General features: G+C 44.1%; 2 protein-coding genes across 2 annotated transcripts; one reads left to right on the top strand and one right to left on the bottom strand.

Moving 5' to 3' along the window:
* The first annotated feature begins 26,306 nt into the window (after positions 1 to 26,306).
* On the top strand, positions 26,307 to 58,990 carry LOC138259528 (heat shock transcription factor, Y-linked-like). Its single transcript, XM_069207329.1, has 2 exons — positions 26,307 to 26,861; positions 58,286 to 58,990. Exons 1-2 carry the CDS (start codon positions 26,307 to 26,309, stop codon positions 58,988 to 58,990), a joined length of 1,260 nt encoding a protein of 419 aa, XP_069063430.1.
* Positions 58,991 to 79,196: 20,206 nt separating this feature from the next.
* On the bottom strand, positions 79,197 to 117,986 carry EOLA1 (endothelium and lymphocyte associated ASCH domain 1). The gene is made up of 3 exons (XM_069212412.1): positions 117,597 to 117,986; positions 99,663 to 99,949; positions 79,197 to 79,806 (listed from the first exon to the last, which is right to left on the bottom strand). Exons 2-3 carry the CDS (start codon positions 99,913 to 99,915, stop codon positions 79,589 to 79,591), a joined length of 471 nt encoding a protein of 156 aa, XP_069068513.1. The 5' UTR covers positions 99,916 to 99,949; positions 117,597 to 117,986; the 3' UTR covers positions 79,197 to 79,588.
* Between the last annotated feature and the right edge of the window lie 26,193 nt (positions 117,987 to 144,179).

The raw sequence follows: 144,179 nt of genomic DNA, 5'->3' as shown, positions 1-144,179 counted from the left end.
TTAACCAATTCCCTTAGACCAAGAGCTTCCATGTCTGCCAAAAGGCGTCTGGCCACTGTCAGATCCGTATTATCGATTTGAATTTTTAAGTCACCTAAAATAGTTAGATTGGGTTTATTACATATTAGATCGTCAAGTTGGTCGGGAAGAGAATTTAAGAAGGCCGATAGAGCAAAACATCTGCAAGGGTGAAATTAGGATTAAGGGTCAAGGAAAAAAACATACTTTGGCAGTCTGTTAACTGAAGGGGGCGAGAACTAAGCTTGAATTCTTGCTTAGATATGATGGCGACTCCTCCCCCTCTTGAGGTGGTTCTATCCAGCCTTGCTATCAAGTATCCTGGGGGTAGTGCCAGAGCTATGTCAGGCCTAGACCCCTCGTGCAGCCATGTCTCAGTGAGAAAGAGGGACGCAGGAGCGGTGTCGCTTAACAAAAGAGTAATGTCTAATTTATGTGCTGACAATGAGCGGCAATTTGCTAGCAAAAGAGTTGTATGCAAGTTGGTATCAAAGGGAACGATTAATCCTTTATATTGAGGAGCCCACTTACAAGCAGGGCAGGACCCTTCCTCAAGTCAGGACACACCTGACAGGCTTCAGGAATGGAAGGTCTAAGGTTCCAGAGGGTCTCCGGGGCATAAGTAGGGCCCATAGTCCTAACCGGGCCAGGGGGACTGGCCCCTGGGCCCGTTCTGGCGCAGATAGGATCAGACGGGCTGCCTGAGGCGTGCCTTTGGCGCGACTGCAGCATCGCACGTTTTATCAGGGTTTAGACTTTATAAGCTAGACCGCTGACTCCTCAAAGATGGCGGCCGTCGAATGTGCCGATGGCTCGGAGGGAAAATGGCGGCCGAGTCTTAGGCGGCGGCCAAGAAATAGCCAAAAATGCTGCAGCCCACTCCCAGGTAGGTGGGTAGGGAGGAGAACGTGAGGAGAGGATCGGGGAGGAAGGGAAGGAGCCCTAAAAGACTGTTATCCCCCCAACCACAGCTGACTGGCCACTGAACACGGGCCAAGTGAGCTGATGGGCGCAAGAGCGCCTGTATATAATAAAAATAGGACCAATAAAAATGTGCACACAAATTAAAAACAGATGTAACACACAGAATAAAAAACAGACATAAAATCTTGGTTCACCAACCTAGTCCTGTTAAAGTCTGATTGTCACCCTTCTGTCCCACTCTGTTACGCTGTCCACCTTGAACTGCCATTGCTCCCCTTCCGATGCCCCAGTGGACAATGCACCTGTGATACAAAGAGGCTGGACTCTAACTGGACATTCCTCCACCATCAACCAAGCCTATTGCACATCCCCCTCAACCTCTTAGCACTTAAATAAACACCCTTGGAACAACTGTCAATTGAATGAAAAATGTATTAATTCAACAATCTGTGAACATTGCAATTCATACGTACAGTTATATATACATTGGTATGACCTGTAGTGGGCAGCAGTAAACACACTAGTAGCCAGAGCGGGGCATAGAGATCTGAAAATAGAGATGCCAAAGGGTACAGTAAGTGGTCATAGACATAGGGAAATCATGAAGCCATGTCCAATGTCCAACACAAAACTGCAATGTAAGTGAAGTTACAGTGTCTTACCTGTGTGTCACTGGAAGTACTGCTGTATAAGAGAACATCTGTTGTCCACATCTTCATCCTCTGCCTCATCTTCCTCACTGTCCACAGGCTCCACCGCTGCCACAAGACCATCTCCAGGCTCATCCTCCTGCAGAAAAGACACTTGGCGTCTCAAGGCCAGGTTGTGCAACATGCAACGATGATCTAGCACACATTCTTGGGTGAGTAGTACAGGGATCCACCAGTTGGATGGAGGCACCTGAACCTGGCCTTCAGGAGGTCGAAGGTTCATTCAATTATCCGCCTTGTTCGCCCATGTGCCTCATTGTAATGTTCCTCTGCCTTTGTCCTGGCATTCCTCACTGGGGTCAGTAGCCATGAGAAGTTGGGGTAACCAGTCACCTGCAAATATCAGGGATACCTGTTAGCCACACGCTCACCCTTAGGGACAACGCCATACACCAATATATACTGGGTGGGGACCTTGGGCTCACCTATTAGCCACACCCGGTGCCTCTGGAGTTGAGCCATCACATATGGGATGCTGCTATTCCTCAAGAGAAAGGCTTCATGTACAGAGCCAGGATACTTGGCATTCACATGGGAGATGTACTGGTCTGCCAAACACACCATCTGCACATTTAGAGAGTGATAGCTTTTTCTATTCCTGAACACTTGTTCATTGCTCCGGGGGGGGGGACAAATACTACATGAGTACCATCAATTGCACCAATGATGTTGGGGATATGTCCCAGGGCATAAAAGTCGGCCTTCACTGTGGCCAAATCCTCCACCTGGGGGAATACGATGCAGCAGCACGTGTTTTTCAGCGGGGCAGACAACACTCTCAAACATGTTGAAGAACATTGGCTGAGACATTCCTGATGCCATGGCCACAGTTGTTTGGAAGGAACCACTTGCCAGGAAGTGGAGCACTGACAGGACCTGAACAAGAGGGGGATACCTGTAGGGTGGTGGATAGCTGAAATCAGGTCTGGCTCCAATTGGGCACTCAGCTCTTGGATTGTGGCCTGATTAAGTCTGTAGGTTAGGAAAATGTGTCTGTCCTCCATTGTCACCAGGTCCACCAGGTCCACCAGGGGTCTGTACACTGGAGGATGTGTCCATCTCATATTCATCCTCAGCGGTTGAAGTCTAGGGAGGGAAACGGTGAGCAGAGGGTCATATTCACACATCCATTGTAATAATGATGCATATCTTCATTTACAGAACCAGTATGTGAATCCGAGAGTCAGTTGATGTGCCAATGTCTGCTGTTACGCAGTTAGGTGCCATGGCCTGTGCCCCCCTGAAATGGTGGCTGCCTGACCTGGAAGGAGGGACAAGTGGAAATGAGGTAATTCCGCTGGCAGTGTGCGCCGTTGCAGTCGACGTTCGACGACTGCCGCGCAACTTTGCATTGGTTAACATTAGGCCCTATGGGTCCAGTAGCCAATGACAATGTATGCTGGCGGTGACGGTACGCAGCGCCGCAGACGTGACTGCCATTTTCTATCTGTTCACTCACTTGCTACCTGACCGTCAACAGGAGAGGAGCTACATTGCAAGTGCTGCTGTGACCTTGTCTGGAAGCAACAATGGCTCATGTGTCTGGAGAAAGGGCCACTGCTTTCACTTCGGAGGAGTTGGAGAGACTGGTGGATGGGGTCCTACCCCAGTACACTTCACTCTATGGTCCTCCAGACAAACAGGTGAGTACACTGTAAGCATGATGAGTGGGCCATGAATGTATGGAGTGCTGTGTGTGTAAGCCACATGTATGGGGGGGCTGAGGTGTCTTGCGCAGAGTGCTGCATGTATGGTGGTCAATGTATGTGTGTAAGGGAATGGGAGGGATATGGGGGGCCATGAGTATGACAGTCTGGACGGTATGACTAATCCCTTTTCGGCTGTATTTTTCTGCAGTATTTTTCCTGCAGGTCAGCGCCCAACAGAAAAAGGGTATTTGGCGTGCCATCGCCAAGGAGGTGCGGACCCTGAGGGTCTTTGACAGGCGGAGGACCCATTGCCGCAAACGGTGGGAGGACCTGCGCCGGTGGGCAAGGAAGACAGCGGAGGCCCAGCTTGGGCTGGCCTCCCAATGAGGAAGGGGTGCCCGTCGTACTCTGACCCCCCTGATGTTCCACATCCTGGCAGTGGCCTGTCCGGAGTTGGATGGGCGCTTGAGGGCATCACAGCAGCCACAAGGGGGTGAGTACAAATTCAGAATCATGACTTTGTGCGCGTTAAGGTTTTACCTGGGTGGGGATGTGGACTGTGGGTGCCCCTAGGCCAGGGCAAACATGGCAGGATAGGTCTCTTTTTGGGCAGGCTCTGAAGTACTCCAACCACAATGGTGTTAGTGGGCATCTCCTACTGGTCAGGGCCTGTTTGTTTCAGGTGTGCAGCTGACGGCGTTATGCTAGGTACCCCATGGGCTGGTGACTATCTTTGTAACTGGTAGTGCATGGCCTAGTGCATAGGGCTGCCCCCTGTGTTTTGTGTACGTCAACGGTAGTGTTGTTGCTGGCATTGACCAAGTGTATCCTCTGTCTCTCCTCCCCCTTTTTGTTTTGTCACCCTGTCCTTGTGTGCATTAGCATCATCTGGCGGAGGAGCAGAGGCACCGGCGATGGAGGGAGTTGCATCCCACATGGCCCTAGAGGCCGAATCCACCAATGGTGAAGGCACGAGTGGGACAGAGGGTGAGGGGGGCACCACGACGGAGACAGGAGGGGACACTACAAACAGTGACTCCTCCTCCGATGGAAGCTCCCTGGTGGTGGCAGACACCTCTGCGGCCACCCCAACAACAGGTACGGTGTATTTCCCGTGCCCCCTCACCCAGGAGGGTGGGCATCTCCTTCACCCCAGGCACCTCAGACCCTACCCCAGTCAGCCCTGCTGCCCTCAGTGAGGAGGCTATTGACCTCCTGAGATCCCTCACTGTTGGGCAGTCAACCATACTGAATGCCATCCAGGGTGTCAATAGGCATTTGCAACAAACAAATGCATACCTGGAGGGCATTCACTCGGGCGTGGTGACCCAACAGAGAACATTTCAGGCTCTGGTCTCTGCACTGATGGCAGCCACTGTCCCTGTATCCAGCCTCCCCCCCAACTTCCTCTACCTAGTCCCAATCTCCTCAACCCCAGCCTATCCCAAGCACACCTTCAGACCAGCATTCACCCAAATCAAGATACAGAAGTGGCTCAGGCAAACACAAGCACCACACTTCATCTCACAGGCACTCCCACAAGCACCATCCCCATGAGACACACCAACATCCACTGCCTCCACTGTTTCCCCCTCCTCCTCGTACACCTCCCTCCCAGTTGTGCCTCCACTCACACATGCATGCACTACTTCCTCATCCACTACCTCCATCACCAGCACGCCCATCACTACACACCCCTCACTGGCAGTCACCACCCCCACATCAATGCACACATCCCCTGTGTCCTCTCCCACTGTGTCTGTGACCTCTCCTCCCAAAGTATACAAACGCAAGCACACACCCTCCCAACAGCATCCAGCTCATGCACCTGTACCCAAACACAGCAGACTGACACCTCCTACAACCACTCCCTCTTCCCCCACTCCCAAACCTTCACCCTCTTTCCGCCCCAAAGTCCCTAAGAAGTTCTTCCTAGCAAACATTGACCTCTTCCCTACCCCTTCCCCCCTCTGCCCTTTACCTCAGGCCAGAGTGTCCATAACCCAGCCCAGCACCTCAACCACCAAATCCACGTCCGCTGTGGTGTCTGCAGCTGTCAGAGGCTCAAAGGGGGCACCCGTCAGCCCAGCCAGTGTTCCACCAACCCCTGCCAAGGGCAAGAACATTCCACCACCTGGCAAGGTGAAGAAGAGGACAGCATTCAGCAAGGGGAAGGAGCCACAAGCACCCAGCAAAGCCACCTCAAAGACTCCAGATGCCAGACCCAAGGTGACACCACCATCTGCCAAGGGCAGGAAGGGGCACAAAACACCAGCCAAGGCACGTCAGCTGTCCGAGCCTGCAGGTGAAGGCCTGGTGCCTACCAACACAACCGCCAGCACCAGCACCTGCACCGCGGGCAGCACCGCCGCAGGCACCGCCGCAAGCACCACTACTGTCAGCAGCAGCAGCACCAGTGGGCAGCTGTCCGAGGCTGCAGGAGAAGGGCTGGAGCCTCCCCCCACCACTGGCAACACCTGCACTGAGGCCAGCACCCCCACCTGCACCCCTGCAAGCACCGCCACCTGCACCGCTGACAGTAGCACCACTGCCAGCAGCAGCCCCAGTGGGCAGCCGTCCGAGGCTGCAGGAGAAAGGCTGGAGCTTCCCCCCACCACTGGCAGCACCACCACCAGCACCGGCACTACCAACACTGTGCAGTCGTAGCCGGCGACAGATGGACTGTAGCCCTCCCTCCATGGGCTATCATGCATCCTGACCACTGCAAATCTCGTGGCTCTGACACCCAGGTGAGGGACTGTGACCTGGCAACCCCCATGTGCTGCATCACTGGGCACCAAGCCCCCTCCAGAGCCAGTGAAGAAAGGCATCCACTCACCCTATCCTGGGCAGGATGAAGCACACTGGGCACCAAGCCCCCTCCAGAACCAGTGGAGAAAGGCATCCACTCATCCAACCCTTGGCAGGATGAAGCACACTGGGCACCAAGCCCCCTCCAGAACCAGTGGAGAAAGGCATCCACTCCCCCTATCGTTGGCAGGATGAAGCACACTGGGCACCAAGCCCCCTCCAGAACCAGTGGAGAAAGGCACCCACTCGCCCTATCGTTGGCAGGATGAAGCACACTGGGCACCAAGCCCCCTCCAGAACCAGTGGAGAAAGGCATCCACTCACCCTATCCTTGGCAGGATGAAGCACACTGGGCACAAAGCCCCCTCCAGAATCAGTGAAACATGTCACCCACTTGGGAGACTGTGGCTTTGTACTCCCCAGGACCAAGCAGTGGGCAAATCACCCAAATTGAGAGACTTGAGAGACTGTGGCTTTGCACTCCCCAGGACCACGCAGTGGGCAAACCACCCACTTGAGAGCCTTGAGAGACTGTGGCCTTGCACTCCCCAGGACCAAACAGTGGGTATGGAGCCCCCTCCAGGAGCAGTGGCATAGTACCATCTCCGGCTGAGGTGCCCCCTCTTCCCCTTCCCCCTGCGGTGCCTGCGTGTTTTCCACCTGATGCCCCTGCAGTGTTCTCTCCGTTCTGAGGCAGGAGTCAAGTGTGGGCTTGGCCTATGTGTTATAGCCCAGTGGGCCATAGACTATTTTTGTGTGGACATTGTCCCCCATTTTGTATATAGTGTTTATATTGTACATACTGTTTATTTATTTATGAATGTTTTTCTCTAAATTTCTAATATTACTCTCATTTGACTCAATAACTTTTGTCCTTGCGTTATTCCAGAAGGTTATAGGGTGTATATGTAATGTTGTTGCATGTGTTCGTGTGTATGGTGTTGGGGGTGAGGGTGTAGGTGTTGCGTGTTGCGTGTGTGTCTCACTCTCTTTTTCCTCCACCCTCCCCTGTGTACTTGGTGCAGTACTCACCGTGGTCGTCATCGCCAGCGTTGGTACTCCTGGTAGATGAGAAATACACCGGCATGGGTAACACCTGTAGTTCGGGCTCCATGGCGTCCTGGTTCTTCCTTGAGTGTCGAGAGGTGAATGGTTTCCCGTCAAAGTACTGTTCCCACCGTGGTTTTGATGCCGTTGATACCGCCCTGGAAAAGCTGGCGGATGGGAGGGTTCTAATGGGGTGGGTGGTACATTGTCTTCAGCCTGGCTGTTGGCGGTTACCGCTGCGGTGTTTGTTGCTACCACTGTGGCGGTCGGAGTGTTAAAGTGGCTGTATGTGTTGGCGATTTCCGCTGTGGTCATTATTCCATTTTTGTTACCGCCAGCCTGTTGGTGGTATTACCGCCACTTTAACACCAACCACTAGGGTTGTAATGAGGGCCATAATGTTGGTATGTACTTACAGTGACTAGCCACCAAAAGCTGTTTTAGATGTAGAGGGTTATAGCTGTTCTGTGACAAAAACGTAAGCTCAGAATAAGATTGTAACTCTGCTAATTCTGGTTAGGGTCAAGCTGTCAAACAAATTCACATCCTATTTTTAATGTTTATTAAAAATTCCATTTAGTGTTGACGATAGATTTCAAATGAAAATTAGGAAAAGTGACATTTTAAACATTAGACTTTGTCTGCCTGAACCTCTAGCAGTATTTGCCTTAGCCTGCTGTCAGATGACCCTGTCGGTATTTCCCCTTAATGAGGTATGAAAACTGCTCTCATAGCAGAAACAATAGCTCAGGTCTTTTGTGTTAAAGCTCTGGATGTGAGGTATGTGCCAGGTTTTCGCTCACACAGGGCAGTTATAAAGGTTTCAGGAACTTCATTAATACGACGGGGACCATCCTAAAGTCTTCTCATTCATAGTTATGTGTGAAGAGAGACTTGGGGAAGATAACACTTTTGTCCTTTGGGCTCTTTTTAGCAGTTTGACACTGGCACAGTAAAAGGGAGAACTGATCACAGAGCCAATTTTGTGTAGCTGAGAAGGTGCAGACGATTCATTTCTCCCAGCACAATCCTGGGTAGCACACAAACTCCCTTTGGGGGAGAAAGATCCTACCATATTAAATTTCTACAGAATAGTGCACTGTGGTATAGTTTGCATTTAGCTGTACAGGATGTGCTGCAAACGTGGGAAAGTTTGTACTTTGTAACTTTTTCTACCTTGGTTAGGGAGTGTCAAGACGTCACCCTTACACACAGGCTAGTACATCCTACGAAGGTAGCCCCTCCTCCACATCTCATCAGAACACTTTCTGGATCTGCGGAAGAACAGAGGATTTGCTGTTTGAAATCTGTGTGGAGACCTGAAGGGCTGCAACTGCTCCCACTTGTACGCAATGCTAAGAAGTGGACTTTAGAGATCAGTTGGCTGTGTGGCTAGAGGGACACAACAAGCTGTAGAGACCTTTTTCCTGAAGTGCCCAGCTGACCAGTAGCATGCACCTGCACCTGAACTGGACCCAACTATTGGCCTTTGCTGAAGTGTGACTTGGTCCCCAAGAACTGTTACTGAAGTACTCAGAGCCACAGACGTGAGCTAGAGTAGCAGACTTAGAAAGGTGTTGAACTTTGAAGTCCTCCAGAGTGCAATGCAGGAACTTGTGGAAATGGTTTCTGATTACAAAGGGACTTAGATACAGCTGACTGGTATATCTGAGCCACACTCAATCATGGTCAGCTTGAAATTGTACCTAGGTCCTGGTCAAACACGAACAGTTACTAAGGATTAGAGCTTTACTTTTTCTTGGTACTTTTTGCCTTAAATATTTTAAAATGTATATCTCCTTTTGCCCTTGTCGGATTTTTGTTATTTTCGCATCATTTTAGTCATGTAATTGATTTATATGTATAATACTTTAAGTACTTCACACATTTTCTTAAATTGAGCCTGTCTGCTCTGTTCCAAGGCTAACTGGGAGTTGAGCCCAGGTTTAAATCACTGAAACTATGTTTTACTTAAACAATTGTGTGGCCTTATTGCTTGTAGTGGATTCCAATCCATCCCAATTAATAACCCACTTACTTATAACAAATGAAATCATAATACCTTTATGTCATCATTTCATTTTGCTGCTGCCAGGATTAAATGAAAGAGATATTGAATAATATAATTCCCTCACTGTCCATAGTCAAATCTCAGAAAGAAAGAAAGAAAGAAAGAAGCACTGCCGGCTCTTAACAAATGTTTGCACCCACATTTACAAAGGGGAAGGGGTCCCTTAGGGACCCCTTCCCATTTGCAAATGGATTAACACCAACTTGAAGTTGGTGGTAAACTGTGAATGTTTTGTGACTGCATTATGGTTGCAAAACATCTATACATCCCTCTGCGAGTAGCTATTAGGAAGGGACACCCTTAGCACTCCCCTTCCGAGTACCGAATTGCAAACCTCTTTTGCGATTCGATAATTGGTTACTGAATTGCAAAAATAGGGATGGAACATTCCTAAATGGTTTTTAGCAGTCGCAAACGCCTCAATTCTGCGAATTGGACCTCTTATGACCACTAACGAACTTTGCACATGTGGCCCCATATCTCCAATAAAATCCCGATTTTCTACCTATCCTTATGGTTTAAGGCACCTTTTAGGATAATCTTTCTAAATCCCTGCCTACCATCCTCAACCCCTTTAAATGTTTTTTATTGTTCAGAACCCGTTCCTGCTGTGCTATTCTCTTTTAAAAAAGTATATTTATAAACATTCTACAGTTTATCATTACTTATTCTTCTTTGGTGAGCTTTTACCAGCTATCATAAAATGTCCCTACTATTTCCCAGGTTACACACATTGTTGTGGTTACTTACCACTTTGTTACATCATAGTTTCAAATTCATGATATTTACATACTTGTTCGACTTTCAGGTTGTATAGGGAAGGAAGAAAGGAAGACAGGAAGAAAGAAAGAAAGAGAGAAAGAAAGAAAGAAAGACTCTAAAGGTGGTGCCCTCAAATGGTCTGTGGCAAACCACAGCTTCATCTATTACATCTGAGGAGTATCTATTATCAACTACACTTGTGGAAGGAAGACCAAGAGAAGACTGCATTGCACAGCCCCGTAGGCTTTTTTGAGTTCCCTTAGATTTCCAAAATCCTTTCCCAACCTCCAATATTATTCCAAAGGCTTCTGTAAAGGATTAGTGACATGCTGATAAAGCAGTTAATGATCTGAAATGGCCATACTTTGAAGTAGTTGAAGAGGAAAATCTTGACAAAGAAGAGCAACTGAACAGAGGTTTCAATTGTGTGAGGTTGTTGGATTGAGGCGACAGCATTTCAATAATACTTTATCAGTAGGTTAAGCTTTGCTAATGTATTTTAGACTATTTGAAGTGCATTTTACCTAAGAATAAAGACATTTTTGGATTCAGATTGTTCCGGTGTTAATGCCAGCACAAGAAGAAAATTTGTCTGCTGAGGAGCAATTACATAATTAGGCTTAGAAGGGTGTTGGTTTAATGGCCACGTACCTAGGGAAGTATCTGGATGATAATTTATTAAAAGTATAACTTCTCGTGAATATGGCAAGGGCATAGGTGAGCAGTGTGTGCATTTTGGTAGGCTGGAGATTTACTTAAATCTGTGAACAATGGTAAGGAAGTCAGGAACGTACCCCAAAAAAGAAGCATACCAAGAAAATGAGGTCAAATTTGGTCAACACAAAGTTGGGCATGATGGTCAATAGCCTGAAGGATAGTTTAGAAGACAGGGATCCTCTAGTACATGGGTACTCACAAACTTTTTCTCGGGGGCCAAAATTGCAGTATGGTTTGCGGCCGAGGGCCGCACTGAAGTGACAGCGGGGGGCGGGGCTTAGAGGGGGCGGGGCTTAAAGGGGGAACAACCACCCCACCCCCTTTTTCAAAACAATGCCCCTACCCCAGTAACACACACAGCGCGCACACATACAGCGCCATCTGCTCTCACCCCTACCCCAGTAACACACACAGCGTGCACACATACAGCGCCATCTGCTCTCACCCCTACCCCAGTAACACACACAGCGCGCACACATACAGCGCCATCTGCTCTCACCCCTACCCCAGTAACACACACAGCGCCATCTGCTCTCACCCCTACCCCAGTAACACACACTGCGCCATCTGCACACAGCGCCATCTGCTCCCACCCCTACCCCAGTAACACACACAGCGCCATCTGCTCTCACCTCTACCCCAGTAACACACACTGCGCCATCTGCACACAGCGCCATCTGCTCTCACCCCTACCCCAGTAACACACACAGCGCCATCTGCTCTCACCCCTACCCCAGTAACACACACAGCGCCATCTGCACACAGCGCCATCTGCTCTCACCCCACCCCAGTAACACACACACAGCGCACACACACAGCGCCATCTGCTCTCACCCCTACCCCAGTAACACACACAGCGCCATCTGCACACAGCGCCATCTGCTCTCACCCCTACCCCAGTAACACACACAGCGCCATCTGCTCTCACCCCTACCCCAGTAACACACACAGCGCGCACACACACAGCGCCATCTGCTCTCACCCCTACCCCAGTAACACACACAGCGCCATCTGCTCTCACCCCTACCCCAGTAACACACACTGCGCCATCTGCACACAGCGCCATCTGCTCCCACCCCTACCCCAGTAACACACACAGCGCCATCTGCTCTCACCCCTACCCCAGTAACACACACTGCGCCATCTGCACACAGCGCCATCTGCTCTCACCCCTACCCCAGTAACACACACAGCGCCATCTGCTCTCACCCCTACCCCAGTAACACACACAGCGCCATCTGCACACAGCGCCATCTGCTCTCACCCCACCCCAGTAACACACACACAGCGCACACACACAGCGCCATCTGCTCTCACCCCTACCCCAGTAACACACACAGCGCCATCTGCACACAGCGCCATCTGCTCTCACCCCTACCCCAGTAACACACACAGCGCCATCTGCTCTCACCCCTACCCCAGTAACACACATAGCGCGCACACACACAGCGCCATCTGCTCTCACCCCTACCCCAGTAACACACACAGCGCCATCTGCTCTCACCCCTACCCCAGTAACACACACTGCGCCATCTGCACACAGCGCCATCTGCTCCCACCCCTACCCCAGTAACACACACAGCGCCATCTGCTCTCACCCCTACCCCAGTAACACACACTGCGCCATCTGCACACAGCGCCATCTGCTCTCACCCCTACCCCAGTAACACACACAGCGCCATCTGCTCTCACCCCTACCCCAGTAACACACACAGCGCCATCTGCTCTCACCCCTACCCCAGTAACACACACAGCGCCATCTGCACACAGCGCCATCTGCTCTCACCCCACCCCAGTAACACACACACAGCGCACACACACAGCGCCATCTGCTCTCACCCCTACCCCAGTAACACACACAGTGCGCACACACACAGCGCCATCTGCTCTCACCCCTACCCCAGTAACACACACAGCGCGCACACACACAGCGCCATCTGCTCTCACCCCTACCCCAGGAACACACACAGCACGCACACACACAGCGCCATCTGCTCTCACCCCTACCCCAGTAACACACACACACAGCGCACACACACAGCGCACACACACACAGCGCAATCTGCTCTCACGCCTACCCCAGTAACACACACTACATTAAAAACAAATAAATAAATAACCAAAGAGCCTTACCTGACTCAAAGCACTGTAAAGATGCCACAAATGTGGAACAGCAGGCAGGCAGGCGGGCAGCAGACGTGGAGCCGGTGACAGGAAGCAGACGACCAAAGCCCCATAAAAGTTAGCTGCAAGCGCTGACTTTTATGGGGCTTTGGCTTCCAGGATCGTCAGGGCAACGCCATCAACAATGGCCGCCGTATGTAAACATAGAGGAGGGCCGCGGGAGCATGCTCCCGCGGCCCTCTTCTATGTTTACATACTGCTGCCATTATGATGTGGCGTTTGGTGTGCGTCTCGCGGGCCGCCAAGCTAGGTCCGTGGGGCCGCTGGCGGCCCGCGGGCCGTACTTTGAGTACCGTTGCTCTAGTATAATGAGAAGACATGTGGATGTACAGAATAATGGAACTGCAAAAAGAGAAGATAATTAAAAGAGACACACTATTGTGTTGTGCAATGAGTCAGTGAGATGTGGTGATGTGGCACGGAGTTATTATTCAGAATTGGATTCAGAAATGGATGTAAAGGAGGTACAGCCTAAAAGAGACTGTTGTAAAAATTAAGATGAATGGAGAACTAAAGTCTCTTTTGGTCAGGTACTTGGCCAATTATCAATACAGGATCCATTACCACCATCAGTGGACACCAATCCAACAGTTTGGTGACTATATTGAATTTTGGATTAGGCATTAAATGCCAAAGGAGGTAAAAACAAGATTGCCCTCTGAATGTCCCAGACCAACTTTGTCAAATTTGGTGTTGTGAATAAATCTGGCCGAAACCAGAGGAAGGTTTTGATAAAGGATTGAAAAGCTGCCAGGAAAGCTTGTTGGACATGCTCGGCCCATTAACTTGCATATCTGATAAGTTAGAGGAGGCATACGTGAATAGATCCAGGTTTTAAGAATGCAGTGGTAAACTATGATTTAATGAATTGATCAAGTGATTTAGGGCCTCATTACGCGTATGGAGGTCTTAAGACCACACTCGCAATAGGGGCCGGACCGCCACAGACAGGACGGTCCGACCACCCTAATATGACCTTGCCACAGCCACCAGCGTCCAACCACCAGCACCACCAGGCTGTCCCCAGCCTGCAGCCTGGTGGTCCCAGCAGTTGTAATCTCCCAGTGCAGCGCTGCAAGCAGCACTGCCCTGGGGATTACGAGTCCCCATCTGCCAGCCTTTCCATGGCAGTTTACACCACCATGGAAAGGCTGGCAGAATGGGGCGTCGGGGGACCCATGGACAGCCCCATTGCGCATTTTTCTGCCCGACATTTGGACAGTGAAATGCACGAAGGGTGCTATTGCACCCGATGGCCCACAACATTGCCACCGGCTCGATTACGAGCCAGCGCAAATGTTGTGGTGAGTTTCCACTGGGCCAGGGGGCAGAAACTCTGCTTTCGCCTGCTGGCCCAGCGGAAAAATAATAGGGTGGCAAGCATTCCGCCAGCACTGGCATACTGGCATATGCTGGCTGCAGCAGCTTCGGCGGTTTTCACTAAAGACCGCCAAAGTTGTAATGAGGCCCTTATTGTTGAAAAGGGAGTATTTCCGAGGATACCAGCGATAAGGAGTACTGTTGGAATAGATGTGTTTGCAAACATACTGAGTGTACAGATAGTGGGGTTTTACAGTTAGAGATGGACCTGGAGTCACAGAGGTTAATGCTTTCAGTCAGAACTGGGAGTTTATTCTGCCATACGTTTTTCCACCATTTGCAATGATTTCTCAAATTCTGTTGAATGTGAGAAGAGCGAGGTGGTGTTGGGTGACTATTTTCTGGGGTTGCCAGTGGCCTGTTGATGAAGGAGATGCCGGGGGAGAAGCCTCTACTCCTGGCTGCATTTTGGGAGAATTCTGGACAAGTTCTCAAGGGGAGCTTCACAGTGTGTTAGAGGGTCATCTTTAATTAATGGAGTGGAGGATTTCTGGAACATCTAGCAGATGTCAAGGTAATTAGAGGAAACTTCAGTGCTCAACATGTGTATGTGAGAATACACCTGGCAGTTGGAGCAGCAGTGGTGTATAGGATGGCCTGGGAAAAGTGGAACTATTGGACTATGGAATTGAAGTTGCTTCTTGTATTGTTATCTGTGGTTCATGTAACAAATTTATTGACAGCGCAATTTCAGGGATGTCTGTTTTATAGAACAATAAATAAGAACAGTTCATCATTTCTCGCAGGTCATGAATTTTCAGATAAACTGCCAGTGGCGCTGAACACTTTGGTCAGGAAATCAGCAAGAAGTACGAGGATGGAACTGACACTGACAGCTATGTATCATTGCTTATTGAATGTCAATATAGGTTTGATCATGGTGGAGAGATGTAGAGAGAAAGAGGACCTGATTTTGCACAGTTTATCTAAAAATGGGCTGTTCTGTTATCTTTAATCTCAAACAGTAAAATTTCAGATGTGAAAGCTTTGAAAGTGACTGAGATGCATGTTCAACGTGAAGTATGTTTCTATTTGAGGAAAAGAATAAAAACAATGTTGACTTGTATTTTCTATCTCTACTTGGAGGGGGGCCACAAGAGTCTATGTATGGTGTAGTGTTTAAAAGAATATGAACGCACAACAAATGATTTACATGGCAGTGGTGTGTCACTGTAGATGTTTTGGTTTGGCTTCTACCTTAGCATGATAGGTGAATGAAATTATGAAAGAGACAGGCATTGATATCTCAGTTTATGGACCATATTTTACTTGGAGAGCTTACGCAACAAAGGCTTTGCAGTAGGGAGTAGCGTAAGTGATAGTTTGAGATCTGCAGATTGGTCAGGGCACTCAACTTTTATGAAATTTACTTTAAATCAATTAAGGGTGATGCAGAAATAGTGGCCTAAGTTTGCTGTTGTAAAATGCAGATTTTCCACAGCCTCGTGGGCTGAAAAACTTAATTTATTCAAACACACAGAAGGTCATATTATCTCACCCTACGCTGACAACCCCTTAATATGTGTTTTTGTGATTTTGTCTCTGTTGATTGACAGGCTGAACTGTTTAGTGGCCAGGATTACTCTTTTTCCATTATCAGGATAAAAAGAATATGGAAGGTAAAAAAACTTAATGTTTCAGGTTTTGATTAAGCTTACCTTTTGGACAATGTCATCTAAATGATTACCAACTGGAGAAAAGGAAGATGGCTGTGGGTATCAGGGTTTGATACATATTCTAGATGTAAATGTTTTGCATATGAGGATCTATGTGAAAAACAAAGAAGACTGCATAATATTAGCCTCCATGGGCCACATGTACAAAGGATCCTCTTTGTGAATTCCTAATTGGGAATCTTTGCAATTTGCAATTAGGAAGTCACAAACAGCAATGTAGTAATGTGTCTCAGACATATTTAGCAATTCCCTATGGGTCTCAAATGGACTGACCTTATCGATATTCATGAAGTAGGTCGCAATTTGCGACCCATTGGGAATGGCCCAAAAATCACAGGGATGTATGCCTGCTGGGGTCAGCAGACCACAATGTCTGTGACTGCTTTTTAACCCTTTTGCTGCCAGGTCTTTTCGCCTTCAGCTGCCAAGCTTTTTTGGCTTTTTGGGGCAGTTTGTGATTAGGCCCTCATAACCTTTTGTCCACATAACCTACTCACGCCACATTTGCGTCATTTCTTTCCAACATCCTAGGGATTCTAGAGGTACCCAGACTTTGTGGGTTCACCTGAAGGAGACCAAGAAATTAGCCAAAATACAGCAAAAATGTCATATTCTTTTAAAAAATGGGACAAAAGGGCTGCAGAAGAAGGCCTGTGGTTTTTCACCTGAAAATGGCATCAACAAAGGGTTTGCAATGCTAAAATCACCATTTACCCAGCTTTCAGGACCAGCAGACAGAAAACCCAATTTGTCAACACAATTTTGGCATTTTACTGGGACATACCCCATTTATACTATTTTTGGTACTTTCAGCCTCCTTCCAGTTAGTGACAGAAATGGGTGTGAAAACAATGCTGGATCGCAGAAAGCTAAACATTTCTGAAAAGTAGACAAAATTCTGAATTCAGCAAGGGGTAATTTGTGTAGATCCTACAATAACAGCTGAAATAAAAACAAATTGAAATTGAGGTGTAAAAACAGCTATTTTTCTCCACGTTTTACTCTAACTTTTTCCTGCGATGTCAGATTTTTTAAAGCAATATACCGTTATGTCTGCTGGACTCTTCTGGTTGCGGGGATATATAGGGCTTGTAGGGTCATCAAGAACCCTGGGTACCCAGAGCCAATAAATGTGCTGCACCTTGCAATAGGTTTTCATTCTATACCGGGTATACACCAATTCATATGCTGAAATATAATGAGTGAAAATAGGTATCAGGAAAACCTTTGTATTCCCACAATGGGTACAAGATAAGGTGTTGAGAAGCAGTGGTTATTTGCAAATCTCTAAATTCCGGGGTGCCCATATTAGCATGTGAATGACAGGGCATTTCTCAAATAGACGTCTTTTTTACATACTGTCTTACACTTGGAAGGAAAAAAAGGTAGAGAAAGACAAGTGGCAATAACACTTGTTTTCCTGTTCTGTGTACCCCCAAGTCTCCCGATAAAAATGGTACCTCACTTGCGTGGGTAGGCCTAATGCTTGCGACAGGAAACGCAACTTGGACACATCACATTTTTACATTGAAATCTGACATGCTCTTTGCAAAGTGCCTAGCTGTAGATTTTGGCCTCTAGTTCAGTAGGCACCGAGGAAAACCTACCAAACCTGTGCTTTTTAGAAAACTAGACACCTAGGGGAACCAAGGACGGGGTGACTTGTGGGGCTCTCACCAGGTTCTGTTACCCAGAATCCTTAGCAAACCTCAAAATTTCGCCAAAAAAAACTATGTCCTCACATTTTGGTGACAGAAAGTTCTGGAATCTCAAAGGAGCAACAAATTTCCTTCGACCCAGCGTTCCCACAAGTCTCCAGATAAAAATGGTACCTCACTTGTGTGGGTAAGCCTAGTTCCAACAACAGGAAATGCCCCAAAACACAATGTGGACACATCACATTTTCCCAAAGAAAACAGAGCTGTTTTTTGCAAAGTGCCAAGCTGTGGATTTTTGCCTCTAGCTCAGTCGGCACCTAGGGAAACCTACCAAACCCAGACATTTTTTTTAAACTAGACACCTGAGGGAGTCCAGGGAGGTGTGACTTGCGTGGATCCCTCAGTGTTTTCTTACCCAGAATCCTCAGCAAACCTCAAATTTGGCTTTAAAAAATCTAATTTTTCACATATTTCTGTGTGGGATCAAGGCACTGGGACAAATTTCCTACCACCCATCGTTCCGCTCAGTATCCCAGTAAAAATTATACCTCACTTGTGTAGGTGGGCCAAGTGCCTGTGACAGGGAAGAGCCAAAAAAGGGTCAAAATTGAGGGGGAACCAAAGCGGGTCCAAATGGGCAGTTGGAAAAAAAATAATTTTAGGTTGACAAGTGGGGCAGAAGTTTTATCGGTATATATGAGACAATGCTGGGTGGTAGGAATTTTGTGGATTCCTGCAGATTCCAGAAGGTTCCATCACAAAAATGGGGAAAAAATGTGTAATTTCCAGCAAAGTTGGAGGTTTGCAGGGCATTGTGGGTGAGAAAATGGTGTGGTGTGCATGTGAAGCACACCACCCTGGACTCATCCAGATGTTTAGTTTTCAGATGTGTCTAGGTCTTGTGGATTTTTCTACAGGGCAGTGTCCCAAAGTCCAAAAAGTGCAGCCCTCACCATTCCAAGTGGGACGATTTTGAGAGTTAGCCAAGCTCTCATGGCCCAAATGTAAAACCAAAACCCCAAATAATCAAATGTCCTCTAAGATGTTTTAGTGTGCGGGGGAGAGCTGAAAGACTGTTACCCCCTTCAGTTGGGGTGGGGGCATAACCAGGCCCATACTGGTTAGTAGCCACCACTCCACTATTTTTTTTTTATTTCCCTGGCATCTAGTAGACATTCTGCCCCCCTGGTGTGTGGATCGGGGGTAATTGCCCTATTTGCCCACTGGTGGGCAGAACAACTTTGGCCCCATTTATTTAGGGTGGGGGTATGGCCATGCCACCACCCTCTTATTTTGGAAAACAAATTTCCCTGGTGTCTGGTTGGCTTTCTGTCCCCCTTGGGGGCAGATGGGTCTTCCAAAAATAGGCCGATATGCCCCTGAGGGGGGCAGATATGGCCAACAGTAATGTGCCCCCATGGGGAGCTACCCTTGCACAATGAGTGCCCCCCCCCCCAAACTAAACACACCCATACATACACACCAATCCCTGGTGCCTAAGTGGTTTCTGCCCCCACCAGGGGGCAGATCGGCCTAATACAAATAGGCCCCCCAAAGGGGGCAGAAATGGCCTAAAAACAATTTGCCCCGTTTCCCCCAGGGAGCAACCCTTGCCTAAGGGGTCTCTCCCCTTATCAATATAAATAAAAATAAAAAAAATCCCTGGTGTCTTGTGGCTTCTGCTCCCCCTGAGGGCAGATCGGCCTGGTTAATATAGGCCAATCTTCCCCGGGGGGGGCAGAAAAGGCCTAGTAAACAAATTGCCCCCCAGGGAGCGATCCTTGCCTAAGGGGTCGCTTACCTTATCAATATAATTATTTTTTTTAAATCCCTGTTATCTAGTGCCTTCTGTCCCCCGGGGGGCAGATCAGCCTAATTAAAGTAGGCCAATCTGCCCCCAAGGCCACTCCTCTTATGACAATTAAAAAAATATCCCTGGTGATTAGCGGCTTCCTGGAGCACGATCGCTATGCGATCGTGCTCCAGGAATGTACAGAGAGACATGAAAAGGGAAGGAAAAGCCTTTCCTTCCCTTTTCATGTCCCTCTGCCTCCCCTGCTCCCTGTACCGAGGATAAACTAATCAGCATTGCTTCCAACGCAACGTTAACCTCTGATGATGTCATCAGACGTCACGGGGTGGTGGTTGGGGGTGGAAGGGGAAGTGATTCCCCTTACAACCCTGACAGGGGTGGCGGCCCTCGGGGGACCCCATTCTTTACTCATCTTTACTCCCACTGGGAGAATTCTTACCTCTACAGTCCGGTGGGAGAAAAAATGCCTTCCCTACCTGCAGCAGCACGAGCAGGTAAATAATGTCTGCTCCCAACCGGCAGGAGATTTAAGATGCTCCTGCTGGGTGGTACTGAACTTCTGTCTTCCTGCCAATGCTTCTGCACGCAGGAAAACAGATGCTGCTCCCAATCGACTGGAGCAAGCATAAAAAACTAAGGGCTCCCACAGCATGCGAGAAGATGGATGGTGCCGCAGGGTTCCTTGTGCTCCTCCTGTGTCCCCCAACATCCTGCTTGGCAATTTCCACTGGTGAGCATCAGGACAACCATTGATAATTAAAACAGGCCCTTGAGGATGGTGGTGCCTGGGACCACAATAGGCTTGGGGAGAGGGGTCATGCAGCCCCCTTACTATGTTAATTGGCTCCAGGTTTTGGGGCACCTGGGTCATATTAAGGCTTGGAGAGAGGGGGCTCCCCTTTTTAACATCATGCGGCCCTGGGGGATGGTGTCCCCAGGGCACAATGAGGGATAGGAAGGGAGGCTGCACAGCCCCCTCCCCTTTTTTATGATGTTCGGCTCTGGATGATGGGACCATGGAGCCTACTGAAGCTCCTGGGGGACATATACACCCCCTTTTATATGTAAGTAATAGCCCCAAGGGATGTGGTCCCCAGGACACTACTGGTTTGTGGAGGGGGGCCGTGCACTCATCTTAAAGGCCCAGGGGTTGGGGGCCCTGGGGCCCCCTGTCGGATGGGGGCTGCGTTAATGGGTTGGACGCAGGGCCTAGCTCCAGAGGGTTGGTTGAATTCCAGACCTTGCAGCCAATATTCTGCTGTTCACGGGCAAAGGCGGTGCACAGTGTGGTTTTAGCTCTCTACAGGGGGTTGGACACGCTGTTCATAGCAGTGGGGTTGGCTTAACATATGGTAACAAAATAATGTCTTATGTTAAAAAAAATACTAGAAATTCACTGAAAAAACAAAGGTTAAAGTAAAATTATACTTAGGTTACAACGTAATGTTTTAAATGTACAAAATCACTGAAATTCATCAGTTATAGTTATTTCTAGTAACTATGGGTCAGATGTACAGAGAACTTTCCAGTCACAAACAGCCTGATTTACAGAATCGGGCCATTTGGGACCAGAAAAATGCTTATTCTGATGCACAAAATGCAAAATGCGATTCAGTAACTTGTTACTGAATCGCAATTTGCATTTGCGATTCAGTAGTTAAAGGGGGATGTTTTGGGTGTCCCTTCTAAATACTGAATTTGGTAAGTATTACTGTTTTGCAACCAAGTTCTGCTTGCAAAACAGTAATACTTTACCACCATTAAAAAGGTGGTGTTAATCCTTTCACAAATGGGAAGGGTTCCTCTGAGACCCCTCCCCCTATGACAATGTTGACAAATATCTTTTAAGAGCAGGCAGTGTCCCCACGGACAACTGTCTACTGTTAAAAACTATAACTTAAACAATTCATTTTTTTTCTTTTTAAACACATCCTGTTTTTCTTTAAGAAAATGGGCTGCATTTAGAAAAATTGCTTTATTTAAAAGTAATCACATACATAGTGGTCTGCTGACCCTGTCACTGTGATGCCAGCAAATCCTAGTGGGTCCCAAATTGTGACCTACCTCATTAATATGCATGAGGTGGGCTCATTTGCAACCCATTAGGAATTGTTAATGAAACTAATAAGTTTCATACATTAGAAATAGCAATTTCCCCATCGCAATTTACAGGAAATCACAATTAGGAAAAATCTATTCATCTTCACACATCTGGCCCTATATCTCATGCCCTTAGGTAACTATAACTCACACCCTTGCCATGCACATCTACTCACCCACGACATCTTCTATGGCATGATTGAGAATGTCACCTGCAACATTTGCAATGACATTATTGGCAAGAAAACTGTGCATTTACCAAGTGCTAACTTCTATTTGGGAGCAGGTGGAGATGTCATGTTTGGTCTTTAAAGAATTGTAAGTTAAAATCATCTTCAATATTAAAGTTGGATTTTAAGTCACAATTGCCACTTTTAGACAATGCAATTTTCTTGTCCTAACCATTTGTGCCTTGTGACATGACTGTGAATGTTTCTGCTGTTGACTGCTGGTGGGATTTGTGCACTCCTCCCAGACAGTGACAGAAAGGGGATTAGGTGTAGACAGGATGGGCCTTCCTGACAGAATAGTTTGGGCGGAGCTGTACCAAGCCCCACTTACATTTCAAAGGCCTTTACCTCCAGCTCACACAAAGTCTTTTATCTCCTCAGAGTTCTTGAAGCCTTGACAAGGGAATAGAAGGAGTTTCCAGAGCCATGTGGCGGTAGTATAGGGAATTTCCCCACCTTAAAGACTGGCACAAGGTATAAATACTGGACCTCCAGAGCCACTCTTCCATACACTCCTGGACCTGTGGAGAATAAAGAAGAAGGAATGCCTTGCACCCACAGGAGTACCCTGCTGCTTGAGGTCTGCCTTGTTCCCCAGAGGACTTCTGTTTTTCTACCAATGGACTACCCTGCTGCTTGATGACAACCTTGACCCATAGAAGGCTGTCCTGCTGCTTGAGGATGGATCTTGCTCTCTGGAAAGAAAGACTGGACCCGCTTCCTCCATCCCAGGCTACCCTGAGTGACTCCAAAGGTTAGTTGGGTGGCCTCCCATTGGAGCTACAAAGACCCAACAAGCTCCACAGATCTCCCTGCAGCTGCCCAGCTGAGCTGCTGCACTGGACCTGCAAATATATCTTCCTGAGCCCTGCTTTGCCTCTGCTGTAGGGAGCCCATGATCTCCAAGAGGTGCCTACCCAGACCTTGGATGCTTGGTGGGCATCAGTAGAGCTCCTCCTGTGAAGAAAGGAAAAATCCTGAAGTTTTGGGCTACTGGAGACTGCAAACAGACTGGTCATGATGGGAATCTTCCATCAGTGACAACCACCAATGCAAAGCTCTGGTGAACTTGACTCTTTACTGTACAGCAACGACTGGCGGCACAAGATCTGCACTTCGCACTACAGCAATGACAGACCACTGTGATCACCAACATGATGCTCTAGCAACGACAGTCCATGATGCCCCACTGCTTCTACGTACGACATTGATGACAGCCCGGTCATCTGGCCTGCTCTTCATGCTACAGCAAAAACCAGCCGCAATACTCTTCCTTCTCCTCAGGGTCTCCTCCAAGGTAAACAAAACTCTTCACACCATACTTGAGAAGCTACATTTTTTCAGCAGAACTAACCTGGTCCCTGTATCGAGCTGGTTATCCATTGTGGTCAGCCTGAACCTGTGAATTTGCCTGGTCTAGCAAGTGGCACTTTGTCCTTTTAAGCTCTATATTTACTTAAAACATACAAAATCAGTATTTCCAGCTCTACTAATTGGATTTTCGTTATTCTGATCTCTTTGTATCTATTGGAATGTACTCTATTTTTCTATGTTGCGTGGGATTTTTCTTGTGTTGTTTTTTCACTTTAGTACTGTTTGTGTGCCGCATAAGTACTTTACAGAGTGCCTCTAAGTTAAACCTGATGGTTTGGTGCTAAGCTGCCAGAAGGTTAAGCACAGGCTAACTTATTGGCTTTTTGTGGTTCACCCTACAAGTGATTTTACTGCAAGCAGAAATCACTTCCTATTTTCATTGTATTAAGAGATGTTCTAGCACTTACTGCTAGCTTCATCTTTACATCATGTGCAGGTTTATAGTCGAAGTGAAGATGTTTACCTTCGCACTTAGATATTGAGTTGGAAGTCAAAAATCGCCAGCAGGATGAAGCAGAAAGCTGTAGCCAAAGTCAGTTCCATGAGGTCAGATACCGCTTTGGCAAAGGACCGCTGAAACGGCCTTGTTGCTGTGGAGAAGAACGTAGCGGGAGAAGCCTCAAAGTCAATCCAACCGGCAATGCACCTTGGGCAGGTTGGTCCCAGTCTCCCCCTGGTTCGCAAAGCACTTTTTGGCCAAATTTTGTCCAAGTCCTCAGTTTTCTCAAAATTGCCGATCTGGGCAACCTTAGCACCACAACCCAGTTTCTGATGGAAACCTCTTTGGGGTTAAGGACTCACTCAGACTTGAATGCCACATCCTGCTTCACAGGTCTGCTGGGGTTTTCATGTAAAATTAGGGGTGCACTTCAGAGGGCAAAGAGAGAATGACAAAACAAATCTTGTGTATTCTCTGTCTGGTTTCTGAAAACACAGTCTCTGTGTATTCGCTGTCTGGTTTCTGAAAACACAGTCTCTGAAGTTGCTGTGGGTACAGGACCTGCCTCAAAGTGGATTTAAGTGTTAGATTTAGGAGGATACTAGGATTACCATAGTACTGTTCCCAAACCAAAGCCTAATACCCACACAGCACTCAAGGCCCATTTTACTGTGACTGAAGATATTAGCCATCTTGAAAATGCCTAAAGTGGGTAGGGTTAGCCCATGAACATTTAGCCCATTGATTAGAGCATCCCCCTAGGTCATGTCCACCCACTAGCTTGTGACATGCATAAATATGGCATCTCTAAACACCCACTTAAGAACACTTGCTTAAGTGAGGAAGATCAGAAGAGGACTGCTGCCTGCAACTTGAGAAAAGTCCTCAAGGACTGGACCTGCTCACTCTATTTCACCCAAGTCAAAGAAGTGGATTCCAAGGGACATAAGGCTGACCTCCTCTTCAAGCTATAGTTATACAACATGCTTTAAGAGGCCTTTCCTACAGCTGCCCAGCTGATCACTGGCACCTGGATGGGGCTCTGCCTGACACCCAGTTGCTTCTTTAAGTGCCTCCCCCCGGGACATGGGACACTTTAGAAGAGTACTCCTGTGGTGGATTGGGACTTAAGAACAAAGACATTATGTAAAACTGTCGACCAGTATGGACCTTGTTTAGTGTATCTAGGCCAAGCTCCATCGCAGTGAGCCTCAAATTCCATGTAAGTCCCAGTCTAATGTGATTATTGACCATCACTGGCACTTCATGCTTCCTTGAACTAGTACTACTTAATGGTTTTACTCGATTTTTCTATTTTGGGATTTGTATCGTTTTGCATTTCACTTTATTACAGTTTTTAGTACTGCATAAATACTTTACACATTGCCTTATGTTAAGCCTGTCCACTGTGTGCCATAGCTACCAGGGGATTGAGCTCTGCTTAATTTAATGTCTATAGTGATTCACCCTACTATGAATCATGGTTACTACCAGCGGTGGGTACTTACCCCTCAAGTAATACCTCAATTTCTTACACCCATATGGAAAATCAAAGGATTCGAATTAGGCTACCAACCACTGAATTGTGGGAGCAATGGTTGTATTTATGTATGTATCACAAGAAGAAGTTTCTCCTGCTGACAGAGTAAGACAAATTAAGACAGACTTCAGTAATCCAAATCAAATGACAGGATTACAATTTAAGATAACTACAATAAATGTTGTCAGAGACCGATGGTGCTTATCAGTACCCTTCCATCTGAAATGGGGTACAGTTCTAAACAGTTTTAATAGCCCAATGTGATGGGGATTCAAATCATAGCGATTGAAAGTGATTCCCCAGTTGGGATAGTAACTTGTTTGCAAAAGTGAAGGCATATCTTTTCAAATCCTTCCCTTTTGTGAACTGTGGAAAATGTTTCAGTGAGAGTAAGCATTGGTGCAGGGGACCACTGCCAACTCTCACAGAAGCTTTATGAAAATAATTTTTGGAACTTGAGCTACATTTAAAAAACAACTTCAGAAATGAAAACAATCCCTTAAAGGCCACCATCACTGTGATTGTCACCAATCGGAGTGAGTAATAATTTGCTACATAGCTTATGAATATTAACGAGTTAGGTCAGACTACAATCCACCCTGATCCAGCATTTTTATGAACCAACCTATTAGTACATAGGTCGGGTTTCAAAACGGAATACTTGTTTTAAAATGGTACTGTATCACACCTTGTAAACACTTTATTCAAACAGTACATTGGTACATCGGACCCTATATTCTGCAAAATCGATCCCTGATCCAAAGCAGATGTAGAGAACAAAGACAAGAAAAAAACTTGGGTTAGTGTTAATCTTAACCATTTTGTAACTTTCAGATTCGTAGTGTGGGTAGTCTAGGTCACCGGAAGTACTACTGAAAACAATAAAGAATTGAATTGTTATTATAGGCTAAACGTGATGCAAATCATTTCAAACTCTGACGTGCTGAACTGTACAGGAGCACATACAATCTATTTGATGTAACCTGGACCAAAGGCCTGTTTCTAGCAATGATGGGCTGCATGTCATCTGTACAGCAACAAACAGAATGATGTCACAACCACAGTGCTACCTTACTACCACAGGATTCTAGAATTCCACTCTAGGCATCACCTTTTGCTTGAGTTTTTTCTTGTCTCCTATCCCAGCCTCTGTTCACTCTTCATTGTTTGCTTTAAACAAATCCATGAATATCATTTACATTCATGGCGTCTGGGAATACTTTAGAAAAGGGAGACAAGTTTAAAGTGAAACTTGACATGTCTATGGCTCTAGCAACTGCTGGGAGTCAAAATATGGGCAAGTCAGTGAAAATATTTCCGTCCATGCCTTTGCCTTTTGCTGAAACGGCACGGGATTCCTCACTGATGGATTTTTTGGAAGAAAATTCGTGCGAGGAAATGCCGGAGAGTCCCGGTTTCCAAAGAGACCTCAGCACTAGCAGTCAATCTAAAAGTGTGGCGGGGGATGAAGACCTTCTCTGCCTTTCCTTTCCCAAAAAACTCTGGAAGATAGTAGAGAGTGAGGAGTACAAGTCCATCCATTGGAATGACAATGGAGACATTGTGATTATCGACGAAGATTTCTTCAAAGTGGAGATTCTGGAAAGAAGCGGTCCCTTTAGGATTTTTGAGACGGACAGCATGAAAAGTTTTATTCGACAGCTCAACCTCTATGGATTCAGCAAAATTCGTCAAAATCTAAAATCTTTTTCTCTGTCATGTCAGTCAGGGAAACACAGGACTGGTACAAGGACAAAGGTAAGGTGCTTCATCACAGTTCAAGTGTTTTTCTCAAATTTAGGCATATTGGAGTGAATACATTCATATGAGGGTTTGAAAAGTACCAATAGTATAATTAAGAAAATATAAGGGCAGTGGGGCTGATCGGAAAAGAGTACAGGAGTGTGATACAAAGATAAGCATTTTCAGGTTCTCCTCAAACAAAAAGATCACACGTGAAGCTCACGGAGACGACTGTCAGATCCAGCTAAACAAATTATCCTATTACTGCTTTTAAAATATTGCTTTAACTTAGAAAGAGCCATCGGAAGACTCACATTTTTCTGGAATTTTACAGATTTAAAGGGGTGTATTACAAATTTACGGGCTGAATTCGAATATTTCTGCAGGTGTTCACAGAAATAAAAGTTACAATTATTTTGTTTATCTATTTCTAATTAAATATAAACATTTCGTCTAATTCTCCTTTCCACTATTAATGCTTCGCGTTTATACTGTACCCCTGGAGGTTTGGGCACAAAATCCTTGACTTAGAATTTATCACCACTTTAACCACAATAATTCAGTAATGATCATTATTTGCTATACTTGTGCAATCCCTGAAATGAGCTCAGAAACACTTTTGTATTCGAACGTTCTCCCCTACAATAAATCAGTTGTGATGATAAAATATATGTGCAAATGTTATGGTTATGTTCTGAATTAAAGCTCTGCAAGAATCAGCTTCAGAAAAGACATCTGCCTAAAACGTACCCTCTTAGCATCAAGCCAGCTCTTCCATCAGTCCAGTTTTCTAGTACAAGCCAAAGGGTGGCCTGCGGAGATTTTCACAGTTAAACTGCAGCTGTGCAGGAATAACTACCCCCTAGGGATGGGACTGAGCATACTAATTGTATATGCATCAGTTCTGACATCTGGAAGTGTAGTAAATAACAATAACAGGTGTTACTCTTACCCAATGTAATGGTACTTACTTTACTGACCTATGAGGATGGAAGACTGTGTTGGCCTTGCCAGGATTCAAACTTTTCATCTGCAGATATCAGCAGTAAGCAATTAATTGATTGGGTCCTCTTGTCTGCTATAGCCTGAGGCTTCTTCAGCGTGGTGTAAAGACAATGTTCTTCCACACACCCATATATCACATGAACCTCCAAGGACCCAAAGAGGTTTTCAGCTAGATAAAGCAAGGGAGCAGTGAAGTAAGTACACTGGCTCTTCTTGTTCTTTCCTTAAAAGTTTATTTCCAGTTATAATGTACAGACAGAGATACATGAGCTTGCCATCCCCAAACCGGCACAACTCTGTCCTTTCATATGAAAACATTCCAATCCCCAGTCACAGCCTGCCCCAACATTCCACTGCCCCAACATTCCACTGCCCCTGATGTCATAGCATTCTTCTTTTACATACAAACCAATACATCACTACACATCCCCTTCCCTTAAAAAAACACACCAAAAAACAAGAAAAAAATAAAATATTAATATGTATATAAATAAATATATATATTTTTATTTAATCACACACAACATTTTCTAATACCTTAGGTTTTCTCAAAACCCTGCCAAAACAACTTTTCTTCACTTCACCACAAACTACATTTTTATTCTGTTCACGCTCATTCACATTACATTCAAATTCTCCCATATTAATACGAGTCTGGACACCTTCCTGACAGCCCCTAGCTCCCAATTCCCCAATAACTCTAGAATCTTTGTTAACAACAATATCACACTCCAACCACCAATAATTGTTATTATTACCTTCCAGCAAATCATACTGCACAAATTGTTGTTTGCAAGGCTTAGCAATAGCAACGCGACTCATGTGACATACACTGCCATCATCCAAAATGACAGTATTTCTCATCACTTTCTTAATTCTTATAGGCTCGCCAAACTTGCTCTCACCTTTAGCCACTTTCCTTACGGATTTCACTCTCACCCAATCTCCCACATTCAAATGTGCTTCTTTAGTGCCATATTTATTATTAAAATATTCCTTGTTCTTTTCTTGTGAATTCTTTATGCACTTTCTTACATGTTCCTTGCTCCAAAGTACTTGTCTGCTTCTTTGCATCCAACCAGGGTTAATCTTCGAAAATTGAATTCTACCTCGCATTATATCAAACGGACTTTGACCTATTGTCTCATGAGGTGTCACTCTATAAGCCCATAACATTTTCCTTAACTCAGAATCTATATTACTTTTGTTTCCATGCTTTGCAATTTGAATGATGCCCTTGCAAATCCTATTTATACGTTCCACTACAGCATTCCCCCTGGGATGATATAAAGCTGTAAACCTTTGTTCAATACCAGTCATTTTAGCAAAAGTTTTCATTTCCTCAGATTTAAATTGGACACCATTGTCCGTCAATAAAATTCTGGGAAATCCTTCCCTCAAAAATATTTCCTCCAAAAAATTAATCACTGCCTTGGTATACATATTTTGTAACACAGAAAATTCAATCCACCTTGAAAACAAATCAACTAAAACCACAATAAACTTTGAAGTCCCATCATGCCACGTAATAGGACCCATAATGTCTAAAGCAACTTCTTCCCATGGTATATTAGGACAACTTGAAGAAGAAATTGGCGGGTTAAGTGTCTTTTGAGATTTGTCACTATTCTCACACTCCATGCAGTCATATACATATCTCTCAATTTCTACATCAATTTTTGGCCACCAATAAAGTACTTTAATTCCTCTTTTGGTGCGAGATATTCCTGAATGACCTTCATGTCCAATAGCAATAAGTTTATTTCTAATACCACAGGGGGGAATAATCTTCCCACCTCTACACACAAAATCACCTTCAATGCTCAATTCATCTCTCACTTCCCAAAAATCTCTTAACATATCACTGCTTTTGACTTTCTTGTCATTATACCAGCCGAACATCACTTTGTTTTTAACTTCTTTCAACACTTCGTCTTTCTCATACTCCATGATCCATTCTTCTTTTTGCGATGAGCTTAAAGTATTCTCATCAAACACACCAGCTACACACCAGTCATTCCATGGATGTTGATGCAACTCTCTTAAAGGTAAGGACATTCTACTTAAAAAATCTGCAGTAACATTTTTTACCCCAGGAACATACTGCACTTCATATAAGAAATCTTGTAGTCTCATAGATAGTCTAGCTATTCTCGCAGATGCTCTACATAAACCTTCTGTAGTTAACAATTTAGTAAGAGGCTTATGGTCAGTCCGTATGATGCATTTTGCCCCCAAACAAATTTCCGAAAGTGTTCTAATGCCCATACACATGCCAAAGTTTCTCTCTCTATTACAGAGTATTTTTCCTCTGTGGGAGACAAAGAACGGGATGCAAATGCAACCACATATTCTTTACCCCCATTGTCACTTTGTGTTAATACACTACCAAGGCCCTTACCACTCGCATCCGTAGTGATAATAGAACAAGCTTTTGGATCGTACCCATGCAACATTGGAGCACTCACAATTGCATTCTTAATTTCCTGAAAAGCCTTCTGACAACTTACATTCCATTCAAATTTCACTTTGTTTTTTAGTAACAGTCTCATTTGGTAGGTTTTAGCTGAAACATTTTCTACAAATTTCGAATAAAACTCGGCTAGACCTAAAAAGGATCTCAAATCATCTTTAGATGTGGGGCATGGGGCATTCTTAATAGCTTCCACCAACTTTTTTTTAGGTCTTATGCCTTCATGATCAATCTCATGTCCTAAATACGTTACTTTTCTCTGTGCAAATCTATATTTACTGATCTCTGCGGTCAAACCTTTTTCTTGTAAGATGTTCAAAACATTCCTCAATTCCTTATCATGATGTTTCTTGCTACTTCCCATAACTAAAATATCATCCTGAAAGAATGTAACATTAGGCAAATGTCCAAATAACTGCGCCATCAACCTTTGAAAGACGGCAGCCGCCGACGCCAAACCAAATGGCATACGTTTGAAACGAAAACAACCCCATGGTGTACAAAAAGTTGTAAGATGTCTGCTATGATAGTCCAACCTAACCTGGTGGTAAGCAGACGACAAGTCCAAAGTGGAAAACCATTTAGCATCTCTCGTGGCAGACAACATCTCATCAATACGAGGCAAAGGAAACTGATCTACTATGATATTATTGTTCAAACATCTCAAATCCACACACAAACGCACTTTGCCATTAGCTTTACGCGCAACAACCAAAGGTGAAACCCACTCAGAAGCTTCAACTGGTTCTATAATCTGTGAATTTTGTAACCTGTCCAACTCTTTTTTTACCTCTTCCCTGACAATAAACGGAATATTCCGTACCTTATGAATTTTTGGTTTGGCATCCTTTCTGAGTCTAATCTGATGTATAAAGCCTTTCAGTTGACCTACTTGCCCATTGAACACTCCTGGAAACTCTTGTGTGACCCATTTCTTTGTGTCTTCTTCATCACACATTACTAAGACTTGCTCTACACTGTTAGGATCAAGCACAATATGCAGTTTCTTTTGGTCTTTCCAGCCTAATACCGACGGACCATCCTTAGCCACATATAATTTACATACGGCTTGTCTTTGCTTAAATTTGAATACCAGCAATCTAAAACCAATAATATCTATTCTATCACCAGTGTAACTTTCAGGCGAAATGTCAGAGGTTTCTAAATGTTCCCCTAAACTATGTACAAAATGCTTTTGCCATGTGCATTCTGAAACAATACTGTATGGGGAACCAGAGTCTGCTGCCACCTGCAACATAACTCCCCCAAATGATATCCAACACAAGGGTTTGTTTGACGTTTGTCCTGAAATGTTCAAAACCACAGTTTTGTGACCCCTCAGTTTATAATTTACGTCTTCATCACTGTCATCAGAACAGTCTTCCACCACTTCCTTAATGCAGGCCACTTTACTGTTCACCTTCTTCAGTTGTTTCTTCCTGCACACCCTAGCAAAATGGCCTACAATTCCACATTCCAAACACTTAGCATTTTTAGCTGGACACCCATCAAATTTTGCAGAATGAAAGGAACTCCCGCAACGGAAACACTCATTTCTGGATCGATCAGGCATGTTAGATTTTTGATTTTTTGCAAAAGTTAGATTTTTCTCTTTTTTAAAGTCATTATCCCGCTTATCCATGGACCATTTGTTGTGCTTGCGATCACTAACTTTGGCAACGACTTCTTCAAAGTTCTTATCCTGTGCCAAAGTGATTTTCGCACATCTTTCGGATAATTCTGCTTTCTTTACTAAAGCAATAATATCCTTTAGACTGGATTCGCCTTCAATCCACAACCTCTCTTGAATAGATTTGTTTTTATTATACATTACAATCTGGTCCCGTACCAGTTCATCATGTAGACCAGCAAACCTACATGAGCTAGCTAAATGTTTTAAAGCAGAAACGTAGCTCTCTATGTCCTCGTGTTTCTCTTGTTTCCTGTGGAAAAATGCGTGACGAGTAACCGCAATGCAAACAGCAGGAGAAAAATGATCATTTAAATCCAAAATAGCACTTTGAAACACATCTTCATCGCCTCTATCGTGTTTTTGTAGTTGATTGTAAATACAAAGACCTTCAGGGCCTAAACAGTGCATTAAGATCCTTTTTTTTCTTTCAGCAGAGATTAAACCATTGCAATCTTCTAAGTTTGCGATGTAATTCAAAAAATATTCCTTCCACTCCTTCCATTGTACAGCTGGTTCACCAGGAGACGCTAAAAATTCCTTTGGTGTACTCAACTGCAAAGAAAGCGACGTCCCTGTACCAGAAGAATCTCCACTCGAAGACATGGTGTACTAAAAATTATAGCTGTAAAATATAACTCTTTAGCTTACTTCTTCAGCAAGACATGTATCTCTGTTATAATAATTTCTGTTAGTATTCCTTTGTGCCGGATAAACTTCAGCAATGAAGTTGCTAAAAAAAATTAAGAATAGTAAAAATAATACCATGTACTTGGTACTAATTAACATTAAAAGGGCGCTGTTCCTGCTCCCATGTAACTTCCAGCGCAAGAACCAGCACGTTCACAAGACATTGTTATTAAGAATTATGTTGTCCAGGCAACCAGTAACCAAGCGGGGGTGCACGCGAGGACCGAGGCGATGAAAAATCTAACGTTTGAGCAGTACACACGCGCCTCAAACAAAGTAAACAAACGGCAACTGTATTAGAGAAAGAGAAAAATAAATAAATAATAATAAAAAATAAAAAAAACTTCCCTCACTTGCTTAAAATAAGTTGCCTTTAACAAAGCAGGTCCGAAAATAGCTGCTCTCCAATCCTCAGTCTGATGTCTGTAGCGTTGCCTTCCAATAATTGCAGTTTTCTCAGTCCAATGCTTGCTGCTTTACGATCCCATCCTCGTCGCCATGTGAAGTAAGTACACTGGCTCTTCTTGTTCTTTCCTTAAAAGTTTATTTCCAGTTATAATGTACAGACAGAGATACATGAGCTTGCCATCCCCACACCGGCACAACTCTGACCTTTCATATGAAAACATTCCAATCCCCAGTCACAGCCTGCCCCAACATTCCACTGCCCCAACATTCCATTGCCCCTGATGTCATAGCATTCTTCTTTTACATACAAACCAATACATCACTACAAGCAGTTCGATAAAAGAGACAACCACTTTGTTGTCCCACACCGAAATTATATTATGTGGTTATTCCTTAACTATATGTTGAGACACCAACCCTATACCTAACCCACAAGCACTCTGATGATTTTTATTTTCAGCCCAGTGACTCGAACAAAAGGCCTAGAATTTCACCATAGCCTCAGCTGAAACTATTCAACAACTGTCACATGATCAAAGTCAGGCTTTGCAATGTTCTCATGGGGTCTGGTATAGTAGTGCTGCATATACCACCTATGTGGTGACCATTCAGCGCTCTGGGGAGTTAGGGCAACATAGATTATTTTCTGGCACTGAAAATGTATACCTTGTGATAAGGTCATTAAGTCACACAAACCAAGTCATACCAGTTAAGGAATCAACAGGGTAAAACGAAGGGAGCTTAAAGTTTATCACAACACTTTTTAACATCTGATTTCAAAGATTAGCAATATCTGCCTTACAGTCCTCTTGGTACTCAGGGAGTTGTTGAAAAGACTTTCTGGGATCGAAATACAAAATGTGTCCCACAATTCCCGAAATCAACAGGGTCTGGTATATCAAGATAGTATTTGCATGATCAGCGATGTAGCAAGGGCTCTAATGAAAGCAAGGGAAATGAGGCCTCCTCCATCAGGTTTGATAGGTAATTGCCATATTTCGGGTGTAGAAAGTGCCTCAAATACTAGGGCCATGGTGCCACTGCACCTGCTTCACTACTGATAGCTACGCCTCTATGTATGATGGATATCAGGACATAAACTGTTATGGATAAATTGCTATAGGTTTTCATGCATATAGGGTGTATTGTTATACCATGTAATATAGTTTCTACAGCAGCTGTGGAAATATTGCTGGATTTTCCAATTACTTGATAATGGATATACAGTGGAAGTTCATTTTGCAGATCTGCGAAAAGTATACTCTGGCTGTTGTTTCATGTACAGCAATGCTCTGCTAGGCATCAGCTAGGGCGGAATTCCGTAACATGGGAGATGTGTAAGGTCACAGGATATCTATGGGCATGTTGTGCCTGATTTTTCACCAAAATGTTTTACTGTGGTACAGTTCTGCTTCGTGGACTTTCTAAACTCAAGAATGAGCAATAGTTCATCATTCCTTTTCACCACATTTCATATTCTGGTTGTTGTGAAATGGTGGGAGTTAGAATGTGCTTAGGTACAAGTAATGAAATGTGAAAATAGCTTAAATTGCATGAGAGAAATTGTAAGTTGGTTGGCAACCATACTGAGAGAAGGTGTTCTTTACATCAAACAAATTCTTGAAGAACACCCAGTGCAGCATGATTTTTTTATTGACTGTTTGTTGTTCCGAAAATCACATCAAATATATAGTGTGGGAGCGAAAAGGAATGTTTATTTTTGAAAGTTTACAACGTTAGTTACAAAAGTTCTAAAATTGGAATGCCTAGTGCAAAGTTTCAAACATGTTAGTGAATCATCTAAAAAGGTATAATTAATTTACAAAATAGTGCTAGGAGTTTTTGAAACATTGGAACTGTCAGTTAAACAATTCTGAAAGTTCTGCAGAATATTTTGAAGCTACATTTATTTAATTAGGCAAATTTTATTTCAGACGGTTAAAACTATCTGTTAAAAATGAATGAACGTTCAATTAACCAGACAGTTTTAGGTGAATCCTTGAAATGTTGGTATTGGGATAAAAAATGATTTAGAATGTTAACAGTTTGAATTCCTAAAATCCACTTGTTTTAGGAAAAGTGAAATTAGCTAAAAAAAAACATTGTATTCATTTTTCTGAATGTTAAATTCTGTATTTTTTTTAAAAATCGAAACCAATGTAGAACTGTACGAAATTCTAGTTGTTAGACTTTCACCCATGACTACTAATCCCATGTTTCTTTCCATATGCTGTTTAAGATGCTTCTAATTGAGAACATGTAAAAAGAAAATCACAAACCATGCAAGAATTGGATGGATTGACAATGTATTTTGATGGTCGCTGTATAAATTCACAGATAACTGGTCTACAAATTAACTTATTCTTATTTGTTGTCCTGGATTTTAGTTGGCTTGCATCTTTGGAGACAGAATACAATTTCTCTGTCTATTACAATTGTATTTAGGTTGGTCATATTCAATTATGAAAAAGATGATGATGATAATGGTAATTATCCAGGTAGGCCCCCATAAAGATAATCTCTAGACTACTTATACCAGTATTTTGATAAGACCTACTTTCCTAAACCCTCAACCGCTGACATTATGTTAGAGTTGATGACATCACTTATGACATCACCACTGACATCACTGATGACATCACTGTGTATCCGTTTTATGCTAAATATTAGTTTTTTCAACATGCATTCTTGCTTTTAGGCTTTCATTTTGTATTTTACCTCCTTTTTCAGTTTTTTTTAATGACTTATTTTCAAAACCATTTCCTTCCTCATTATTCCACCATATTTTTTTAATCTGTGTATTTGTGCAAGTTGTTTCTTCTGTTTTCATATGTATCTCATGAAGTGTGCAATTTGATTATTTTAGATTTTTAAGAGAAGTCCACATTTTTTCTGTGCTTTCTGTTTTGCTTTTGAGTTGTTTTTGATAGTTGTTTTTTTGCATACTAAATAAGAAACTGTTTTGCATTATACTTTGTAACTGCATTTATTTAATCTATTGTTTGCTGATGCCAAACTATTGCTACGCATTGCCTGTGCACAGTAAGGGCTGGTAAAAGGTCATAGTCTGTGTTTCTGCCGCAAATCCCACCCACTCTGGCAGACAAATCCATCTGCACACAGCATCTGGCTATGTTCAGAGGGGGTTGGCCACAGGGACTGCACTCAACCAGGGTCAGGCGGCTAAATCTTGGGCAGCAGGGTAGGCCACATGACCTGTGCTGCAGCCCTCAAGCAAATCTGAGTCTACTTTGCTGTTTTTTTTCTCCATAATTTATATTATTAGGTGCAACAATGTCAGCAGTGATGTCATAAATTATGTCATATGCAAAAAGAACAGAAGATGGACAGACTTCTGAACAAATCAAACAGGCATCCCCTATCACAGATCAGGGTTAAATCCATTTTTTTTTGCATGCCATGACGTTCCAGTTCCAGTTCAGACCCAGCCATAGGAACAGTCCAGCCCAAACAGCCAGCCAGGTCCTCCCTGGACTGGAAACAAGCATCCAGGGACCAGTGTCAGGGTATCACCCCTCAGCAGCTAGGCTAGCTTGAATTTGGTGGCACAGCGAGCATGGGACCCACGTTTGGGTATACCCTTCCAACTTAGGGCGACAAATGCAAAAAGAGGAGATGATGGGCAGAATCCTAAACAAATCAAACATTCACCTACAGTCACAGATCTGGGTTAAATCCATTGTTTTGTTGCACACCATGCTATTCCAGTCTGGACCCAGCCATTTGTAAATCAGTATTGACCCAACTCCCCATGGAAACAGTACAGCCTGAACTGCCAAGCCAGGTTCTCCCTGCACTGGAAACAAGCATCTTGGGACCACTTTCGGCATATCATCACTCACAACCAAGTAGCATGAAAGGCACGGGACCTTTGTCTCGGCATATCCTGCCCACTTAGGGTACAAATGCAAAAAGAACAGATGATGGACGGAATTCTGAACAAATCAAGCATTCACCCCCAGTCACAGATCTGTGTTAAATCCATTGTTTTCTTTGCACACAATGCATTGCAGTTTGGATCCAGCCATATGCACATCAGTCTTGATCCCGAACTGCATGAGAAAAGCCCAGCCCGAACTGCCAAGTCAGGTCCTCCTTGGACCAGAAACAGGCATCCTGGAACTGGTTTTGGGGTTTCACCCCTCATCAGCCAGGCTAGCTCGAATCTAGTGGCATAGTGAGCACAGTCTGGACATACCCTTCACACTTAATGCGAAAAATGCAAAAAGAACAGATGATGGACAGAGTGCTGAACAAATCAAACATTGACCTTCAGTCACAGAACTGTGTTAAGTCCATCGTTTCTTGCATGTCATCCCATTCCACTTTGGACCCAGCCATATTCAAACCGGTCTTGACCCTGCTCCCATGGGAACAGTCTAGCCCAACTGCCAAGCAAGGTCCTCCCTGGACTGGAAACAAGCATCTTGGGACAGGGTTCTAGGTATAACCCCTCATCAGAGAGGCTAGCTTGAATCTGGTGGCATGGCAAGCACTGGACCCATGTCTGGGCATACCCTTCCCACTAAGAGGGACAAATGCAAAAAGAACAGATGATGGAGCAAACAATGAATGAATCAAACATTCACCCCCCAGTCACAGATCTGGGTTAAATGCATTGTGTTGCACATCATGCCATTCCAGTTTGGACCCAGCCATAGGCAAATCAGTCTTCACCCTGCTCCCGATGGGAACAGTCCAGCTCAAACTGTCAAGCCAGGTCCTCTCTGGACCTGAAACAAGAATGCTGGGACCAGTTGTGGGGTATCACTCCATCCTTAGCTCTTCTTCCTCATTCACAGCTTTAAGTAACTCAGGTGGAACTGTCATAAATGATGTTACTTCTGATGCTATGGGCAGTGGAAGGGGAATATGAGTTCCGTTTTGTGCCAGAAACCATAACAGGAAAATGCCAATGGTTATGTTTGAGCTGTAACCAAAATTCACTTTCTGTGGGTTTGTTCAGTGAATTTCATGGCTTTTTTTGTTACTCATTTAATTACTAACCTCTGCTATGCATGGGCTTCGCCTGTGCTCAGAGTGCATTGCACATAGGACCTGGCGTACGACGAGAGCCAAACCAGCTACCACCAGCCATTCCTCACTGCATACAGCCTTCTGTCGTGCCCTTGCCTTATCCATACATAATCTTCCTGATATACCACAGCAGATGACTAGTGGCCTTGACTGGTTCCTGTTATTAGCTAGTTCTGTCCATTTGTTGTTTAGACAGTTTAGTCACACCAGGAACTTTCTTCTCACAGTCTCCAGGAAGAAAGTGAAAATGGTGTCCTCCAAAGGGTAGGATCCTTATTTCATTACGTTATTGACATGGGTTCAGAAAGTGTGTAGTGAGTAACCAATAAAATGTCTCCTGTCTTTCTTTGCTCTTTCAGGATTCATAGATGCTCCACTATACCATACAATGTAAATAATATTATGGCTCTTTTGGAGTGATTTTCTGGGTTCATGACTCTGGACGATCACATAGGAGAGACTTCTTCATTGACACCCGCAAATTAAAATAAAGTTCCACAAACCCCATAATTTTTTTTAAACTGAGTTTGGTAAGTGCAACTAAGAAGCCAGAACTGTAGTGATGCATTTCATTTTACCGTGTTTTAAGCATTGTAAAATTAACAGTAACGGGAATCAGACCTGCGATTCCAGCACATGTCAGATCCACCCTTTCTTATTTCCTAGGGACTGAGGGGAATCCGCAAATCCTTATGGATAGTGCAGCAATTTGATTGATTCCTGTGAGTGTTTTGCTCCTCATTCAAATAGTTCTTGATTTTCTTGCAGAGATCTTAGCCTTCCTTGCCAAAGGAGATCTCTGCAGTAAAGGAGACTCATTCGTTTGTTTCTGTGCTTTATTTTTTTGAGAAACAAAAATGGCTTCTGGACAAGAACATCATGAGTGATACATTTCATTTTACAGTGTTTTAAGAATTGTAGGATTCGCAGTAACAAGCATCAAAACTACGATTCCAGCACAAGACAGATCCATCTTTGCTTATTTCCCAGGAACTGAGGGAATCTGCAAATCCTTATGGATATTGCAGCACTTTGACTGGTTCCTGAGAGTGTTTTGCTCCTCATTCAAATGGTTTTTGAATTTCTTGCAAAGATCATAGCCTTCCTTGCCACAGGAGATCTCTGCAACAAAGGAGACATATTTTATTTGTGCTGTGCTTTATTTTTTGAGGAATAAAACTTTTTTCTTCAAAAATGGCTTCAGCACAAGAACATTAGCAGAGGAGAAATACAGAAGGAGAAGACATTATTAAAGACGTTCCTACCACAGATACCTGGTTGCCCACAGAATCTATTGTATGGATATCTTTTACCATTCTACTGGGTGAATACAATTGTCAGCACACCTTGTTCTAGTCATAAGCTGAGCATGGGTAGCTAAGAAAAATACAGCGTTGCAACATCATCAATCCATAAGCGTCCTGATGCACAGTGTGAATCACAATTCATTGCAGGAAAACATTATAGGGAAGATAGATGCTGAAGATGTTCTTCTACACTATGTGCTATGCCATCCCTGCTAGAGGCCAACTGCCAGATTACATTTTATATGGGGAAAAGGACACTTTCGGTCTGCTGGACTACATTATTTATGATATAGCACAGTCATCTGCAGTGGTGAGTGTAGGAAAGTACCATATTGCCTGGCATGTTACTCCCATTGTTACATGTATGTCAGTTTGTTTTTGCCTGTCTCACTGGGATCCTGGCTAGCAGACAGGACCCCAGTGCTCATAGTTTGTGGCCTGAATGTGTGTACCTGTGTAGTGACTGTGTCACTGAGGCTCTGCTAACCAGAACCTCAGTGCTTATGCTCTCTCTGCCTTTAGATCTGTCATTATAGGCTAGTGACCACTTTTACCAATTTCAATTGGCACACCGGAACACCTTTATAATTCCCCAGTATATGATACCAGGTTACCCAGGGCATTGGGGTTCCAGGAGATCCCTATGGACTGCAGCATTTCTTTTGCCACCCATAGGGAGCTCCGAAAATGCTTACACAGGACTGCCATTGCAGCCTGAGTGAAATAACGCACATGTTATTTCACAGCCATTTTCACTGCTCTTAAGTAACTTATAGTCACCTATATGTCTAACCTTCACTTGCTGAAGGTTAGGTACAACGTTACTAAGTGTGAGGGCACCCTTGCACTAGCAAAGGTGCCCCCACATAGTTCAGGGCCATTTCCCCAAACTTTGTGAGTGCGGGGACGCCATTACACTTGTGCACTACATATAGGTATTGACCTATATGTAGTGCACAATGGTAACTCCGCATATGGCCATGTAACGTGTCTAAGATCATGGGATTGTCCCCCCATTCCAAATCTGGTATTGGGGAGCCAATTCCATGCACCCCCGGGGCTCCACTATAGATCCCGGGTACTGCCAAACCAGCTCTCTGAGGCTTGCACTGCAGCTACAGCTGTTGCCACCTCATAGACAGGGTTCTGCCATCCTGGGGTCTGGGCAGCCCAGTCCCAGGAAGGCAGAACAAAGCATTTCCTCTGAGAGCAGGGTGTTACACCCTCTCCCTTTGGAAATAGGTGTTACAGACTGGGATGGGGTAGCCTCCCCCAGCGTCTGGAAATGCTTTGAAGGGTACAGATGGTGCCCTCCTTGCATAAACCAGTCTACACTGGTTCAGGCACCCCTACTCCCCTGCTCTGGCGGGAAACTAGACAAAGGAAAAAGGAGTGACCACTCCCCTGTCCATCACCACCCCAGGGGTGGTGACCAGAACTCCTCCAGTGTGTCCCAGACTTCAGCCATCTTGCTTTGCAAGCTGTGGGGGCACTCTGGAGGGCTCCGAGTGGCCAGTGTCAGCAGGTGACATCAGATACCCCTCCTGATAGGTCCTTAGTTGATAAGGTAGCTAATCCACCTCTCATGGCTATTTAGGGTCTCTCCTGTGGGTTCTCTTCAGATTCAGCTTGCAAGTTTCCTTCAGGAATCCTCTGCAACAGCTTCAGTCTCTTCTGACCTCGGATCAACCCCAGCCTGCTCCAAGAAATGCTGTAACTGCAACAAAGTGTCTACAAGAGACACTTTTCTTCAGGAACCTCAGCTCCAAGTCAGCAACTGCAACAGTTTCCACGGTGTGCCTGCTCTGGGCACTCCCTGTCTTCATCCTGCACCAGAAGAACTAAAGAAATCTTCTGTGGAGTGACGGAATCACTCACCTGCTCCAAGCAGGCACCTTCCAAGACGACGACAAGTAACCTGGGACTCCTCTCACAATGATGAGCGTGCTCCTAAGGACACAGTGGGTGTACATCATCGACATAGACTGCCCTGAGGTCCTGCTGATGCAATTTGGAGGAGGTAAGACCTTGCCTTCCCTGAGAATCACAGTACCCCTATGTACTGTGTCTTCTTCGCCTCCTGAGGCCTCTGTGCACTCTTTGCAAAATTCCTTTGTGCACAGCCTGGCCCAGGTCCCCAGCACTCCATCCTGTGAAGCTCAACTTGCTGAGTTGTTCTCCGGTAGCGGGGGACCTTCTTTTGTTGTGCTGCATCAACCGCGTTTTGCACCTCCTTTGAACCCAGATCCTGAGACTCCTGGGGGTGCGGCAGGCATCCTGAGGGTTCTCTAAAGTGCCAAGAGCCCCCTCTTCCTCCTCACAGACAGTTGAGGTTCCCAGTTCTCTCCTGGGTCCATCTAGCACCATTTTGACGAAAAACGCACTTTTGTCGCAGCCAAGGGTTGTTGGTGACTTCCGACACAAAATCTCATCTGCAACGATCTTCACACCGTGGGGCATCTTTTGCATCATGCAGGAACCCGCTGACATCTTCCTAGGGTGCATTCCTGCAGTCTTCCACTAACCAACTAACCGGTGACTCTTCTTTTGCACCCTCTTCTGGGTTGGCAGGGGATCTTGTCCTTCCTGGAACTTCTTTCGACTCCTGGACTTGGTCCCCTTCCTTTGCAGGTCTTCAGGTCCAATAATCCAGCAGTTGTTTGCAGAATTGGTCGACTGCTGCAATATCCCCAAAACAAGGTGAGGTGTGTCCTAAGGAAACTTGCAGTACTTTACTCTTGCTTTTCTGGGCTCTGGCGTGGGGTCATTTACTTACCTTTACTGTATTCTTACTCTCCCAGCAATTCTGCACACACTACACTTGTCTAGGGGGGAATTCGTGATTCACATTCCACTTTTTTAGTATATGGTTTGTGATGCCCCAGACCTATTTTCTCCCATTGCATTGTATAGGATTTCCTACTGTTTGCATTGTTCTATGACTATTTACTTGTCTAATTTTGGTGGCTATTGTGTATAATACTTACCTCCAGGAGTACTGTCTCTAAGATATTTTTGGTACTGTATCACCCAAATAAATACCTTTATTTTTGGTAACACTGAGTATTGTCTTTACTAGTGTATAAGTACTGTGTAACTGTAAGTGATATTGCATGAGTTTTGCATGTCTCCTAGTTCAGCCTAAGCTGCTCTGCTATAGCTACCTCTATCAGCCTAAGCTGCTAGAACACTACTATTTCACTAATAAGGGATAAGTGGACCTGGTATAAGGTGTAAGTACCCAAGGTACCCACTACAAACCAGGCCAGCCTCCTACACACATGGGGCAGACTTACACTGTTTGCAGCATGGTGCACCGTTCAAAAGTTGTGCATTGTGCAGACCAGGACAGTACCCCTAATACAATGAATGCACTTAGTTAAATACACCTAGTCTTAGTCTTAGACAGGCATGCCACCTACCCTTTACAGATGGGAGAGAGACCCCCTTGCGGGCAGATGCGTGAGTAACTCCACCTGCCCGCAAGGGAATGTCTAGGTTGGTCCATTGGACTCCCTCCACACCTCCCCCCTCCGGAGGGCTGCCTTCAGGGTGTGCATTCACAGTACACCACCTTTTTGTGGCACAAGGGTCAGTGCACCTCGGAAGATCACGTTTATCTCTGTGCCTACGTCCATAATATGCTGGGGGTTCAGAGGCAAAGTGATTTCCTTATTCTTACGAGGCCACGCCCCCATGCAAATGAAGGAATGCCCAATGAAGATAGCCATCGCTATCAGTATTACAAAACGGGCTTTACAAGCCTCTTCTGTGCTTTTTGCAATACCATAGTTGCCCAGTGCACAAACAACCTTTTTAATCCAAATACCTGCTGCTTTTCTATGAAACTTTTAGGATGCATTTTCCTTTAACCATAAGAAAAGGATATGGCTACACAAATAAATTGGTAGGTTGTGCACAGCTGCATCTTTCCTCCCAATCTCCACATTACATGCCTAAGTGCTGTGGTGCATGCTACGCAGTTTGGAGCATATCTCCTGAGCTACCACCAACTTTGTCACATAGAACATACTACATCAACACTCTCCCGACCATACACTCTCAAAAGATAAACCTCACATGCATCATGCAAAGAGAAATTCAGAAACATTGAGAAGTTGACTTTGGGTCTCACATTTGTAACCATTGGCGTTTTACTTCAGTTACCTGTATCTATTGGCTGGTAGGGTTGACCGACAGTTTGGCATCATCCTACGGCATTTGACAGGCATCGCCATTTTTTGTTGCATGCTAGGCTTGAAGGGAAAAGCAGTTCGTTTTTCATTTCATTTTCTTGTACACGGTTTCATTAACTATGGATTCCTATAGAAAGCTCAGAAAAGTAAATATTGGACTAGTAGAATCTTTGCGAGCCGTATGGCGAGATCTGGGGAAGCTCTGAAGCCAGCTCCTCTCTACACGAGCCTGAAACGATTCGTTTTCCCAGAACCCACGCAGCCTGACCTTATACTCCTACTGGTCCCTCTCCCACTGCTCTCTCCTTCCGAAGACGTAGGGAACGCATGATAATATAGGCTCGCATCCATCTTGCTTTTTCAATAGCAATCAAAGCAGGGCTGTCCATTTTTTACTTTAAAATCTGTTTCCTGTGATTTTACTTCTTTCTACTAGTTCAAGCAGCTCTTTCCTGCAAGCAGTAATACTTGCCACAAGCAAACAAGTAAATAAACAGTTTTCTAGTGAACACTGTGGGGGTCAATTGAATTTCCATTCTCAACATTTTTGGAGTCGTAATGAAAAGTTATACTAAAAGATAGAGGACCAACAGGATGAATTACCAAATAATGTGTTCGAAACGGAGCTCACCAGCATGAATTCAGGCAAGACAGATTCACCTTTTAATTCTTCACATGTTGATATAATGTTTTTGTGAGCCGTTACACGGCAGTGCCTGGAGTCCTCCCCTCAACCCACCTGTCTGAAATGATCACTGGCACATGTTGGTATTTCGACAGAAGTCACACAGCCTCAACGGACTATTCCCTCTGCTCAGAGCCCCTGCATCCTGTATCATTCCCAGCCCGGAACCCTTAGCAGGTGATGTTGCCACTGGTATGTGTCCTGCTCGCTCCATCCTACCACGTACCTACTCTACCCGCTATGCGTCATTCCCCTCCCGGGATATATGCAGCCTGGTGTGATGCTGCCATCAGCCCACCTCTTGCACCTGGCGTCTGCTTCACCCTGTGCTTCTGTCCCCTCCCAGAGCTCCAACAACCTGGTGTGATGCTGCCACCCGACCTGCTGACACTTGTCTTCTTATTCCAAGTCCCCACTGCCTCCTGAAGCCTGACCTGTCACTACAACCGCCCCCTCTCGTCCCTGGTGTCCCCTTTGAAGCCCCTGTTCTGTTCCTCCCGGATATCAAAAGTCCCAATAATCAATGTTACAGGATGCTTTATCATTTCATTTATACTGCGTACCGCATGCCAGAAAGAAACCGAACTTCTTTAAGTCTACAAAAAATAATAGGGCTTGGTACAAAATACAAATAAGTGTATATGGCAAACAGTATAGTTATTTTCAAAGACTAAGCAGTAAAATAATATTTGTATATCAGTGCGAAACATATTGGGACTCTATTGTGAATGTATTTGTTAACCGTGTTTTAACAATTTTAAAATCCAATATTCTTCTGTTTTAAAGTCCAGGATAAAAATGAACCTTTGGTGCACAATCTTTTACACTAGCACTAGAAACAAGTATGGCAGCCCTAATATGTTTTCGTGCAAACTGAATTTGTGCATTCCTATGTTTATATGCATTAAAACAATGAAGGCAGTTGTAATGATTTTGCAAGTGCTTGTTTAGATATAAACATTTTTTGATATAAGTTGGTTTAGAATTTTCTCTTGTTTATCCAGTGCTGTTGTGTCATAGCCGTTCATAAGCCACATGCATTGTTATACGAGGAAAGCCCTGCTGCTTCTTTCTGCCATAGTTCTAATAATAAACTTGGGATTTCACATAAAGCACACATATACAGATACCCGTTTATGTAGGAAATAGAGTGTTTGACTGTGTGAGAGTTCAGTCAAACCTAACGTCAAGATTGCATCCTATCTCTTCCATAGTTTGAGAAAGGTTTCCTACAGATACTCTATTGAGTACAGAGGGTGGATCTGTCCTCTTACAGATGCAAACTGAAGGACATAGCTGTTGCCTCTGCAATGTATATAAATCTAAATATAGGGCCTGATTTAGATATTGGCGGAGGCGTTATTCCGTCACAACGTTGACGGATATCCCGTTTGCCGAAATCTAAATTCCATAGGACATAACATGAGTTAGATTTTGGTGGACGAGGTATCAGTTACCGTTGTGATAGAGTAACCCCTCTGCCAATATCAAATCAGTCAAGATTCTTTAGTTGGGGCCCTGCAAACTATATCACATGGTCAGAGTTTAGAGGTCTGGGGATCTTAATGTGAAAGATCAGCTAATTTTGTCTGTGATAACTATTGCAAACTAGTTCAAGAAACTGAAATGGATTTACGATGTATCCAGTGTTTGACAACCTGGTGAGCCCGAATCCAGTTTCTGTTCTGTTGCTATCAGCAATTAACACTGATATGAAAATTATTCATATGAATATGGTTTCAGAAGGCTCTATTTCCCTATTATGGGCTCAACTAAAAGTATCACTATTGCTGCATGCTAACTTCATCTTCCATCTTTTGATTTAAGTCCTTAAGGGCAGATTAAGAAGCCAGAATGAAAGATTTCTTACTCTAAAAAAACAGGATTTATGCAGGTGGACAAATCCTAGTTATCTAGAGTACAAAAATCAAAAACAGTCAGGAGAAGCATGGCAGAAAGATAGGTTTCCTGCATAAGCCACTCATTTATTAAAGTTAACCAATGCTCTTGAGTTCCAAGTGACAAAATCTTTTTCCAAGACATCTCTTGTTAAAATAACTTTTCCAAAACATATTTTATACTGCTATGTTTTTTCTATGTAGAGTATTATTTTGATCAAATTATCTTTTTATAAATTTAGATCTCCGTAAACATCTTTATTTTTTATTAATTTATCACTCTCTCAAAACACATATTGTGTGTGTGTGTTTATATATATATATATATATATATATATATATATATATTTATATATATATAGTTATATATATATATTATATAGTGGCAGTCACCACTAGGTAGTTATAGTTATGACCACATTTCCATAGAAAAAGTTTGTTTATAACTTGCCTATATCTTTGGCACCGTTTGACAAATCTTAACAAAATGTTCCCAAAAAAGTGTCCCTGGATTCTTGTTGCGCATAGAAAGTTTCTAAGTGATTTGTCAAGCAGGGGCTGAGAAAAAGCGGAGTTCAAAAAAGTTGTGTTTCCTTTGTTAATTCCCATAGGACCATTGAACACAAGTACAGCCCAAACCGCTGGACAGAACGATACAACATTTGGCAGACAGCTAGCTTTCACTTATCTGGTGTAAATCCGTTCAGCAGTTTTGGAGATATTAAAGAAAAAATAAATTTGTATATCTAGGGATGCAGATCTTTCGTGAATAAATTGGGAACATTAGTGAATTTTCTCAAATGCACACGCAAATAGAAGCACTGTACCTGACTAGAAAATTACGGCCATCATTTTATGTTAGCCGAGAGGGTCCCTGGGGCTGAAAACAGAAGTGATAAGTGGTATAAGGGTTCAGGGTAGAGGTACCACAGTGGTGTGACATAGGGGTGTTTTAGGGTCAAATCATGGGTTTAAAATGATTTTTCTTCACCATGTGTGATATTCGCAAAGATCATTAAATATCCTTGAATATTCGCAAATATACAAAAAAGAAAAAAAAAAAAAAACATTCACAGTCTCATTCAACATTCATACACTAATCTATTAGATCATACATGCACTCAGAGACTCATGCGCCCACTCACACACCCACTCACAGATCCATTGGCAGAGACGGGCCCTGTGGCCAACCTCTGCTGGGTGGGTTTAGAATAACATACAGTAATTAAAATTACTTTACCTTAAAAAAAATCCATAGATATTCACTGAAAAAACCAAAGGTTACAGTAACGTTATAGTTAGGTTCTGAATATACTCGTACTAAACCATAAAAATTCAGCAGTTATAGTTATTTCAAGTAACTATAACTTGCGCTCTAAGGTAACGATAACGCGCGCCTTCGGCATCCACAGCTAATTATACCACATATTATATCACTGATGACATTTTGTATGGCATCTTTGATATTATCACTGCAACATTTGCACTAGTTATAGCTACTTGAAATAACTCTAATTATAACTGCTGAATTTGTGGTTTTGGAAAAGTTAATTCAGAACGTAACTATAAAGTCTCTGTAACCCATATAAATGTATGTATATATATATGCATATATATATATATATATATATATATATATATATGTTACTGCCGGTCACAGTAGGTATAGTTAGGACCATGTTTCCATACGAAAAGTGTTTTCGACTCGCCTATATCTTTGGCACCGTTTGATGGATCCTCACGAAAATATCCAAAAGAAAAGTGAGCTGATGAATCTTGTGGGACATAGAAAGTGTTACGGTGACCCGTCAATTGGGAGCAGAGAGAAAGGGGGGGGATCATAAAAGTGCATTTCCCATGTTAATTCCCATAGAACTTTTGAACACTAGTAAGGCACGAACTGCTGGACGGAAATACACCAAATTTGGCAGAAAGTTAGATTTTGTTCCGCAGAATATACTTTTTGTTATTTGGTGTAATTCACTTCAGTAGTTGAGAAACTCCTGGGCTTGGCAAAGGCAAAGCAAATGTGTTTAATCTGCGATTTCGTATTGAAAAACGATCTGAAATCCTTTGTAGAGGTTAATACATCTTTCATCTATTGGAGCGCAATCTGTATGTGACTGTGACAAGCAGGTTCTTTCTTGTCCTCTCCAGGTGAGAGCAGAGTCCATTGTTCTCCCTTTAAATTGCTACAAGTATGCAAATGTGCAAATCACCTAGAAGCTCTGCCCACTGGGTCCCGCCCAATCCACCTTAGTGGTACGCATATGTCTTCCCTCCTTTTGCCATCGAGAATGATTGCACCGTCCCTGCTGCCGGCCTGATTACCTGGAGGGAGAATTGAAGGCATCTCGAGCGGACGGCATGGGTGCTGAGGCTGGAGGAAGGCAGACCGGGATCGGCAGGTGGCTTTGGCTTCCATTTGCTCCAAACTGCAGGGGCAGGCTGCCAGATGATCCCAGGGATGGCCAAATCCGTGCATCGAGGGTGAGAGCACGGTACCTGTTGCCAGCCTGGGTCCAAGAAGGGAGAACTGAAGGCTTCTCGCTCATCCAGTCGGACGCAGCAGTATGAAACACAGTGGCGCCCAGCTCCATTTTGGCATTAAACACTCAGCTCTCTGTACTGGGCAGGCCAGGCCTTTGTATCTGGGAACATGATCTCGGAGGCATTGGGCCCAAGAGACAAGTGCAGCCCCGCCCCTGACACGGCAATTAGGGGCCATCATACATGCTGGACTCAGCCAGTCCTACTGGCACTTTACCCTAACATTACTCGACACTGACTCCCTGCATTTATTTCAAAGGGACTGAGAGGCACCCTCCAATTAAGCCCATAGGGCCTCAATCCTAGATGAACTACTACCTCCCGGGTTGAGGGAAGCCCTGGGGTACAGCTGCTTCAACAGTACTCCGGGCCTGCAGTACCACCTGCTTCGGGACGGGTCGCTCACGCTACCACATAAATGGGGCGTCAAGGGACAAATGGCAAGAGGAAGTCACTGGACTGGCCCATGACAAGACAGTAAGGAGACACTGAGGGACACCAAGGGGTGGGGATTCAAACACTCCCCCCCACCGCTGCTCCTATGGGCTGAGACCGCCGACCTGTCTGGACTTACCACTGGGGTCTGAATCTACTCTGCAACTCCTTGAATAAAATAGGCCTGGATCTTTGGTGGATCAGCAAACACTCCTAGAAACCAAAGAAAGAGTGGCTGAGCAAGTGAAACATCCCAGCTTCTTGGACTACCAAAATTACATGTTCAGGGCGTACACAATACGAGACAAGGCAGGTCAACTGTTAGCCTGGCTAGCTAATGCTACCAATAGAGGCACCCCCATAGTTGAAATAAACAGAATCAGGAAACGTGTTGCACAGACAAACAGGCATCAATAGGGAATAAATATAAATACTATTCTTCTCTATATAAAAGTAAATCCCAGGTCATCGCCAATGAAATCCGTGCCTTTCTTACACTACTCATATTCCTGAAGTTGACATCAGAGGAGCCCCAACAACTGGGAGGTAACATTACCTTGCCTGAAGTGAGAGCGGCTATGAAACACATGGCACGAGGGAAAACCCCGGGGACTGATGATTTCCAAATAGAGTTTTTTTGCCACCTATGCTGATTAGCTGTCAATGAAGCAAGGACTCTGAAAGTGCTCCTGCCCACTACTAGAGAAGATTTGATAATGCCACTGTTAAAACCAGGGAGACAACCACATGACGTAGCGCGTTGCCCTCTGTCAATTCTGAATGTTGACTACAAGACACTAAGTAGAATCTTAGCCTCCAGGCTCCTACAATTTATGCCTAAACTGATTCACAAGGACCAGACAGGATTCATACAGGCCGTAATACGTTGTTGAATATTAGACGTCTGTTGTTGATCTTGGAAAAAACTCCCATTGCGGCACCCCATGACGTCGAAATAGCTTTCAACACCCTAAAATGGAATTACCTCGCTCAGGTAATTAAGCACTTTCACCTGTGTTACTTTTTTTGCACTGGGTTCAATTGCTCTATGTGGGTTCAAGTGCTCGAGTCAGGACTGGCAGACATATCTCACAGAGTAATGATGTAGAGCGAGGCTCCAGACAAGGTTGCCCATGCTCGCCATTAATATTTGCTTTAGCAAAGGAGCCCACTGCACTGAGAGCCCGAAAGGGACGCAATTATCGAGTCCCATTGTTACTGAGGGAATGACAATATATTGCTTTTTACGACAATGACCTCTTGTTGTTTCTCCAGGATAGCCATGAGGACTTGATGGGAGCCCAGACTTTATTGGAGGAGTTTGGCGCCCTATCAGGCCTCAGGGTCAATTGGCTGAAATCCAGTTTGTTCTGGATCCACCCAGCAACACCCCTTCCCCAGCGTTGGTTTGGGAACCCGACTGAATAACATATTCAGGGGCGAGAATTTATCATGCCCTTTCACTGTCTTGGAGGGCAATGATCAACGAGCAGTCAGCTCTCTGAAAAGCAGCATGGAGTTCTAGAGCTCACTTCCTTTATCGGTGATGGGGAGGATTATTCTGCTGAAAATGATCGCATTGCCCTGGCTACCCTATTATTTCTTATCCCCGCCTACGAAAATCCTTTGAGCTCTCTTCAAGGAGCTGGACTCGCTTTCCATCGCCTTTGTTTGGCTGTCAGGCCACAGACAGGTGTTTTTCCCTCATTGCAAAGAACTACGGCATTGGCAGCACCAGTTTGAAACCTGTTACCTCGCTACCCAATTGCAATACTTTACGCAGTGGCTAAGGGACTGCCAATTCCCAGCCCAAGACAGACGACTAGGTACTCCAGATGACCCATCACTGCTTTGTTGTCTTCTGGGCTTGAAGAGCCCGCAACAGACTACTACCATAGAGTACAAGGTGTTGGCATATTATTAGCATAGATGTTTGCAGAGAATTAAGACCAAAAGGCCATATTCCCCTGACTTTCCAATAGATTATTTGACTGTCCTTCCATATGAATCAACTGGGAGGGGCTATCACAACTCAAAGAGGCAGGGATTAACACAGTAGGTGATCTGTTCCATGATGGCACATTGCTGCCATATGCAGACTTACAGAGATCGACTTGCAGCCTCACCACTTTCTTGTCCATTAGGCACTGATAACAGCAATAAGGAAACACTGGGAGGTGGGTTGGACGGTGCCCTCCCACACACAATGGGTGTACATACATTGCGATCGCGGCTTGCACATTCAAAGCAGTAAAATGCCTTTATCACAGAGTACGAAAGGACCCCCTTCAGTCACTAACTAGCCCTTGTCAAAAAAGGGAAACGGATATAGGCATGTCTTTTGATGATAACACCTGGGACACTGTACTGAAACAAATACCCAAAATATCTAGGAATGTTAAATCTAAACTGATATATTTTTACATATCACAGAGAGTCTATTTTACACCAAGTAGGATTAACAGAATTTTCAACTTAACTGAGTTTTAATGCCCCTGATGCAACCTTGATGGGGGAGACTTTATTCATATACTGTGGTCCTGTCCAATGCTTATTATACTGTATACTGGCAGGAGATTGTAGACACTCTCTCGGAAATAGCTGAAAGAGCCATCCCCAGAGATCCTTCTACTTTCTCTTAAGTAACTTTCCCCACACATCGAAGACAAAAGTGACTAGCAAATTTATGGATTTGGACTTCATCCTGACTAATAGGAAACTAACTCGTAACTGGAAATCGACAAGGGGCTGAAAAGTGTGTACATGGAAGAGGGAACTGCTCAAATGGGCTGGATATCATGGTGAAGCTCTACTACTAGAAGCCCGCCATGATTGCCACCTGTTAGATGGGGCCATAGCCTGGGAGGGTCTGGGAAGGGAACTTGAGCAAGTAATCTTGTCTAAAGTGCATTCCTCTGCACATACAACAGCAATTTGAGGTCATGGGAAATACACCCCTATACTATACCATATATTTCTTTGTACTTGGAAAGTCGAGTCACACTTTCATGCCACTTTGTGTGCAGGGGGGAGGAAGCAGGGAGGGATATAGGAGACTATTGAGATTGCCACGCGAGACACATACCACCAATCTTTATTCAACTGCTCAGAAATAATATGATTGAATATTGTTTACGCATGTGCTTTTCCCAATTGCTTTATTGTAAACCAATAAAATCTGTTAAAAAAAAATCTGTGATTTCACTGACCATGTCACGAGTGTTGTAAATTGAGGTCATAAGCAGTGCATTGTGTGCAAGGTAAGTTATAGTTAGATCATGTAACTACAAGAACTGTAGGTTTCTGTGGTCTGTATATATGGTTAATGGGTGTTGGCATCCATCAAAAATGCTGCCATTCCTCAAAGGTAGTGTAGGAAAGTAACCTCTTTCTATTATGGTTACCCCCACTTTTGGCCTGTTTGTGAGTGTGTGTCAGTGTGTTTTTACTGTGTCACTGGGATCCTGCTAGCCAGGACCCCAGTGCTCATAGTTCGTGGCCTAATGTGTATGCCTGTGTAGTGCCTAACTGTGTCACTGAGGCTCTGCTAATCAGAACCTCACTGGTTATGCTCTCTCTGCTTTTAAATTTGTCACTGTAGGCCAGTGACTACATTTACCAATTTCAATTGGCATACTGGAACCCCCCCTTATAAGTCCCTAGTATATGGTACCTAGGTACCCAGTGTATTGGGGTTCCAGGAGATCCATATGGGCTGCAGCATTTCTTTTGCCACCCATAGGGAGCTAATACAAACGCTTGCACAGGCCTTCCATTGCAGCCTGCATGAAATAACGCACACGTTATTTCACAGCCATTTTCACTGCACTTAAGTAACTTATAAGTCACCCATATGTCTAACTTTCACTTGCTGAAGGTTAGGTGCAAAGTTACTAAGTGTGAGGGCACCCTAAGATCATGGAATTGTCCCCCCATTCCAAATCTGGTGTTGGGGAGCCAATTCCATGCATCCCGGGGGCCCCACCATGGACCCCCAGTACTGCCAAACCAGCTCTTTGAGGCTTGCACTGCAGCTACAACTGCTGCCACCTCCCAGACCGGGTTCTTCCCTCCTGAGGTCTGGGCAGCCCAGTCCCAGGAGGGCAGAACAAAGCATTTCCTCTGAGAGCAGGGTGTTACACCCTCTCTCTTTGAAAATAGGTGTTAAGGGTTGGGGAGGGGTAGCCTCTCCCAGCCTCTGGAAATGCTTTGAAGGGCACAGATGGTGCCCTCCTTGCATAAACCAGTCTACACTGGTTCAGGGACCCCTGCTCCCCTGCTATGGCAGGAAACTGGACAAAGGAAAGGGGAGTGACCACTCCCCTGTCCATCACCACCCCAGGGGTGGTGCCCAGAGCTCCTCCAGTGTGTCCCAGACCGTAGCCATCTTACTTTGCAAGCTGTGGGGGCACTCTGGAGGGCTCTGAGTGGCCAGTGCCTGCAGGTGACGTCAGAGACCCCTCCTGATAGGTCCATACCTGATAAGGTAGCCAATCCCCCTCTCAGGGCTATTTAGGGTCTCTCCTGTGGGTTCTCTTCAGATTCTGCTTGCAAGTTTCCTTCAGGAATTCTTTTCAACAACTTCAGACTCTTCTGACCTCGGATCAACCGCACCCTGCTCCAAGAAACGCTGTAACAAAGTGTCTACAAGAGTCACTTTTCTTCAGCAACCTCAGCTCCAAGTCAGCAAATGCAACAGTTTCCATGGTGTGCACGAGCTGGGGACTCCCTGTCTTCATCCTGCACCAGAAGAACCAAAGAAATCTTCAGTAGAGTGACGGAGTCACTCCCCTGTTCCAAGCAAGCACCTTCCAAGACGACGACCGGTACCCTGGGAGTCCTCTAACAATGACAGGCTTGCGCCTAAGGACACACAGGGTGGATATCATCAACATATACTGTCCTGAGGTCCTGCTGACGCAGTCTGGAGGAGGTAAGACCTTGCCTTCCCCGAGAACGACTCGGTACCCCTGTGTACTATGTCTTCTTCGCCTCCTGAGGCCTCTGTGCACTCTTTGCAAAATTCCTTCGTGCACAGCCTGCCCCAGGTCACCAGCACTTCATCCTGCGACGCTCAACTCACTGAGTTGTTCTCCAGCGGCGTGGGACCTTCTTTTGTTGTGCTGCATCAACTGTGTTTTGCACCTCCTTTGAACCCAAATCCTGCGACTCCTGGGGTTGCTGGCTGGCATCCTGAGGGCTCTCTAAAGTGTTGAGAGTCCCCACTTCCTCCTCACACAGAGTTGAGGCCCCCAGGTCCCTCCTGGGTCCACCCAGCGCCATTTTGACGAAAAACGCACTTTTGTCATAGCCAAGGCTGGTTGGTGACTTCCGACACGAAATCTCGTCTGCAACGATCTTCATGCCGTGGAACATCTTTTGCATCACGCAGGAACCCGCTGGCATCTTCCTAGGGTGCATGCCTCCAGTCTTCGACTAACTGGGGACTCTTCTTTGCACCCTCTTCTGGGTTGGCAGGGGTTCCTGTCCTTCCTGGAACTTATATCGACTTCTGGACTTGGTCCCTTCCTTTGCAAGTCTTCAGGTCCAATAATCTAGCAGTTGTTCTTTGCAGACTTGGTTGGCTGCTGCAAAATCCCCAAAACGAGGTGTAGTGTGTCCTAAGGAAACTTGGAGTACTTTACTCCTGCTTTTCTGGGCTCTGGGGTGGGACAATTTATTTACCTTTACTGTATTCTTCCTCTCCCAGCGATTCTGCACACACTATGGTTTTGGTGGGGGTGGGGGGCATTCGTGATTCACATCCCACTTTTTTAGTATATGGTTTGTGTTGCCCCTAGACCTATTTTCTCCCATTGCATTCTATAGGATTTCCTACTGTTTGCATTGTTCTATGACTACTTACTTGTCTAATTCTGGTGTCTAGTGTATATATTGTGTATAATACTTACCTCTAGAAGGAGTATTTTTGGTACTGTGTCACCCAAATAAATATCTTTATTTTGGTAACACTGAGCATTGTCTTTACTTGTGTATAAGTACTGTGTAACTATAAGTGGTATTGCATGAGCTTTGCATGTCTCCTAGGGCCATATGTACGAACACATTTTCCCATTGACACAGAATGGGAAAAACCCTTTGCTACATCTGGCCCCTAGTTCAGCCTAAGCTGCTCTGCTATAGCTACCTCTATCAGCCTAAGCTGCTAGAACACTACTACTTCACTAATAAGGGATAACTGGACCAGGTGTAAGTATCCAAGGTACCCACTACATACCAGGGCAGCCTCCTACAGGTAGTCTTAATGGCTAACAGTTGACGATCAGCTATGGTATAGTTGCACTCTGCTGGGAGCAGCTTCGAGAATAGTACACTATGGGGTGTACCTGACCTGTGACAGTACCTCCCCCAGGTGTTCTGTAAAGAGTCAGCCTCCACCACATATGTTTGTTCTGGACAGGGGTGTGCCAATATCGGGGCAGATGTGAATTTCATTTTTTAGGATTTGGAATACCTGTTAGGCATCAGCATCCCAGGCGTATTTCACATCTATGCATAGAAGATGGATATGGTTATGGAGAGGTTGTAATTGCAGCAACTGTAAAGACTGGCAAAAACCTTTTGACTTGTTTTACAGTGGTTGTGGGTGACCATTAGAGAATGGAATTAACCTTTTTTGCATCTATGCAATCCATTTGGGTTTAGAATATAGCCCAAAAACCCCACCTCTGTGGTATGAAACACACGTGTTTCTACCCTTATATACAGACCATTTTTGTGCAGTTTTTGTAGTATGGAATGGACTTGTTCAATGTGTTCTTATAAGGTATTGGAAAAGATCAATATGTTGTCAATGTAGACAATAAAACTAATATCGATGAACTCCCTTAACACCTCACCAATGAAAAACTGGAAAGCAGCAGGGGCATCACAGTCTGAAAGGCATGATTTGGGATTCGTAAAGACCATATTTGGTTTGTAATGCGGTCTTCCACTCGTCACCCTCTCTGACAAGTTGGTACGCGTCGCACAAATCCAGCGTTGTATAGATGGAAGAATTTTTTACCTGATCAAGTAGGCTGGTAATCAGGGATAATGTGTAACAGTTATTTATTGTTATGCCATTTACTGCACGGTAGTCTATGCATGCGCTTAGATCCCTTTTTTTCACCACAAAAAAGAGGGGAGGAGAAACAGAAGAAACAGGGGACTTAGAATGAATGAATCAGTTCCCAAGATATTCCTCCAGATAGGTATGCAAATGATCATTCTCCTTTTCAGTGAGAGAGTAGATATGACTGCAAGGTAGTTGAAACTGCGATGGGGCTGTAAGGTATTGGCTCCTTTTTTATCAAACAAAGACACATTCCTAGCCAAGTAGCGGTTGATGGGAGCGCGTACTCCATGCATGCGGCCAAAGAATGGGTCATGTACAAATAAAATGTATTGCAAAGTAAAGACAGATGACAGCAAGACTGCTGTTGGCACACGCAAACCATTCGTACCATTCAATGCCCTTAGGTAGGCGGGGTCATGAACCCAAAACCATGACAATGGCCTCAGGGGTTCATCCCCAGGGCCCAAGGAGGCACTGGGGCTTTTTTTATTGTATTTTGTCCAGGGGGATGGGTGCTATGGCAAACAGCCCATTGCGCATGGCCGAAGGCTGTGCGAAGTGGGGTGGGAGGGGTTGGCTGCTTGCAGGCAGTTGGAAGTAGGCCCTGGCTGCAACACAAGACCTGCTGCTGACCCCACGTCACGTGTGACCAACAGCCGTGCACGGAGGGTGTAAACTGCCTCCAGATATCTGCCTTGAGAAGTTGGGCGCAGAACCTGGCTGCAAGCCAGGCCAAGCACCCAAACCCACACACTGTGTGACGAAAGGCTCTGTGCAGCATGGGGTTGACTGCCTGCAGGTCAGTTAGCGACAGAGTCTGCCATCTTTAAGCAGTTTCAACCATTTGCCTCCGCACCAAGACCCCCATTTATAAAATAAATATGAATAAAAATAAAAATACCATTTCCTATCGTAATGCAAATACACTAAATATTTTAAGTTGTATGTCATCATTTGTGTTTCTTGTAATATACCCATGTCCTGGGCATTACAATACAATAATTGTTTCCCCCCTTATTTGCCCTGCTAAAGTCTTTGCATACAATTTATTTTTAAGTCTGCCCCATCTCCTCTATTGTCTTCCTCCTGCTAACCATGTATAACCATCTCTTGCTCCTCTTATTTGGCTTTTGTTTCAATCCCAGTTTAATTTTCAATTTTTATATCACTTTCAATTGCTTTCATGGTCTTGAACGTCCACAGATATCATTGCCTATTTTTGTCTCTGGGAGACAATCTGAGCTTCTAAACCTAAAGCTAGGTTTAGAAGCTCAGATTGTCTGATAACATTACTTTCCATATAAATTCAGTCTCATTTTCTTTTTACTATATTCAGTTACCAAACATTACATCTCTATTCAACACCCAGCTTGTTCTGCACCTTCCTTCATGCTTTTTGTACTAGACTGATGGAATACTTTCTAGCCCTCTCCCACTGCCCCTAAGTTTATGATGTTGTATTTACTGTTTATCTACATTGACTTTGCTTTTCTGTAAATTTCTGTTCATCCGTATAGAAAAGGAATAAAGGGAAAATGTTATTCTGCAGGTAATTAAGTATTAATTATGCTTGTAGAACCCTAATGAAACAACCAACTTTTCCATAAAAAGACAATGTTATTGTCCCATACAAGTAGTATAATGACAAGAAAGTAAAAATTAATAACGTGAGCTTAGAAGTGGCAGACTCCATGTGAGAGAGGACTCCATTATTTGAATGTTGACTCAGGACAACCAGGCACTCCAACCACTCAAAAGCCTATATTGTTCAACTCATTCCCCCCCCCCACCCCCATTACTATGCACAACCACCATTGCTCCGTAGCTGTATTCACTATACATGAGTACCAACAAACTTTTTTCTGGTCCTAAATGTTCAAAGAAGGTGTACACTGGATTTATGTACTGTCTTGTGGTATGTTAAATGAACCATGCCTTCAATCATAATGCTTTCATTTTGTTTCAGTTTTACCACAACCCAAATTTCAGAAGAGATCATCCCTATTTAGTGCAGAGGATGAAGAGAAGAGTAGGCATCAAGAGTAATTCTCTGGATTGCAAATCAGTACAGGTGGGTTCTGTGACAGCCAGCGTAAAGCGCAGAAAAACATCTACTGCCAAAGAGTTCATTTCTCGCATGGACTCAAGCAGTCAACCAAGTTTGTCCCAGCCATCTTCCATAAAAGAAAGGAAACAGAAAGCAATCCGTAAGAAAACAGCCAATGAAGTAAATGCCAGGTTGAACAGTTCATACACAGTGACGCCTGGATGTGCAGTGGGAAACAGCAGTTTTGCAGATTGTAGCAGTCAAAGTGGAACCCCCAATATGAATAGTGATCCTGGCATTGATTTTGGTGCAACCAACTCTGCTTATACCTACCCTGCTGCATCTGCTGCAGCTTTTGAACACATGATGGGGCTTCAGCAGCTACATTCCGCATGCCCTCATTTTGCCTCCATTAATGCTCAGCTTACAACTATGATGTCCTTCTTCAATCCCTGGCTCTCAATGACCCTCTTAGCTGCAGCTTCCTCTGTCCACATGACCGCATCAGCACACCAGCAACTTCCACCAGCTGGTCACTTCTGTCAAACATGCAGATGCCATACTGGTGATGAGACACCTGCAAACTATGAATTACTGAGCCCAGAATCAGCTGAAACACCATAGGCTCTGTTACCAAATCTACACTTTCAGATGTATTTGAGGGCTATAAAATAAAATGGAATAGTAGAATACTTAACATTAAAATGTTTGTCTTTTTTGCATTAGGTCATCTCCTCTCACAAAAGCAACAAAGTGACTTACCTTGGTAATAGCCCTGGAATTTAGGCAAACCTTTTTTCTAGTGGTTGCCTGGATGAAATGGGAGGGCTGCTGATGCACAGCAGTTCCACATGTGTTGTAACAGATACTGCTGGTCTTGTCTACCGGAGCATATATAATGGAATTCATCACAATTTAAAAGATCTTGTATCTGAAGAGGTATTCAGTTATCATTTGACTATCTAGTTCACTTGGTTGGTACAAACAGCTTACCATTTTCTATGATGGTGTATGAATTCAAAGGATGGATTTTTTTACAGGCTTCCCTTACAATATGTATGGAGATGTAGCAAGGTAACAGTCTATTAGTAACTGGGTGGGGGAACTTCCATGCTGGAGAAGGGAGAAGATTGACAGACTGCTACAGTCTCACTGACGTACCTAAAACTAGAAAAGCAGCTGGGCAGTGTACACATATACACTGGCCATGTGAGGATGAGCACCTTCAGTGTCACCCCAATGTTGCATCACCAGTGTACTTCTGAGGCATAAGTGAGGGCAGGCAGGTGCTGCAAGTAATGGCCCATTTTAAAGGTTAATGGCGAGCACATACATAGCTTGGCCTGGGACCAGTGCACCCCAAATATGGCCTCCAGGTCCCCCTCTGCCCCTTCCCTGACCCTTCAGACATACAGTCACCATGTCCTCATTACTGCCAGCCTCCTCTTGTTGCCAACTGACTTTGCACTCTGGCAACTTCTCCCCATGGCGGTCAGATCCTTCACAGGGCTCAGGAGATTGCAGCTCTTCGACTCCTGACCCCTGTTGAGGCCCAGCACCTTCTGGCTGCTCGTTCCAGTACCCTCCCCCACCCTTCTACCTGTAGCCTGTAGTAGAGGAAGACGTGCATTCACTACTGCTGACCAGGAAGTAAGTGAGGAGGACTGGGTCAGAGGCAAGTATTTTATTTCTAGTTTTTCAGGGTAACTGCCAAAAAGAAAAAATCATGTATCTAATCATTAATATTGACATGGTTGACTTGAAATCTATGGCTCAGTAAATGTTAATTATCATGTTTTCAGGAACTGGGAGTGGTGTCAGTGGCATGTGTATCACTAATGTAGTCCAGCAAGCAGACTGTTGGCCAGTACCACTACTCTTGAACGCTCTGTATCAACCTACATACTCTGAGTGTCTTCCCAGTAGGTTGATGCAGACACACATCTACCATGGTCATGCACCAAAAAGCACTGTCCCTGAAAGCGTTGGTGTCTCACTAGCCATTATACACTGCATTCTCTGGGTTTCTGGGATCAGATTGTATATTTCCCCGTATACTCTGTGACTTATGTATGTTGTGTAATAGGGTGGAGTATGTGTCTGCAGGTACTTGGCAAATGGCAGGATCTTGCAGACAGTCTTTTAATGCGAGTAGTAGGCCTCTCAGCCATGTCAAAGCTATTGTACTTTTAGCCAAGAGCTAATAGCTTCCTAGCTGAAGCCGGACTTTCAGCTCTATACCTCCAAAAGGCCATCCCAATGGTGATGACCTCACCATTGAGAACCTGTAAACTGGTCAAGTGTCAAGAACTTCCCATCCCTAAAGCATTGACTTAGACTCACTATCTCTTGATAGTTCAGTGTCTCCATCACCGCTGCAACCTGAGTCTGGGGCAACAGAAGGTTACTTATCAATGACAAGGCTGGTGAGTACATTTGGGAATGTCCAACACCCAATGTGTACATCTTACCGCCTGAATCAATGAGTTAAATCTTCTTCACCCCTACAATCATTTCTAGTGTACAGCATTCAGTTTCATCCTTTTTGTTCACTACGTGTGGGATATAGATATCTGGGGTAAACCAATATGCAGCAATGTCAGACTGTGCAGTGTAATAGTATCTTTTAAAGTCTGGGGCTGCAAAATCACCTCGATCATAAGGTAGCATCATAATATTACACCTTATTATAGCCTGCTTCCATTCCCACAGGAGTCATGAAAGTATGGATTACAAACTGAAAAAGAATTGGTAAATAGGAGCAGACATGTAGATAGCATTACCATTTTTAGTACAGTAACTCTGCCTGCCAGTTTAATCCACCCGACACCCTAACCTCTCTTCCACTCAACACAGGTAAGTCATGTATGTCTTTCTGAATGTTTGTACATGAATGACAGTGCATTTGTGTGAAACTGGGTGTGTGTGCCTAGTATATGGCTGGGAGTAAGTCAGTGGTGATTAGTAGCACGCCATGGATATCCTTGGAATATTGTGACCATTTTCAGGGGGCATTTATAGCGACATTCTAGTTATCCCTCATGTAATGTGTAACTATCCATGGCTTACTGTGGACACGCACACAGAAATGCTGGTTATCCTTTGCATACTGGTGACCCACACTTGACATAGTGTGAACATTCAGGGTGACATTCTGACCATCCCAGGCATAATAGTGGCCCATCATTGAGATACAGTGAGGATAATTAACCAAATTTAAATACTCTTGCATGATATGGGCCCTTTCTAGACATTCTCAGGCAACTGTTGTGAAAATTCTTACTATCCATGTCATAGGAGTTGCTTTAGCAGAAATACTGAGACCCTCCTTGATATGTAGTGGGAATTCTTGCTAATGATAAACCAAGTATATTATGGGTTGCCCTTGATATATTGTGGGCTTTCAAAGTGACATTCTGGTTTTCCTTTCCATGATAATGTAATGGGCCATCAATCACATATAGTGGCCATTCAGACACCACTTTGGCTTGTTTGACATACCATGAGCATTATAGTGCCTTTCTTTGCTTAGTACACTAATGACCCATCCTAGAGATACCATCAATATATTTGCCAAAATTCAGGCTCTCTCTTGCGTAATAGGGGACCATCTTGTGACTCATCCCATGGAGGCTGGTAGAACGTGGTTTCATATCTACGGGGGGTACTTGAGAGAAGTCTTTAGTCTCTTCTGTATTCAAGGAATAATAGCCTTCAGTTTTGTTGGGTCCTTAGGTTTTTCACAGGAGATTTGAGAACGTTTTTAGCATAAGAATGTACTGGTTTATTTCCTTTATTTGAGACAGTTTAAATGAAGAAATAGTCTTCCTAATTTTTCCATAGTTACCCTAAACTGACAATCTTCCATCAAGATCATGGCTTTGTAGGAGGATGTCTCATCAAACCGTTTTTAGCCTTATCTGGTTATGTCTAAAGCTTCCTCGTTGACGTGCACCACATACTTGTGCCATGCATCATCCTGACTCATGTTCAGACTGTTTTTTTAAAGTTAGGAGCCTTTTTAGTCTTACCCTTTCTTGGAACAGGAAATTTACTTATTTTCTCCAAAATGACCCCTTCAACATTCACTTCCTTCATTTTCCGTGGTGGGTCCACAGACAAAGGAAACTGCAGAGGAAATTGGGCAACATGTTACCCGTTTCTGGTCCAACAGTAATGCTTCTCTGCCTAACAGTAACATCATATTTTGCCTTCAGGTGAGACAGAGTGTCTACAGAATGCCGCCAGGATTTTCTTAGTGCTTATCCTGTTCTGTGTCCTCTGAGGTCGATTTACATGGGCTTCCTATTTAGGACTGACTAATCACAATGTCAATATCAAACTGATTTGACATTCTTGTTAAGATTGTAGTTTGTCTTCACTGTGATCCTCCTTTCAAGGTCAATTATCCTGCTAGCTATTTGAGATCATTCTCTCAGTGTCAATCCTCTTTTTAAGGGTTGTTCACCTCCGGAAGTCAATCCTCCACTTGAGGTTGACCAGATTTTGGGTCACAGCTTCAGAGTCAGAGGTAAGTGTGTATGTTCCGGTGGTGTGTGATCTGTGTACAGGGCCACTGCAATTATGTGGTTTTGTGCCACAGCATTCTCTGCATAATTTGCGGATTGTAACAAAAGGCTCAAATGGATGAAGAGTTACTAAAATGCTGCCACATGGGTCACCACACAGTGGCAAGCTCTTTCCAAAGGTTAACTAATCACTTTACAGTTGCTCATTGCTGTACTTAGATATTAAACTGATACTATGGAGATTAAACCTTTCAGTGCCTTACTTATAAAAGATTGAGTGCTGGGACCTAAACTTTTGCTCAGAACCCTGAGGCTGGGGTTGCTCAAGATCGGCCTACTGAATATGAAAGACTCGTAGTTGAGTCCATCTAATGTCTCTTTAACTCCCCACCGGACTTGCACAGCTTCTTTTTCAGCCCTGTTTTCTCTCTTTCCCTTTGTTTTTCAAAGTTCTCTTTCTCCTCCTTTTCCCCTAGTGTGTCCCTCACTCTCTTGCTCAGGTTCAAAGTCTGGTTAGGAAACATAAGTGCTGGTGAGCCCCACTGGCGATTAAACACTGAAGCCTTTGTCCGCAGAGTGTTGGCATGAGCAAAATGAAAAAATAATGAAGTAATACTTCAACAAAATGTGCTGCATTACAGTGCATAATTTGTATTTTCTTACAGCATAATTTAGTCAACCCTCCCTAATAATTTTGTCCCACCTGTTGCATAATTCCAGTGGCCCATGCCTATGTTTAATGTTGTGTATACGCAAAACAGGTTTTTTAGAATACTAGGAAATATATATAGTTCGATACAAGAAATATGTGCCTTTGACGGAGGTGGTCTGCACTTCTCTTTTTCTAGATCAATAATCAACGAGGGCTTGTACTTTCCCCAGCACCCTCCATTTCGGTGTATTCTTGGAATTCTTTCCTGTCAGCCCACTTTGGACACAAGCTACTTGAGTTATAATCCGATATGCTTGTGATGCATTCTGTGCACAGCTCCACTGTTCTCTGCTCAGCCTGTGTGTGATGATGTTATGGAATGCTGGTGAGTGACTGGACTGGCGGCACTTAGAGAGAGTGTGCTGAGCAGAGTGGATTATGCTCTTGGTCAAGTTTCCTTATTAAGTAACTTGTAACTAATCACATAACCTTTTTAATAAATCTGCAACCTCTGTCCTACGTGAACTGGCTACCCGACTCCAAATTACCAAGGAGGAATCCTTGATTATAACAGTGTGCCCAACAATTATCACAACTTTATTGTTTTCTTTCACAGAGGAGCCTTACTCTTGCTGTAGTCATTCAGCAGACAGTCTTAGTTCACTGTATGTATGATAGCCCAAAGGTACCAGTTGTTACACAAAGAACCAAATTTAAATGTGTATTTCCCATAGCCCCCTCTCCCTTTCTACTGTATCCCATAGAACCACATCCATGTGATCACTGGATGGTGCATCAAAATGTTCCCTAGTATCAACATTGTCGTAAATCTCTCTTTAAAGCATTTGTTCAGTCTCTTTGCGTTCTTTGGTGCAGCCATGCCTATAAGTCTTACGTCACAGGTATGAAACTAAAATGTAGACAGAGAAGAAAGACAATCAGTAATATGGTGAACAAAAACTAGATGGAAGCTGAGAACACACAATATACATCCAGCTAAGACATTTCAAAACACAAGATGCGTGTGATTGTGAAATGATGATCCCTAGAGACTTTTGAACAGCACTAATTTTGCCTTCACCCAGGGTGGGTTAGAAAGAAATGACTAACTAGTTTGCCCTCTAGATCAGCACTGTATATGGTCTACACATCACACTGCTGTTTGTTAAAATTAGCCCTATATTTTTAATATTTGGGATTTATTTACCCTAATGCAATCTGTTTTATGGTGGATGCAATGTTTTAAAATTGTTGATGTGCATTATTTTATATTTTGGATGTAATGGGATGTATTTACTATGTTTTAACTGGAATATGCATTTTAGAGTCCTGTATTACAATGGCAACAGCTAACGCAATGAAAAACAGTTCGACATAAAGTATTTCAAATAAGGAAATAATGGACTAGTGAAAAACTGACTGCAATAAGAGTGGACATGTCTGGCAAAGGTATTGAAACTGACCTAGAGGGTGAATACCCTGAAGAGTAGAGTGAGGGCAACTGCGATTAATCCGGTATTGACACGCAGCAGTCATACTAATAAACAAAAGGGCCTAATTCACACCAACATTTGTATGTGCAAGTTCAGCTAACGCTAAAATGGCTTGATTTATCTATGATTTATACCTAGTCATGGATATAACTTGTGACCTAACAACTCTATCGGCCCCTAAGTTGGTTAAACAAACTGAGAACTGTTGATATACTTTAAAGGACATTATCAAATCTCTCTTTTGTGAAAAACAAGTGAAGGTGTGACTAGACAGGGCACACAGAAGAGCAAGCTATGGCAGATGAACTAGGGCCATGACTGTACAATTATTAAGAAGTAAAAGTAAAAGTAAATAAGGTAAGAATGAACCAACTATCATAGTAGTAAAATCCAACAGTTGTCTAGGTAGAACATTATCACAATGAGCATCAATGTGATACAGCGAGGGGGAAGCAGCAGGAAGCCGGAAGATCACCTGAAGGAATTTTTGTGGTAGGATTCACAGCAGATGACCAGGATTTGGACCTAGTGTTAGTTCAGCTGAAAATTCTAACCCAAGCTGCCACCCAAATGCCTTGCTTGCTCGAAAAGTAATAATAAAAACATGGTTGGGAGTTATAAATTTGCAACTTGGAATGTGAGAGGTTTAAGTAACACATTAGGATCTCTCAAATGCATTAATATGGGGGTGGGGCAACGTTGTCCTTATTATTTTTTACAATAATGTATTTGACTCCACATGTGGCAAGGTGGTCAAGGCACTGGAGGATGATTTGGAAGTTTTTATATGTCCTAGTCGCTCAGATTTTGTATTGCTGTGGGCAGGCGATTTTTGTCACAATGTATATGGGGATGAAATGAATTCCATGATTTCAAAGTATGACTTATTTTAATAGAATGTGAATCTTTAATTGAATGTGGTGTTAATGGGAAACAAATCCCAATTTTCACTGTAAGAAATGCGTCTTCAGTTATAGATCACGTATTATTGTCAGCCTCTGCATAAGTCAAAATATGACTTATTTTTAATGGAATGTGAATGTGGTGTTAATGAGGAACACATCACAATTTTTATTGGAAGAAATGCGTCTTCAGTTATAGATCACGTATTATTGTCAGCCTCTGCAGGAGATATGTGCGGTGTACCGAATAGCATCCAATCGACACTAAGTGATCGGGATCCTATCTTTATACCTTTTTACTTCTGGGGTGAGAATTGTAATGATTGCCATATTGTTAATGATATTGTTCCTGTTAGGCCAAGTGGTATGTGTATGGAGTGGGCTGGTATTCACCCAAACAGTTTATCACAGAAGATTGTTATAAGGAATTCCCTTGACATAAGCTATTGTTTACAAGCTGAAGTAGTCCCCTTCAAGTTGCTGGAAAGCTTTGACAATATTATCTATTATCAGGGCACTCTTGACACGTCCACCAAATGTAATCCGAAGTAAAAAAAAATAGGATAGTTTGATCATTGGTGTACGGAGGCCCTTAGGCATTTGAAACTGACCCTATGTAGTTCCCCTAGGGATACAACATTGATCAAGCAGCTGCGAGTAAAGTATGAGCAGACTCTACTAGAGCAGAAGAAAAAAAAATATTAAAGGAGAGGCATGGATACAATTGACAACAGCTGTGGAGAAGGGGGATAACAAGCTATTATGGGACACTTTAAATGACCCTTTTTAAAGAAATAACACCCTCACTGAGTTTCACTTGTGTGCTTCAAGTGAAGTCTGGGTAGTATATTTCGCAGGACATTTTAAGCTGTGCATCAGGGCCTGTGGTATGAAAGGAGGGGAGATTATGCATAGCTGGAACTCCCTCCTGCTGGATATTACAATTGAAGAAGTTGAGTTAGCTCTGCAGGATAGTGCTGGGGGTAAAGCCCTGGACCTGATGGGGTACCACTAAGCCATCGCTACTCTCATTTGGTGCCCCAAGGGAAATTATATGCTTCCTTGCTCGTTTATATGAGAACCTTTTAACCAAAGTCCACTTTGGCCCGAATGGCGAATGTACACCTAGTTTTAAAGTGGGGAGGGGCATTCGGCAAGGTTGTGTCTTCGCCTCCCTACTGTTTTACTTTCTATTAATGGAGTGGACAGCTCTTTACAATATGTGAAGGCTGATGCCCCGTGTTTCAGGGCGCTCTATCACAGTATTATATGCTGATGACAGTTTTTGCTGTTCAGGACCCCAATTGGACTTCAAAAACTGATGTGTGCTTTTGGGGGCTTTATGACCTCTATAGGATTGGTGATCAACAAGGCAAAAATATTTACTATGGTTTGCGGGCGGACGACCAAAAAACTCAGAACTTTCTTTATTGACAGTATACCTATCATTAATGTAGACTCATTCTCCTATTTAGGGGTTATATTTTCTGGTAATGATTCCTGGGCGCAGCAGGTTTTGGGCGTCAGGATGAAATTGAGGAAACACTCACCTGGGATTTTCAGGTTTTCAGATTAACTAGGTAACCAGTCCATTAGGGACATGGTGGAAATTTACAAGGTAAGAAGGGTGGCTACTGCCACATATGGGGCTGGCCTTTGGGGCTATGACCTCAGCTCACCTTTGCAAGTTGAGGAAAAGTCTTGCTCCTTCTGCCTCGACTATGATCAACCATCAGGAGGTTGGCCCACAATATTTTGAGGATGCCCTTCTGGTCAAACCTCTGTTACTATGGTATTCAATATAGGCCAAAGAAGAGACTGGTTTTACTAGAGAGATTATTTTAGATTGCCTTACCCTGGAGAATGTTTCCCGTATTCCCTGGTTAGCATATTTTCATTCTGTTTATAAATCTTTGTCCAGCATTTCAGTATGGATGGACCCTTTATCGGTTTTATTGTTCTCGAAGAAAGGTATTAGAGAGCTTTTTCTTTTTAACCCAGAGAGTCCGTATAGGCTCTGAATTGTTGTAACAGTCGGTTGCATTTTATTTTTTCCCACTGTATAGAGGCGGGTTGTAAAACCCATCTATCTTGGATTAGTGACATGCAACACCGATTAGCTCTGACAAGAGTTAGACTCAGTATTGTATTTGACTGCTTTCTCAATAGAAAATCCAGCTCCCATCATACGTTTCTGTGCCCATGTGATAGGGCGAGCAAACAAAGCACATTGCACTTTATGCTGTTTTGTAACTTTTATTTGCCACAGAGGCAGTTTTATCTCAAACCTATTTCCGTTGCGCAGAACATCAGGTGCTACAAAAGCTCTGGCTTATCTGCTTGCACTGAATGACCCCTCTGTGTGTTATAATGTTGCACTTTACATATTGAAGGCCATTAATTGAGGAACAGTATTATGGATTTGGCTGTATCCGGATATCAGACTCTTGTATTGTTCATATAATCTTGATGGTATATGCATTTAACTTTTTAAGAAGTATTTTTTATATATATATATATATATATATATATATATATATATATATATATATATATATATATATATATATATATATATATGTATGTTTTATCTTCATTGACTATTATTGTAACACACTGTCTTATTTGTTTTATGTACTTTTATGGCTATTTGAATATGCTGAATAAAGTTTTTGAGTCAAACTGACCAGAATTTGCAAAAGACCTGCAAAGCCTACAACTAGCAGGGGATTCGTATAAAGTTTGTGCTTTCTAGCACATGACATCTCTACGAGAGAGGTGAGCAGTGAGATCACATCTCTGCACAAGAATTTTGAGGCTGCATATGTGGGCTGTCTTTCCTCAGTACCACGTTCTGATACCCACAGAATAGGGAATAATTTTTCATCTCACAGGGTGATTTGGAATGTTTCAGCTGGAGAAATTATTTAAGTGCAAAGTGGGTGGCTACCAGAAGCCATGGCGGAACTAGGTACCACAACCAGAATGAGGTCTCAACATCTGTAAGTGAAGGAAAATAACTTCCACGTACAATTCCATTTAAACATCTCCCTCATGCATTTGATACCAAAGAGATGGTCCAGCAATTTGTGAACCCAGATGACACACTGAAAAGCAATGCAAATATTTGAGGTAATGGACACAGGCCTTGTGTAGAGCGCGTGTTAGAAATGGGGTTCTTGGTTGACTAGGGTGGCACCTCAGCCAGGCAGGGAACCTCACTCTAGTCAGGGTAAGGGAGCCACACACCCAAGATAACCCCTGTTTACCCCCTTGGCAGCTTCGCACAAAAAGGTCAGGCTTATCTCAGAGGCAATGTGTAAATTGGTTGCACAACACATCCAACACCAGTAACAAAATAAATATACCACAAAAAAACCTCTACAACAAGTTATATAAAAAATAAACACCAAGCATCTTTAGAGTAAACACAGAAAGTATCAGCAATACCCTGCTACACAAGCAGTTGTTAGATTAACACACACTTACCAATATTCTGCAAAAACAAGCAATAGTCAGATCATCATTATCATCATAATGCACATAAAATGAAACCATTCCCATATTGCAGGTCAACATTATCATGAAAATAAATGCACATATCATGAACATTTACATATGGCATATGACATAACACACCCTTCACTCTGCAGGTATCATCACACCAGGTAAAAAGAAACAAGCATCTGTCATGATTAGCAAGCAGTTACCACACCAGCTTCATTATAAATGTGCATAACCTTGACGCTTTTCTCCCAAGTAATTCAATGAGAGGTAATCCCCCCAGTCAGGCACTCCTGTAATTACGTGTGAGGCAGTGAAGCAAAAGACCTCATCAGCCGCATGCCCCTCTTGGAGCTCGTCCGGAGCCCTCCAGGGTTCGGAGATGTGCATCGCAGCACTTCTAACAAGCCTGGCCTCCGGCAGCAGTCTCCTGTACACCTCCACAGGTCGCTGCAGTGACTTGGCAACAAGAGGTGCCTGCTTGTGCCCCGGGGGCACCAGGGTAAGTGCACGGAGTCTGCGCTTTGAAGAGGCTGCCGAATGGCTCCTCTCCACTCCTCCTGACTCTGGGACACAACCACAGTGACAGGGGGCCCTCTCTGCACCCGTACTGGGCAAAAATGAAGCGCTCTCCACACACTGATTCTCCACAATTCAAGGCAGCACCAGGAGACCAGAGTGCCCACCACCCACTGTTCCCTGCTGGGAAATAGACAATGAAGTACAACACTTCTCCCAGCTGTAGCACAAACAAACCCAGGAGCACTCTTCATAGCTTGGATGAAAGAATGAAGCGCTTTCCATGCGTTCCACCACAGTAGGGGACATTCAACTCATGCCAAGTTGCAGGAAGCAATACAGAAACCACAGAAAGTTAGGGGGATGGAGGGGCACATCACCCAGCCCCTGGAGACAGCTATGCGGACACAAAGCTGAAGGGCCCAGGCAAACAGGCCAGCACAAAGGTCCTGATGCAGCAGTGGCAATCTTCCTAGTGACCTAGTAGGTCACAGGTCAGCACAACAGCAGGGCAGTCCCAAGGCAGTTCCTGGCAAGTCCTTCCAGCATCTAGTGTCCAGTCCTTACAGTCCATCAGTGTTTCATCCTCAGTGTCAACATGGGGAACAAACTCTTGTACGTATACTCCAAAATGTCTTTGACCTAAGGGGACACTTAAAAGGAACTTTAGAAGTGCACAACACCCCCCTTTACAGCCTCCACCCTGGCTCTAAACACCAGCAGGGGGTAATCAGTTCATTGTTTGAAGGTAGAACAGATCCTAGACCATCACACCCAGCCTCCCCTTTGTGATGGCTGTCTGGAGAGTATGCACCAAGTCGAGCTGTCAATCTACCCCCAGACGTGGATTGGAGTAAAGCTGCAAAGCACATAGAGTCATATACACAGAGAAATGTGGCATTTCTACGATGGCAATGAAAAATCCACCCAAACCAGTTGGTAGCATTTCTCACTACCATTCCAACCATACCAAACACGCCTACGCCACCCCTCAAAGATCAGAAAATACCACTTAGCCAAATAAAAGAGCATTTCTAATGCATAACTATGAGGCAGACAGCCCTCACAGCAGTGAGAAACCAAATAGGCTGTTTTTCACTACTAGGACTGGCCAAACAACAAGGCATATGTCCTATCTCTTACCTATACAGCACCCTGGCCATAGGGCTGCATAGGCCCTACCTTAGGGGTGAGCAATCAATTTTAGATGCGAGGTCCATGTGGCAGTAAACAGGGGCTAGGTCCAACAGTGGGATATATGGATCTTATTCCTACAGATCCCACACTTGCTGAACCAACCTCTGTTGAATGAACTGGTTGAGGAGCTGTTATAAAGACTAATACTCAGCTTATGTTTCCAAGTCAGTCTTTATTTTTCCATCTCCACTGCTTCAATCTCACAAGCTTGGTAGACAACTTTCTCTTTACTCTTCCTTCAGGACTCTCCCAACATTCTACTGCCAGCTCCCTTCCACAACTGTCAGAATGTTACATTCAACCAGTCAAAGGGGGAATAGGAACATACTAACTGTCAACGAGCATTACCCTTGTTATTTATAGTTTAAGAGAATATGTATATTACAACACATCTTCCCCCCATTAATTTAACTAATTGAAAGAAGAGTGGATGACTAACAAACTATAATCAAACTTATAATTCTGTTAATATTAAACCCACCGAACCGATTAACAGAAAACCTTTTATTCTAAAAAACCAAATAAACTATCTCTCCCCACTATATATAACTTCCCTATAATTTGTCACAATTGGAAATAATAAACATTGTAAATGACATTTGATTTCATCTGATGTGAATATTGGCAAATTTATAGTCTTTATGCCATATGGGAGGCATATTTTGTCTGCTACTTGATCTTCTATTGCAGTCCATCTGTGTAAAGTCTTGAGGAAATATCTCCCGTCTGGAGGCTTCTTTGAGGTTCTTACTACCCTCTTCGAGAGACGAGGGTTGTTTAACAATCCTGTCCATGCTCCAACATTGACCATTTTCTAAAACAACTACATTGTTTCTTACTTTTGAAATACCAAAAGGGCCAATGAATTTGGTATTTTCCATGTCAGATCTCATTCCATCCATAGGTTTCCTGACATACACTCTATCCCCCACTCTCCATTGTTGTTGTTTCACACCATGTTTAACATCATATCTATTTTTATACTTGTTTTGGTGTAAGGATAATTTATTTTTAGTATGCGAGATCGAGTGACCACTTCTTTCTCACCCACCTAACCAGGATGGGAAAAAAAATGTGCATGGCTTTCTACCTTTTAATGCTGAAAAAGGAGACACCTTAGTTACAGAATTCGGAGTTGTATGGTACACCAATAACATGTCTCTATTAGCATTTTCAATATTTAATCGATTGACGCTAGCCAATTGGATGCAATCTTTGAGCATACGGTTGGCCCTTTCAACCAAACCGTTGGCTCTAGGGCAATACAGGGCTGTAGTAAGATGAACTACACCCAGGGAGTCAAGAACATTTTTCATCATTGAGGATGTTAATTGTACACCATTATCGGTGATAAGGGTAGCTGGTATACCCTCAAGAGCAAAAATATCTTTAAGAAAATTAATGACTGTTTCAGTGGTGATTTGATTGACAAATTTTGTTGTGATCCAATGCGAATGATAATCAATTACAACTAAGGCAAATTTCTTTGATAACCCAGAAATATTGATTGGTCCCATAATATCTAAGTCCAACTTTGTCCAAGGTCCATCAGGAATGGACACTGGATACATGGGAACTTTGCAAGTTATTTTGGACTTGTCACTATGCGCACAAATGGAGCAATCCTTGACCTCCATTTCAACGATGGAGTCCATGTTGGGGAACCAAAAATGTTCCCTCACTCTGGATTTGGTGAGACTTCTACCTAAATACCCTTCATGAGCAAGCGAAATGATTTTGTGTCTTAAACTTTCAGGAGGTATGATTTTGTCATTTCTGAACACACTGTTCCCATTTTCATTAATTTCACATCTTACCTCCCAATATTTCTTTATAGTTCCCTCAATATCTTTTCTAGATTCTGGCCATCCATCTTTGGCTTTAGCTTTTAGTAAAGACAAAGTTTTGTCTTGCTTACATGCAGAAATCCATTCTTCACTACTGATTGAGGGTGAGGAAGTTATCATTACAGGGTACTCTGTAGTTTCAAAATCCTCCTTCACATCTAACGGGACTCTAGATAAGAAATCAGCTGCAGTATTTTTATTGCCGGGAAGATAATCAACCTTAAAATAGAAGTTTTCGAGCCCTAGTATCCATCTGGCAATTCTGGGGGTGCTGTTATAAGACCCCTTCGTGGTAAAAACATATACTAGAGGTTTATGGTCAGTGCGTATGTCAAATTGTGTACCCCACAAGAAAAACTTGAAGTGTTTCACTGCCTAGTAACAGGCTAAAGCTTCTCTTTCGATAACTGAATAATTAGACTCTGCCTTGCTTAAGGCCCTAGATGCAAATGCTACTATTCTTTCTTTGCCATCAATGATCTGAGACAAGTTTGCTCCCAATCCCAATCTGCTGGCATCTGTCGTGAGAATGGTTTTCTTTTTATGATCAAAGTTGCAAAGATAAGGTGCTGTTATTATGGCCTGTTTTATTTTATGAAATGCACTATCATGGTGATCTTCCCATTTGTAAGAAATGTGATTTTTCAGTAATTCTCTGAGAACAAATGATATTTCTGAAATGTATTTTACGTACTTTGCCATGAACTCAGCCAGACCTAGAAATGACCTTAGTTCCTCTTTGTTCTTGGGTGCTTCAGCTTTTCATATAGCATCAACCAGTGAAGTTTTGGGTTTGAACCCATCTTTTGAAATGATGTGCCCTAAATATTCCACTGAACTTACTCCTATTCAACATTTTTCTTTTTTTAAAGTGAGCCCGGCTGTTTTTAGTTTACCTAAAACATTCCTAAGATTTTTGTTGTGTTCATCTTCCGTGGCTCCATAAATTAAAATGTCATCTTGGAAGCAAAGGGTTTTGGGGGCATCTCCCAAGATATGCTGCATTATCTTCTGAAAAACCTCAGCTGCTGACGCCAGCCCAAAAGGCATCCTGTTGAACATATATGAGCCTAAAGGAGTAGTAAAAGCCGTAAGCCATTTGGAATCTGGATGTAATTCTACCTGGTGGTATGCACTAGAAAGATGGAGAACTGAAACATACCGCCTCACCCATGGCACTAAGAATTTCATGGATTCTGGGAAGAGGATGCCTTTCAACCCAAATGTTCTTATTTAAGTCTCTTAAATCCACGCAAATTCTGATATCATTGCAGTTATCTTTTTTAGCAATTAAAATGGGAGATAACCATTCTGAACTCTTGATAGATTGTATTATTCCCAGAGTTTCTAAACGTTCAAGTTCTTTTCTGACAGCATCTTTGAGTAACTGTGGTATGGGTCTGGTTTTATGTACTATAGATTTAAATTTGGGTTTCAACTTAATTTTATGTTGGTAGTCTTTTAGCAAACCCAGGCTCTCATTAAATATTTCTGGAAACTCTTGCACTATGTGTTTTCCAGAGATGGATGTATCAAAGCTTAACACTTGCTCTGGGTTGTTCGGATCCAATTTAATTCCTAGTTCTCTTTGATGCTGCCACCCCAACAAACTTGAGCCTTCATCTACTACATAAGTTTTTCCTACCGTAGAACGCCCCTTAAATGAAATTAATACTTTGAACATACCTTTGAGATGGATAGGATCCCTGTTGTACCCTTTTGGGCTAACATCTGGTTTTAATAACTTAATATCATTTCCCTCATCAACTTTGACAAAATCTGAATTATTTATGATAGTGAAGGGTGAACATGAATCAGCATATACTTGTATGAGCTTATCATTAATAGATATCCTACATTCCGGGTACTGTGAATTAGTAATTCCCTCAGTTTTGACTTGTAATACAATTTTCTTGACCGATTGAGAATCATCATCCTGCTTCTTATTGTCCGCATATTTGTCAAATCTGGACATATCCTTGCAAACCCTTGCAAAGTGGCCTTTTTTGTTGCATCTTCTACAAATTGCCGTCCTGGCTTGGCAAGAGAGAGAGTTGGCCAGATGGTTGCTGCTCCCACAACAGTAGCAATTTAACCCAGATTTTGCATTATTGTTCTTTTGAAACAATTTATCACTCGTTTTGACTTTGAGAATCTTTTCATCCTCTAGGTTATCTTTTATTTCAGAGATCTTCTCACTCGATGGAGATCTAATTTCTTGTAAGCATACTGCTGTATGCTCAATGGACTTTGCTATCTCTATAGCTTCTTGTAAATTTGGCTGCTTTTGTTATAATTTTTCTTGTATTTTAATCTTATTAGTACATCGAACCAATTGATCTCGTATTAGAGAATCATTAAGATCCCCCAAATCACACAATGCACTTAACCCCCTTAAAGCAGCAATATAATTAATTACGCTTTCTTGTTTTCCTTGAGTGCGACAAACAATTTTATGCCGCTCTAGAACCACATTAACTCTGCCACCAAATTGCTTTTCTAATTTTAAGTATGTAGTGACATACTCATCTTGTGCTTGTCCTTCCGGTATATGAGGTTCAGGCAGAGTTTCATAAATTTTCCTACCATGTGTTCCTAAATTGTGTAATAATATATGTTGTTTCCTGATTGGATTAAATTTGTCCCCTCCAATAGCAATTAAATATGACTCAAATATTTTTATCCATTCTTTCGATGGAACATTAGGTTCTCCTATTTCATTTAAAAATGGAATTGGTTGAGACATTCCCGCAGCAGCCATCTTGATATATTGCACAATGCTTAAGAAGAAAAAAAAAACTACTTAAATCAACTCTAATATGAAAATGTCATGAACAACATCAACATACAGTTTAGTACATTGAAAAGTCTTTGAGAAAATAATTTGAGCTGTAGCACTTTCTCTTAATATTTAGTATACCTAAATCATCAACTATCAAAAATAATACGAGAATAAGATCAAAAATACTTATACACAGACTAGTCTTTTATAAAGACTTAGAGGAAAGATCTTGAGCAACAGTATTTTCCCAGTATGCTGTGCCTCAATAAGGAAACAGTCAATGTGATTTAAGTTGTACATTGTATTTTAGTAGCTGTGCCTGTCAGCGATGTACAAACACCGTACAAAGATGAGAACGTGGATCCTTCCAGGATCGGTGCCGAAATATCGCTGTGGGATTCTTCACTGCTGTGCCTGTCAGCGTTGACAGGCAAATTGAATAGCCACCTTGAATTTATTTTGATAGCTGTGCCTGTCAGCGTTTCCTGCAGAGAACCTGGCAGGCAGCCCGAAGATCTTCGATTCGTGAGAAGACGCGACCAGCAGCAAGTCGCGTTCGCTGTCCGCGTTCGTCAAAAGATTAGATCAGCAATCTGACAAGCGGCCGCATCCGTTGTCCGCGTTCGTCAGAGAGGCTTGACCGGCAGTCTGAGAAGCGGCAGACCCTTGTCAAACAACATCGAATTCACTGCGCGGCTCCAGCTGGCAATTTATTTCAAAAGAGACAGTCTGTAAAAGAGTTTCTCGCTCGAGAAAAGTTCACCAGTCAGGAACACAACAGCCGGTAAGATTCACTTAAAGTTACTGGTAAACTCAAATATGCGAAATAAGCGAATACATGTGCAGAATAAAATAAATGTCATGAAATCACCATAGAACAGAGGTCTTCAAACTTTTTGATGCCGGGACCCCCTCTCAAAGATTTTTAGGTCTAAGGACCCCCTCCTGACAAAAATTTCTAGAACCTGGTACTCATCATCGTCAATAATAAATGTCCCCATTTCCCACAGCAAATCATTTTTATGGTGAGGAAATAATATTAATATTAAACATTGTTTAGCAAACCAAAGGTCAGTGAGTGTGGGTGCGTGGCCAAAGGTGTAGCTAAAAACAAAGGTCCTCATTTATGAGGATTTGGTGTAGGACAGTGCCACAGGTGTTCTTGCTACACTGCCCTACACCAACACAAAAGGGCAGGAATGGACCGTAATTATGAAATTCAATGCATTTCTGTCCTTTCCTCCTGCGCTGGCGCACAAATTGCTGCCTAGCACCAACGTATCTAGGATTGTTTTTGTGCCGGAAGGGGCACCTTGCTGCACAAAAACAATCCAGAGAGGCATTGTACCTCTTTCTATATGTGCGGCAGATAGCAACACACATGGAAAGAGGAAAAACAAGGAGAAATTAAAACATTTCTCCTCATTATGCCTGCTCTGGGGAGGCCTAAGGTTTTGGCACTGCTCCAGTTGACGTCATTTTGTAAATCTGGGGCAGCGTCAAAATCCATGGGTGTTGCGTGGGAACACCCACCACAAAGCCCACGGAACCTCTCCTTGACGCAAAGTAAGGCAATGCACCGGCTTGTACTGCTTTGCCTTACTCCATATCTATGAGGCCATTCAAAGCCACGTAGGGTGGCTTTGTGTCACCTCATACGTATGATTGAGAGGCTTGTGCCGCTGGAACATCAAAAAAGTGATGTTCCAGCAGCTCAAGCCTCTCATACACAAAACCCCAAAATATTCTAAGTTGTTTTTAATTCTTTCACTGTCAGGTAGCTACATATAGAATAACAGCCAGCTTTAATGAAAAATAAATAAAAGAAAGTTGTTACATATTGGGAAATGCACTGTAGTGCATTAGGAAACTTCTATTAGTCAATGCACACACAGTATAAGATAGGCCACTACAAAGAGGTTTAAGATAAAACTGTGCTGCCTAAATGTAGATTTAAGTAATACCAGAGCATATGCTATACCTTTTAATAGCTGTCCCTTCAACACCTCCAGGTGAAGTAAGCGCTGTGTAACTACAATTAAAAGCACACAAGTCTTAACTCTTTGCACTACCCCTAAAAAAAAGAATAAATGTTTGTCATCACATAGCTGTGAGTGATTTGATCAGCTGGCCAGCATCCTTTACAGTTGCAGATTACCCTTTACATTTGCAGATCAGCTCATAGAGCACATTTGCATTTCATTCAGGAAGCAGGTGCCCTGGTGTGAAGGCCTCCTTAGCTGTCTGTGGCTTTCGCAGCACAGGAGACTCAATACATCAAAGTTCACATGAGGTATTTTAACAATCAGTTGGGGGAATGCGGACCCCCTTTCTAGGACTCCACAGCCCCCCTGGGGGTCGCGACCCCCAGATTGAAGACCTCTGCCATAGAACGATGCACACCATGAAGAAATAGGAGTTGTAGAAAAGTTTCATGTAAATGTAGATAACAGCTTGCGTTGTATTAAGTTGATAAAAATGACGCTGTAGAATGCTGGATATTAGAAAGGAAGCACCTTGAGATCACATGAATCAGAAGATTGAAGCGGTACCACAGAAGGGGTAGAGATGGAAGTGCCCCCTTACACACTCCTCGTCACCAGTGTTATAAAGACTAATACTCAGCTTACGTTTCCAAGTCAGTCTTTAATTTTCCATCTCCACTGCTTCAATCTCATAAGCTTGGTAGACAACTTTCTCTTTCTTCTTCCTTCGGGACTCTCCCAACATTCTACTGTCAGCTCCCTTCCACAACTGTCAGAATGTTCCATTCAACCAGTCAAAGGGGGAATAGGAACATACTAACTGTCAACGAGCATGACCCTTGTTATTTATAGTTTAAGAGAATATGTATATTACAACAGGAGTAAAGTCACTATAGAAAAAAACCCTATAAATTACCCTTAACAAATGTACTTGATAAGAGAAAGTGCTAAAAAACACATACGTAACAGTTTCATTTCATGCCATTCAGCAGAAACCAAGAGAATGAATGAGTATGGACATGCAATGGGAACACATTTCCAGTATCAATCACAAAGTGACTTTCTCATGCAGTGAGACTGGATGTTGCTCGAATTAGAAGTCATTTTTGCTCCTATATCACCCTATGTAGTTGCACCTTTGTCAGCACTAATTCTCAACTTTAACTCGGTTTAGTAATCCTTTCAATATGATGAACATTGGCAATAGAGAGGATTTAAGAGAAGACTTGCTTTCACAACTATGCGAGATCTTGTTTTTACCATGGCCTTCTAATCACTTTATACCATTGAGTTCTGTAGGATCACTATCTGTCGTGGAGGCATGTGCACAACGCGTATGCAGGGAAAGGTAGATCTCGGGAAGGTGCAGCATCACAGACTTCACACCAATAATGTGATTAAGAAAACCAACATAATGAAATTAATCATTCAGCAGTTAGAAGTTTATTACTTACATTCAGAAAAAGTTCAAATATTCAAATACAAATAACACTTAACTGCGCAAAAAGGTGATCCTAGTATACCACTACATTTTAGCAATTAAGAGCCTGAGAGGCTGAGTGACTATAACAATTATGAATGTGCCTTTTAAACTGATATTCTTACTGCAACTATTTTTGTATATTTAACAATGTACACTTGTCTAAATGAAATGTGATTCTATTTGGCTTGCAAAATACTAATTCAATTTACAGAAAAAAACGTTCTTTAGTTTTAAAACATTAGGCTGCCAGTTGATTTTGAATTACATTACAAATACATGCGAGTGTTAAAAAAGGATACATTATTCTGAGATCAACAGCATAAACAATTCTAGAACGATGATGGGATAAGTTCATCAGGAATGTTCACTTGCCATATATCTTTTGCTCCCTTGGCAGGAAGTGGTTCAATCAGCCATCTTGGATTAAATACTTCAGTCAAGTACTTTTGCTCTAGGCCAGTTAGGAGGGCTTTGCATTCAAGTTCAAAAGACTCTGCTGGACTTAAAATATCAGGACACTGCCATGTGACTCCTACATCAATCAGCCCTGTTAAAAAGTAAATATCTGAAATATCAGGCACAATGTTGTAGGATGTACTAATGCATTTTTTGCGACCCCCTCTTACAACCAGCTTATAACAACCCTTCTAATTCAATCAAAGCACAACTTATCCATTCGTAATTATGCCCTTTTTCCTCAAACTTTTTAGCTGTATGCACAAAGCATACTTTGCAGTCGCAAAGCCTGTGATATGCAATCAATAGCCTTACAGCAGCATAGCAAAAATGCAGGTTGTAATGTACTGAAGTGTCATTGCGACTTGGAACTGTCTTTCTGAACCACAAAGTGCATATTGTGACCAACAATTCATAAGAATGAAAAGGGAGAGTGTAATTTGTATCCCATGCTCCTCTGCAATTTGCTATGCATCAACCGTGGTCACAGTCAATGATCTGTTACAGGCTCCCAAAAATGGATAATATGGCATTCTCAATGAGGATGCTGTTCATGAAGGACAGCTTCGGCATTCTGAATGGTGGCTGTAGACATGGATGGAGCACAGAGCAGTCCAGGGGACCGCAGCATCGCCTCCAATGACATTCTCTGAAAGGCAGCTTTTATATTGTGCAAACAGCTCATGTTCCTTTAAAATGACCGGGGCTGCTTAGAACAAAATGTTGGTATTCAGTGAAAGCGAATATTACGATGGAGGTCCACAGTACTTTGCAGGCCGCATTATTTGCATTTGCAGCCATTCGCAAGGAAGTGCAAAACTACTTATGCAGCTTAGTAATTAATGAGTCAGGAGTTTTTGTGGCTCCCTAAGAATTGGTATTTTGTGCCAGTACTAATTAGTGGATAAGTCACATCACAATATGAAAGTGGGTTCACAAAGAAGTTTGTGCGCCAAAAAATACACCACGGTCTTTAGTGCTGCCAGTCAGGGATCTGAAACTCGTTCTGCAAATATGCAATTCACTAACTTTGATTGATATGAATACTGTGCGTTTCACCGAGCAGAGAAGGTGAACATTGTCATAGTGCTATCCCCACCAAAACACCGGTGGGACATAAGTGCATAGGAATGATTTCCATTTTCAAAGTTATTCATTAAGATGGAGCCATACAGAAATCGTTTTTGAAGATTCCCTGGTCGTATTTGATTGTTGTGGAAACTCAGAATACTAGGATCGATCACACAAACAACCCAGTGTTGAATTCAAAATGTTGTCTATCTTTCAGAACTGTTTAGCTTCCTGCATTGACCCTTGGGATTCACACCTGTTTTCACCTCAAACTGCAAGAAGGAAAGTAGCACAAATAATAGGAAACATCAACTACCACTTAGCAAAATACAAAAACCGTTATTTTTTACAGGTCTGCTTGTTCCTGAAAGGTGGAAAGATAGTGATTTTAGCGCAGTAAAGCTTTTGCTCATGCCATTTTAACATTTTAATAAAATGAGCTTCTTCTCACAGCACTTTTTCCCACACTCCTCCTCCCCCCAACAACAACAAAAAATGGTTGCTATATTTTAACCAGTTTCTTAGTTCCCTCCAGGGGAATTCACAAACTTCAGGCACCTTAAGAATCCCCAACATGTCGGGAAAAAAAGCAGAAGTATTGCCTAAGAGGAATGGTGGAGGGGAAGGCCTCAGCAGGTAAGGGATTATAAACTGCTAGGAAAAACATTACCCCCACTAACTCTATCAAAGTTCCAACCACCCGAGCCTACCAGTGAAAGGTCCAAAGACAGATATTGTACAGCAGGATCCTGTTGATGAGACTGTTATGTGATCTTTGTGTCCACATAATTTGCATCCACCAATGTCATCATAATATTCCCTATTTGCCTGTATTTACTCCTGTTTATTTCTGTGAATAGTATTCAAAACAATTAAAAGTAATGCAAATTTAACCTTTCAACAAGGATCAACGTCCTGTGGGTTTTCTACCAATACAGGTTAGTTAGTAACTTGTATTTGAATTAAAATCTTTAAAAAAAGCATGGGCTGTATATAAAGAAATGTAAATCTCTTGTTGGGTGAACTAGGTATCCAAGAAATCATTCACACTGTTTTCGTTGTTATGCGGCTTATAAATACATTTCATTATCTTGGTTTGTAATTTAGCACAAAGGGGCACAGGATGCTCAAGTTCTAAAAAGTACCCAGATTTTGTTGCAAACCGAAGTGACCTCTGTCTGACCCTTTGTAATTTGTTAATACCAAAGACTGAGCCAGGTATGGTGCAGTCACGGAGCTGTTTACATCTGAGTTTTCTGCTGTTACCCCAAATGATTTTGTCATGCAGATTTGCAATCTTCTCTATTACCTCTCATGTTTTTAGAGTACTTGCAGTAGAGTGTAAGGAATATTTTGAATAGAGGGTCAATTAACCACCTTTTGTTTTAGGCAAAATTGGTTACAAACCAAGACGAATCCTAAGACCTATCATCAGGCTTTGGATGATTTTTTATGAACTGAAGGTGCCCCATGGCTTACGTGGGCAATGCATATACAGAGCAGGAGGAAAGCCCCTGCTCCAACTTACTTGGGTTTGGACAGTCGCCCCGAGGACGCAGACGGCTGTCTACCAGATGCAGGGCACGGGGAGCAGAAAGGGAGTTCCTTTCCCCCCGGCCACTGCCTTAGGGGCGGGATCGCCCCAGTAACTTACCTTTGGGCATTTTTGGTGGCCATCTTGGTAGTAGGGCCAGTGGAGGTGCGGGGCCCCCCAGAGATCATGGGCCCCAGGAGGGGCCAGTTAAGTGCATCAGAGAGGATACCGACAGCCTCTCTCCCCTAGGAGCCAAGCGTGGCCCCGTTGAGCGCATAGGAGTGCTGGGGGCCCCTATATCTATCTTCCAGGCGCTAGGAGTGCCTTGTTCTACAAGACCCAGGTACTTTTGGGGACACTGGGAGGGTGGTATGCTCCAGGGTTATTTTCCTAAGGATATATGTTCTTCATGTCTTGCCATATGTAATAATGTTCCTTTATGGACATGTGTGAGGTTTCTATTACAAGTGCATTTATTTACTGTGATTCCTGACTACTGCTTATGTTGCTGAATCCTGAGTATTTACGTGTTCTAATGGGACAACTGCTTATCCTTGCAGAATATTTGTAACTTGTGTAACGTTCTGACAACTGCAAAGGTAGCAGGCTATTACTGACGTGTAATGTTTGGTCTAATTATGTTTTGTGCAATACAGTTTATTTTTACATAGCTCAGTGTTGTGTTTACTTTGTAGTGTACATATTGCATCACGTGTGTTGTGCAAACGCTTTACACATTGCCTCCGGGTTAGGCCTGACTGCTCGTGCGAAGCTACCAAGGGGGTGCGCAGGGGTTATCTTGGACGTGTAACTTCTTTGCCCTGACTAGAGTGGGTGGGTTCTGCCTGGCTTAGGTGCATACCCTAGCCAACCAGAAACCCAATTTCGAACATAGTTTATAAGAAGAAGTACTTTGACCAGATTAATTAACCTCTAATGAAAAATCTTTACATTCAATTTTGCTTAGGTACCCTCGCATTGGCCAATTTGATATCAAGATGGTCACCTTCAATTCTAGGTCAATGCAAAAAGAAGAATATCCTTAAAAATGACAAATTCTTTTTGGGGTTTAGGCTGGTGAAGAATTCTACCTTTTGACTTGGAAACCTTTCTCGAGGTCAAATCAGTCCAACAGGTTGAAGAAGAAGGTTTATTTAATGGTCTGATGAAAAGGTCAATGCGGTGGTGCAAACTTCTGATTAGAGGAAGCTATCTATCATCAGGCACAGTATGAAGTGGATTTGGTATATGATTGCAAATCTTCTCCTGGTCTTCCTCAGAGACCTGCAAAGATTTCATGGGAAAAGGAGATTTCATTAACATATTTTGATTCTGATTCTTCTGGATAGCTGTATTCCGAACATCTTCACAGAACTTCTCTGTAAAATTCCAGTTAGCAGGGTGTTTCGACTGCTCCTGGACGTAGTGTTTAGGTCATAGGACTGGTTTCGCAAACCCCATTAGCAGGGCAAGGCTCCAACATGTTCCCAAGCCATTGCGGTCCATAGTGATCAGATGAGTCCTTCCAGTGGAAATCCCTGGCACATCTTTCAAACCTTACGGATTGCAAAGGCTCTTAGAGGTTTGGAGCATGCTGGATGGGTGGACCCTAACGCAAGTCAGTCAACCGACTCTTACCCTAGTTTGAGAAGAAGAGGCAGTGGCCTCCCAAAGAGTCTTGACATACAGTGGAAAAGGGGGTGTGACCTGAAAAAGATACAATTATATATTGTCTCCCTAATTTCCCATGAAAGCCTTTGAAGCTGGAGAAGCCGATCTCTCTCTCAGGTTGATCTGCAAGCCTCCCTCCACCCCAGAGGTGTGCTTATTCATTCACCCTTGGTTGTATAAACATTTACACCTTTGATAAATGTAGAACTAAATGAGATCATTAACATCAGATTTCAGCTTTAGGAGTACGGACTGAAAATTAATATATGTTTCTAGTAATTTTAGCAGCTTTGTCTTGTGTTTAATAATTACTACAGTATGATTTAGGAGAGGGACGATTGCATGCAGGATCTTCTACTGCCCTTGTGGAATGGAGGCCACAAAAGACCTGACCTGAAGGAGTTAGATGAACACCCTCTGTGGCAAGGTAAATCTCTATGCAAGTCCAAAGCACAATCTTATTTCTCTTATTTCAAACAGGGATTTTTGCCCCTAATATTTATCAGGGTGACTGGCACAGAGTTATCCTCTTTATAAAGGCCTACAGGCAATAATTAGAAAAAAGAATGCAAGAGATAGTGTTGCAGGTTGTGCACACACATCAATAAGACTCATAGGGGGTTATTACAACTTCGGAGGAGGTGTTAATCTGTCCCAAATGTGACGGATATACCACCAGCCGTATTACGAGTTCCCTAGGTTATAATGGACTCGTAATACGGCTGGTGGTATATCCCTCACTTTACCGTCACTTTTGGGACGGATTAACACCTCCTCTAAAGTTGTAATAACCCCCATAGTCTGAGAGTCTATTAGGTCCTGATTTTGGGTACAGCCAAATCTAAACGCTAAGTGACTTCTGATGATCATTTTTTGTTCAGGATTGTGATAAAGTTCCAGTAGAGAGCAACATCTCAAAATAATGTAGGTTTTTTTTAATTAGTAATATTTTGGATCTTATGACTGTACTAATTGATTGGTGGTATTCCGTACATTGAGTGCTGGGCAATAGAGCGGGCTATAAAGGAGGCAATTCCTGCAGATGGTAATCAGTGCATAACCTCATGTGTGCAGGTAATATGGTCCCCTTCTGCTCACCTTTTGGACTTGATGACCATAGATTCTCTATTATTTGTGGCTTGTGAGATTAGATATCTAGAAAGGCCCATGTAGACCCCACGGCATAATCAAAATATGACAAAACTTGAAGGGAAGATATGTGATAATGTTCTCCCTGTATAGAAACCACCTATGGTCACTTAGTTAACTTGAATTTGCAGTGATAGGTTTGAGCACATGATCATACTGACATTGTTCACTTCTGACAATGTGGTTGGTGGCAGGCCTATCAAGCAGGTGTAGGGTCATAATCTTGCCATGATCCACAGGGAAGAACTTAGGTTTTGGAGGAGCTGAGTTTAATGTGTGCCACAGCATTCTCTCAACAATTCCTAAAGATGTTAGAGCCATTTCCATTTAAGGCCAACAACTATGTCAAGCCACTTTTAAACAATCCCACAACTATTACATGTCTGGCAACATTTCAATATATAGTAATAACCTGTGGTACCCCATGCACATCTGATTAGTAACTACTTAAAACATATTGGAGTAAATTGCTGGACACACAGTGGTACTTCTTCCAAGTATCTTTATTCCATCAGGATCAACCTCTCTCCCACCTACTTCAGCAAAGGCACCTAAAGTAACTGCGTTGGCACCTTTTAAACTCCAGAGAAATCAGTGATGTAATAAAAGACTCCTGAACATTCTGCCCTTCAATCCCTTTACACAGATTGGAACAGAAGGTCACATGTCCAAACATTATTATACATCCTCTTCCTTTCACATAATCCACAGAGAGAATAGACCACAAGTAAAGTGTTGCACCGTGGGGCCAAGCATTCGACTCGGGCGAGGCCGCGATTCACGCGGCCGGATGTGCCGCGCCCCTGCTGTACTTTACTTTCTCACTCGAGGCCTCGGCGAGTTCTGGGCGCGGCACGCCCTCAGTATTTCCTTGGGCACCTTTCCTTCACAGCCCTCACTTACCTGGTGAGCCTGTCCTTTTTTCTTTCCTTCTTTTTCTTCCTTTCCTCATGTATTTATGTGCTTCTTCAGCTGCCATGTTCTTTCTTCTTCCCAGCATGCCTTCTTTTTCCCTGCATGCTTAAGGAACCTTTTTCAACATGGTGTCTTTTCTCCATATGTTCCTATGCTTCTTTCCCAATCCAATATGGTGACTTTCTACTTCCTGTTGGTCATTTCCTGTTCTTGGATATATAAGGTGAGTGATTTTTGTTCTCCTTGTGTTGCAACACTTCCTTTGGTGGTGATCTTCGCTCCTGCTACTTTTTTGCGTTATTTTCCTCACCTGTTCCAGATTCTTTCAGTATTTTTTTCCTGATGGAAGACTTACCTTTTTGCTTCTTTTTGTTCCAGGGAGTTCCTGCTTAGATGTTTTTCCCTTTTGGATTTTTTCCTCTGGGACACCTTCTGGAGGGCACAGACTGCTTTTGGCGTTCCTCCGTCGGCAGCACCGTGGCTACCAGAAAGGGTCACCCCTACCTAGGTCAAGGCAGAACCTGCTAGAATCAAGACCTCTCTGCAGTTCCAGTGGGCCATAGACATAAACGACGAGTAGCCCGTGACATAACGACTGTGACATTACATGAGAGACCCATAATTGAAACTTGACAAACACACATATGAAACCTTTTTTTTTCAGTGAGTAACGTGTTAACATAATCACAGATGTACCTAAGAAACCTCCATCAGGTTATTTACAAATGTAATCCCCTAAATAGCTAGGCATCCTTCTTGATCTGATTATCTCTTGCTCTGGTCTGCAACAGTTCCCCATCCCCAGGTTCCACATAGGCAGGTTGCACAGCACTTCGTCACTCAGGAAATCAGAGTCCTTTATCATCAACCAAGCAGAACATTTGTCTTCAATCTCACCTGTTGACTTTATAAAACCACCCTTCTGGTACAATGCAACCTTTCTCAAATTCCAAGTCTGGCCGTTCTCCAATTTGATCCAATTGCTGCCCATCTCCTGTACCTTGTATGGACCATGAAAATAAGATAATCCTCCTGCCACACCACCTGGCTCATCCTTTAACCAATCCTCTTTTAGAATGAGGCCATGTGGACTATACTCGACGTTCTTATGTCTGGCTGTGTTAGTTGGTACCTTCATCCAAGAGAGTACTAGTTTTGTGCCTGCTTTCCTTCCTCTCATTTCAAAAGGTATTCTAGCCATGCTACTGTTAACTGCGGTGCGGTTAGCCCACAAAATGCATTTAACAGCTCCCTGAATAGACAACTTAGCAGTGTGTTGTAGCTATGTTCTATTAGAATGTAGAACACTGGATTCTCAAGGGCTGGGAGTCAAGGGAACGGAGTGGAAGCGCGGTTGGTGAAGTGAAGGGAAGTGTCGTGGGGTGGCTCCTTATACTTATGTACTAAATAAATGGAAGCAATCACTCACCTGCTGTGTTCCAGTCATTAATGCACAACATAGATTTGGTGACGAGTGGTTGGACCCACCTGAGGAGTCCACACCGTGTTTCCAGAGCTTCAAGAATTTCATCTCGTCACAGTTTTCAGGACTTTTGTACACACAAGCCTTTCTGTCGGTGAAGGCCTGCAGGGCATTCTGTCCGCCGTGCCCCTTTCTTTTTTCAGGATCTGGAGCGGATCTAAGGGACGTAAGTTTACGGCGCGAGCAGAGTCGGACATGTGGGCGCGAGCTGGATGCGCGTGCATGGAGTACGTGCCTCCTGACTGAGCCGACGGCGTGTTACAGTGGTGTAAGTATACGTATATCAGAGTTTCCCGGAACTGTTGCTAAGCAACGTAGATGGTGTCAAGCTATCAGTTTTGCCGGTTTGAACGCATTCAAGCATCTTTAATTCACTTTTGCTGCACAGGTTTCTATGCAATTATCTTCACAAGATTACACGGCTTGTAAAACTTAGCGCATTCCACCCACAGTTCTTGATTTTCGCTGATGCGCACAGCTTTCTCTGTTTTCAGCTCTTATTACGTTGAGGTGCACAGTTTATGTGAGATATTGTGCATGCTGCCTAAGTGGCGATAAGCGTTATTCTTCTGTTTTTTTTTTTTTTTTTTTTTAAAGAAAGAATCACACCAATACCAAAGACAACAGTGTGTTTTGGTGTATTGAACTTTCTTTCAGCTTCTCATCTGCAAGATTATTTTTTTAACTGATGACTTCATTAGCGCGCTTCGGAAGTTGTGTTCACAGTGCCAATTTGGGGCATTTCACGATCAGCTGGTCAGAGATCAGTTCACTGGCCATTGTTGTGACAAGCGGATTCAGCAGAAGTTGCTCACTATGGGGGACCCGTTGCTTGAAGAAGTTATTAAGGTGGCAAAAAGCGCTGAACTTGCACAAGTAGCTCTCAAGTAATTGCTTCACAGTATAAAGAAGAGGAGAAAGTCAACGCTGTTAGCAATGTTTCTACACGTAGAGTACAAAAGTGTGAACAATCAGTTCTTTAAAAGTTCTAATATATGTTTTAGATATGGCAATTCTCCACATGGAAGAGATTCTAAGGGTTGTCCTGCAGGGGCAGTTGCATGTCGCAGGTGTGGACGTATGGGCCATTTTGCCAAAGTGTGTCAGAACAGCGTGAACCAAATTATGAAGGTTAACAGTATTTCTGAAGCTGATTGTGCTTCAGATCAGCAATTGGAAAGCGAGTTCCGAGATATGATTGTGGTTGTGTCGGATGATGCTATTGTAAAAACAACAAGTGATGGACGGAATGCTGAACATTGTCAGACACTCACCCCCAGTCACAGATCTGGGTTTAATCCATTGTTTTGCTGGATTCAAGCTAGCCTGGCTGATGAGGGATGAAACCCTGAAACCGGTCCCAGGATGCTTGTTTCCAGTCCAGGGAAGACCTGGCCTAGCAGTTCGGGCTGGACTGTTCCCATGGGGAACAGGGTCAAGACTGATTTGCATATGGCTGGGTCCAAACTGGAATGGCATGGGCAGCAAAAAAACGATGGATTAAACCCAGATCTGTGACTGGGGGTGAATGTTTGACAATGTTCAGCATTCCGTCCATCACTTGTTGTTTTTGCATTTGTTGCCCTAAGTGGGAAGGGTATGCCCAGACGTGGGTCCCGTGCTTCCCATGCCACTGGATTCAAGCTAGCCTGGCTGATGAGGGATGAAACCCCGAAACCGGTCCCAGGATGCTTGTTTCCAGTCCAGGGAAGACCTGGCCTAGCAGTTCGGGCTGGACTGTTCCCATGGGGAACAGGGTCAAGACTGATTTGTATATGGCTGGGTCCAAACTGGAATGGCATGGGCAGCAAAAAAACGATGGATTAAACCCAGATCTGTGACTGGGGGTGAATGTTTGACAATGTTCAGCATTCCGTCCATCACTTGTTGTTTTTGCGGATGATGCTATTGTTACAGGTGATCCCTGTGAATGTGTGGATCCCTATGTGGATGTCGTGGTTGGGGGTAAGATGCTGCATCTGCTTGTAGACTCGTGTGCACTAATTAATATGGTTACTTCAGAAGTATTTAAGAAAACATGGGGTTCTAATAAATTGTTTCCTCCTGATAGAGCTCTAGTTTCGTTTGAAGGCAGACAAATACAGCTTGAAGGTTATATTGAAGACATTTTGGAGTTTAAAGCGCGTAAGATCCATGGGAAGGTTTATGTGGCGGTCAAGGGACTTAATATTCTGGGTTGGTTCCATGAGGGCCCGTTTGGAATGGTGCTCAAACCTTGCACTAGCAAACAGGTGATGGTAGTCAAAGAACCATGTGTGTTGGATATGGAAGGTCTGTACAATGAATTCCCTAATGTTTTTGAGAGTAAACTTTGGTGCATCAGGGGATTTAAGCACAGAATTGAAGTTAAACAAGGAGCAGTCCCAGTCAAACACAAATTGAGGTCTATCCCTTTCGGTCTGAGAGATGATCTTAAGCAAGAGTTGGAGAGGTTGCAAGTGAGCAGGGTGATTGAACCAGTTGAGTCTAATTTGTGGTTGTCGCCGATTGTGGTGGCACACAAACTTAATGGGGAGATGTTGTTGTGCATTGACTTAAGAAGTTTAAATAAGGAAATTTGAATAGATTCATTTGCACTTCCTAGGATTAACAATCTCTTAGAAGGTGTTAATGGTGCGGAATGGTTTTCGAAAATTGATTTGGCATCAGCGTACCACCAAGCGGTGCTTGAGGGTGATTCTAGACATTACATAGCGTTCAATACACCTTTTGGTAGTTTTCAATTTTGTAGGATGCCTTTTGGTCTTGCCTTGGCCGCTTCAGTTTTCCAGAGGATTATGTCTCAGCTGTTAAAGAAACTCCATGGAGTTTTGGTTTTCCAGGATGACGTTCTCATTTTCGCAAGACAACTGGTGCAACATTACGCTATTCTTAGATGGAATATGGTGTTGTGGTTAAAACAGATAAGTGTGAGTTTTGGAAGAAAGAGTTTGAGTGCTTAGGACATTCCATTTCCTCTGAGGATATCGGACCTAGACCAGGCTTAGTCAAGGCGGTTAAGGAGTGTCCTCCTCCTAAGAACAACGGGGAGTTACGCTCTTTTGTAGATTTGTGCGAATTCTATGCCAGGTTTATCCCTCACTATGCTTCTAAGATGAGAAATGTATGCAATATGTTAAAGAATAATGTTGCTTTTGGGGCAGCAAGGAGTGTCAGGACACCTTAAAGTTGGTGAAAGCAGAAATGACAAATGCTAAGGCGCTACGATTGTATGATCCCCAGTTGATGTGTACTATCATGTAGATGCCAGCAAGTACGGTTTGGGGGCAGTTTTGACCCAAGTGCCATCACAGGGAGAAGTCACCATTAGTTACGCTTCTAGAGTTTTGAGAGAAGCAGAGTTTAACTATTCGGTGATTGAAAAGGTGCTTCCGGCATGCTTCTGGGCAAGTGAGAAATTTAGGAGTCAAGTGAGAAATTTAGGAGTCATGGTTGGGGCAGAAGATTTGTAATTTTGACTGATCATAAAGCCCTATTGTATATCTTGAGAGGTGGCAAGGTCAATTACACTACACCACGCATTCCTCGCTTAACCACTAAACTCTTGCAATATCATCTGTAAGTTAGGCACTTACCAGGTAGAGTTAATGTAAAAGCTGATTTCCTTTCAAGGTTACCGATCGATGAGTTGGATGAGACTGATGGAAAGGAAGATAGAGAGGATTGTTTTGTGGCTAGTGTTGATTTACCTGTGTAAAGCTTTTAGTGAAGCTGACTGGAAGAAAGTTGCTAGCGAAGATGAAATACTAACCAAGGTGAGGGAATATGTAACTAATGGTTGGCCGAAAGAGAGAAATTTGCTGTTGTCCTTGCAACTGTTTTGCTAAATTGCAGAGGAAATTTCTATTGAAGATGGGGTACTTTTGAGATATGACAAAGTGCATTCCATCATACGGTGTTCGCGCTGGTTTGATTAATTCTGCTCATGATGGTCACCTTGGGCAACCATGATGAAACGGAGGTTAAGAGAGCATTATTGGTGGCCTTCTATTGATAAGGATGTGGATGATGTTGTGAAAAAGTGTGTGGTTTGCAAAAGTGCTGAAAAAGGGTTAAAGGTGTATACTCCACTTTTGCAACCCATAAGCCTTCCAGAGAGACCTTGGGTGAAGCTAGGCATCAATAAGATCTGCCCATTTAGTTTTCTACCACATAATCTGCGGTATGCATTTTTTTCTCATGGATTATTTTAGCAGATGGCCGTTAATTCGCTTTTGTGCCGCTCCATCCGCATCCAATGCGGTGAGATTCCTGAAAAACACATGCACGCGGGAAGGTTTTCCAGAACCTATCATTTCAGACAACGGGGTTCAATTGGTTAATGTTGAGATGGAACCTTTTTTTAAACAATATGGAATTAAACACTTAAAGAGTTCTCTTTACCATCCTAAAACTAATGGTTTGGTTGAGAGAATGAATAGAGTGGTTGCGGATTGTATAAAATGGGCTAGGAACAAAAACTTTGACACTGAAGAAGCGGTCAAGACCATGTTGTGGTTTTACCATTCTACGCCAAATTTTTCGACCAAGGTGTCTCCTTTTGAAGCGTTAAGGGGTCGCAAACCAACTTCTTTTTTTTCCTGCTTGGTTAGCAATTTCAGTAAGAGATAGGGTTCCTAGAGATGTGGTGTGTGTCGACAGGTGGGAGAACTTTGGTTTGGGTCAGGAACAAATGAAGAAAAGATATGATTCCATCAAGGCCACCGAACAAAGTATGATGCTCCCTGGGGATTTAGTATGTGTAACAAAAAGTAAGTTTGTAAGAAAAGGTGATGTCGGTTTCGGTGATCCTGTAAGGGTGATAAAAACATGTGGCAATGCAGTAATAGTGAATGGGGGTCGTTGGTGGAACATGGCCAAGATTGTAAAGTTACCTGAAGGGTCTCTCGCAGGTGTTGATTGTGATAGTGGCGGTCCAGCAGTGGATCTCCCGAAAAGGGATAGAGGTTTACAAAATTTACAAAGTCTTCCTATGGAATCAGAGAAGGTGTGTGTACCCAGGTCTAACCGGGAAAGATATTTGCCTCGGAAGCAGAAGCTAGATGTATAAGTTCTTCCTGGGCAAAAGTCTTCTTTTGGAATCGGGGAAAGGCGTGTGTATGCAGATCTAACCGGGAAAGATATTTGCTTTGGATGCTGAAGCCGGTTGGGTAAACATATGTGGGTGTAGAGCTGTTTGTGTTTATGTATTATTTCTTTGTTTGGGGGGGGGGGGGTTTAGTTATTGTTTAGTTTATTTTGTAGGTTACTTAATTTTAAGTTGGGGTCGTTCTTATTATGGTTAGACTTCTCTATATCTGTATAGCCTTATTAATGTTGTTGGTGGTATTTAAAAAAAAAAAAGGGGGAAAAAAATTATATGTCATAGCTATGTTCTATTAGAATGTGGAACACTGTATTCTCGAGGGCTGGGAGTCAAGGGAACAGAGTGAAAGCAGAGGTTGGTGAAGTGACGGGACGTGTCATGGGGTGGCTCCTTGTACTTATGTACTAAATAAATGGATGCAGTCACTCACCTGCTGTGTTCCAGTCATTACTGCACAACACAGTGTATGCCATTTCCATATTACCTTTGATAAATATGTTCATCCTTTCTACCAAACTGTTACTTTGTGGTTTGTACAGTGATGTACAAACGTGCTTGATGCCGACTTGTCTATAAACCCTTCTCTCCTGAATACTTCACTTAGGACTGCTATGGTGTACCTTGTGCATACAGACTCCATTAATACCACCTTAATCGATCTTGATTTTACATTTACCAACACTGCAGCAAATTTCTCTTGCTCAGTTAAGAAGGAAAATGGACCAATAAAATCCAAGCAAACCTTCTCCCGTGTTTCTTTTGCATCAATATGTTGTTTGTCCTCTACGGCTTCCACACCATCTCTCAAACGGTTTTCTGACTCTTTGCACACCTCGCAGTCTGGACCCATTTCTTGACTTGAGTATCCATAAGCGGCCATTAAAACCTTCCTCTGATCCTCCTAAGGATGTTCACTTGCCTGATGTGACCCTCATGTGCCAATCCTACGAGTCTAGGTCTAACTAAATCTGGTGGCACAAACTGATTCCCTCTCATAATGACTCCCTAACCTTGCAAAGACAATTCCTCCACTATTGTATGAAATGGTCTGACTGCCTCAAGTACTGTCCTTTCCCTTTTTATACCGCCTCTAATCAATTCCATCACTGCAGCTAATGCCTCCTGTTCTATGACAGGATAATTTTTTTCTGAATCCGACAGAGAACGCAAGGCAAATGCTATGGTCTTTTCTTCTCGCTCATGCATTTGGGACAGAACTGCTCCTATCCCAGCTGCACTAGCATCTACTGTGAGAACGGTTTTAATCCCCAGCAGAACAGAACTAAAACTTCACTTCCTTTTCTCAACAATATTCTCAGATTCTCCGTTTTATGTGAAAAATCACATACAAACTTTGAATAGTACTATACTAAACACATAAACAATCTCAGCTTGTCTTTATCATTGGGTACATCTGCGTTTACAATAGCACTGACCAAGTCAGTTTTGGGTATTACTCCTTCTCTAGTTATCAAATATCCCAAGTACTCTACTTCCTGTAAGAGAAACTTGCATTGTTCTTTTTTCAATGTTAACCCAGTATTGACAAACCTAGATAAGACTTCACTCAACATTTTGTTATGTGCATCAATAGTGTCTCTGAATACCAAAATGTAATTCTGGAAGGATACAACATTCGAAACACCTGCTAAAATAGTCGGAATCAGTCTTTGGAAAATACTTGCTGCAGAACACAAGCTAAATGGCCATCTTTTAAATTGAAATGTACCTTTCAACGTTATAAATGCTGTGTAGTGCCTGGAATCTGGATGTAATGGGACTTGGTGATAAGCACTCCTTAAGTCCAGTTTAGAAAATTATTTACCCCCCAGCCAATGGCAAGATCAACTTGTTGATGTTGGGGAGAGGTAATTAATACATCACAACATTGTCATTAAGACTTCGCAAGTCTACACAGAATCGGAAAGAGTTATCAGCTTTTCTTGTATTCACCACTGAAGAAAGCCTGCAGTGGCATCCACCGCCTCAATCACATTCTCTTTGATCAACTGTTCTAATATTTCTTTGACTTTATGCCCTATTGCAACTGGTATTTTCCTCACTACATGTTTGACTGGCACCCCATTCTTCTTAGCCTTAATTCTTGCACATGTTGTTTACCCAGTCCCAACGTATTGTCAAAGACTTCTTTATGTTGTTCCATGACCTTATCCACGTCTCCATGTTCCACCACCATCACATGGTTGTCTGCCCTGGGGTCCACTATTATGTGCAGGTCATACTGATGAGACCAAACTAGTATAGGTAGTGATTTCCTTTTCTGACTTTCATTATTTGCATCAGTCTCTCCACGTATCACCAACTTTAGGAGTTGAGTCGTCATCTTCCACAAAACCTATATTATTGATTGAAGCACATATGTGCAAAGTGACCCTTTCTCCCACAGGTGCAACACTCTTTGTTTATCGCTGTGAAATTTTTGAAATCCCCCATATGATATGAGCTTCCACATCTACAGAAGACCTGCAATGGGTTCCTCACCGGGCGGTTTGTCACTGTTCCTGTCTCCATGCATGCAGCTTTGCTTAAACTGAGGCTCGTACTATATAATTTCTTCCTCACCACATTGACCATTTCAGTATCTTCGTCCACCTTTGCCACCTCCACCATAGGTTGCTTTCCACACTAGATCTCTGCATTTCCTTCATGCATTTTTCTGACTCTTCAGCCACTTTAGCTATGGTTATCGCATCCTTTAAAGACGGATTGCTGGCTGCTCACAAGGATTCCTGCATTTATTTACTGCAACTATTGCACAATTAACTGATCATGAATTAATTATTCAATCATTGCTCCAAATTGAAACTTAGCTGCTGAGTCATGTATGCTTGCCACAAACTCATCTACTGATTCCCTTGGACGTTGTGGTTGAGTGTAAAATTGTTGGCATCTCCTTGCGATGTTGATAGCTTTTCCAAACCTATTTAGAAGTTGCAGATTTTCCGCTTTGTATAAGTCTTCATGGCACTTCCTTGGATGTCACACACTGGTGGTAAATATTTAAATGCATGCTGTCCCTCTTTCCCCAGAGAACCTAATAATATTGCTTTCTTTCTGGTTGATGCGCAATCATTACTTTCTAAAGTCACCAAATTGTTCTCAAATGTATCAATGAATGTCCTCCTATTCAATGGAGGGTCACTTGGTAGTGCTAAAAAGGCCAGCGGTGTGACTATTGCTTGAATTATATTAATTTGGAGAGTAAAAATGGGCGTACAGTATTATACTAATCTTTATGTGATTTTATATTTGTGTAACTACAGTTCCAAGAAACTCAGAAGGTGGCAGTGTGGTGACAGGAAAATTAAATCTTGAGAAAGAAAGATAAAAAAAGGTTGGAAATGCTTTGAATGCTGGGAACTCTAGCCGTGAACGAAGGAAGTTTCCAGCAACATTGTAGATACAGGGAGTCTCGAGGCAATTTGAGCGAAGGAATTAAGCTCACTTATCTCGAGGGTGGGAGCACATATTGTATTTACTTTGCTAGTGGTTTATTATGAAGGCCTGCGGCGTCAGGTGCACATGATTGTGCAAATGCTGCAAACAGTGTGGCTGTCGGCTCACACACATGCTCCTGCCTGAACTTACTATTGAACAATATTGCCAGTTAACAATAATTTAACTGTAAATGAGAAATATTTCTACAGCAAGACTTGTTGGAGGCAAATACATGAAAGTTGTACAAACACACTAGCAAGGGCTGTGTGTAGATCAAGAGGGGGTTGCATGCTGAAAATGTCAGTTGCCTCCTGTATGCCTAAGTACTTTAAAGGTTTATGACGGCTTGCTGATCCATCATGTCCCTTTGCTTATTTTGATAGTTACGTAGACATGGTAGCATCCGAAAATCAGTGCTCTGATTAAATTTTTTTTTTTTTTTTTTAGCATAGACAGTTTATCACTCTGGTGTCAAGAATCCATTCTTTTGGGTTGTTTACAGTAAGCAGACGCTTAAGTTAACACTGAGTATATTCTTCTAATGTCTTTATAAATTCGGAATGCAGCGTGTCCTACCTCGACATGAATATGAAATAGTCACATCACCACATATTGGGTTCCTTGTATGGGGTCTTCCTGACAATCTATGCCTGGCTGAGTCGTCGCAAAATAAATGTAGTAAATAGCTGGACACACGGTGGTACTTCTTCCAAGTATCATTATTCCATGCGGATCAACCCCTCTCCCTCCTACTTGAGCCAGGCACCTAAAGTAACAGCCTTATCCCCTTTTCAATTTCACAGAAACCAGTGATGTAATAAAGACTCCCCAACAGTCTAACCCTTTACACAGAATTGAACAAAAGGCCACATCTCCATACATTATAACACATATGTTTTGCACAAACTTGGTGCAGGCTACCTATACTACAATAATGACTTAGCTGTTTTCCTAATAGCCAGATATCAATCCTTGTGCACTTGATGGGGAAGACTAGGTTGAATTTAAACATAGATACAACTTAAGTTTCATGTGTATGTCTATTAAAGAGAATTGCTAGATAGGTTATGACAGACAAGCGTATTATTGATGATGCTCGTATTTGAATTGCTTGAAAGGTTACAAATGTGTTTTTCTACACTGATGTCGATATGAGGGTAGAACGATAAACAGAAAATGGTATGCAACTACTTCTCCCATACGCTATTGATTAAACCACGGCTAAAGTCACTGTGAGACTGAAAATTATTTACTCATACTCACTGTTTATTAGTCTTCATAGGAAACATTTTAGGAGGATACACAAAATACAAAGCTAAGCATTTAGTATAGCACTTATGGTACCTCTAAATCAATTCACACAATCAAAAATTCTAAAGTTGACTACGCAAACCCAAGACAGTTAAGTTTAAAGTGCTTGCTGTAATTCACAACCAAAACACTTCAGAATGTGATACCGTCCAGTGGACTATTTTGTCAGTCAGTCAGTCAAATATCTCTATTAGGCTATCAGGCTTAAAAACAGTCATAAAGATACATAAGGTTTAATACCATAAATATAAAAATTATTCATTACTACTAGTATATGAATACCATATAATGTACAAGCTTACAAAGTGTCACAGACAATGTTTTAAGAAAAGCAGCAGGGTTAGTACACACCATTATTTTTTTTATACACACAGAAGGCATGCATGCCCGTTAAGTGGCTGCAATAGCAGCAAAATGAAAGCAAACTATTTTTAAAAAGTTTGAACCTTTGTGTCTGAGGATTGATGTATAGCTTATGAAGCTGTTAGGTCATTAGATTTAATGTAGCAAGATGGGAAATACCCATTTACATCAAGTCATAGTTCTTTGGTATTGCTATTAATCCATGCTACCCTACATTCATGCAAATACAGCAATTGCAGGGGATTAGAAACTAATCACAGTGTAAGATCAAAGACAGACTTGAAGAATGCAGCAGACAGACAAAATGCAAACTATAAGAGTCTGAAGGCCTCAATCTGTCTTAGCTACTACGCCTCTGCGTGATATACATAATTCAAAACACTGCTTACTCCCTGTCTAAATTTAAGTATATATCATATATTGATACCATGCTAAACACTTTTTAATGCCTCACTGATTTCATGTTACAGTACCTTTGTACAGGGAAACGCCTCCATTGAACGATAGGAGGTTTTTTCAATGTGATTTTGCCTCATTTCATAAACTTGACCCCTTGTACCGTGGATGTACTTAAGACTGTTTTTTTGTAAACAAAGACACATTAAAACACTGTGTCATAAACCATGTATGCAAGAGCACCTACTGTAATATGCTGTTTATCACCTTAGTTGACTGGGGAGGGGGGAGTGGGGTTTACAACCCATTCAAGTCTTTGTAAATCATGGCCCCTTCCCCTCCCCCAACACTCAACAATGGAAATCTACACTACAGGTAAAAATTATTTAACCCAGACACAGGCAGTTATGTTTGTTCAGTAAGGCAACATCACAATCTGTAAAACAGTAAACAGTGTTTTTTTTTCTATCAGGTTCACTTTATTGTACTAATGGAATTTGACCTTCGGGCCATATCGATTAATATATAAAAGTATGTTTATTAGTACAGTTGCTCTACATAACTATTATTGTGCCACATTTATTTAAATTCCATCACATGGGAATATACATTGAATTAATTTATTAATATTATAACAAGAGCTGGAGGTTTAAAATCTCACTGGGACTGATGCCTGACAATGTTAATCAACAGTCCTGTTTACTTTGTTCTCAGTTAACTAACAACAAAAAAAGTTCTATTTTCTTGTAATGTTTTGTTGTCTGTCTGTGTGGTTCATTTAACATTTTGTCAAAACTCAATTAATAGAGTTTTCAAGAGTGATCAGTAAAAAAAATACTACCAAATGTGCAAATTGTAAATTACCTTTGTAGTGTACCCACTAGTCCATACTCTTTTTAATCTCACTTAAATTAATCTAATTTAAATCTGCAACCAATTATTATTTCTCAAGACAGAATGACTTAATCCTCATCCTATAAGATACATTCCTCTTAGTTTACGGGGTATTAAATGTGATTACTCACCATATCAACATATTTGAAGGTATTGTTAGGGCATGGACTAATTTGCAGACACTATGCTGCAGGTTATGTTTCCCTCAGTAAACTCTTTGTCCCTCTGAAATGTTCAATATAACGAAACACTGGTGGTCAAGGCCTACGCAGCACCGGTTGCCATTCAACGCTCAAGTGACCATAACTAAAACAATGAATTATGGACCACCTCATGAAAATGCACTGGAGGGGATGGGCAGGCTTGTGTGTGATTACACCCCTTAAAAATGTACCTAAAAACTCCTTCCCCCTTGGAGCTGTTGATCTGTTACTTGCGCTAGACGTCTGCACATGAGAGTTGTTTGGCACTTATCACTTACAAAAAGCAGCAAGACATGTCCTCGCTTTGCCCCCCTCCACCCACCCAAACAGGCTTATTGCCCTTATCAACAGTTCAAAATAATGAAACACTCATAAAATTCCCACCACTTACCAGCGATAACTCCTCTGCCAAATCGATCCCCTGAGTATAACAAATTGTCAACTTGAGCCGGTGACATGCTAAGTTTAGTTAGAAGAATATCTTTCCAAGCACAATCATCCCAATCTTTGTAGGCGATGTGAACAGCAATAGTGCAGGTTGAGTACTCAGCCAGTACAGGTCGCCAGCGAGTTTCCACTGTTTTGAAGCCATTCAAAACCAATCCAGCATAAGGTTGCCGGAAGGAGAGGCAGCCACATTTCATGCTTTTTGAAGTCACTAAGGTCTCTCCCTGTCTCCTGATTTGAGAGATAAGGGCATGTTAAACATTGCATAGCCAAATACAATGCACACTTCAGTTTAATTAGTTGATAAAATGTTTCTGTAGTAGAATAAACAAAGCAGGTGTATAGAAAATGCATTAACATGGCTATGTTTTTAGAGATATGGTCTAGTTCCTGCCCTTAGAACCCGGGCAGTTAGTTTTTAAACTCTAGCTCTATACATTACCAAAACTGCGCGAGTCTTGGCAACTTCATTTACCAACCTAATTCTGCAGTTGTATATTGTAAAAGTAAATGTGTAATTGAGAAAAAAACTCAGCTGTCTAATACAGTCCCAATTACAAGGTTCCAAGCCTCCATGCCATCATATCTCGGTTACAGTAATCTTGTTTTAGATGGCATTCCCCCACACTGCCCTGTCCTGCGTAAAGCACCTTATACTTCCTGTAGAACATACACAGATAGGTACACCAGATGTCTCCAACAGGTTGATCATGAGATACTTACTGATAACTTGGAGGATTCCTCAGACTTGATCCCCCATAACTGCCAGTCAGCTGGTCCGAGAAAATACAGAACCCACCTGATTGAGGAGTTGGAAGCTGACAGTGTGGAATGTTGCAGCCTATTTTAATCTGAAGAATTCTTTCTTTAATTTTCTCCTTTTTACTTCCCTTTCATCTCAGTCTTAGGGCCAGATGTAGCAAAGTTGGGATTTGCGACTTGCAATTTGCGAGTCGGAGCGACTTGCAAATTGCAAGTCGCAATTTCCAATGCAGAACGGTGTCTCAGACACCGTCTGCGACTCGCTATGGGGTCGCAATGACCCACCTCATCAATAATCATGAGGTGGGTCGCAAATTGCGGCCCCATAGCGAGTCTAGACACTCGCAAACATGGAGGCCTGCTGTAGTCAGCAGACCTCCATGTTCGTGACTGCTTTTAAATAAAGCAGTTTTTTTTTTTTTTAAGTGTAGCCCGTTTTCCTTAAAGGAAAACGAGCTGCACTTAAAAAAAAATCCAAAACCTTTAGTTTTGGGTTTTTTTCAGGGCAGGTAGTGGTCCCTCGGACCACTACCTACCCTGAAAAAATATTTGTGGGTCCTTTCACAAAGTGGAAGGGGTCCCCTGGGGACCCCTTCCAATTTGCGAGTGGGTTACCATCCACTTGAAGTGGATGGTAACTGCGACACCATTTGTGACCGCATATGCGGTCGCAAATGGTATTGCATACCACTAGGAATCGCAAATAGGAAGGGAACACCCCTTCCTATTTGGGATTCTGAAATGCATATTGCGAGTCGGTACCGACTCGCAATATGCATTTCTGCATAGGGAAACGCGATTAGCGAGTCACAAACGGCAATTTTTGCCGTTTGCGAGTCGCTATCCGTTTCCTGCATCTGGCCCTTAGTTATTTGTGTTGCTCTCCAGTTTCTTTTCTCTCCCTTCAGCGTTCTCTCCTTCCTATCTCCCTCCTATTTTTCTATTTCTACTTTATTCTTTCTCCACTTTAATAATTTGCCTCCTTTCTATCTTGTATTATTTTCGGTTCTTTTTCTTGTTCTTTTGTCTCTGCTTCTTCTCCTCTCCTTATTTTTCTCCTGCTAGTTTTCTTTATTTTTTTCACCTTTCTTCCACCAATCTTTTATTTTTTCCTACATTGGTATCTCCTCCTTTCTGTTTCTTTCTTATTTTCTAGCAGTCTTTCATATTCTATATTCATATTCTATATTTCTCTTGCTTTTCTCTTTCTTTATTCCCTCTCTGGTTCTTCTACATTTTTTTCTCACCTTTCTTTGCCCATTATTTATTTCATTCTTTCAATCTCCCTTTTGTCTTTCTCCCTTCATTTTATCCTTTTTTCTCCTCATTTTTATATTCTCGTCTTTTTCCATCATACCTACCTTTCTTTCTCTACTTCTTTTACTTCTTTGTCTTACCTTCTTTCTGTCTTTGTCTTTTTTCTTCCTGCCTTTCTCTCTCTCCCCCCCTCATTGTAGTTACTAACTGTACTTGTTTCTTTCTTTTTTTCCTTTGTTCTCCACTTCTCTCATTTTTACCAGGTCTCCCTTCCTGTTTATTTTCTTCCACTTTCTCACTTTTTCTCTCCTTCCTTTCCTTCTTTCTCCTGCTTTGTTTTATTGTCTTGTTCTTCCTACTTTTCTTTCCTACTTCTGTTTCTACTTCTTTTCTTTCCCTTCCTCCTCTCTGTTCACTCCTTCCTTTCACTCTTTTACTTATTTCCCCTGTAATTCTTTCTTCCTTTCTCTTATCTTTATTTTGTTCCTTTGTTTCCCTTTTCTCTCTTTTCTTTTGTTCTTTTTATCTCTTTTCTCCATATTTCTTTGCTTATTTCTTTTTCTTTCTTTCTCATCTGTCCTTTGTCTCTCTCTCGCTCTATCATTCTTTCTCTCTTCTGCTCTTTTTTTCATTCTCTTTCTCTGCCTGTCTCTCTCTTTCGCCCCTTCTCTGTGTCAAAAGCAAAGAGACAAAACTGATCACCAGGGACCACAAATGTAAACCTTGTAAGATAGAGATATTGTGCCATTAATGCTGTATACCCAATGGAACAAGACTGAGGTACTGTGAATGTATTTACATTCTTTAGCAATTGTGTACCCTTATCAATTCCCGATATCAGGCAATAGCTCACAGTTTTCAATGGCCAAGAGGTAACTTTCACTAAATAAAAGGCTTTATACCCCTGCTCTAAACTGGCCTTTGGTCACATGAAGGTTTCTGCTCCCAATACAGATATCCTAGACACTCATCCATACTTTTAGGAGCTTCTAATTATGAACTTATATAAATTACATACAAAAGTATTCAATTAAGGAAAAGTCACATGCATCATAACACTACAGAAAAAAAGACAACACTCAGCATTTAGTTGACATCTGGACAGCTGCATTACAAACTATGCTACTCACCGGCCAATTCCCCTTTCTTTCAGCATCTACTTCACCAAATCTTTTGTCTTCACATGAATCAACTCACTTTACAACCCCTCAGCAATCCTATCCACTGCAGTCTGCTATACCCAAGCGTTTACCCTTGTTTTCTCTACCTCTCACCACAATCAATCTCTCATCCTGTATCTAGCTACTTCTGACCTCTGGGTTACTGAACTTCAGAAGAAAGCATCTGAAAACAAAAAAGCTGTGGGTAAGATTTTCAGATGGCTGAGGCTCCCAAAAGACTGGGTCCACCCACTGGATCAACCATTTCCCACTGGGAAATGTAGTCATGGCTAGGTTCGGGCTAAAAAGTCAAAGTGTATACCTCCAGAACGGTAAGCTCTTCAAAACCTTCTGGTATGAGAGACAGGCCAGAGACAACGGGACACCATGCCTGGATGGGAGCCAATGTCTTGTGGGTTGATGAGGTCACAGTAGCAAACTTACCCAAAACCCTGAGCCTGTTGACAGTCCTTATGAGAGTCGGCTAAAAGACTACCACCAGCAAGGTCCTGTTCATGTTACAACATTCTCTGCTTACTGTTATACAGAGTTTCCATAAAGTCCAGACAAAGTGCGGTGTCTCTAGCACTGATCATGAGCACTTATCCCAGGAGGAATAAATGGGGAGCCAGAGCCCCGTACAATCTATTGCCTGCAGCCGCTAACCTGAGAGTTCACTTTAGTCTTTGGCATGGTCCAAAATGACAGAGGTAGGTGTATGCAGAAATCTCACATTGACCGTGTCAGGTGTAATCATTCAGCTAAGATGACCAACCTTTTGCCACTTCATCACACACCGTAATTCCTGTCTTATGGTTTCGAGTGTCAACATAATCCTTTGTGGGTGACTGTAGTTTATGTTTGCTCTCAATGAAATGAAAAGCCTAGGGGTTGTCTTACATAAAGAGCTCATGGCGCAATGGGCATGCACCTTCTTTCTGCACCCCGGGGGCTCTGTTCTATTAAAGAAGGAGTTGAAAGTGTTTCCACAGCCCTTTTGTAATACAGATAGCGCTGGTGTAATCCTAAAGAATTGGTTCCATCATCTTAATGGACAGTGGCCTGATTAACAGGAGGGAAACACTTTGCCTATGCCCCCATGCTGTATTATGGACAAGGGTGCAGAGGCAAAGAGGTGGTGCATCAAGAGTGCACCACAAACAGATGGTGTGCAGTTTGACAGTGTGCCCTTTGGGGTTGCCCCTCTGGTGGTGGAAAAGGGTGGTCTCATGGACCCCCCTCCAAACATTCCCATGTATGAGGGTGCAGTCACTCACTGCACCTGCCTGGAATCACGCTCTCCCTTGGAAGTATAGACTGAGTGCTGCCTGCACTGAGAAAGGGAGGCTGGCTTCTCCAATCTGGCTTTCATTAATGTGCTTTCCCTAGGACAGCACAAGTTTGTGGCCGTCAAGGGGTGCCGTTCTTTAGCAGAAACAGTGCGCATTGTGAACACTGTCCCTGTTTAAGCCAGGTGCATCTAGCTAAAGATGTGCCGCAGTGCACCCTTAATGTAAAATGGCCCCAAGATGTCAAATACGGTGCTTGCTATGAGCGAGTGTAAGGAAATGCCTCCTTGGCATGGTTACCCCCTGACTTTTTGCCTTTGCTGATGCTATGTTTTGATTTGAAAGTGTGCTGAGGCCTGCTAACCAGGCCCCAGCACCAGTGTTCTTTCCCTAACCTGTACTTTTGTTTACACAATTGGCACACCCTGGCATCCAGGTAAGTCCCTTGTAACTGGTACCCCTGGTACCAAGGGCCCTGATGCCAGGGAAGGTCTCTAAGGGCTGCAGCATGTCTTATGCCACCCTGGGGACCCCTCACTCAGCACAGACACACTGCTTGGCAGCTTGTGTGTGCTGGTGAGGACAAAACGAGTAAGTCGACATGGCACTCCCCTCAGGGTGCCATGCCAACCTCACACTGCCTATGCAGTATAGATAAGTCACCCCTCTAGCAGGCCTTACAGCCCTAAGGCAGGGTGCACAATACCATAGGTGAGGGCACCAGTGCATGAGCACTGTGCCCATACAGTGTCTAAGCCAAACCTTAGACATTGTAAGTGCAGGGTAGCCATAAGAGTATATGGTCTGGGAGTCTGTCATACACGAACTCCACAGCACCATAATGGCTACACTGAAAACTGGGAAGTTTGGTACCAAACTTCTCATCACAATAAATGCACACTGATTCCAGTATACATTTTATTGTAACATACACCCCAGAGGGCACCTTAGAGGTGCCCCCTGAAACCTTAACCAACTACCCGTGTAGGCTGACTGGTTTTAGCAGCCTGCCACACTGGAGACATGTTGCTGGCCACATGGGGAGAGTGCCTTTGTCACTCTGTGGCTAGTAACAAAGCCTGTACTGGGTGGAGGTGCTTCACACCTCCCCCTGCAGGAACTGTAACACCTGGTGGTGAGCCTCAAAGGCTCACCCCCTTTGTTACAGCACCACAGGGCACTCCAGCTAGTGGAGTTGCCCGCCCCCTCCGGCCACGGCCCCACTTTTGGCGGCAAGGCCAGAGGAAATAATGAGAATAACAAGGAGGAGTCACTGACCAGTCAGGACAGCCCCTAAGGTGTCCTGAGCTGAGGTGACTAACTTTTAGAAATCCTCCATCTTGCAGATGGAGGATTCCCCCAATAGGGATAGGAATGTGACCCCCTCCCCTTGGGAGGAGGCACAAAGAGGGTGTACCCACCCTCAGGGCTATTAGCCATTGGCTACTAACCCCCCAGACATAAACACGCCCTTAAATTTAGTATTTAAGGGCTCCCCCGAACCTAGGAACTCAGATTCCTGCAACCTAAGAAGAAGAGGACTGCTGAGCTGAAAAACCCTGCAGAGAAGACGGAGACACCAACTGCTTTGGCCCCAGCTCTACCGGCCTGTCTCCCCCCCCCTTCTAAAGACACTGCTCCTGCAACGCTTTCCCCAGGACCAGCGACATCTGAATCCTCAGAGGACTGCCCTGCTCTAGAAGGACCAAGAAACTCCAGAGGACAGCGGCCCTGTTCACCCAAGACTGCAACTTTGTTTCCAAAGGAGCAACTTTAAAACAACTGTGTTTCCCGCCAGAAGCGTGAGACTTGCTACTCTGCACCCGACGCCCCCGGCTCGACTTGTGGAGAACAAACATTTCAGGGAGGACTCCCCGGCGACTACGAGACCGTGAGTAACCAGAGTTGCCCCCACAGCGACGCCTGCAGAGGGAATCCCGAGGCTCCCCCCGACCACAACTGCCTGACTCCCAGATCCCGACGCCTGGAAAAGACTCTGCACCCGCAGCCCCCAGGACCTGAAAGATCGGAACTCCAGTGCAGGAGTGACCCCCAGGAGGCCCTCTCCCTTGCCCAGGTGGTGGCTACCCCCAGGAGCCCCCCCCTTGCCTGCCTGCATCGCTGAAGAGACCCCTTGGTCTCCCATTGATTTCCATTGGAAACCCGACGTGTGTTTGCACACTGCACCCGGCCGCCCCCGTGCTGCTGAGGGTGTTCTTTCTGTGCTAACTTGTGTCCCCCCCGGTGCCCTACAAAACCCCCCTGGTCTGCCCTCCGAAGACGCGGGTACTTACCTGCTGGCAGACTGGAACCGGGGCACCCCCTTCTCCATTGAAGCCTATGTGTTTTGGGCACCACTTTGACCTCTGCACCTGACCGGCCCTGAGCTGCTGGTGTGGTAACTTTGGGGTTGCTCTGAACCGCCAACGGTGTGCTACTTTGGACCCAAACTTGAACCCCGTAGGTGGTTTACTTACCTGCAAGAACTAACAAACACTTACTCCCCCTAGGAACTGTGAAAATTGCACCGTGCCTAGTTTTAAAATAGCTATATGTGATTTATGTGAAGAGTATATATGCTATTGTGATTATTCAAAGTTCCTAAAGTACCTACCTGCAATCAATTTCATTTGAAGTATTACATGTAAAATTTGAACCTGTGGTTCTTAAAATAAACTAAGAAAATATATTTTTCTATAAAAAAACCTATTGGCCTGGAATTGTCTCTGAGTGTGTGTTCCTCATTTATTGCTTGTGTGTGTACAACAAATGCTTAACACTACTCCTTTGATAAGCCTACTGCTCGACCACACTACCACAAAATAGAGTATTAGTATTATCTCTTTTTGCCACTATCTTACCTCTAGGGGGAACCCTTGGACTCTGTGCATACTATTCCTTACTTTGAAATAGTGCATACAGAGCCAACTTCCTACAGCGAGGTTCCCTAAAGCTCCAATTTTCTCATATCTGTGTAATGTGCCATGAGAAATCAAACCACTGCGAGTTCCTTGTTGGGTCTGGCTCCAGCCAAGCTCTGCACTTGCCTCAGTGAAGATGGCTGTTATCCATTTGACCCACAACTCATCCCAGTCGTTACTTTTGAGGTTATTGCCACCTCAAGTAGGAGAGAAAAACAGGAAGTGGTTGGGCAACCCTACCCACCACAGAGTGGTATCAACACACTTCTACCAACATCACTTACTGCTTTTTCTCCTGCATATGAAAGGAACTCCTGCCGATCTGTTCAGATTCCCCTTGTGCCCGGCAGAGGAATTAGAGCGCTACTCCTGCAAGTTTAAGTATCAATGGGGTAGCCCTGTTCTCCTCAAAACCTGGGTATTATGTATTCAAACAACTTGGTTACAGGTGAGAAATGAAAATCAAAGGTGATTCTGGAGGTGAGTCATACCCTGGTTCCAAAACGTATTTTTTTTTTACTTTCCAACACATAAGTTCTGACATTATACACTTTACCACACAGGTCATCCAATACCCAGTCCTGAGGAAGATGTCCTTGATGTAAAGAAAACGCATGCTTCCTAAGAGAGTTAAAACATTGACAGTTTCATATTCAGCCAGATTTTCTTGATGCACTGCACTAGCACTTTTTTCACCGATCACTTATGGAGCACCTTAATGAGCGGTTTCGTTAACTGCTATAATTTAACTACAATATATTTTATTTCACTAAGTAATTAAGTTGTTCAGACCTACATGTGTTTTTTCCCCCACCTACAAGGGTCTTCCGATCGGAATCTGCTGCTGGTAGAGGACGAGAAGTCTTGTAAGTACTCCCGCCACACCCTCCTAACATTTAGGACTAACCTGGCTTGATGTGGTTGGGTCCTTTTCAGGGGTGCTGATTTTGGGGCCAGTTCTGCACGCACTGGCCCTGGTATTGCTGACCGGCGTTGCATGTTTCATTGGGGTTCTGTTTCCTCTTCATGCATGCATGTTTTTAGAAGGCACTAAAAATAGGACTCCACATATGTGAGAAGTCCCTCCACTCTTCCCCTAATTAATTAACTGATTTCAGCTGCTGCTGTCAGGTGCGGTAATTTCCGAGATACCATTCCGTTTTCTAATTTTGTGCACTTGACTTCACTGAGGTGTTTAGGGTTTTGTGAAGACATCCTCTTTGCTAAGCCCCTCAACTTCTGCTCATGCTTAGTCTAGTTATGAAACTCATTTGGGACTGTCTCACTACATTTTCCCAAATGTAAATCTACAACAAATTTAATCATTTAGCAGTGTAGTGACATCTGTGTTCTGCATCCCTGTGCCCATCAGGTATGCCAATGTAGTGTAATAGTTTCTGTATTACCATAGCCCAATTGCTACATTTTTTTTTTATGTTGCAGTATTCTTCTTCTCCTTTGTGTATTGGGATATACTTTCCAGTTTTAGCTTTTCTTCTCCAGTTATATTACTTTGGAAGCTGTTATACAGAAATAACTACTACAGTGCAACTACAATTCCCACTGTCTGACAAACTGCCAACCACTATGCCCCCTATAGTTGAGACTATGCCGGGTGAAGCATAATCGTTCATTTGCTGAAATACATCGGAATCAGTGATAAGGGGGGTGATCTTCAACTGAACAAATATTTAAGTCCTTGCAATTTTACAATAAAGTATGAGGATTTCTACTTTAAGTTACTTTTTTTTTTTAATCATTTAATTAAATTTATCAGAGTATTACACTACAGTTCAAATTTGCGGCTGGGTATAATGCCAGCATCCAGATCAATAGAACATCATGTCATAAACTACTGCACATAAACAGAGGAAGTATTGACTGAAAACTTACAAGTGGAAGAAAGAAAGAAAGTAAAACAGCCAGTGTGAGAGGGACAGAACTGCTCGCTATGAACCCAGAGACGGGTCATGGGATCGGGGAGGAGAAGGGACGGGGGAGGAGCGCGGCAGAGGTAGCGACGGCCATACATAAAGGAAAGGAAGCAGGAAAGAAGCTCCTGGGGGACAGCCCAGAGGAAACCCCAAGACACAGAGCATCTCAGCAGGCGCAACTCCTGTGTCCACATAATTAGGGCCAGCTCTGGGGTAGTGATCCCCTGGGCTGTGCGTCCCCATCCGTGACACTGTTTCCATCGCGCATCATGTGGGAGCAGACCAGCACGGCATCAGAACGACAATCTAGACATTCCAACCCGAGCCCGGTGATCTCATGTCCCCTTCCATGTGTGGATTAGTGTATTTATGAACATAGAAGTTACAGTTCAGGGCGGGCGGGTGTCATCTTTGTTCACCAGTTGTGCAATAAAGGAATCCCATATGTCCGCCCCTTTGACCATCACCCACCTTTCGTGGAGGAAGCGCAGTACTTGTGCTTCTGCTGTAGCCCAATGTAGCAATTCGTTCCACCAACGATGTGTGTCTGGTGCGCTCGGTAACTTCCACTGTGTCGCTAATAGGCGTTTAAATAAAATGAATGCTAGGTCTACGCATCTGTGTAACTGCCTCCTCCCTCTGTGTCGCAAGCGAATCCCCAATATGCAGGATTCGGGAGTAGGGTATAAAGAGAGTCCCGTCCAGGCAGCTGCCCGCAAGGTGATATCATGCCACGCGTGCAGCACCGTTGGACATTACCACGTCATTTGGAAGAAGTTAGCATCTGGTGCCCCACATCTAGGGCATTCCGGGGTGGACTGCGGGAACATGCGCTTGAGCCGACTTGGTGATAAGTAAGTCTGGTGTAGGTAGTTAAATTGTGTGTACCGAAAGCGAGAGTTGCGTGAAACCTCCCGTGTTGAGGTGAGTGCTGTGTTCCATGCCCGCTATGTCAGTGGTGCGGGCAAAACCGCATCCCATCTAGCCTTCGCCTGTGTCTGCGCCTCCTCGGGGGCAGGCAAGTAGCATTTTGTGGTTCGCTGTTCCCATTACCCCATGTACCACACACCAGCTGATGCAGCGCCCCACATGTGTACTTTAAGTGACTTTTTATCCACACGTCTCATGTATTTAATTGCAAATGGCAGCCTGAGAATTCCCTAACAGAAAAACGCATAAGTACACTCTATTAAATTACTGAGAATATTTGAGTTGATATGAAGTAGAATTGGGAGATTAACATTAAAAAAAATGCAGCCGCTCGCACCAGAGTTCCAACTGGCCGAACAACTGAATCCTGCCCCTCCGAGAGCTGAGACTTCAGGGACACCGTGAAGCGATGTGCCCTACTTACAGGGAAACAGCTGTGGGGCGTGGATCACTGCGGTACAGGGCCTGGAGAGAGGGTTGGTGATTGTGGCCTAAGCACCCCGGATCGTGGCGTACAGGGCGGACGTGCAGCAAAGTACGAGACTGAATTCTGGAAGCTATGTGGCTGCGTCCGCCTATTAAGCATCGGAAATGCGGCTGTACCACTGAAGCCCCTGGCACAGTGGAGTTGTGAGTGGACAGGACCTCCCACCTTGAAACCGCTTGTCTGACAAACAGAAGTAGCGAACCTCACCTGGTGTAGGAGCAGCCCATAACTGTTAACAGAGTCGCGCCGCGCTGGATCCAGGAGCGCGGCTGCCAGCAGCAGAAAGGTGGTTTTAAAATCTTTGCAGTGGAAAGTGAAGGTACACAGTGAGTCCGTGGAGGTATTGCAGTACTGCGGCCCAAATGGGAGGGGATCCTCTTGCCAACTGAATGCATGAAAGGAGAGGACTTGCTGGGCCCCAGCTGCGAGTGTGCCACCTCCGGTTCCATCCACCAACTGTGGAACAGTGCAAAGTAATGGATTTAAATAGTGTGTGGGTTGTGGTATACATGCCTCTGGTGCCCAGTATAAGCAAACCCCTGGTCCAAGTGACTGTGCCCCTAAAGAGTACAATATTTGTTCGAGGATAAAACGTAATGGGCAAAGACAAGGCGCTGAAACCAAGTCAGTCCACTTAAACATTGAACTATATTCAGGCAGTCTCCATGACGGAACTACCTGGTGATGGATCTACAATGGTGCCTGGGACTCAGATGGAGGCAGAGCCGGTTGGGGGCCTCTTGCTTGCAGATTTGATGGAGGAAATCAAAAGCACAAAGACAGAGTTAACAAAACAAATAGATGTGGTGGCTATAGATGTAAACCTCTTGAGAGTGGATCTTTGTGGCGCTGCAGACCGTGTCATGGCCATGGAGGGTACTATGGGAGAAGTACAGAAAGAGGTAACCACTCTCCGAGACATGGTGTCTTCCATGCAGAAATTAACAGTGCAACTTGAAAAATGTATTGAAGATTCTGAGGGGTGGTTTAGGAGGAATAACCTACGTTTGTAGGTTTTCCTGAGAAGGCGGAGGGGCAATAACCAGAACTATTTTTGGAAGACTGGATCATCAAGATCATGTCTCCCCCTAAAGTGTTGATGTTCTTCATGATCCAGAAAGTGCACAAGGCACCTCAGCCGACACCTGACGCACCTCTGCATGCCCCATTAGCCTGCCTCTTTAACTTTAGAGATGGCGATGCTATTCTCCAACATGTGCACTTAAAGGGCCCATCGGAGTTTGAAGGAAAGCAGATATCTATTTTCCATGACTAAACCCAAAAGGACCAAAACCAATGTAAAACATAAATGGAAGTGAAGAAACGATTCAGCTTTATCCAAGATGCAGTCTCATGTTCCTGGTAAAGCTCCAAGTGGTACACGTAGGAAAGGTGCATTTTTTTTTCCAGCTGACGAGGCCAGTGATGGACGTGATGGTCAGCCTGCGGAAGCAGGGACAAAGACAAGCAGATCCTTCTGGATGGTCTGGCCGCATAGTGGTCAGCTCAGACGGCACGCTGTGCGGCACCACGCCTAGACAGGACTTGCGGGAGACATTCTTGACCTAACTGGGGAGTCCAGAATCGAGTATGGTGGCCTAGCTTGATCCACAACCCTGTGGGTAGTGAGTACGGTCAACGCAGATTGAGGGTGATAGGCTTTGTGGCCCATGTGGCAGCTCAAGGATTACCACTTCATGGTCTCTGATGGTGTACTGGCCCCTAGTGTAGCGGAAAGCTGTTTTACGGACACCCTTTGTTTCTAAGTTACATAAAGGAATGGTACGGGAAAGGTTAGTTCTAGCACCGTTATAGTTGAGGCAGGCTGGTTCGCTTTACTGTCCATGGGATTGGGGGAGGCGGCGTTGAGTTGGGAAGAGGAGTAACACTAATCATTTTATTGGTTTATGGGGATGTAAGCTGCTTGTGTGTATGGAGAGGCTGTTACAGGGTACTCCTGATCCCCTTGGGTACTTCTGCGGATAGAATACCTGGATTCCCTGATGCTGGGATGGCTCTCTGAATATAATGACAGATGAAACATACAAATGTGCGACTTGGAATGTTAGGAGTCTGGCGCAGTTGGAAAAGAGGAGCTCAGTGTTTGCCTATCTAAAGAGGTATTGAGTCTCTGTGGCATTCTTACAGGAAACCCATGTGTGGGGAGATTGTATCGCTAGTCTCCGCAAGAGATGGAAGAGTCAATTGTATGCAACCTCAAACCCCAGATAAGCTCAAGGTGCTATGATTTGGGTGACTCCTGGGTACCCTTATATCATAGAGAACATGTCTTAGATCCGGAAGGACGGTACGTGATTATGCATAGTGACTTAGATGGTTGTGAAATATGCCTGATTAATGTGTATGCCCCTATTAATGACTGTAAGATCTTTTAAGGTGAAGTGGTGACTTCCGCTGTGAAGTACTTACCTGTGGAAGTAATGCTGGCAAGTGACTGCAAGTGTGTACTAGGTGACATGCTTGATACAGAACCACTGAGTAGGGGCAGAAAGCCACACATGACAAGGCAACTGGGGGAGCTACTGCAGGGCTTACAGCTGTTAGATATTTGGAGAGAGAGACACCTTGAGTGTTCTCCTGTTATACCTCTGCTGCAGTGACGCACAGCCAACTGGATTACTGCTTTGTGTCAGCTAAGCTGGCGTGGAAGGTAAAGGACATTACATATCTGGGGTGTTACCTATCGGATCACTCCCCATTGTTGATCAGTTTAGAGAAGGAACGCACTCGCCCTGCGATCCCCTTGTGGCGCCTGTATGCAGAGGAATTAACAGATCCTCCGTTTGAGGCTACAAAAGAAAAAAAAAAAAGAAAAGAAAAGAAAAAAACTGCAATACTCTTTGGTATCAAACAGGGGAAAACATTAAATAATTGTCCAGTTGCTGAACTGCACACTATGTAACTGGAAACGTGAGCTCAGTCCCAGCAACTCACTCGACCAAGATGTGTGTTTCTAGACAAACAAGCTACTTCACTGTGGTTCTTTTTGCTGATAATCACATTTTAGAGCACATCAAACAAATTAAGCTCTGGGTGTGCGTTATACAGAATCGTCTCCTGTTTAAGATTATGAGGACTATAATGTTGCTCTAACAGTACTGACAGTATTGATCATGTGTAAAGGGTACATAAGAACTCAAGGAATGATTTGTCCCTTGGTTCACTTTTGACAAAGTTGTCAGGGCAGCGGTTCGTGAATGTTTCTAAGTTCATGATTAGAAACTGTCACTTCAAATAAATGCATCCCAATGCAGTGACATAATCTAATATACTACAACGAAACTCTTTTACATGTTAAGGAAATACACTTTTGCTTTGGAGAGTCGTCATCATATTTTTAAAGGATGTGTGTTGCTCTCTTTACACCCCAAATATTTTGAGGGCTCAGCTCATGCACTAGCATTTTGAGCCATGCCTAATCCATGGCTTGCCCATCTCTATGTCCACGCTAAGTAGTCCATACAGTCCAGGTCTTTACTATGCAGTGTGGGACTTGTTGACCTGTTGGATCTCTACATAAAATCAATACTACAAATTTCACAATTCAAAGAAAAAAAAAAAATCTAGACAGATTGCAAGCAAAGACCTGGAAAACGTCAGAAAACTGGGTTCCCACACTAATGTAAGTGCCTCTTCTGTATTCTTTAAATTCTGGTATTTATAGTTTTGTCCCACTCTCCGTTCACCCCTTTCATAAATACATAAGTATAAGTACCAGAAAACAAAATAAAGTTCTAGGTTTATTTTCACCTGCCATGAGCTGCTAGGTACCACTTATCAGGAGTTAGAGTAATGCACTTTAGAGATGGTGTCTGCATCACCCCACTAAAATGCGCAGGCCGGGGAATTTATTATCAATTACCAGGACGTTTATAAGTTTAAATAGACTTTCATTTTAAAAAGAGTTCCAAGTGCCAGGAATCATAGGGTTTATTAGCCAATGAGGGTTGACATACAGCCTAAATTACAGCCAACAGAGTAAGGGCTTACGCTTGGGAGGGGTGCAAGTGTCTTGTGGCTTTCTGTGTGGAGACTGTCTGCTTTAATTTTGTAAGGTTTGGAAAAGGGTAATAAATATGTAGAAATATCCTCAGACAACCTGACAGACTTAACTATATGGTATTCAAAGTCAACCTAGTCAGATGAGTCATGAAATCTCTCAGAACACTCCCCATAAAAAAGAGACTTTATACGGCTCTCTCTACTCTCTACTCTTAGACACCAGCAGTTTCCATTTGCTTTTGTCAACAACATTAGTATGGCATTTGATAAATATGCTATTGGGGTGTCTGGGGGTTGTTTGGTGTTGTGGGAGGGAATGATTCTTTAATCTCCGGTCTCTCTACTGGTGTGGGAGGCCAGGCGCATGGCACATTGTGTTCAATGCGCTGGTAGCAACGGAAAGCCACACACTCTTGAAGGAGGAGCTCAGGACTTCACCACTGGCATCAGTGACAACCTTAGCCTCATGAAGTGCAGCCTGCTGCTGTTTCCTTAATCAGTGGACTCAGTCCAGTCCAGGAGCAGAATTTGGAAGATGCTCAATGAAAGTGCTCAGCCTGGCAGAAATACTCCCTAGTCACTTCTGTACTGGCAGCCTAATCTGTTGAGTCATTGACTCTCTCTCTTCTGTGGTATTGAAGTGATGGTAGTAGTAGTAGTAGTAGTAGTATGCAGACACTTTGCTTTACTGAGACAAACAGCAGCCTATCTTAGAAGAGTCTCGTTCAGCAATGATGAGAATGTTCATGGTTCTGTAGGAGGCATGACATATGGCATGTTCACCTGTTCTTGCTTTTTCGTCTACATCACATTACTTAAATAAATGTATGTTTAAATTTCATAGTAATAACAATGTATCCTAATTTATCACTAAACGGTTCATTTGTATCGCATCAGAATCGTGACTCAAGTGTACAAGTTTATAATCAGGGCACAAGTCCTAAAAAAAAGAAGTTAAGGGATTAACCAAGTTAGACAGCATGCAAGTGACATCATGGTGCGTGATATCACAGCATGTGACATCATGGCGCTTGACATTGCAAGTGGCATCACAGGAAGGGACATCAGAGGAAGTGGCATTAGAACCCATACCTCACAAGAAGTCACATCACAATATGTGACATCTGAGCTTAAGACCTCACACAAATGTTTAGCAGGTCTATACCGAGTACATTTGAGTGTCTTACCAGATTTAACAAATGAGATTTTGCATTGGGGTTGTGCCAAAAAAGTTACATAACCCTGATGCAAAATCTGGACCTCAATTTCATTCATTTTTTTTACATCTCTGCTACAAAGAAATTGACACAAGGAGAAATTTGGCAATAAATCTGTTCTGCTTTATTGGTTGCAAAGACTGAATTAAAAAAAAATCTTATGGGGTTAAGGTACCTGATGCAGAGAGCTTCAGATGCCCTATAAATCTCAAGAAATAATAATGGTAAGCTAACTCTGTGGTTAACACGTTTGCTGGAGAGCTGTGTGTTGGCTCTAGTCCCAGTTTTTAATCAAAGTATCATAGAGGGTTAACCTGTCTCCTCCAACGTACATCATGACAGATTTTTATTTCATGTAGATAGGTGAGAGGGCTACTACTTTTAACACAGGTATCCTTTTGTTACTTGCAGTACATAAATTGTAATCCTTCTAATATAGCACAGTGAGCTATGAGTGACATGTGACTCCTACACCTTGTAACACTCACTATCCTATGTAACACATCCTGTACATAAATTAACACATTTTATTGTCAATGTAAAATGTGTACATGTGATGATGTAAAGCGCTCTGAAACTCTGCATTGGGATAAGTAGCCCTATAAAAAAATAGGTAAATTACAATTTGTGTAAATACAGGTACAGACCAGCATATCTGACATTCTTACTGTGCATGCATATATATCCAGGGACTGACCAAAGTCAAAATCCTGCTGCTCTTAAGTAGCTGTGAAGTGGCAACAACCCATGTGCCTTTCTCCTCCATTGAATAGCAGGAAGGTGTGAAGCTCCAGGTCACTCCAGCGAGAACAAAAGAAGGGCTTATGGCCTCTTAACTTCAGCCTTTGTTTTGGCCCCAGTTTGAATTTAAAATGTATTTTTTAAAAGCCCCCTCACTGCCGCCTGCATGTTGCTGCTCAGAAGGAAAGCAGGCAACCTGCTGGAGCTGCTTAATGAGTTGCCATGTTTAAACATTACACCGGGACTAGTTCAGCATATTACAGTGCGGCACAACTACTTGACAGGGTGGACGGCGTCCACCCTGTGAAAACAGTGGGTGGACGCTGTGTACCAGCATGTACCCCGACTAGTGACCTGTTTATAATTATATCAGTGGTGAAAACACTGTAAACTTTGCACTTGTATAGCGAACTACTCACCCGTTAGGGTCTCAAGGCGCTGTATGCATACCACTGAGGAACCCCTCCTGGCTTTTGCCTGTAAGGCACCCCACTCCTGGACAGCCCCAGGGTGAAGCCAAGCATCCAAGTGCTGTGAGGGCCGTTATGGAGATTAAGCCGAGGTGGGAACTGAACCCTGGTCCTGGACCAGATCTCTGCATCAGGGTTGGCCGCTCTAACCATTGTGCTGTCAGTAGACTAATGAAGTACACCAAAAATAAATCTTATTTGCCTAACACATAGCATACTACGTTTAGCTGTGAACAGAAATCGAAACGCTTTTCTTCATGATTCCTACTTTCTATATTTGTAGTTCTTCCTACTTTTCATTAGTAGTGTTTTCAGTCATCTGATCTCTCTGCAGCATGTGCCTTAACCATACTAAATCTCCCACCCTCCTCCCCCGACCACGTCCAGTCCATTTAAGTTGTACTGACAACTAGAGCCATGTTTTTTTAAGTTCATTTATAATGCAAAAGCACAAAAATGTAGGTAACCTTGCATTTCACCGGTTTTGCAACAATTTCAACCTATTTTGCAGCTTCTTTGAGCTCAAATGGGTGTAATTTCTGATAATTAATTATTTCCGTGCACTTCTATGATAAGTGTTACTGCGAGGAAGTGTCACTCTAAATGTCACACATTTCACAGTTGAATGTCACTCGTAAGTACACTGAAACAATGGACATGTCAAACATAAACAATATGAAAACTTACCTGTGTCTGTCCTTCGCTCTGCTTGAGTTCTCCGTTATTTTCAAGGAGAAGGAAAATCAGAAATGACGCAGACCGATGACAATCTCTAAACGGAACAGAGTGGTCACCGGTTCTGACATTTTTCGACCATTGTAGCGTCTTTTCTTGCACGAATTCTCAACTGGAATCGGTTCTAAACAGTAACGTCAGTGTTTGTAAAAATACACATATAGCTGCAAAGTAAATACATTAATCCTTTTACAGCAGCCACGAGATGCCTGTCAGTCCCCACTACGTTCGAGAACACCGTATTCGTTAAAAGGACAACACAAGAGAAGAGTGTTAGACGTCACGGCAAAGGAACTCGTCATATAGAAAACAATGTGCATAGAACATGCCGTAGGAGGCACAAAACAGGAAATGAACTTCGGCCATGTTGTGATTGGCATCCAACACCCGGAAGAAATCCACTCGGTTGCAATCTATAGTGAACCGTGAACGCTGTGAAATGAAACACGGTGAAGTACCGGTTTAACTCTTGGGGGTTTGCAAGAATATGTCTTTTTCTCATTAAAAGTACCCTTCAGTCTACAGAGCTTTCATGTATTTTTCTTTGGATTCTCGGACAATTGCCATATTTTACTGAAAAAATACCGGGTGTTTGTCACGCATGAACATTCACTAACGACCCTGACGTTTTATTTAATAGTACTTTGCATAAAAGCATCTGTAATTATTTTTAAAATGGCATATCTATCTGATTTAATTATTCCAAGAAGCTCCACAACACCATTTTTTAAAAACAACATTTATTTATATCAGATTACACCAAACACGTGGAAGACCCTTAGGACAGAGTTCGTTGTTCAAATGCATTTTTTTAAATGAACTTGTGGGGATAACATTTTTTTCTGGCAGTTGTTAATGCTGAATTTTTACTAATGAATATTCATGTATTTTGAGTGTTGAGTTTGCATAGATTAGTTAACGTAGAGAAATAATACATGCATTTGAAATTGTTCCTAAATGAGTGATCGCTTATATTAAAAAAGTATACTTATTCATGGCTTATTAATGCAAAATGTTGAGCTAATGTGTGGATTAATGTAGTAACGCTATATTAAAGGTTATGTATTATGTACTTGCTCTATTAATCATAGTCCTTAATTTAGCAAGGTCTTCGGCCTAGTTGCACGGCCTCATGTCAAGCTGCATTTCTTAGGCAAACTATAAAATGGCTGCTTAGAGAATTAAATTGTGATTTTCCACTGCGTTGACCAAATGCTAGTAACTAAACAATTTTCCCATGAGAACTGCTTACTAGAATATGCTGTACTAGCTAGGGATACATTGTATAACTTAGTGTGTGTAAAGACGACTTTCCAAGAAGAAGCTAATAGATGCACTGACTGGAGTATAAGTTGATACACTAATGATACCTGACAAGCCCAAGGAGAGGAACAGGAGAAGAAGAGCCAGTCATTGACATGTGAAACATTCTAGTAAATTGTTAAATTTGGGGTTTTACTTTCATTGGAGTAAATGTACGATTCTATGACCAATAGCAATGTGGGAAATAGTTTTAGGGAATCTAACTTAGCCAGACTGCACCGAGAGGAGATACGCCATTAGCTCTATTCTTTCGAACTGCCCAGAGAGGCCATTCTTCCCATTCCTTTTGAGTGTTTAGTTATTATTCTTTTCCTAACTGCATGAAGAGACTTTTATTTCCTGAACTTTAATGCTGAATTCCGATGCCTTGCTGACCAAACCGATGTCCAATTGAGGAAGACTTTTTCACAGCTTGCTGAACCATACTGAGGGAAGGTATAAGGCGATGTTACTAATTGTTATGTCTATTTGATTTTATCCCTAGGTACTAGCCGCTAAATGTGACATAGCCATAGTTAGATGTTTTTCCAAATTTGTGTTGACTAAGTTATTTTGCATGAAGTTAAGACATGCTATTCTAATCTGAAGGTTATTTAGGGTACTCACTGATGATGCTCGCTACATGTAATAACGGTTGATGTCTTTTCTTCGCTGAATCTAAATGTATGCCATTTCTTTGGTGCAGTTATTCTTGCTATTGATATGTACTGTAACCCTAGAATGTGTAATAGTTCAAGTCTTGAATAAATTGCAATCCTTTAGGAGATTTTCTCAGCCAGTATTGTTTATGTATGTATTTGATTTTGAGACTAAGTTACGTGATATTAGCATTGTTAATGTAGGGAAATAAACATTCTAAATTTTACATAAAGGTGTGGTTATTCATGGCCGAAAGGTCATGGTGTGTGGAAATTACTGACTCTTATGATTGTCAATGCTATTGATTGTTATTGGTTTGCATTAGTACGAGGTCTCCTGGTGGGAACTACTCAAAGTGCAGTCAAAAGGTCCATCGAACTACAAACACGTCCCATTACTTACTGATACTGTTGCCACTAAACTTCTTCTTCAGATTAAATCGGGCTCCCCCCTGGACCCCGCTCCTCCCCCCATCCTCTCACGAGTTTCAGATATTGTTGTACCTCCCCTCACAGAAATACTGAATCGTTCCCTATCGTTAGGTCTTCTTCCCCCTCTTTTTAAGCATGCCATTATTAAGCCTCTGTTAAAAAAAACGAAACTGGACCCATCTCTGCTGGAGAATTATAGACCCATTGCTCTTCTCCCTATTTCAACAAAAATTTTGGAGAAACACGTTAATCTCCAATTAACCAGCTACTTAGAGACCCATGAACTCCTCCACCCCACCCAAATGGGTTTTAGAGCCCATCATAGCACGGAGTCAGCCCTCCTTGCAGTGACTGAGTCAGCCAGGCAGCTTTTGGACCAAGGGTCCCATGTGGCCATGATTCTGCTTGATCTCAGCGCTGCTTTTGATACAGTGGACCACAACCTTCTCTGCCACAGGCTCTCAGAATTGGGGATAGGAGGCCTGGCATTGTCCTGGCTGTCCGCTTTTGTCAAAGGCAGATCTTTTCAAGTCCTGGATCGAGCCTACTTCTCTGACATTTTTCCTTTGACTTGTGGAGTTCCCCAGGGCTCTTCTTTGAGCCCAACTCTTTTTAATGTCTATTTATCCCCGCTGGCTAAGGTGATCGCTCCCTACAATTTGTCTTTGGTCACCTACGCCGACGATACTCAACTTGTGGTGTCCCTATCCAGCTCCAGGGACTCGTCGGCAGCTAACCTCTCGTGCTGTATGAAAGACATTGGAGCTTGGATGGTCCAGTCTAAGCTCAAATTCAATGACAGAAAGTCAGAAGTCATTGTACTAGGCAATTCCCCCCCAGCTCTTTCGCTTCCGCTGTACTCTGAGGCTTTCAATAATCTTCCTCCCCCTAAGGACCAGGTAAAAAGCCTTGGTTTCTGGGTGGATTCTCGTCTGACCATGGATTATCAAGCAAAAAGAGTTTCCTCTATATGCTTTGGCATCTTAAGAGTTCTTAGGAAAATCTCGATTCTTCTTCCCCCTATGGCCAGAAGAATCCTCGTTCAAACTCTTATCCTCTCCCGGTTGGATTATGGGAACTCACTTTTTCTCAGCGCCCCGGCTTATGTTATAAAAAGGCTACAAACAGTCCAGAACGCAGCCGCCCGGCTTCTTGTCAATCTTCCCAGACATGTATCCGCTAAACCTGCTCTTTCCTCGCTTCATTGGCTCCCCTTCAAGCAACGTACCTATTTTAAGGCCCTATGCATTGTTCATAGAGCTCTTCAACATAAGGGCCCAATGTTCTTTAGAAAGCGGCTATGTCTTTATGTTCCTTCTCGAAGTCTGAGGTCCTCCTCCTCTCGTCTTGTGACCATCTTGAGGTCTAAGAGAGCTTGGGGGGCCAACTTCTTCCTTACCAAGGCCGCCCGTCTTTGGAATGATCTTCCTTCCGATCTACGTCAGGAACATTCAGAACTACTTTTTAGGAAAAAACTCAAGACTATTCTTTTCTGTAGGTAGCGCTCTCAACTCTCCTAGTGACAGCACCGGTCAGGTTAGGTTAGCGCTGGGATGCCTTCGGGTCACTACGCGCTTTATAAATTCTTAAACTAAACTTATTAATTAATGTAAATTAACCAAATGAGTTCTGACGTGCCAACAGAGATGGTAGCAGAGTTTGATGGTTTGTCTCCTTAAAAGCCCATCATAAACGTCTGGTACATGGTTTGTCTCCTTAAGAGTCCATCATAAAGGCCCGGTACATGGTTAGTCTACTTAAGAGCCCATCAGAAGAGTATTTGGCCCCAGAGATAGTAAGTGAGGAATAACAGGTTCTCCCAGAGATGGTAGTGAGATAAGGGTTAGTCACCTACAAAGAGCAAAGTAATCCACTATCTTGGTAAGAGAAATTGGTGAACGTTTGGGATTTTTCAGATTCAGTGATACAAAGTGGGGATAAAATGTGTCCCTAAGTACTTAGAATGACTTTCCCAGAACCTTGGAGCTTGCCAATGATTGTTTGAGGATGTTCCTGGCGTTCTAGAGACAGTGTGAATAAAGTAGGTTTTGCACTTGCACAGCTTATGCAAATCTCAGGTGAATCGTGATGTTTGTGAGGGTTTAGGGAGTTTGCATACTCCAAATGAAGTTGTAGAAGGAGTGGGCGTACTCTGAAATGTGAGAGTTGGGAAGTTGTCGAACTTCACACGTGTTGCGCTTTGTGCTAAAAAATTGTCCATGTGGTTGTTGGTATACGGGCCCTGCGTGGCCTAAGACTGCAGAGTATATTGAAAAGTGTATGAGACACTTGGTTTTTGTTGTATTTTGTCTGGTTTAATAGGTCGATCGGGCGTGGTCGACAAGTCAGAGTGTGAATCAAAGTGAGAAAAATAATTTTTCGACTGAGATTTAGCGAGTCCTATGTGCACCAGGACAGACCCACTGAGCAGTTGAGAGTAACATTTGGGGGTCGAATTTTGCTTGCGAATCAGGGAAACTGAGAAAGAAGGAGTAGCTGCTAGAGCGAAAGCCGTCAGTGAAAAATCTGTTAAGTTTCTGAAGCGATTGTGTTACCCTACCTGTTGTAAACAGACAAATTAGTCTAGTGTGAATCTGAGGTTAGGAGGACAAGCTGCAAGACTTTGTCAGCTGCAGTACGTGTGAGTGTGACGTCATTGGAGCCGCGCTGGGATAGGTTGGTTAGAGAGAACGGTTGCGCATGGATTGGGAGAAAGCCATGAAGTGCAATTGGTAAGAAGGTTGGTGAAGAGGATTATGGGATTAAAAGTCACTTCCTGATTTGATTTAGAATAACATAAAGGTCGCAAAAATTAACATTTTCAAGGCTTTAAAGAGTGCTTTAAGGGGAGATACGTACATCACAATGAGTATAGGGGATATTGCACTGCCAGAAGGTACACCAGCTTGCATTGTAATCGAAGAAAAGGGTGCTGTGCCATGTCTTTGTCTGAAACAACGGTGCAAAGTTACAGAGAAAGATGGGAGATTAGCGTTTCCAGCCAATGGAGCATTTAATTTGAGGAGTTTAAGGAATCTGAGGAGGGTGCTGTATTACCTGAAACCTCCTCTGAGACCAGCACAGTTCGAGGCATTAGCAATCTGGGAATAAGTAGCTAGACAGCAGCAGCAGCAGAAATTTCAGAGGAGGATAAGAAAGGCTGAGAAAACACTAGCGGAGGCTAGATGGGATAGTGAGCAGAGATTTGGAGAACCAAGACTTTACGGGGCATTAAGCTGTTTTCTGCAATTACACAAGACATTGAGAGAGAAGGAAGGAAAGCCACCAGAAAGACAAACAGAAGCCCTTCCGAGAGTAGGGAGCGGAGATCAAAGGAGTCTAGGAGATCTTTAACACTCAAGGAAGAGTCAGATGTTGATGAGTTTATTTTACAATTATTGCAAAATTGTCCCCACCATATTCAGCACAAGAGAGCGGTCCGAACGCTAGTTTAAACCTTTCAGCACCGGCACTGGTTAACATGGCGACGAGTATAGTGCTGATTAATCCTAGCATCACACAGAACTCAATGCAGAGCAGTCTTAATGCACCTGTTACACCGGTAGCACAAAATCAGATGCCTCAGCTGAATGTCCCGAGAATTTACCCTGATGTACCCATTGTGGAAATTGCCACACAGCTAATAGTGCCAACAGGTTAGGTTTTCCCCAAACCGACATTGGTTCAGACAGAACCGACTCCACTCTTACTGCCTCAAGTGCAGTCACGAGCAATGCCAAAGTACACTCCTATAAGAGGGACTTAGAGAGATATGTCTGTATTGATGAGCCAGAGTACGGGAATTTTGCACCCATGGAACCTGAATGTGAGACCAAGCCCAGACGCTGTACCTGTCACCATTGGCTCAATCGTACCTTTGTTTGCACAGGAGAATAGCAGTGCAAGTGGACAGGGAGTCCTGAGTCAGAATTCAGTGAGGAAAGGACTCAATGAGAATACTCGATTAGTCTCTCCTGTGGGACGGACCTTTGACTGAACAAGATCATTGCTAGACTTTAGTCAATGTGGAGTTCCTCTGGATACTGTAATAGGGTCGAACATCAGTCCTAGCCTGACATTACTGACATCGCAGTCTCCAAATGTAGTTTTGCAACCGTTGCCATATACCCAGCCTAACAGCATTTTTTTGCAAGGTTTAACTGCCCAACAGTTGACTGAATGGTTAGACAAGCTGAATACCCTGCAGAGTGCTCCTAGTGGAGAGGAGTACTTGAACTATATGAGACTAAGGATGGAAGCGGGTGAGCTCATTGAAGGAACTATGGGTGTGAAAGCCTCAAATCCTACACTGAAGCAAAATTGAGGTACCTATGCCCGAAAATTACAAGGGAAGCAAGCAATGTGCATCAAAAGCTAGCAGATTTGGCAGATAAGTACGGCATAGAAATAGAGAAAACAAAACATTTGAAAAGGAGTTACAGGTTCCATTTTGACTCAAAAGATTTTGAACACATGAGATCTCCAGGAATGAAGGCACACCTTAGGGAGTTACCGAAAACACATGAGGAAGACGTGTTTGGAGCCTCAGTGGAAAGGCCCTTTCCAGATAGTTCTGATCATTACCACAGCTGTGAAGTGCGCTGAAGTTCCAAACTGGATCCACGCAAGCCATACCAGAAAGGTGGCATGTCCTCTGGACAATGGAGAGGCGTTGTTGAGAGTACTAACAATGACCGGATCAACCTCAGAGCCAGAAAGAGAAGAAAGAGGAACTGAGACCGGATCTGAGGACGTTGAAAATGGTTGAGTCACTCCTGTGAGAAACAAAAGAGAAGACCTACAGGAGAGTGAAAGTGAGCCAATCTTAGTTGAAGCAGCAGGAGAGTATAGTCAGAGGAGGGCTCTCCAAGAAGTAGATGATTTTGAGAGACAAATAGAGCAAATGCCAGACCCCAAGGGGGAAGGAGTTGAGGCGGATCAAAGTCAATGTGGCCTGACTCCTCCTGAATGAGTTGCAGGTCCATCAAGAGAAAATCCTGCAGAGCAAGAAGATGTTTCAAGTTAAACACTGGAAAGAGCATTGACCAAGGGTCCACTGAAAGGAGATAAGTGGCCGGAGTCACAAACAAAGAAAAAGGAAGCAGTTGCAGTGACAACAATTGAGGAGGAAGTAGATACCTGAGAAGACCTGAGTGAAGGAGAATTGAATGGAGATCGAAAGTTGAAAAGAAAGAGAATAGCAAGTCGAAGGTACTCTGGTCCTGAATGGGCGTATGCAACAACAAGTGAATGGCAAAGAACATTTTTGTCTTTTTTGTTTTGATCGTGATATTCCATGTCAATATTTTGGTCCTTGAAGGAAATAAAAGAACTGGATTGTTGAAATTAGAAGCTGAGAAACGTACAAAGAAAAAAAAGAGACTGTTGAAAGTAACTGGAAAAGACTTTTGAAAACCTGATTTGACAAGAAAACCTGATTTGACAAGCTGCTAAACCGATTTTTGACAATCTTTCCGATTTTGACAAAGGATCCTGGAAGTAAGACTGAAAGCTGTAAATAATTGCTGAAAGAAGATTGAAGATTTTGTTTTTGATTTTGCTGCATAGTTATTAATTTCTGTCTTCTACTTTCTGATTAACAGATCACGAGTAACCTTGGCCAACAGGGTAGGAAGAATAGGCGCTGTAAATGCATGGGTATTGGTTTGGCAATTGTGCACGTGATATTATGCTTGGTATTGATTGTGGGGATGACCGTTCTTGACAAGAGTGAAGACAACTATACTCCATCTTTAGAGTCAACTACTGCACTAACAGGGATAGAGAAGTTTAGGTTAGATGAGAAGTATCTGCACGTAGACAATGCACAAGGGAAACTTTCTCCTAATGTTTTCTATTGCTTATCGAGTGAGTATGTTGAGACGATGGATGGAAGAAATTGTTATGTATGTACGCAAATTCCTTCATCAGTCGAAGAAGGCGTTACATATCATAGTTTGCCCCTCACTTATGGGATAAGTTGTAGTCTGTTACTAACAAGATTCTATAACCAGGAGTACATGCAATATTTCTATTCTAACCATGACATTCTGTTTTAGTTTGTCCCCATAATTAAGTACCTGAGTAGAGAAGCTCAGCAGAATAATATGGAATTATTGAGAGGATTCTTTGAGCCTACATTAACTTTTGGCATGGCATATACTCACAAGAATAACTTGACATGCTTGCTTACACCATTAGAAAAGAGCTTCTTAGATCAGACGGACGACAGGAGCAAGGCATTAAAGTTAAACTTAGAAAAGGGTTTAGAGAAAAGGACTTTTAGAAATTATTATGCTTTTATTGAAATAAAAACATAAGGGAAATTAGCTTTAGATGTGCAACACACAGGGAAGCTTTGTGTATATAGGGCTAAATCTAGTACTGACAATTTGTTTGTGGAAACAAGCAAATGTAGACGTGTTTTTGTTTCAGAGTAAATGGACATTTATGTTGAATGGACAGGATCCAGCGATTCCTGGTATATATTACATCTGTGGACAAAATGCTTATTACCGTCTTCCAAGAGGATGGTATGGCACATGTTACTTGGGGATAGTTTTCCCTAAGATATTCCAACTTGAGGACTTGAAAAGATTACTGAAAATGACTGAATTACATCAACAAAAGAGAGTATCTGTCTCCTTCTGGTATAGTGGGAGATATATTTGGAGCAATTATACCTTCAGTAGGAGTTGTGAATTCTATAAAGATTCAAAAGTAGATTACTATTGTGGATAACATGTTGACAAATTTTTCAGGAGCCATGATCCTAATGGATACAGAAATGGCTGCAGTAAGATCTATGACTCTTCAGAACCCCCTTGCGTTAGACATTCTTTTAGCAAAACATGTCAGAGTTTGTAAAATGCCTAATTTGAAGCATTGCTGCTCATATATTCCTGATAATAGCAAATAAATTAGAAGCTTACTTACTAACCTGACTAATGAAAGCACTGATTTAAAAGAATGGCAAGAACCAGGTGTTTGGAAGAAAGTTGACAAAGGTTTTGCATCAGTGGGAAATTGGCTCAGCAACATTGGGAAAGGGATAATATTGAAAATAATACAAGGGATATTGATTATTATGATATGAATAATTGGAGCATGGGAATATGTAAATTGTGTTGCATTATTAAGTTACACAAAATAAAAAATGATCAAAGGAGGGAAGAAATGAAGAGGGAAAATGTGTTTAGGGAATATTCAAACAGGGGATGAAGATTAAGAAGGATAGAGATGATAAAATTTTAACTGAAGCAGAAAAGTTGTGTGGGAAGATGTAGATGTGACAACATATTTAGTCATCAGAGGAGGGATTGTTAATGCAGAATTTTTACTAATGAATATTCATGTATTCTGAGTGTTGAATTTGCATAGAAGATGGGTTAACATAGGGAAATAATACACCCATTTGAAATTGTGGCTACTTGAGTGAGCATCAATATTCACTAAGTGTACTTATTAATAGCTTATTAATGTAAAAAGTTGAGCTAATGTTTGGATTAATATAGTAATATGTCATATTAAAGGTTATGTACTATGTACTTGCTTTATTAATCGTAGGCCTTAATTTAGCGAGGTCTTGGGCCTAGTTGCACGGCATCATGTCAAGCTGCATTTATTAGGCAAACTATAAAATGGCGGCTTAGAGAATTAAATTGTGATTTTACACTACGTTGACATAATGCTAGTAACTAAAATTCTTTCCCATGAGAACTGCTTGCTAGAATATGCTGTACTAGCTAGGGACATATTGGGGGTCATTTTGACCCTGGCGGTACGAGACCGCCAGGGCTAAAATGACGGAAGCACCGCCAACAGGCTGGCGGTGCTTCCTGGGCTATTACGACCGCGGCGGAAGCGCCGCGGTCGCACTGCCGGGGCCGGCGGTATTCCGCCACATTTGCCCCGGCGGTGATAATCCGCCTAGGCAGCGCTGCTAGCAGCGCTGCCCAGGGGATTACGAGTCCCCCTCCCACCAGCCTTTTCCTGGCGGTTTGAACCGCCAGGAAAAGGCTGGCGGAAAGAGGAGTCGCGGGCCCCTGGGGGCCCCTGCATTGCCCATGCCACCGGCATGGGCAGTGCATGGGCCCCCTGACAGGGCTTCATGGAGCTTTTCACTGTCTGCATAGCAGACAGTGAAAAGCGCGACGGGTGCAACTGCACCCGTCGCACAGCCGCAACACCGCCGGCTCCATTTGGAGCCGGCTCCTGTGTTGCGGGCGAGATCCCCGCTGGGCCTATGGGTGGAAACCAGGTTTCTGCCTGCCGGCCCAGCGAGGATCTCCAAATGGCAGCGGCGGGAGTGCGGCGGCATTGGCGGCCGCCCGACGGTCCGATCTTGGCGGGCGGCTGATGCCGCCCGCCAAGGTCGTAATGACCCCCATTGTATCACTTAGTGTGTGTAAAGACAACCTTCCCAGGAGAAGACAATAGATGCACTGACTGGAGTATAAACTGATACAATATTGATACCTGTCAAGCCCAACGACGGGAACAGGAGAAGAAGAGCCAATCATCTACATGTGAAACATGTACTAGTAAATTCTTAGATTTATGGTACCACTTTCATTGGACTAAACATAAACGTATGATTCTTTGACCAATAGCACGTGGGAAGTTGTTTTAGGGAATCTAATTCAGCCAGACAGCACCAGGAAGAGATACGCAATTAGCTCTATCCTTTCGAACTGTCCAGAGAGGCCATTCTCCCGATTCCTTTTGAGTGTTTAATTATTATTGTTTTCCAAACCGCATGAAGAGACTTTATTTTCCTGAACTTTAACGCTGAATTCCGATGCCTTGCTGACCGAACCCTTGTCCAATTGATGAAGACTTTCACAGCTTGCTGAACCATACTGAGTCAAGATATAAGACAATGTTACTAATTGTTATGTCTATTTGCTTTTACACCCTAGGTACCAGCCACTAAATTTGACAGAGCCATAGTTAGATGTTTTTCCAAATTTGTGTTGACTAAGTTGTTTTGCCTGAAGGGCAAACATGCTATTCTAATCTGAAGGTTAGTTAGGGTACTCACTGATGATGCTTGCTACATGTAATACCAGTTTATGTATTTTCTTCACTGAATCTAAATGTATGCCATTTCGTTTGCGCAGTTATTTTTACTATTGATACGTCCTGTAAGCTTAGAATGTGTAGTAGTCCAAGCCTTGATTAAATTGTGATCCTTTAGGAGATTTGGTCAGCCAGTATTGTTTCTGTATGCTTACAGTTTGATTTTGAGACTAAGGGGGTGATTCTGACCCCGGCGGTACTAGACCGCCGGGGCCAGGGTCGGCGGGAGCACCGCCAACAGGCTGGCGGTGCCCCGCAGGGCATTCTGACCGCGGCGGTTCAGCCGCGGACAGAAGAGGAAAACCGGCGGTCTCCCGCCGGTTTTCCGCTGCCCTTCTGAATCCTCCATGGCGGCGCAGCTCGCTGCGCCGCCATGGGGATTCAGACACCCCATACCGCCATCCTGTTCCTGGCGGTTCGCCCGCCAGCAACAGGATGGCGGTATGGGGTGTCGTGGGGCCCCTGGGCATGGGCACTGCAGGGGCCCCCGTAAGCGGGCCCCACTTTGAATTTCACTGTCTGCATTGCAGACAGTGAAATTCGCGACGGGTGCAACTGCAACTGCACCCGTCGCACCTTCCCACTCCGCCGGCTCAATTCTGAGCCGGCGTCCTCGTGGTAAGGGTTTTTGCACTGGGCTGGCGGGCGGCCTTTTGGCGGTCGCCCGCCAGCCCAGTGCAAAAGCCAAAATACCCTCAGCGGTCTTGCGACCGCGGAGCGGTATTTTGGAGGGGGGAAGTCTGGCGGGCGGTCTCCGCCGCCCGCCAGACTTAGAATGACCCCCTAAGTTAGGTGATATTAGCATTGTTTATATAAGAAAATAAACATTCTAACTTTTACATAAAGTTGTGGTTATTCATGGCTGAGAGGTCATGGTGTGTGGAAATTACTGACTCTTATGATTGTCGATGCTATTGATTGTTATTGCTATTGGTTTGCATTGGTACGGGGTCTCATGGTGGGAACTACTCGAAGCGCAGTCAAAAGGTCCATTGACGTACAAATGAACACCCTTATAAATTAATGTAAATTAACCAAATAAAGTCAGACGCGCTAACACTATTGCATCAAGAATTCTCAGTTCTATTAAGGCCACGGAGGTGAGGATATTACTATCTCTTTCTTAATTGTAAAAACACAGCAGGCCATCAAAAGTTAACAAGATCAAAACCACATTTCCCATGAACAACCCTTCGTTGACGTTCATAAAGGGTCAGGCCCAGGTATCACATACCTACCGAGCCCCAAGAATTCTTGAGATGGCTGGTCTGTTTCCCTGGGTGAGAGTGAGTTAGGTGAGGGGAACCCTGTGGAGAAAAGGAGCTAGATAGATCAGGCGTGGTGCTCAGTACCTTTTGGCCACTATGTGAGTTAGTTTCTCAAGGGGTAGGGGTTGAGATATCATGGAAGATAGATGGAGAATGTCCATGGTTAGGACTGCGTTGGTTAGGACATATATACAGAAGGACCGATAGGGGATTGGTCAGTGTATGGACTACTGTTGTTCATGGGATAGATAGCATAATCCAAAGCATCCGGTCCTGCCATAGAATTCATAAATATTATGAACAACAATTATAATTATCCCAGAAGCAAATCTGCATGCCCCAGTGATGATCCACATAGTATTTATACATTGGGTGCAAGGTCCGAAAGATTGGACATTCTCCATCTATCTTCCATGATATCTCAACCCCTACCCCTTGAGAAACTAACTCACATAGTGGCCAAAAGATACTGAGCACCACCCCTGATCTATCTAGCTCCTTTTCTCCACAGGGTTCCCCTCACCTAACTCATTCTCACCCAGGGAAACAGACCAGCCATCTCAAGAATTCTTGGGGCTCGGTAGGTATGTGATACCTGGGCCTGACCCTTTATGAACGTCAAACGAAGGGACCAAATTTTCTTGAATCACGACAATGTTTAGCGAACAGTGGCTATGAGACTTTCCACCTCATAAAGCTTCCACACTTTATTCCACCAAGCGACTTTAGTGGGCGGTTCTCTGCCTTGTCAATTTTGTGCGACAGTCAGGCTGTCTTAGGGTGACCAGATTTTTAAAGCAGAAAACCGACACATTTCACAAAAACAGAAGAAGGGACACAATTTTATATCATTCCAGGAGCACAGATGACAGCGCTCATTCACATATTAACACTGACAACGAAGTACTAAGGTAATAAAATGCATCTGTTAAGCCCAGCATCTTGCCTGCGCCTTAAATTGCTTTCTGATAACTGTTGCTAGCTAGTGTTGCATTGGGACACATAAGAGCTGTCTCCCATTATGTCAGTTGGCCCTCTAGGAAAACTGGGACACAAGCCAAATTTACTGAAATCTGCCAGGACAGCAGGTGAAACACCAGGACTGTCCCGCCAAATCTTGGACCGCTGGTCACCTTAGCCTGCCTGCTAGTAAGAATTGGGAGATATGTTTCCCTATTGTTGAGGTAAGAGACCCTTATTGTCCATGTCCCCCAGGACAATCAGAGGGTCCATACCAACCCAACTCCTGTGATACTCTGGATATCGGTCAAACTGCCTCCCAAAGTTTTGGGGCATTTCCACCAGCACTGTAGGTATTGCATGTGTGCTACCCGAACTGGAGAAAAGTACCATCAGATAATTATTTTATAGGCACTTTCTTTGTACTGAGTGCGTATAGAAGACTTAGGCCCTCATTATGACCCTGGGGGTCTTTTGACCGCCAGGGTTAATGTGGCGGTATCACCGCTAACAGGCTGGCGGTAGACACTGCCACATTATGAGTGTGGCGGGTTGGCTGCAGCCAACTGCCACATCACAACTCATAACGCCTGGCGTTATGAACCGCTGGGCCGGAGATGTGCATCTCCGGCCCGAAGGTCCACACATGACCCCCGGCGGTATTATGAGCCGGCCTACCGCCATGATTTTTGTGGCGGTATCACTGCCACGAAAACCATGGCGCTAGGGCTTCTGGTGACAGGGAATTCCCTCCCTGTCACCGGTAGAAGGCTCCCCTCCCCCAGCAGTCACCTAGCCCCCCCACCCAGAATCACAGCGCCCGCCCAGCTCCCACCCCCTAGAATCACAGCCCACTCTCCCCGCAATCATGCACACACACACACACACGCACTACGCATGCACCCATGCACCACCACTTCCATACACGCATTCACTCACAGTCATCCATACACGCATTCAATCACACTCTTCCATACACGTATTCACTCACACTCATCCATACATGCATTCACTCACACATACTCACACGCATACACACCGACATGCAGACACGCATACACACTGACATGCAGACACGCACTCACTGTAACATACAAACACACATTCACTCACATGCATACAACCACGCTTACACCACAACACTCACAAGTGCATTCACACATGCACGCACACACATTTATATACATACACAGACACCACACACTCACACACAACACCCCCCATGCCCCTTCCCTGACAGATGCCCGACTTACCTTGTCCGACGAGGTCGTCCGGCAGCGAAAGGGAAGGGGCGCTGCTACCGCCAGCAGGACACCGCCAGGCCGTCTGTTTGGTCAAATTATGGCTCACGCCGTCCTACTGGTAGGGTGGTCCAGGTGGTAGCACAGCCCAGGCGCCTTGTTCTCCAGCATGGCTACTACTGGATTTTTACCCCAAATGTGGCGGAAATCCTGCGGTAACCATAATATGGCAGGCGGGAGACTGCACGCACTGGCGGTCTTCTGGTGCCCATGGCTTTGTCGGTCTCGGTTTCAGACCGCCAAAGTCATAATGAGGGCCTAAGTCATCCTATGCCAAATTATTAACCACTGGTCCTCTGGTATCTCAGCATCCATATCGATTCTCCACTTAGAAATTTAGTGTATATCCTGCAGTGGGGGAGAAACTTCCAACTCACTACATAAGCAATAAATGGCTTTATTAGTCTTGTGTCCTGCAAACAAGTCTTTGATCTTAGTGGAAGTCCTTCTTCCTCTTAATCTCTTTGCCGGCTGTCATGCCCATCAGAGTTGATCCAAAAAACATTGGTTCTGCTCAACCATAAATCACCCACACATTGGTCGCTCGTTTAATGGTTCCACCCACGAATAAACCTTGAACTGTGAATGTGGTCCCAGTTTGCCACCGGATAAAGCCATTGTCCAAAAGTCCCAGTAATAATTGTGGGTTGCCTAATATTGGTGTAAGAGGAAAGGGATAGGTTGTTATCAGTTTCACTCTGACAGTCATTTTTCAGTACTGCAGTGTGATGGTGGTTGATTGAAATGTTGACCCCAGTCAATCATACACCCAGGTGGAAGGGTGGGGGAGGAGGAACCATAGAAAAGGAGGCAGAGAAATTATCCAATACCTGTTACTCCATCATTAAGAAAATCCAGGACATTTCCAGTCGCCCACATCTATACAGATCCTTGCAAAGCACCTCCAGCAATAGGGGAATGGTGCAGTCATATAGGCGTGAGGAGTGAGCTGGGAGAATCACCCCAAGTATCGGATGGCACTTGGGACCCAGTCAAAACCATTCACCAGCACAGCTTCCCAAGCTGAACCTGCGTATTGACCTACTCCCTTGCCCTCTGATTTTTTATAGTTAAATTTGAATCCTGATATCCTTTAAAATGCCTGGGGCTCTTCTTTTAACCAGAACACATTTTGAAGTGTTTTTTTTTTCTTAGATTTTCTGTTTTATTTACCAATAACGGGAAAATAATGATTTTAGTTGACTTTCCTAATTTTTTGTACTGGCTAGGTTATTAAAATACTGGTCATGCTGGTAAAAAAAGTTTAAGTGGCAATCCTGTGGGCTTGTATTAATTTTATAACAGGACATCAAATTCCAGGATGCAAATAAAAAAAAAAAACCTTGAGTAGATTTGTTAGTGACACATTGACCAGGTAAACCTGAGAACTCTAAATTGACAGCGGTCTGCTGCTGCCTACATATTATACTGTCAGATCTACTGAATGCCATTTTCAGAGTCCTCAAATTTCCTGGCCCATGCGCTAGTAGCTCATCCAGACCAGGATTTTTCTTCGAAGTCTCGAACTTGTACCCAGGTTTAACAATGACCTAAAAAAGACTGCATATTTCAGCACGCAATAAATAAAACCTGGACTGGATGTAAGAGAAAAACCTAAGCTCGCAAGCCCAGGCTTATCTAGCAACATTTCAGTGTCTAAGGAATGGTGAAATCATGTGAATTTAGGGGGTGATCCCATTAGAATGAATGGAAGTTAACTGTATAGATTTGCTACAATGTGGTTTCATATTTTTAGATGTTCTATTGGTTTGTCAGGCATAAACACTGTTCCAACACATTGCTGGTGGTATAATCAGTTGCAGGGCAGGAGACTCAATTGAAGTCAATAGGATTCAACTTTATTGTCCGGAGCCAAAAGAGGGTGCTAGCATACAAATGTGGGTGAGTTTAGCAGTGCCCAGTGTGAGCTCATCACTGATGACTTGCAGCAAGTGACTGGAGCAAGTGACCACTCCAAATCAATGGAGTTCAAACAACCAAGAATATTAGATTAAGTTGCAAAGTCCAGAAATCGTGGAATACCCCAGTTACTTACCTATTATCTTCATTATCCTTGGCGCTACGTATCCTCAACATTACTTTTCAGACAAACTTACCTCAGACATGAGAAAGATCAGAAAGTAAAAAGTGAAACTCCGCCTACCAAATGAGCACTATAAAGCCAAGCCTGCCCATAGAACTTCATGTTTATATGAAGCACACAAAGTCAACTATATATTGTAATGACTTGAGGACGTGAATATTACTGTTATGTAACTGGGACATTATCTCAACAGCTGTCGCCCCAGTCATTACTTTTGAGGTATACCGAAGTTCACTGGCCGCTAGGACACCAAGAAGTAGACAACAAAATGTGAAGAAAACCAAATAGCACTTCTACATATGTTATCTAAGTTGACCCCTTGAATATCTGCCGTTGACGTAGTGATTCATCTTGCTGATCTCCCCTGACTTCTGTTGGGAACTGGAATGTTGGCTAAAGACTAAGCCATACAAATATTAGAGAGAATCCTTCCGCTAAAGAAGTGTTTGATGCCTTGCTTCCCTGTCCATTTAGACTAGGGATAGTCGAGGGACATGCCAGGGGCCGTTTAAAGCCTTCTTTGCCTTCTACATGTGGCCCGTGTTGAACTGCAGTACTGCGCTGCTCACTGCTTGACAGAGCACTCCCATTCAGAAAGCTGTTACCTGGGAAGCATCTACTTACACATAAACTAATGTAAAAGAAAATAAGGTACTTTGCACCATTTATCTTTAGGAACTCATTCATTTTTTAAAGACGTGCAACAAACATGTAAAAATATGATAAAACCTCTTGGAAGTGTAAACAAGCATTTGCAAAGCCAATTGGCTGAAAGTTTATAAAAGAAAAGCACCGTCACACACCCAGTACTGGCCACATCATATCTCTCTTCTTTTAATTGCTGGATGGGAGGCATCCTCGTGGGAGGGTTTGCAAAACGGATGGTTTGGGTACCCTCCCACCAGCAATAAAAAAGGTAGTTATGATGCAGCCAGTGCTGGCCATGTAAAAACTCTTTTTTTAAAAACCATTTGATTCTTGCCATATTTGAAATGTATTTATACTAAACAAGGAACTGCCCGAAACATGCTCCCCAACCCTTCAGGTGAAGGTTTTTATAATTTAGTCTTAACCAGTCCCTACTCTCCATCACACAGTTCTGTGTAAAGCAACTTCTTATTTTGACATTTTATTAACATAAATCTCCTGTTCCTAAGCACTTTCATTTTTGGATGCCACTGATAAACAAGGAAATACACTGATTTGCTGAAGATTCCACCTCTGAGCTCAGGTGTCTTGATTCTACCCTCAACACCTGGCGATTATGAGTTCATGAAATGATTCTCTCATCTTCACTCCCAAATGTGTTGCTATTTTTCTGTTCCTTTTTCAAGCACTTTTGTTAAAAATGGTGATGAAAAAGACTAGATGCAGACCAGTGCACGGGCCCTATGCTCTCTAACATCGTCCTCAACTCTGATCTGCAAGGCCACCGTCATTGCTTGAGTGGCGACATCATTATGTGATACTCATTCACTTCCTGGTCTCTCTGCCAACAAAGATGCTACAAAGTGTCCACTCTGCAGAGATTAGTGACATAGCGAATGGATGAAGATTAGCAAGTCACTTGATGTTACAGAGAAAACATGTGCCTGTTGTTGGAAAGTGGATTATTGGTAAGGGCAGGTAAGTACCTACACTTAGCAATAGGTCACTAACCTCACTTAGGTCTCAATAAATTAAACCCAGCTCAACCCTTGGTAGCTTGGCAATTAGCGACAAGGCTTAATTTAGGAGATAAGTATTTAAAGCATTTAACAATCACAAAACAGTAAATAAGTAAAACACAAAACCCAATAAAAATCCAAAACCACTTTATAAAAATAGAATATATTTTTATCTCTAAAATGACATAAAAACGAATAAAATCAGATAGGTGGACCGGAGATATGAATGTTTAAAGAATTAGGGGGTCATTCTGACCCTGGCGGTCGGTGATAAAGCGGCGGCCAACCCGCCAACAGGCTGGCGGTTAAAAAAATAGAATTCTGACCCTGGCGGGAACCGCCAACAGAGCCCGCCACTTTACCACTCCAACCGCCACGGCGGGACAGACAAACAGCACGGCGGTCACCGCCAACAGGCAGGCGGCAGACAATGTACCGCCCACCCTATCACAACTCACCAATCCGTCACCTCATCCGGGGCGGGAGCCCCGCCGATAAAAACACGGTGGAAACAGACTACAAACGGGAAAACGCTCACCTCTATACACTCCACGAGGACGGAGGACAGCATGGAGCCCGAATTACACATCCTACCCGCTCTCGTCTACCACGAGTACGAACTCCAGCGCAGACGACAACGGTGAGTACCGCACCTACGACACAGGGGAGGGGGGGAGGAGGAAGGGTTACGGGCACACACATACGCATCACACCCACCCCCCAACTATCTACACACCAATGCAGAGCACCAAGTCAAAGTGACCCCACCCAAACCCCCCGGAATAACGAAAAGATATGATTCAAGTGAGAAACAACATTTATGTACAAAATAGGTTCATCGAAGACATGGCAAAATAGGTAAATGATGGAAAAGATTTCAAATGTAAACATTGCGTGACCGAGAAATAGAGGCAGAAAGTCCCGCACAGTCACAGAAATTGCAAATGTCCGTGGGCCGAAGTGTATCAACACTTGGGCAAAGCCCACACAGGAGCCCTGAGTCCGTTGGAGAGAACACTGCAGGGGCATCAGATGACAAAACTACAGGCACCTCAGGGGGAAGGGAAAGGGGGGCACCACAGCCACATGAGTCCACGACGCCAGATCCAAGAAGGGGCCACCATGCCCACTGTCCAATCCTGGGGAGTGCAAAGCCACAGTCTCTCAAGTCTCAACAGTGGGTGGCTTGCCCACTGTCATATCCTGGGGAGTGCAAAGTCACAGTCCATCAAGTGGATAACAGTCTCCACAGGCAATGAAGGAGGCAGGGTGGGCCGAGTGCAGCGTGAACATTAGCACGACACAGAACCGGCACAGTCATTGGCCCAGCGGTGCTTGAGACGGCGGGGCCCAGCGGAGCGGTGCTTGACAGGAAGGGCCCAGCGGAGCGGTGCCTGAGATGAAGGGCCCAGCGGAGCGGTGCTTGACAGGAAGGGCCCAGCGGAGCGGTGCTTGAGACGGCGGGGCCCAGCGGAGCGGTGCTTGACAGGAAGGGCCCAGCAGAGCAGTGCCTGAGATGAAGGGCCCAGCGGAGCGGTGCTTGACAGGAAGGGCCCAGCGGAGTGGTGCTTGAGACGGCGGGGCCCAGCGGAGCGGTGCCTGAGATGAAGGGCCCAGCGGAGCGGTGCCTGAGATGAAGGGCCCAGCGGAGCGGTGCTTGACAGGAAGGTCCCAGCGGAGCGGTGCTTGACAGGAAGGGCCCAGCGGAGCGGTGCTTGAGACGGCGGGGCCCAGCGGAGCGGTGCTTGACAGGAAGGGCCCAGCGGAGCGGTGCTTGAGACGGCGGGTGTTAGAAATGGGGTTTTTGGTTGGCAGTCAGGTTACCTCCTGTCCAAGCAAAAGCCCTCACTCTAGTCAGGGTAAGTCACACACTATCCAAGATTATCCTGTGCCCACCCTCTGGTAGCTTGGCACGAGCAGTCAGGCTTAACTTAGAAGGCAATGTGTAAAGTATTTGTGCAATAAATCATACAATACCACCATATAGCACCACAAAAATACACCACACAGTGTTTAGAAAAATATATAATATTTATCAGGATAATTGTAGGTCAAAAAGAATAAAGTTGCAATGGAAAATTGTAGAAATATCACAGGGAAGTGATATAAAGTGTCTTAAGTCTTTAGAATGCAATACAGTGTCTTTCAAGCACAAAGTACCTGGTTTCTGGTGGAAAATCTCCTCAGAGGGCCACAGGAGAAGAGATGCGTGGAAAAAGGGGTGTGTGCGTCGATTTCTCCTCAGCACACACAGACTTGCGTCGTTCTTTTCCACGCGGGGAAGTCGGGCGTCGTTTTCCGGCGCGCAGACAGTCTCTTTTTGTGGATCGCGGGGATTACCAGATGTCCCTGGTCTGTGCGTGGATTCTCCTGCTTGTTTTCCGGCTGCGCGTCGTTCTGCGGGGCTGCGCGTCGAAGTTTCGATCTCACGGTAGGCGTCGCGTCGATTTCTCCTTGGAAGTCGGGCGGCGTTGTCCTTGCGAGGCCGTGCGTCGAAAGTTTGGTCTCACGGCAGGCGTCGCGTCGATTTCTCCTTGGAAGTCGGGCGGCGTTGTCCTTGCGAGGCCGTGCGTCAAAGTTTCGCACTCACGGTGGGCGTCGCGTCGATTTCTCCTGGAAAGTCGAACGGCTTTGTCCTTGCGAGGTTGTGCGTCGAAGTCTCGATCGTCCCGAGGGCGTTGTGTCGATCAGCGTCGGTGTGCGGCGTTTTTCTCGCCGCGAAACAAGCTGTGCGTCGAAATTTTCGGCGCACGGAGCGTCCAAGTGAAAGGAAGAAGTCTTTTTGGTCCTGAGACTTCAAGGAACAGGAGGCAAGCTCTATCCAAGCCCTTGGAGAGCACTTTCACAGCCAGACAAGAGTTCAGCAAGGCAGCAGGGCAACAGCAAGACAGCAGTCCTTTGTAGAAAGCAGACAGGTGAGTCCTTTGAGCAGCCAGGCAGTTCTTCTTGGCAGGATGTAGTTTCTGGTTCCGGTTTCTTCTCCAGCAAGTGTCTGATGAGGTAGGGCAGAGGCCCTGTTTTATACCCAAATGTGCCTTTGAAGTGGGGGAGACTTCAAAGAGTGGCTAAGAAGTGCACCAGGTCCCCTTTCAGTTCAATCCTGTCTGCCAGGGTCCCAGTAGGGGGTGTGGCAGTCCTTTGTGTGAGGGCAGGCCCTCCACCCTCCCAGCCCAGGAAGACCCATTCAAAATGCAGATGTATGCAAGTGAGGCTGAGTACCCTGTGTTTGGGGTGTGTCTGAGTGCATGCACAAGGAGCTGTCAACTAAACCTAGCCAGACGTGGATTGTAAGGCACAGAAGGATTTAAGTGCAAAGAAATGCTCACTTTCTAAAAGTGGCATTTCTAGAATAGTAATATTAAATCCGACTTCACCAGTCAGTAGGATCTTGTATTACCATTCTGGCCATACTAAATATGACCTCCCTGCTCCTTTCAGATCAGCAGCTGCCACTTCAACAGTGTATGAGGGCAGCCCCAATGTTAGCCTATGAAGGGAGCAGGTCTCCCAGTAGTGCAAAAACGAATTTAGGAGTTTTACACTACCAGGACATATAACTACACAGGTACATGTCCTGTCTTTTACCTACACAGCACCCTGCTCTAGGGGATACCCAGGGCACACATTAAGGGTGACTTATATGCAGAAAAAGGGGAGTTCTAGGCTTGGCAAGTACTTTTAAATGCCAAGTCGAGGTGGCAGTGAAACTGCACACACAGGCCTAGCAATGGTAGGCCTGAGACAAGAAAAAGGGGCTACTTAAGTGGGTGGCACAATCCGTGCTGCAGGTCCACTAGTAGCCTTTAATCTATATGCCCTAGGCACCTGGAGTGCACATGACTGGGGACTTATAAGTAGATTAAATAGTTCAATCAGGTATGATCCAAAGTTACCATGTTTACAGAGAGAGAGCATATACACTTTATCACTGGTTAGCAGTGGTAAAGTGCGCAGAGTCTAAAAACCAGCAAAAACAGTATCCAAAAAGAGGAGGGAGGCAGGCAAAAAGTTAGGGGTGACTACCCTAAGGCTGTCAGGTCTAACAGCGGGGCCCAGCGGAGCGGTGCTTGACTGGAAGGGCCCAGCGGAGCGGTGCCTGAGATGAAGGGCCCAGCGGAGCGGTGCTTGACAGGAAGGGCCCAGCGGAGCGGTGCTTGAGACGGCGGGGCCCAGCGGAGCGGTGATTGACAGGAAGGGCCCAGCGGAGCGGTGCCTGAGATGAAGGGCCCAGCGGAGCGGTGCTTGACAGGAAGGTCCCAGCGGAGCGGTGCTTGACAGGAAGGGCCCAGCGGAGCGGTGCTTGAGACGGCGGGGCCCAGCGGAGCGGTGCTTGACAGGAAGGGCCCAGCGGAGCGGTGCTTGAGACGGCGGGGCCCAGCGGAGCGGTGCTTGACTGGAAGGGCCCAGCGGAGCGGTGCCTGAGATGAAGGGCCCAGCGGAGCGGTGCTTGACAGGAAGGGCCCAGCGGAGCGGTGCTTGAGACGGCGGGGCCCAGCGGAGCGGTGATTGACAGGAAGGGCCCAGCGGAGCGGTGCCCGAGATAAAGGGCCCAGCGGAGCGGTGCTTGACAGGAAGGGCCCAGCGGAGCGGTGCTTGAGACGGCGGGGCCCAGCGGAGCGGTGCCTGAGATGAAGGGCTCAGCGGAGCGGTGCTTGAGACGGCGGGGCCCAGCGGAGCGGTGCTTGACAGGAAGGGCCCAGCGGAGCGGTGCCTGACAGGAAGGGCCCAGCGGAGCGGTGCTTGAGACGGCGGGGCCCAGCGGAGCGGTGCTTGACAGGAAGGGCCCAGCGGAGCGGTGCCTGACAGGAAGGGCCCAGCGGAGCGGTGCTTGAGACGGCGGGGCCCAGCGGAGCGGTGCTTGACAGGAAGGGCCCAGCGGAGCGGTGCTTGAGACGGCGGGCCCAGCGGAGCGGTGCTTGACAGGAAGGGCCCAGCGGAGCGGGGCCTGTCTTGGCGGGGCCCTCTTCAGCGGTGCCTTCCTGCACGGCGGGGCCCTCTTCAGCTGTGACTTTCTGGACGGCGGGGCCCTCTTCAGCGGTGCCTTCCTGCATGGCGGGGCCCTCTTCAGCGGTGACTTTCTGGACGGCGGGGCCCTCTTCAGCGGTGCCTTTCTGGACGGCGGGCCCTCTTCAGCGGTGCCTTCCTGCACGGCGGAGCCCTCTTCAGCGGTGCCTTTCTGGACGGCGGGGCCCTCTTCAGCGGTGTTTGTCCTGTAATTCCAGGGAGTCAGACCTGGTCAGGACTCCCTGCTCAGTCGCCCTCCGACCGTGCAGTTGCTGGACCCTTCGGTGACGGTGTCCTCCCTCACACCCAGGATGGGGCTTGTGGGGCCCTCCTTGTCCGCGCTCCTGCTGCCTGACTTCTCCACCCTGCTGCCCTTGCATCCTTCGCTGTGGCTCTCTGGGCCTTGCCTCCCCTGGATGTTGTGGCAGATGAAGTGTCCGAACTTTGGTCCTTGGGGGCAGCCGTGGCACTCCTCCCGCGGCGGCCCCTCACTTTCCGGGTCCTCTTTCCAGGGGGGGGGGCTGGCTGTCCCCTTGCTGCTGACCGATGTCTCACTGCTGGCAAAGGGGGGACTCCAAAATCCATGGACTACGCTGACACGTGAACCCGGGCTGGTGGTGGCTGAGGTGCTCTTGGGACTCTTAGCAGATGGAGGGGGTGGGTCAGGTGAGGGAAAGAGGTCAAGATTGGAGAGGTAACACTTTTTAGGACCAAGGTAAAAGGTAGGTGCAGTGGTTATGGGAGTGGAGGAAGAGGAGGTGGTTGTAGGAGAGTCAGGTGTGCTGTCCTTGGGTGAAGGTGCATGGGCTGCAGGCTGTCGTGAGGTGGTTGGCTGTTGAGTGAGTGGCTGCCTGCGTTTGTGTGTCTTGGAAGAGGGGGTGACAGACACAGTGGGAGAGGACACAGGGGACGTGTCAACGGCAGTGGGGGTGGTGACTGCACGTGTGCGGACTGTACTGGAGGGTGTGCTGGTGATGGGTGTACTGGCTGTTGGTGGTGTGCATGCAGGTGTGAGTGTAGACGTCACAGGGAGGGAGGAGGGAGACGAGGAGGTGGGGGACACAGAGGTGGTAGTGGCTGTTGGCATGTCTGCATCTGGGTGTTGCTTGGGTGAATGTTTGTGTGATCTGTGGTGCTTATGTCTGGATGAGCTGCCCTTGGGTGTTGAGGTGTGTGCAGGCTGGTCTGATGGTGTGGATGGGATAGGCAGAGGAACAGGAGACAGAGACAGGGTGGAGGCAGTTAGAAGAGGGAGGCTGGAAACAGGGACAATGGCTGCCGTCAGTGCTGAGGCCAGAGAATTGAACGATCGTTGATGGGCAGACTGACCCGAATGAATGCCCTCCAGGTATGCATTGCTACGATGCACCTCCCTCTCTACCCCCTGGATGGCATTCATAAGGGTAGTCTGCCCAACAATGATGGTCCTCAGGAGGTCAATGACCTCATCACTGAGGGCAGCAGGGGTAACAGGGGCAGGGGCTGAGGTGCCTGGGGCGAAGGAGATGCCCGCCTTCTTGGGCGAGCGGGCACGGAGCGTAGGCTGAGGGGCTGCTGGGAGGGCGGAGCTGGTGCGCTGGGTGGCGGCTGTACCTGTAGAGGCGGGGGGCATGGATGTTGCCACCACCGCTAGGGAGCTCCCTTCCGAGGACGTGTCGGTGTCGCTGGTTTCACCACGGCTCCCCGTTGTGAAGCTCCCCTCGCCCTCCGTATCACTGGTGGCCTCGGTGTCTGTGCCATGGCCCACCGGGGCCTTGTGAGTCGCAGCTCCCTCGTGCTCCGGTGCCAAGTCTCCTCCGCCTGATGATGCTGAAGCACACATGCACAAGAAGATAAAGAAAAGGGTGGGGGGAGACATAATAAAAGGTTGAGTACATGCATTGTCAACACCGTTGGTGGAGAGGACAGACACAGGAGCCTCATGCACTAAGCCGCGCAATTGGGATACACTACTGAGTACTTGTGAATGGGCCAACAGGTCTAGGGACAACAAACGCGCACATGGGTGATGCAGGACCATGGCTAGCTGTACCTGGCACCGTACAGAGGTGGGGGGCGGGGGCACAGGGACATGGCTAAATGAGAGGAATACAATACAGAAAGCGCCCTGGCCTAATGTCACCCACAGCCCTCCTCCCCCACCCAGGCACCTCCACTGCGCGTAAAGATAGCTGAATGTGCTGGTACTCACCCCCTTGTGTCTGCTGTGATGTCGTCACGCACCCATCCAAATCGGGGTAGGCCACCGCCAGGATCCGGGACATCAGGGGGGTCAGGGTACGACTGGCACCCCTCCTAGGTTGGGAGGCCATCCCCAGCAGTGACTCGGCGGTCTTCCTGGTCCCGCGGCGGATGTCCTCCCACCTCTTGCGGCAGTGGGTGCCCCGTCTGTTGTGGACCCCCAGGTTCCGGACTTCCTTGGCGATGGCACGCCAAATGTCGATCTTCTGATGGGCGCTGACCTATTTGATATGTACAGGGTGGAAATTTAAATATCATCAATATTTCGCATGATAGATGCGATTGGCCCCCCCTCCCCAACCTTGCCATGTGGCACATGCTCTCATCTGTCGTGCCTTGCACTCGTCATTGTCCCCCCACCCCACCATCTTACATCCACCATACACAACCCAGGCATAGCCCATTCAACGTGCACACTGTGTACTTACCTGTTGGTCTGGAGGACCGTAGAGTCGCGCATACTGGGGCAGGACCCCATCCACAAGTTTCTCCAACTCTTCTGTAGTGAAGGCAGGG

Source organism: Pleurodeles waltl, chromosome 2_1 (genome assembly GCF_031143425.1).
Source record: "Pleurodeles waltl isolate 20211129_DDA chromosome 2_1, aPleWal1.hap1.20221129, whole genome shotgun sequence".
NCBI lineage: Eukaryota > Metazoa > Chordata > Amphibia > Caudata > Salamandridae > Pleurodeles > Pleurodeles waltl.
This window is presented reverse-complemented; position numbering and strand designations above follow the sequence as displayed.

Bases quoted from the DNA above. Each gene is read 5' to 3' on its own strand.
- LOC138259528 (XM_069207329.1), top strand. From the start codon at position 26,307: ATGGCGTCTGGGAATACTTTAGAAAAGGGAGACAAGTTTAAAGTGAAA. The intron at 26,862-58,285 runs GTAAGGTGCTTC...ATTTTGTTTCAG, and splicing joins GGACTGGTACAAGGACAAAG to TTTTACCACAACCCAAATTT.
- EOLA1 (XM_069212412.1), bottom strand. From the start codon at position 99,915: ATGAAATGTGGCTGCCTCTCCTTCCGGCAACCTTATGCTGGATTGGTT. The intron at 79,807-99,662 runs GTAAGTGGTGGG...ACTTTTTAACAG, and splicing joins TGGCAGAGGAGTTATCGCTG to GGCTGATTGATGTAGGAGTC.